Here is a 144179-nt window from a genome sequence, read left to right as displayed (position 1 = left end):
AGTAGTGGAGAGAAGGAACAATGAAGGAGAGTAGTGGAGAGAAGGAATAATGAAGGAGAGTAGTGGAGAGAAGGAATAATAAAGGAGAGTAGTGGAGAGAAGGAATAATGAAGGAGAATAGTGGAGAGAAGGAATAATGAAGGAGAGTAGTGGAGAGAAGGAACAATAATCGCTCTCGCTCTCTCTCTCTCTGTCTGTCTGTCTGTCTGTCTGTCTGTCTGTCTGTCTGTCTGTCTGTCTGTCTCTTTCTCTCGCCCTCCCTCCCTCCCTCCCTCCCTCCCTCCCTCCCTCCCTCCCTCCCTCCCTCCCTCCCTCCCTCCCTCCCTCCCTCCCTCCCTCTATAATTCAGAACATTAGTGAAGGAGAGCTAAAAGCTCTTACTGTTGAGAAGAAGGGTCCTGGGGTCCACACACACACACACACACACACACACACACACACACACACACACACACACACACACACACACACACACACACACACACACACACACACACACACACACACACACACACACACAAAGTGAGACTGAGTTACCAGACAACATGTATGAGCAGCTCATCCCCGGTGAGAACAGAGAGAAGCCTCCTGTAATTGATGACAGGCTTGTTTTATATTGGAACAGGCTGCCTGCACTCTTAGAAAAAAGACTTCCAAAAGGGTTCTTCGGCTGTCCCCACAGGATGCGCCATTTTGATTACAGCTAGAACCCTTTTCTTGATTCCAGGTAGAATCCTTTTGGGATTCCCTCTGTGGAAAGGGTTCTAAATGGAACCCAAAATGCTTCTAACTGGAACAAAACGATTCTATTTAGATCCGAAAAAGGGTTCTCCTATGGGGACAGCCAACAAACCCCTTTCATATGTGTGCCTAGTGAGATGGACAGCCGATAGAGATAGATAGATAGTTGAGATGCACAGTTTTAGCGTGGACATTACCAATGAAGGCTTTCACCTTCAAGTAGTTAATTGGGTGGGGATTCCAATAAGTTGGGCGTGACCAGCCAATGATCTTCTTCTTTCAAATTGGATTGCCTATGGTTAGAAATGTCTTAAAAGCTAAATCTAGTGGCCAGAATAAATGAATGACACACAAGATTTGGTTCAGGACTCCAGCCCTGCAGGTGGGGGTAAATCCCCAGCATTAGCTTTACTTTTTTATTTTAAACGCGATCTGTCACAGACATCATAATGGCACATAAACAAATATGAGGCCTCTATCTAATTCTATGGGACAGTCCTTTATCCAAGTACAGTCAAGGTGCAACACAAAGATTAAAACAATGTTTTGTTCCAGGCTCAATCGTCATGTTTTAAACCAAATTAATAATCAATGAAGAGTTTTTTTTTATATATATATATAGAGTGAGAGTTGAGCTTACAATATTAAAACAATATAACAAAAGAAAACTGATCTAACAGATAATGAGTGATAATAGACTCTTGTTGTGTTGATGTATTCTGAGTACAATACGATGGGACGCAAGAGAATTTGGACAACATTCAAAATGTGGATGCGTTGACAGAGGTGTTGTAATATTTTCTGGTTCTGGTTTCTAGATCGTTCATACATTTTTTCAAGGCAGCATACACAAACATTCTCAATGAATGCCTTGTTATGGTGGTGGAATGCAAAGCTGGCTCTAGGCTTTTGGGGACCCGAAGCAAGATTGTTTTTTTGGGGGGAAATCCCACCTCCTCGCATCAATATATTTTAGTGGCCCCTCCCACTTTACGATGGAGAGGAAAATGTATGTTTTATAGCAAGTTTTCTGCAAATCTACACGTTTTGCCATGTAGTGGAGATTTTACAGCAAATTTATTGCAATTCTACACATTGTGTAATAACTTATTCCAGGTTAATATGATACCATGATGATTACTACAAGTTTAGATATCTGGCTCTGACTAAATATGATCCCCAATTAGAGACAACGATAAACAGCTGCCTCTGATTGGGAACCATACCAGGCCAACATAGAAATAAACATACTAGATCACACACCCTAGTCACACCCCGACCTAACCAACATAGAGAATAAAAAGGGCGTGACAATGTAACTGTTATGAAAGTTGTATTGTCAATTTTGTTTTGTATTTAAACGCCACTTTAAACGTGTACATGATAAAGTCAGTAAGTATGAATGTAAAGAAATATAAAATGTTGATCTGTTCATTCTTTAACTCACCATAAGGCCTGTACCATATCCCTTTTCCCAAAACAACAACTGAACAAAAATACATGATCTCTCCTTTCACTTCTTAAAATGACTATTCATACGTTCTCTGTTCATTAATCCACATATTTATATTCCTTTCCTTTTAGGATGTTCTCTGACTGTGTTTTGTTCTGTGATTATTCAGAGTGAAGGTCTTTAATGTGTTCTGTGATTATTCAGAGTGAAGGTCTTTAATGTGTTCTGTGATATTCAGAGTGCAGGTCTTTAATGTGTTCTGTGATTATTCAGAGTGAAGGTCTTTAATGTGTTCTGTGATTATTCAGAGTGAAGGTCTTTAATGTATTCTGTGATTATTCAGAGTGAAGGTCTTTAATGTGTTCTGTGGTTATTCAGAGTGAAGGTCTTTAATGTTTTCTGTGATTATTCAGAGTGAAGGTCTTTAATGTGTTCTGTGGTTATTCAGAGTGAAGGTCTTTAATGTTTTCTGTGATTATTCAGAGTACAGGTCTTTAATGTGGGCCTAGTGTTATGCTCTTCTCTTCTCACTCTCTGCATGGGCTTCTGAAGAAGCTGCAGAGCTCCAGTCAGCCCCCCCCCACCTTTCCCCCGCAAGTCATGCCCAGCCTCGGCAGCCCCCCCTGGCGGGTCCGCTGGCAGGATAGACTGGGGTTCTGGGTTCAAGTCTTGGCCTGGTTCCCTGCCCTGGTAGCCTTATGACTCACCCTCAATTATTTGTTCGCTGCAAACTTGTTTGAGAGTGCCATCAATGAAGTTGTTTGTGTTGGCGAGGGGCAACACAAACAACTTCATCAGCAATCAGAACATCTCTAACCAATCAGAGTATCAAAGCCAGTGATATATTTTCATACCGCTGCTTTACCCATCTGTGTTCTGGCCCAACCCATCAGTTTCTGGACCAATCAGATGGCCCCGAATGTGTTCGCATTCGATGAAGGGTTGTGGAGGTACTCCGATCCAGATTCATTGAGAAGAAGAAACTAACGTCTGTGGGTGTGGCGTAGCGTTTGATTGGAGAAATGAGTCTGGTAGCCAGGCAACTGCCCTGGTCCTCCAGCCCTCCACCACTTTAAAGCTCCTCACTTAGCCCCAGTACAGAAGCTCTGTCCTGCCTACACTCAGCCCCAAGCACCCCTGGCCCCAGGCCTGATGGAGGTCTTGAAATAGAGGGCCAGTGAAGTGGAGAGGGCTGAGAAGGGAACAATGCTATCAGAGCGCTGGCGTCCGTCCTCCTGACCCCTCCCCCAGGAAACAGAGACACGCAGCTCAGGGTTCCACATAGTTTATTTTTTTGTATTCGTTTTTATTTATCGCTGATTGTCACACACAGTGAAAAAATAGGAAGGAAAGAGAAAAAGCTAACAAATAGATAAGGACAAACTGACAGAGAGGAGGGCAAGAAAAATGAAATGGAGAGAGAGGGACAGAGAGAGTTGTTACAAAGGGATGAGAATAGAAAACCAAACAGAGAGAGAGAGAGAAGGGAAAGAGAGAGAGAGAGAGAGAGAGAGAGGGAGAGAGAGAGAGGGAGAGAAGGGAAAGAGATAGAGCAGAGAGAGAGAAGGAGGGAGAAGGAGACAGAGATTATAGAGAAAGAGAAGGAGGGAGAAGGGAGACAGAGATTATAGAGAGAGAGAGAAGGAGGGAGAAGGAGACAGAGATTATAGAGAGAGAGAAGGAAGCAGAAGGGAGACAGAGATTGTCGAGAGAGAGAGAGAGAGAAGGTGGGAGAAGGGAGAGAGATTATAGAGAGAGAGGAGGGGGGAGACAGATTATATAGAGAGAGAAGGAGGGAGACAGAGATTATAGAGAGAGAGAAGGAGGGAGAAGGGAGACAGATTATAGAGAGAGAGAAGGAGGGAGAAGGGAGACATAGATTATAGAGAGAGAGAAGGAGGGAGAAGGGAGACAGAGATTATAGAGAGAGAGAAGGAGGGAGAAGGGAGACAGAGATTATAGAGAGAGAAGGAGGGAGACAGAGATTATAGAGAGAGAGCGAAGACAGGGATTATAGAGAGAGAGAAGGAGGGAGACAGATTATAGAGAGAGAGAGAGAAGGAGGCAGAAGGGAGACAGAGCTTATAGAGAGAGAGAGAAGGAGGGAGAAGGGAGACAGAGATTATAGAGAGAGAGAAGGAGGGAGACAGAGATTATCGAGAGAGAGATGGAGGGAGAAGGGAGACAGAGATTATAGAGAGAGAGAAGGAGGGAGACAGAGATTATAGAGCGAAGGGAGTAGAGGTGGTGGTGTTGTGTCAGCCTGTTGGCCGGGGCGATAGTGACATTGTCAGAACCTCTGGGTCCCCGCGGAGGTAAAACCATTATGCTTGTTTGAAATAGTTTCATTAACGCTCGACACAGGAGCCAAAAACAGGACGACACAGGGGAAGAAAGGAGGGAAAAACAGAGAGGGGAAAACAGAAAGTCTGAATAAAAGATACAGAGGGTGAACAACAGAATATGTGAAAAGCAGAAAGGGTGGAAAAAGAGAGGAGAAACAAATTCAAAGGGACATTTTTCTTTCTCTTTCATACACAAAAAGCTCTCTTTCCTTTCCTGGTTGGACAGCCATTTCTGGCCCGGACTTTGGGGGACAAGAGATATTTAATACATATATTTAATAGAGTTTTATAACTATCCCCTTAGGCGTAGTGGTGTAAACAGCATTAGATTGGAAAAGAGATGAAAAAAAATGAATTTACATTCTTTTGTCTTAAACTGTGAACGACTGTCTGTATTCCTCAGATTCTACTGTTGTTGTACGTCTCGTATCTGGTCCTCCCTGACGATGACACACTTTCAGTCCATATAAATGGTTGTAGGTCTCGAATCTGGTCCTCCCTGACGATGACACACTTTCAGTCCATATAAATGGTTGTAGGTCTCGTATCTGGTCCTCCCTGACGATGACACACTTTCAGTCCATATAAATACATGCAGTATTTGGTTGTTAACTTATGAAAACGTTTATTTCATTGGATTTGGACCAAGCTCACCAATAATTATAATTATCAGATTGTGTAGTTAATTTACTATAACACGATACCATAAACATCACATAAAGACTAAAATGAAGAATGTAAAGCTTTGTCGGGAATATAGTTCTCACTAATTTGTTTCATCTTTGTTGCAATAAATAATTTATCATAAAAAATATATAGCTATCATGCAACACGCTGACACACTATCACAGCAGATGTGACAAGAGAGAGACAACACGTTCGTATGCAAATAAAATGCAATTCAAACGCTGTCTATTTCGTGATACCTTTTTTAAAACCTTTATTTAAGCAGAGAAGTCCCATTGAGACCAAGTATCTTTTTCAAGGGAGCCCTGCTTCACAAACAGACAGCAAATACGCACTACATAGTAATGAACCAGAGATACAAATGACATGCAGACATATCAAATCACTGCTAGTAAATATGATCCTAATAATCGATTTAGCACGTTCATTCTAGTCTATTAGTAATGAGCTGACTAAAAGCCCTGACAGGATCACGTTAATGTGATACATCCTTTACTACACATGTCAGATTCATTGTGTTTAAAGAACTATACTACAGACATCAGATTATTGTGTTTATAATACTATACTACAGACATCATATTATTGTGTTTATAACACTATATTACAGACATCAGATTATTGTGTTTATAATACTATACTACAGACAAAAGATTATTGTGTTTATAATACTATATTACAGACATCATATTATTGTGTTTAAAGAACTATACTACAGACATCAGATTATTGTGTTTATAATACTATACTACAGACAAAAGATTATTGTGTTTATAATACTATATTACAGACATCATATTATTGTGTTTAAAGAACTATACTACAGACATGAGATTATTGTGTTTATAATAATATACTACAGCATCAGATTATTGTGTTTATAATACTATACTACAGACATCAGATTATTGTGTTTATAATACTATACTACAGACATCAGATTATTGTGTTTATAACACTATATTACAGACATCAGATTATTGTGTTTATAATACTATACTACAGACATCAGATTATTGTGTTTATAATACTATACTACAGACATCAGATTATTGTGTTTATAATACTATACTACAGACATGAGATTATTGTGTTTATAATACTATACTACAGACAAAATATTATTGTGTTTATAATACTATATTACAGACATCATATTATTGTGTTTAAAGAACTATACTACAGACATGAGATTATTGTGTTTATAATAATATACTACAGCATCAGATTATTGTGTTTATAATACTATACTACAGACATCAGATTATTGTGTTTATAATACTATACTACAGACATCAGATTATTGTGTTTATAATGCTATACTACAGACATCAGATTATTGTGTTTATAATACTATATTACAGAAATCAGATTATTGTGTTTATAATACTATACTACAGACATCATATTATTGTGTTTATAACACTATATTACAGACATCAGATTATTGTGTTTATAATACTATACTACAGACATCAGATTATTGTGTTTATAATACTATACTACAGACATCAGATTATTGTGTTTATAATACTATACTACAGACATGAGATTATTGTGTTTGTAATACTATATTACAGACATCAGATTATTGTGTTTATAATACTATACTACAGACATCAGATTATTGTGTTTATAATACTATACTACAGACATCAGATGATTGTGTTTATAATACTATATTACAGACATCAGATTATTGTGTTTATAATACTATACTACAGACATCAGATTATTGTGTTTATAATGCTATACTACAGACATCAGATTGTGTTTATAATACTATATTACAGACATCAGATTATTGTGTTTAAAATACTATACTACAGACATCAGATTATTGTGTTTATAATGCTATACTACAAACATCAGATTATTGTGTTTATAATACTATACTACAGACATCAGATTATTGTGTTTATAATACTATATTACAGACATCAGATTATTGTGTTTATAATACTATACTACAGACATAAGATTATTGTGTTTATAATACTATACTACAGACATCAGATTATTGTGTTTATAATACTATATTACAGACATCAGATTATTGTGTTTATAATACTATATTACAGACATCAGATTATTGTGTTTATAATACTATACTACAGACATTAGATTATTGTGTTTAAAGAACTATAATACAGACATCAGATTATTGTGTTTATAATACTATATTACAGACATCAGATTATTGTGTTTATAATACTATACTACAGACAAAAGATTTTTGTGTTTATAAAACTATATTACAGACATCATATTATTGTGTTTAAAGAACTATACTACAGACATCAGATTATTGTGTTTATAATACTATACTACAGACATCAGATTATTGTGTTTATAATGCTATACTACAGACTACAGATTATTGTGTTTATAATACTATACTACAGACATCAGATTATTGTGTTTAAAGAACTATACTACAGACATCAGATTATTGTGTTTATAATACTATATTACAGACATCAGATTATTGTGTTTATAATAGTATACTACAGCATCAGATTATTCTGTTAATAATACTATACTACAGACATCAGATTATTGTGTTTATAATACTATACTACAGACATCAGATTATTGTGTTTATAATACTATACTACAGACATCAGATTATTGTGTTTAAAATACTATACTACAGACATCAGATTATTGTGTTTATAATGCCATACTACAGACATCAGATTATTGTGTTTATAATACCATACTACAGACATCAGATTATTGTGTTTATAATACTATATTACAGACATCAGATTATTGTGTTTATAATACAATACTACAGACATCAGATTATTGTGTTTATAATACTCTACTACAGACATCAGATTATTGTGTTTATAATACTATATTACAGATATAAGATTATTGTGTTTATAATACTATACTACAGACATCAGATTATTGTGTTTAAAGAACTATACTACAGACATCAGAGTATTGTGTTTATAATACTATATTACAGACATCAGATTATTGTGTTTAAAATACTATACTACAGACATCAGATTATTGTGTTTATAATGCTATACTACAGACATCAGATTATTGTGTTTATAATACCATACTACAGACATCAGATTATTGTGTTTATAATACTATATTACAGACATCAGATTATTGTGTTTATAATACTATACTACAGACATCAGATTATTGTGTTTATAATACTCTACTACAGACATCAGATTATTGTGTTTATAATACTATATTACAGACATCAGATTATTGTGTTTATAATACTATATTACAGACATCTGATTATTGTGTTTATAATACTATACTACATACATCAGATTGTTGTGTTTAAAGAACTATACTACAGACATCAGATTATTGTGTTTATAATACTATATTACAGACATCAGATTATTGTGTTTATAATACTATACTACAGATATCAGATTTTTGTGTTTATAATACTATACTACAGACATCAGATTATTGTGTTTAAAGAACTATACTACAGACATCAGAGTATTGTGTTTATAATACTATATTACAGACATCAGATTATTGTGTTTATAATACTATATTACAGACATCAGATTATTGTGTTTATAATACTATATTACAGACATCAGATTATTGTGTTTATAATACTATACTACAGACATCAGATTATTGTGATTAAAGAACTATACTACAGGCATCAGATTATTGTGTTTATAATACTATATTACAGACATCAGATTATTGTGTTTATAATACTATACTACAGACATCAGATTATTGTGTTTATAATGCTATACTACAGACATCTTATTATTTTGTTTATAATACTATTCTACAGACATCAAATTATTGTGTTTATAATGCTATACTACAGACATCTTATTATTTTGATTATAATACTATTCTACAGACATCAAATTATTGTGTTTATAATACTATATTACAGACATCAGATTATTGTGTTTATAATACTATATTACAGACATTAGATTATTGTGTTTATAATACTATACTACAGACATCAGATTATTGTGTTTATAATACTATATTACAGACATCATATTATTGTGTTTAAAGAACTATACGACAGACATCAGATTATTGTGTTTATAATAGTATACTACAGCATCAGATTATTGTGGTTATAATACTATACTACAGACATCAGATTATTGTGGTTAAAGAACTATACTACAGACATCAGATTATTGTGTTTATAATACTATACTACAGACATCATATTATTGTGTTTATAACACTATAATACAGACATCAGATTATTGTGTTTATAATACTATACTACAGAATCAGATCATTGTGTTTAAAGAACTATACTACAGACATCAGATTATTGTGTTTAAAGAACTATACTACAGATATCAGATTATTGTGTTTATAATACTATATTACAGACATCAGATTATTGTGTTTATAATACTATATTACAGACATCAGATTATTGTGTTTATAATACTATATTACAGACATCAGATTATTGTGTTTATAATACTATACTACAGACATTTGATTATTGTGATTAAAGAACTATACTACAGGCATCAGATTATTGTGTTTATAATACTATATTACAGACATCAGATTATTGTGTTTATAATACTATACTACAGACATCAGATTATTGTGTTTATAATGCTACACTACAGACATCTTATTATTTTGTTTATAATACTATTCTACAGACATCAAATTATTGTGTTTATAATGCTATACTACAGACATCTTATTATTTTGATTATAATACTATTCTACAGACATCAAATTATTGTGTTTATAATACTATATTACAGACATCAGATTATTGTGTTTATAATACTATATTACAGACATCAGATTATTGTGTTTATAATACTATACTACAGACAAAATATTATTGTGTTTATAATACTATATTACAGACATCAGATTATTGTGTTTAAAGAACTATACTAAAGACATCAGATTATTGTGTTTATAATACTATACTACAGCATCAGATTATTGTGTTTATAATACTATACTACAGACATCAGATTATTGTGTTTATAATACTATACTACAGAATCAGATCATTGTGTTTAAAGAACTATACTACAGACATCAGATTATTGTGTTTAAAGAACTATACTACAGACATCAGATTATTGTGTTTATAATACTATATTACAGACATCAGATTATTGTGTTTATAATACTATATTACAGACATCAGATTATTGTGTTTATAATACTATATTACAGACATCAGATTATTGTGTTTATAATACTATACTACAGACATCAGATTATTGTGATTAAAGAACTATACTACAGGCATCAGATTATTGTGTTTATAATACTATATTACAGACATCAGATTATTGTGTTTATAATACTATACTACAGACATCAGATTATTGTGTTTATAATGCTATACTACAGACATCTTATTATTTTGTTTATTATACTATTCTACAGACATCAAATTATTGTGTTTATAATGCTATACTACAGACATCTTATTATTTTGATTATAATACTATTCTACAGACATCAAATTATTGTGTTTATAATACTATATTACAGACATCAGATTATTGTTTTTATAATACTATACTACAGACATCAGATTATTGTGTTTAAAGAACTATACTACAGACATCAGATTATTGTGTTTATAATACTATATTACAGACATCAGATTATTGTGTTTATAATACTATACTACAGACATCAGATTATTGTGTTTATAATACTATACTACGGACATCAGATTATTGTGTTTAAAGAACTATACTACAGACATCAGAGTATTGTGTTTATAATACTATATTACAGACATCAGATTATTGTGTTTAAAATACTATACTACAGACAAAAGATTATTGTGTTTATAATACTATATTACAGACATCATATTATTGTGTTTAAAGAACTATACGACAGACATCAGATTATTGTGTTTATAATAGTATACTACAGCATCAGATTATTGTGGTTATAATACTATACTACAGACATCAGATTATTGTGGTTAAAGAACTATACTACAGACATCAGATTATTGTGTTTATAATACTATACTACAGACATCATATTATTGTGTTTATAACACTATAATACAGACATCAGATTATTGTGTTTATAATACTATACTACAGAATCAGATCATTGTGTTTAAAGAACTATACTACAGACATCAGATTATTGTGTTTAAAGAACTATACTACAGACATCAGATTATTGTGTTTATAATACTATATTACAGACATCAGATTATTGTGTTTATAATACTATATTACAGACATCAGATTATTGTGTTTATAATACTATATTACAGACATCAGATTATTGTGTTTATAATACTATACTACAGACATCAGATTATTGTGATTAAAGAACTATACTACAGGCATCAGATTATTGTGTTTATAATACTATATTACAGACATCAGATTATTGTGTTTATAATACTATACTACAGACATCAGATTATTGTGTTTATAATGCTACACTACAGACATCTTATTATTTTGTTTATAATACTATTCTACAGACATCAAATTATTGTGTTTATAATGCTATACTACAGACATCTTATTATTTTGATTATAATACTATTCTACAGACATCAAATTATTGTGTTTATAATACTATATTACAGACATCAGATTATTGTGTTTATAATACTATATTACAGACATCATATTATTGTGTTTAAAGAACTATACTACAGACATCAGAGTATTGTGTTTATAATACTATATTACAGACATCAGATTATTGTGTTTATAATACTATACTACAGACAAAAGATTATTGTGTTTATAATACTATATTACAGACATCATATTATTGTGTTTAAAGAACTATACGACAGACATCAGATTATTGTGTTTATAATAGTATACTACAGCATCAGATTATTGTGGTTATAATACTATACTACAGACATCAGATTATTGTGGTTAAAGAACTATACTACAGACATCAGATTATTGTGTTTATAATACTATACTACAGACATCATATTATTGTGTTTATAACACTATAATACAGACATCAGATTATTGTGTTTATAATACTATACTACAGAATCAGATCATTGTGTTTAAAGAACTATACTACAGACATCAGATTATTGTGTTTAAAGAACTATACTACAGACATCAGATTATTGTGTTTATAATACTATATTACAGACATCAGATTATTGTGTTTATAATACTATATTACAGACATCAGATTATTGTGTTTATAATACTATATTACAGACATCAGATTATTGTGTTTATAATACTATACTACAGACATCAGATTATTGTGATTAAAGAACTATACTACAGGCATCAGATTATTGTGTTTATAATACTATATTACAGACATCAGATTATTGTGTTTATAATACTATACTACAGACATCAGATTATTGTGTTTATAATGCTACACTACAGACATCTTATTATTTTGTTTATAATACTATTCTACAGACATCAAATTATTGTGTTTATAATGCTATACTACAGACATTTTATTATTTTGATTATAATACTATTCTACAGACATCAAATTATTGTGTTTATAATACTATATTACAGACATCAGATTATTGTGTTTATAATACTATATTACAGACATCAGATTATTGTGTTTATAATACTATACTACAGACAAAATATTATTGTGTTTATAATACTATATTACAGACATCAGATTATTGTGTTTATAATACTATACTACAGCATCAGATTATTGTGTTTATAATACTATACTACAGCATCAGATTATTGTGTTTATAATACTATACTACAGACATCAGATTATTGTGTTTATAATACTATACTACAGACATCAGATTATTGTGTTTAAAGAACTATACTACAGACATCAGATTATTGTGTTTAAAGAACTATACTACAGACATCAGATTATTGTGTTTATAATACTATACTACAGACATCATATTATTGTGTTTATAACACTATAATACAGACATGAGATTATTGTGTTTATAATACTATACTACAGAATCAGATCATTGTGTTTAAAGAACTATAATACAGACATCAGATTATTGTGTTTAAAGAACTATACTACAGACATTTGATTATTGTGTTTATAATACTATATTACAGACATCAGATTATTGTGTTTATAATACTATATTACAGACATCAGATTATTGTGTTTATAATACTATATTACAGACATCAGATTATTGTGATTAAAGAACTATACTACAGGCATCAGATTATTGTGTTTATAATACTATATTACAGACATCAGATTATTGTGTTTATAGTACTATACTACAGACATCAGATTATTGTGTTTATAATGCTATACTACAGACATCTTATTATTTTGTTTATAATACTATTCTACAGACATCAAATTATTGTGTTTATAATGCTATACTACAGACATCTTATTATTTTGATTATAATACTATTCTACAGACATCAAATTATTGTGTTTATAATACTATATTACAGACATCAGATTATTGTGTTTATAATACTATACTACAGACATCAGATTATTGTGTTTAAAGAACTATACTACAGACATCAGATTATTGTGTTTATAATACTATATTACAGACATCAGATTATTGTGTTTATAATACTATACTACAGACATCAGATTATTGTGTTTATAATACTATACTACGGACATCAGATTATTGTGTTTAAAGAACTATACTACAGACATCAGAGTATTGTGTTTATAATACTATATTACAGACATCAGATTATTGTGTTTATAATACTATACTACAGACAAAAGATTATTGTGTTTATAATACTATATTACAGACATCATATTATTGTGTTTAAAGAACTATACGACAGACATCAGATTATTGTGTTTATAATAGTATACTACAGCATCAGATTATTGTGTTTATAATACTATACTACAGACATCAGATTATTGTGGTTAAAGAACTATATTACAGACATCAGATTATTGTGTTTATAATACTATACTACAGACATCATATTATTGTGTTTATAACACTATAATACAGACATCAGATTATTGTGTTTATAATACTATACTACAGAATCAGATCATTGTGTTTAAAGAACTATACTACAGACATCAGATTATTGTGTTTTAAGAACTATACTACAGACATCAGATTATTGTGTTTATAATACTATATTACAGACATCAGATTATTGTGTTTATAATACTATATTACAGACATCAGATTATTGTGTTTATAATACTATATTACAGACATCAGATTATTGTGTTTATAATACTATACTACAGACATCAGATTATTGTGATTAAAGAACTATACTACAGGCATCAGATTATTGTGTTTATAATACTATATTACAGACATCAGATTATTGTGTTTATAATACTATACTACAGACATCAGATTATTGTGTTTATAATGCTATACTACAGACATCTTATTATTTTGTTTATAATACTATTCTACAGACATCAAATTATTGTGTTTATAATGCTATACTACAGACATCTTATTATATTGATTATAATACTATTCTACAGACATCAAATTATTGTGTTTATAATACTATATTACAGACATCAGATTATTGTGTTTATAATACTATATTACAGACATCAGATTATTGTGTTTATAATACTATACTACAGACAAAATATTATTGTGTTTATAATACTATATTACAGACATCAGATTATTGTGTTTAAAGAACTATACTAAAGACATCAGATTATTGTGTTTATAATACTATACTACAGCATCAGATTATTGTGTTTATAATACTATACTACAGACATCAGATTATTGTGTTTAAAGAACTATACTACAGACATCAGAGTATTGTGTTTATAATATTATATTACAGACATCAGATTATTGTGTTTAAAATACTATACTACAGACATCAGATTATTGTGTTTATAATGCTATACTACAGACATCTTATTATTTTGTTTATAATACTATACTACAGACATCAGATTATTGTGTTTATAATACTATACTACAGACATCAGATTATTGTGTTTAAAGAACTATACTACAGACATCAGAGTATTGTGTTTATAATATTATATTACAGACATCAGATTATTGTGTTTAAAATACTATACTACAGACATCAGATTATTGTGTTTATAATGCTATACTACAGACATCTTATTATTTTGTTTATAATACTATTCTACAGACATCAAATTATTGTGTTTATAATACTATACTACAGCATCAGATTATTGTGTTTATAATACTATACTACAGACATCAGATTATTGTGTTTAAAGAACTATACTACAGACATCAGAGTATTGTGTTTATAATATTATATTACAGACATCAGATTATTGTGTTTAAAATACTATACTACAGACATCAGATTATTGTGTTTATAATGCTATACTACAGACATCTTATTATTTTGTTTATAATACTATTCTACAGACATCAAATTATTGTGTTTATAATACTATATTACAGACATCAGATTATTGTGTTTATAATACTATACTACAGACATCAGATTATTGTGTTTATAATACTATATTACAGACATCAGATTATTGTGTTTATAATACTATATTACAGACATCAGATTATTGTGTTTATAATACTATACTACAGACATCAGATTATTGTGGTTAAAGAACTATACTACAGACATCAGATTATTGTGTTTATAATACTATACTACAGACATCATATTATTGTGTTTATAACACTATATTACAGACATCAGATTATTGTGTTTATAATACTATACTACAGGCATCAGATTATTGTGTTTAAAGAACTATACTACAGACATCAGATTATTGTGTTTAAAGAACTATACTACAGACATCAGATTATTGTGTTTATAATACTATATTACAGACATCAGATTATTGTGTTTATAATACTATACTACAGACATCAGATTATTGTGATTAAAGAACTATACTACAGGCATCAGATTATTGTGTTTATAATACTATATTACAGACATCAGATTATTGTGTTTATAATACTATACTACAGACATCAGATTATTGTGTTTATAATACTATACTACAGACATCAGATTATTGTGTTTATAATACTATACTACGGACATCAGATTATTGTGTTTAAAGAACTATACTACAGACATCAGAGTATTGTGTTTATAATACTATATTACAGACATCAGATTATTGTGTTTATAATACTATACTACAGACAAAAGATTATTGTGTTTATAATACTATATTACAGACATCATATTATTGTGTTTAAAGAACTATACGACAGACATCAGATTATTGTGTTTATAATAGTATACTACAGCATCAGATTATTGTGTTTATAATACTATACTACAGACATCAGATTATTGTGGTTAAAGAACTATACTACTGACATCAGATTATTGTGTTTATAATACTATACTACAGACATCATATTGTTGTGTTTATAACACTATATTACAGACATCAGATTATTGTGTTTATAATACTATACTACAGACATCAGATTATTGTGTTTAAAGAACTATACTACAGACATCAGATTATTGTGTTTAAAGAACTATACTACAGACATCAGATTATTGTGTTTATAATACTATATTACAGACATCAGATTATTGTGTTTATAATACTATATTACAGACATCAGATTATTGTGTTTATAATACTATATTACAGACATCAGATTATTGTGTTTATAATACTATACTACAGACATCAGATTATTGTGATTAAAGAACTATACTACTGACATCAGATTGTTGTGTTTATAATACTATACTACAGACATCAGATTATTGTGTTTATAATACAATACTACAGACATCAGATTATTGTGTTTATAATACTATACTACAGACATCAGATTATTGTGTTTATAATACTATACTACAGACGTCAGATTATTGTGTTTATAATACTATATTACAGACATCAGATTATTGTGTTTAAAGAACTATACTACAGACATCAGATTATTGTGTTTAAAGAACTATACTACAGACATCAGATTATTGTGTTTAAAGAACTATACTACAGACATCAGATTATTGTGTTTATAATACTATACTACAGACATCAGATTATTGTGTTTATAATACTATATTACAGACATCAGATTATTGTGTTTATAATACTATATTACAGACATCAGATTATTGTGTTTATAATACTATACTACAGACATCAGATTATTGTGTTTACAATACTATACTACAGACATCAGATTATTGTGTTTAAAGAACTATACTACAGACATCAGATTATTGTGTTTATAATACTATATTACAGACATCAGATTATTGTGTTTATAATACTATACTACAGACAAAATATTATTGTGTTTATAATACTATATTACAGACATCAGATTATTGTGTTTAAAGAACTATACTACAGACATCAGATTATTGTGTTTATAATACTATACTACAGCATCAGATTATTGTGTTTATAATACTATACTACAGACATCAGATTATTGTGTTTATAATACTATACTACAGACATCAGATTATTGTGTTAAAGAACTATACTACAGACATCAGAGTATTGTGTTTATAATACTATATTACAGACATCAGATTATTGTGTTTATAATACTATACTACAGACAAAATATTTTTGTGTTTATAATACTATATTACAGACATCATATTATTGTGTTTAAAGAACTATACTACAGACATCAGATTATTGTGTTGATAATACTATACTACAGACATCAGATTATTGTGTTTATAATGCTATACTACAGACATCAGATTATTGTGTTTATAATACTATATTACAGACATCAGATTATTGTGTTTATAATACTATACTACAGACATAATATTATTGTGTTTATAATACTATACTACAGACATCAGATTATTGTGTTTATAATACTATATTACAGACATCAGATTATTGTTTGTAATACTATACTACAGACATCAGATTATTGTGTTTATAATACAATACTACAGACATCAGATTATTGTGTTTATAATACTATACTACAGACATCAGATTATTGTGTTTATAATACTATATTACAGACATCAGATTATTGTGTTTATAATACTATACTACAGACATCAGATTATTGTGTTTATAATACTATACTACAGATATCAGATTATTGTGTTTAAAGAACTATACTACAGACATCAGATTATTGTGTTTATAATACTATATTACAGACATCAGATTATTGTGTTTATAATACTATACTACAGACATCAGATTATTGTGTTTATAATACTATACTACAGACATCAGATTATTGTGTTTATAATACTATATTACAGACATCAGATTATTGTGTTTATAATACTATACTACAGATATCAGATTATTGTGTTTATAATACTATTCTACAGACATCAGATTATTGTGTTTATAATGCTATACTACAGACATCAGATTATTGTGTTTATAATACTATATTACTGACATCAGATTATTGTGTTTATAATACTATACTACCGACATCAGATTATTGTGTTTATAATGCTATACTACAGACATCAGATTATTGTGTTTATAATACTATATTACAGACATCAGATTATTGTTTGTAATACTATACTACAGACATCAGATTATTGTGTTTATAATACAATACTACAGACATCAGATTATTGTGTTTATAATACTATACTACAGACATCAGATTATTGTGTTTATAATACTATATTACAGACATCAGATTATTGTGTTTATAATACTATATTACAGACATCAGATTATTGTGTTTATAATACTTTACTACAGACATCAGATTATTGTGTTTATAATACTATATTACAGACATCAGATTACTGTGTTTATAATACTATACTACAGACATCAGATTATTGTGTTTATAATACTATACTACAGACATCAGATTATTGTGTTCATAATACTATATTACAGAGATCAGATTATTGTGTTTATAATACTATACTACAGACATCAGATTATTGTGTTTATAATACTATACTACAGACATCAGATTATTGTGTTTATAATACTATATTACAGAGATCAGATTATTGTGTTTATAATACTATACTGCAGACATCAGATTATTGTGTTTATAATACTATATTACAGACATCAGATTCATCTTGTTTATAGGTAATTGAAACATTACCATTCTATCTAAAACGGTGAACATTTGTAGTAATCCATTTTATAAGACTCTGATGAGACTTTATACTTGGTTCTTCTACCACAAAAACTGGACAGTAGAAAAAGCCTCGTATACACAGAACACGTTGAGCGGAAAGAGACTGGGGCAACTGTGTGTGTGTGTGTGTGTGTGCCTGCCGATCCACAGTTACTCTAACGACAATCAATTACAACTCTCTTCTTATTTAATTGATACGGAACGATAGATATATTTTTTTACCTCTCTTCTTGTCCTCCTTTACAGTAACACGTAAAGCAGAGCCTGAGGCTGTGTTTAAATGAGGGATGTTGCTAACGACAGCGTTTAAATCATGTAAGTAGTAGTAGTCAGTGCCTGGGGCTGTTTAAAGGATGGCCAGGGTTTAGTGAGAGAAGAAGAAACAGTTTGGACATGCTAAGTAATGGCTAATTAGAGACAAGCCCAGTCTACCTGAAGTAAATATGTCTAGAAGGAACCCACATGGCACGGAAACAACCATAATCACCATAACCTCTAGTTATATTAATAATAACAACCCAACTCATCATAAACTCTAGTTATATTAATAATAACAACCCAACTCATCATAAACTCTAGTTATATTAATAATAACAACCCAACTCATCATAAACTCTAGTTATATTAATAATAACAACCCAACTCATCATAAACTCTAGTTATATTAATAATAACAACCCAACTCATCATAAACTCCAGTTATATTAATAATAACAACCCAACTCATCATAAACTCCAGTTATATTAATAATAACAACCCAACTCATCATAAACTCTAGTTAAATTAATAATAACAACCCAACCCATCATAAACTCTAGTTATATTAATAATAACAACCCAACTCATTATAAACTCTAGTTATATTAATAATAACAACCCAACTCATCATAAACTCTAGTTATATTAATAATAACAACCCAACTCATCATAAACTCTAGTTATATTAATAATAACAACCCAACTCATCATAAACTCTAGTTATATTAATAATAACAACCCAACTCATCATAAACTCTAGTTATATTAATAATAACAACCCAACTCATTATAAACTCTAGTTATATTAATAATAACAACCCAACTCATCATAAACTCTAGTTATATTAATAATAACAACCCAACTCATCATAAACTCTAGTTATATTAATAATAACAACCCAACTCATTATAAACTCTAGTGTCTTTGTGTGTTCTAGGGGTTTTGGATACTCAGTGGGTGCTTCCACAGTCACCAGGGGGATGGAAGGATGGAAAGATGGAGGGAGAGAGGGAGAGAGGGAGAGAGGGAGAGAGAAAGGGATGGAGCTAGAGAGGGAGAGAGAAAGGGATGGAGCTAGAGAGGGGGAGAGAAAGGGATGGAGCTAGAGAGGGAGAGAGAAAGGGATGGAGCTAGAGAGGGGGAGAGAAAGGGATGGAGCTAGAGAGGGGGAGAGAGAAAGGGATGGAGCTAGAGAGGGGGAGAGAGAAAGGGATGGAGCTAGAGAGGGGAGAGAGAAAAAGAGGGAGAGAGAAGGATGGAGCTGAAGAGGGGAAAGAGATAAGGGAGGAAAAGGTTGACCTAGAGGGGGAGAATAGATGGAGAGCGAAGGGAGAGAGAAGCATAGATGAGAGCTAGAGAGGGAGAGAGAAAGGGATGGAGCTAGAGAGGGGAGAGAAAGGGATGGAGCTAGAGAGGGAGAGAGAAAGGGATGGAGCTAGAGAGGGGGAGAGAGAAAGGGATGGAGCTAGAGAGGGGAGAGAGAAAGGGATGGAGCTAGAGAGGGAGAGAGAAAGGGATGGAGCTAGAGAGGGGGAGAGAAAGGGATGGAGCTAGAGAGGGGGAGAGAAAGGGATGGAGCTAGAGAGGGAGAGAGAAAGGGATGGAGCTAGAGAGGGAGAGAGAAAGGGATGGAGCTAGAGAGGGGGAGAGAGTAAGGGATGGAGCTAGAGAGGGAGAGAGAAAGGGATGGAGGGAGGCGACCAGTGTGTGCATGACCTGAAGCATGTCGACAGCATCCATTAAAATAGGAAGAGAGAGAGACAAAGGGAGAGAGAGAGGGAGAAAGAGAGAGATACAGTTGACCTGTTATTTTATATGGTTCCGAGGGGAGGGGAGAGAGTGGAGGGGAGAGAGGAGAGGAGGAGAGGATAGAGGAGAGGAGGAGAGGAGAGGGGGAGTATAGAGGAGAGGAGGAAAGGAGAGGGGGAGGATAGAGGAGAGGAGGAGAGGATAGAGGAGAGGGATAGAGTAGAGGAGGAGAGGATAGAGGAGAGGAGGAGAGGGATAGAGGGATAGAGTAGAGGAGGAGAAGAGAGGGATAGAGGAGAGGAGGAGAGGATAGAGGAGAGGAGAGGATAGAGGGGAGGATAGAGGAGAGGGGAGGGGAGAGAGGAGAGGATAGGGGAGAGGAGAGGGGAGAGGAGAGGAGAGGGGAGAGAGGGGAGGATAGAGGAGAGGATAGAGGATAGAGGAGAGGATAGATGGGAGGATAGAGGAGAGGGGAGGGAAGAGAGGGGAGGATAGAGGGTAGGATAGAGGAGAGGGGAGAGGGGGCCACTTTGAAACACATGACCTTCCCTCAAAACCCCTTCATAGCCCTCCTACCTCCTACCCTACCTCTCATCCTTCCTCCCCATCCCCTCTCACACTCTCCTTCTCCCCCCCTCCCCTCTCATCCCACATCCCCTCTCCCCCCTCACCCCTCCATCCCATCCCTCACACTTGGAGTTGGTGATATGGAGATGGTGTGTGTATGTTCCCTCTTCCGTGTGTGTGTGTATGTGTGTGTGTGTTTGTGTGTGTGTGTGTTGTGTCCCTCTTCTCTCTGTATGTGTGTGTGTGTTGAGTGTACACACTCCCCACCTGCAGCTGATTGCATATAAACATATAAACACTTACTTTCTCCAGAGCAGAACCCCACAATTAACCAGTAACACCTCTCGCTCCATTTACCATACCATCACAGGTGACTGTCTCTCTCTCTCGGTCACTCTCTCTCTCTCTGTCTGTCTGTCTGTCTGTCTGTCTGTCTGTCTGTCTGTCTGTCTGTCTGTCTGTCTGTCTGTCTGTCTGTCTGTCTGTCTGTCTGTCTGTCTGTCTGTCTGTCTGTCTGTCTGTCTGTCTGTCTGTCTGTCTGTCTGTCTGTCTCTCTCTCTCGCTCTCTGTATGTGTGTGTGTGTGAGGTGAGAGATAGAGAGAGAGAGAGGGAGAGAGAGAGAGAGACGCATCATTGTGTTACATCGTCACGGCAACTGCATGACCCCCTGCGACTCCTCCCAGCTTGTTTACTTGTTTGTTGGTGTGCAACATTAAAAACATCAACAAACAGAGAAAAACGATGCATGGTAATTACTCCTCAGAGGAGCTCTGAAACATTATAATTATATACAGATACTGCTGGACCGAGAGAGACTGTGTGTTTAGAGATAGAGAGTGTTTCACTTTTGTTCATTATATATTATCTATTTCACTTGCTTTGACAATGTAAACATATGTTTCCCATGCCAATAAAGCCCCTTAAATTGATATTGAATTGAATTAGAAATCAAATCCAATTTTGATAAACTCCCATATCTACTGGGTGAAATACCACAGTGTGCCGTCACAGCAGCGAGATTTGTGACCTGGAAGAAACACCATTGTAAATACAAGCCATATTTATTTACGTCTATATACCGCTACAATAGACATAATATGACAATTGAAATATCTCTATAATTTTGGAACTTTTGTTAGTTGATTTTTTATTGTTAACCTGTTATGGATAGGGGGCAGTATTTTCACACACGGATAAAAAACGTACTCGATTTAATCTGTTTATTACTCCTGCCCAGAAACTAGAATATGCATATAATTGTTTGATTTGGATAGAAAACACCCTAAAGTTTCTAAAACTGTTTGAATGGTGTCTGTGAGTATAACAGAACTCATATGGCAGGCCAAAACCTGAGAAGATTCCAAACAGGAAGTGCCCTCTGACCATTTCTTGGCCTTCTTTAGCCTCTTTATTGAAAACAGAGGATCTCTGCTGTAACGTGACACTTTCTAAAGCTCCCATAAGCTCTCAGAAGGCGCCAGAACGTTGAATGATGACTTTGCAGTCCATGGCTGAAAAACAGTAGCGCATTTGGATAGTGGTCAATCTGAGAACAATGAGATGGGTGCGCGTGTGCACGTGAAGAGTCCATTTTACATTTTCAGTCTTTGAACGAAAACGACGACTCCCGGTCAGAATATTATCGCTATTTTACGAGAAAAATTGCATAAAAATTGATTTTAAACAGCTTTTGACATGCTTCGAAGTACGGTAATGGAATATTTAAAAAAAAATTGTCACGATACGCGCGGGCGCGTCACCCTTCGTTACCCTTCGGATAGTGTCTTGAACGCACGAACAAAACGCCGCTATTTGGATATAACTATGGATTATTTGGAACCAAACCAACATTTGTTGTTGAAGTAGAAGTCCTGGGAGTGCATTCTGATGAAGAACAGCAAAGGTAATCCAATTTTTCTTATAGTAAATCTGAGTTTGGTGAGTACCAAACTTGGTGGGTGTCAAAATAGCTAGCCTGTGATGGCCGGGCTATCTACTGAGAATATTGCAAAATGTGCTTTCACCGAAAAGCTATTTTAAAATCGGACACCGCGATTGCATAAAGGAGTTCTGTATCTATAATTCTTAAAATAATTGTTATGTTTTTTTGTGAACGTTTATCGTGAGTAATTTAGTAAATTCACCGGAAGTGTTCGGTGGGAATGCTAGTTCTGAACGTCACATGCTAATGTAAAAAGCTGTTTTTTTTATACAAATATGAACTTGATTGAACAAAACATGCATGTATTGTATAACATAATGTCCTAGGAGTGTCATCTGATGAAGATCATCAAAGGTTAGTGCTGCATTTAGCTGTGGTTTTGGTTTTTGTGACATTATATGCTAGCTTGAAAAATGGGTGTCTGATTATTTCTGGCTGGGTACTCTGCTGACATAATCTAATGTTTTGTTTTCGTTGTAAAGCCTTTTTGAAATCGGACAGTGTGGTTAGATAAAGGAGAGTCTTGTCTTTAAAATGGTGTAAAAGAGTCATATGTTTGAAAAATGGAAGTTTTCGGATTTTCGAGGAGTTTGTATTTCGCGCCACGCCCTATCATTGGATATTGGAGCGGTGTTCCGCTAGCGGAACGTCTAGATGGAAGAAGTTAATTTCACTTTTGTTTATTATCTACTTCCCTTGCTTTAGCAATGTAAAAATATGTTTCCCATACCAATAAAGCCAAATGAATTGAAATTGAGAGAGAGAGAGAAAGACAGAGAGACAGAGAGAGAGACAGAGAGAGAGAGAAAGACAGAGAGAGACAGAGAAAGAGAGAGAGAGGGAGAGAGAGAGAGAGAGAGAGAGAGAGAGAGAGAGAGAGAGAGAGAGAGAGTGGGAGAGAGAGAGAGAGAGAGAGAGAGAGAGAGTGGGAGAGAGAGAGAGACAGAGAGAGAGAGAGAGAGTGGGAGAGAGAGACAGAGAGAGAGACAGAGAGAGAGAGAGAGAGAGAGAGAGAGAGAGAGAGACAGAGAGAGAGACAGAGAGAGAGAGAGAGAGAGAGAGACAGAGAGAGAGAGAGAGAGAGAGAGAGAGAGAGTGGGAGAGAGAGAGACAGAGAGAGAGAGAGAGAGAGAGACAGAGAGACAGAGAGACAGAGAGACAGAGAGACAGAGAGAGAGAGACAGAGAGAGACAGAGAGAGAGAGAGAGAGAGGGAGAGAGAGAGACAGAGAGAGAGAGAAAGAGAAAGAGAAGTAGGAGAGTGATAGAGGGAGGAGAGAAAGGGAGGAGAGAGAGAGAAAGGAGGGTGGAGAGAGAGAAATTAGGGAAGAGAGAGAAAGGGAGGAGAGAGAGAAAGGAGGGAGGAGAGAGAGAAAGAGAAGGAGGAGTGGGATAGAGGGAGGATAGATAGAGAAAGGAGGGAGCAGAGATAGAGAGAGAGAAATGAGGGAAGAGAGAGAGAGAAAGAGAAGGAGAGTGATAGAGGGAGGAGAGAGTGAAAGGAGGGATGAGAGAGAGAAAGAGAAAGGAGGGAGGATAGATAGATAGATAGAGAAAGGAGGGAGGAGAGAAAAAGAGAGGAAGAAAGGAGGGAGGAGAGAGAAAGAGAGAAAGAGAGGGACAGAGGGCGAAAGGCAGGCTGGAGTCTTTTTGTTTCTACATGGCAGTTATACAGCATCATGTTGCCCATTTTGTTAAGTGTGAGTGAGTGTGTGTGTGTGTGTGTGTGTGTGTGTGTGTGTGTGTGTGTGTGTGTGTGTGTGTGTGTGTGTGTGTGTGTGTGTGTGTGTGTGTGTGTGTGTGTGTGTCTGTGTGTGCGCGCGCGTGTGTTTGTGTGTTCTCTCATCACTCTCTTCAGAACAAACATCAGTTTTGGATTCGCTGAAAAGTCAGGTTTTGGAAAATGTTTGTGGATCATTATAACTGTCTGTCAATTATTGTCGCTAGAAAGTCCTCTCTCCCCTCTCTCTCTCTCTCTCTCTGTCTCTCTCTATCCCTCTGTCTCTCTCTATCCCTCTGTCTCTCTCTATCCCTCTGTCTCTCTCTATCCCTCTGTCTCTCTCTATCCCTCTGTCTCTATCTCTCTCTCTTTCTCTATCTCTCTGTCTTTCTCTATCCCTCTGTCTTTCTCTCTCTCTCTATCCCTCTCTCTTTCTCTATCCCTCTCTCTTTCTCTATCCCTCTCTCTTTCTCTATCTCTTTCTCTATCCCTCTGTCTTTCTCTATCCCTCTGTCTTTCTCTATCCCTCTGTCTTTCTCTATCCCTCTCTCTTTCTCTATCCCTCTCTCTTTCTCTATCCCTCTCTCTTTCTCTCTCTCTTTCTCTATCCCTCTGTCTTTCTCTCAGTCCTTGTTTTAACTGGTGAGCAGGTATCGTCTCGTGATCTACGTTTGACTTCTCTCAGCTGAGTCCATTATTAATGCCTGACATCGTCTCCAAGGATCTAATTAATAATTAATGTCTCTCCAAGGATATCCTCGTTTCTCCCTTTCTCCCCCTCCTATCTCTCCTCCCTCTGTCTCTCCTTCTGGAGTAAAACTAATAACAGGTGCGTCTTCCTCCTCCTCATCTTCATTCCGTCTCAGTATCCCGGAGAGCCACCTGGGTGTGTTAAATCTGTGTGTGTCAGCCAGCTGGACGAGGTAACACTTTGACAACGTGCTAAACGTGTGTACGTGTTTCATTTAGTGATTTATCAGGGCCTGTCTCTCCTCACAACACTGGCACCATCTTGGACTGGTTAGCAGAACATAAAGTCTCATCCTTCAGCTGTTAAAGTGTGTGTGTGTGTGTGTGTGTGTGTTTAGTCACACCTCTCCAGACCCGCATTCACACACGTTACATCTATGGATGTAGCTTTGTCTACAGGTAATGATCACACATCCGCACATTTAACAGGTGTTTCAAATCCCTGTTTGTGTGTTTTTTGTGTGTGTGTGTGTGTGTGTGTGTGCGCGCGCGCTCGTGTGTGTGTGTGTGTGTGTGTGTGTTGTGGCAGCCGGCAGAGAAGAGGTGAGGGGAGTTGGTGATTGAGGGAAGATATCTGGCAGTCAATTGGCTCAGTTCCTTTCAGCAGGATTGGACCTGGTGGGACCTCTACCCAAGAGCAACCGAGGGCACCAATACATCCTGGTGATTCTTGATTATGTCACCAGGTACACGGAAGCCATTCCGTTGCGCACCATGGCCACCAAGGAAATCACACGTGAGTTGGTTATGCTGTTCTCCCGAGTAGGCATTCCCAATGAGATTTTGACCGACCAGGGTACCCTGTTCATGTCACAAATCACGAAGGATCTATGCAAGCTAATGAGAATAACCCAGTTGTGCAACTCAGTGTATCACCCTCAGACCGATGGATTGGTGGAAAGATTCAATTAAACCTTGAAACAGACGTTAAAGAAAGTGATGGAGGCTGACGAAAATAATTGTGACCAGCTGCTACTCTACCTGATGTTCCCGACCCGAGAAGTGCCCAAGCTTCAACTGGATTCTCTCTCTTCGAACTCCTGTATGGGAGACGACCCCGAGGACTGCTGGATGTGGCAAAAGAAGCCTGGGAACAGCAACTATCGCCCCACCGAACCTTGGTGGAACATGTAGGAGACATGAGAGATAGGATGGCAACCCTGTGGCCCCTGGTACGGGAACACATGTTGGAGGTCCAGGAGGCCCAAGCGAGGGTGTACAACAGAGGGGCACAATAAAGGGACTTTCAGCCAGGAGACAAAGTGTTGGTGTTGGTCCCCACCTCAGAATGTAAGTTTCTAGCTCGATGGAACGGGCCTTACGAAGTCATTGAGAAGGTGGGTAAGTTAATATTCTTACATCTAGACGTTCCGCTAGCGGAACACCTGCTCCAATATCCAATGATAGGCGTGGCGCGAATTACAAATTCCTCAAAAATACAAAAACTTCCATTTTTCAAACACATGACTATTTTACAGCATTTTAAAGACAAGACTCTCCTTTATCTAACCACACTGTCCGATTTCAAAAAGGCTTTACAACGAAAACAAAACATTAGATTATGTCAGCAGAGTACCCAGCCAGAAATAATCACACCCATTTTTCAAGCTAGCATATAATGTCATAAAAAACAAAACCACAGCTAAATGCAGCACTAACCTTTGATGATCTTCATCAGATGACACGCCTAGGACATTATGTTATACAATACATGCATGTTTTGTTCAATCAAGTTCATATTTATATCAAAAACCAGCTTTTTACATTAGCATGTGACGTTCAGAACTAGCATTCCCACCGAACACTTCCGGTGAATTTACTAAATTACTCACGATAAACGTTCACAAAAAACACAACAATTATTTTAAGAATTATAGATACAGAACTCCTTTGTGCAATCGAGGTGTCCGATTTTAAAATAGCTTTTCGGTGAAAGCACATTTTGCAATATTCTCAGTAGATAGCCCAGCCATCACGGCTAGCTATTTTGACACCCACCAAGTTTAGCCCTGACCAAACTCCGATTTACTATTAGAAAAGTTTGATTACCTTTGGTGTTCTTCGTCAGAATGCACTCCCAGGACTGCTACTTCAATAACAAATGTTGGTTTGGTTCAAAATAATCCATAGTTATATCCAAATAGCGGCGTTTTGTTTGTGCGTTCAAGACACTATCTGAAGTGTAAATAAGGGTCACACGCACGACGCATTTCGTGACAAAAAAATTCTAAATATTCCATTACCGTACTTCGAAGCATGTCAACCGTTGTTTAAAATCAATTTTTATGCCATTTTTCTCGTAAAAAAGCGATAATATTCCGACCGGGAGTGGTGGTTTTCGTTCAAAGACGAAAGAATAAAAACATGGAGTCGACTCGTGCACGAGCCTCAGTCTCATAGTACTGTGACCGGCCACTATCCAAACGCGCTAATGTTTTTCAACCAGGGCCTGCAAAGCCACGATTCAGCTTTTTGCCGCCTTCTGAGAGCCCATGGGAGCCGTAGGAAGTGTCACGTAACAGCAGAGATCCCCTGTTTTGGATAGAGATAATCAAGAAGGCCAAGAAATTGTCAGACAGGGTACTTCCTGTACAGAATCTTCTCAGGTTTTGGCCTGCCAAATGAGTTCTGTTATACTCACAGACACCATTCAAACAGTTTTAGAAACTTTGGAGTGTTTTCTATCCAAAGCTAATAATTATATGCATATTCTAGTTTCTGGGCAGGAGTAATAATCAGATTAAATCGGGTACGTTTTTTATCCGGACGTGAAAATACTGCCCCCTAGCCATAACAGGTTAACTACAGGGTCAGACAGCTGGTACGTATGCATCTGACCCAGATTTACCATGTGAACCTGCTAAGGAAATGGAATGCACATGATGCGCTCTACTCTATTTGCCAGAAGAAGGCTACCATAGAGACCGAGTCGGCGGAGGTGCCAATGAGGGAGCAGCTGAGCCAAGCCCAGAAGCAGGAGCTGAGTGGAGTTAATCGGCCCGAAACCAGGATGTGTTCTCCAGTGAACCAAGACACACTGATCTGGTACAGCACAGCATCATCACCGAACCCGGTAAAAAAGGTGAAGTTGAGACCCTACCGCATACCGGAAGCAAGGAGAGAGGCTGTCAGGACTGAGGTAAAAACGATGTTGGAAGCTGATATAATCGAAGAGTTGAATAGTGAGTGGTGCAGACCCATAGTGTTGGTGCCGAAACCAGACGGAACCATTCGATTCTGTAATGAAGGTAAATTCAATCTAAAAGTTCGACGCCTACCCCATGCCCCGAATTGATGAATTAATCCAATGGCTAGTCACAACTGCTTTCGCCACCCCGGACGGGCTATTCCATTATAAGAAGCTGCCCTTTGGACTACACGTGCCACCTTCCAGAGCTTGATGGACCGGGTTCTCCGACCCCATTGGAAGTACGCGGCGGCATACATCGACGATATTGTGATCCATGGGAGTGAGTGGGAGACACATCTAAACCAGGTGAGCGCGGTAGTGCAGGCATTATGGGAAGCGGGGCTAACAGCAAACCCAAAGAAATGTTGGCTTGGTCTGCGGGAGGCTGAGTACCTGGGGTACACATTCGGGAGGGGATGTGTCAAACCCCAGGTGAAGAAAGTGGAGGCGATTCGGGAATGACCCCGCCCCCTCACCAAGAAGCAGGTACATACGTTTGTGGGGTTGACTAGTTACTACCAGAGATTTATTCCCCACTTTGCCTCCCTAGCCAGCCCCCTGACAGATCTGACCGGTAGCCGTCTGCCCGTCCAGGTGAAGTGGACCGAGGAGACAGAGAAAGCCTTCCAGGACCTAAAGGGAGCACTGTGTTCTGGACCCATGCTGGTGACACCGGACTTCTTCAAACCACTGGTGGTTCAGACCGATGCGCCCAGAACAGGGGTAGGTGCCATCCTATCACAGCTCCAAGAAGGTGAGGAACACCCAGTCATGTACATTAGCCAGAAGCTCTTGCAGTGGGAACAAAGATATTCCACGGTGGAGAAAGAATGTCTAGCGATCAAGTGGGCACTAGAAACGCTGAAGTAATACTTATTGGGATGGCGCTTCACCCTCGTAACGGACCATGCACTACTGGTTTGGATGTCAAGGAATAAAGACAGTAACGCCCAGGTCACCCGCTGGTTCCTATCCTTACAGCCCTTTGCTTTCTCTGTCGTCCACAGGTCAGGTGCAGCCCATGGGAATGCCGATGCCCTATCCAGGAGGGATGCTCTAGGGATTTGGACTGCCCCTCCCTCCCAGTCGGGGGGGGGGTGTATGGCAGCCGGCAGGGAGAGGTGAGGGGAGTAGTGATTGAGGGGAGATATCTGGCAGTCCGTTGGCCTCATCTCCAGGCCTTATGTGGACTTCCTGCCCCAATGAGGCAAGACTGTATTTCGTTAAGCCAGGGAGTGTTTGGGGATAAAAGGGGGAAGCAGACTGCACAACTGGGCAGAGTAGGAGAGAACCAAGCACGTTATGAAGAGTGGGAGAAGAGAGCATACTATCTGCGAGATTACACGTTGTGACCTGGACTGTCGGAATAACACTGTTGTGTACCGGAATAGCTGAGGTCCCGAGTGTGACGATTACCCCTGGAAAACGGAACGGACAAAGAGAACGGCTTGTGGATTGTGAGGTGATTGGTGAATTCCCCCTTCTTTCCCCCGTGTACGAAAATCCCTAATAAACTTCCCCTTTGCAGTCTATTTGTGCTACTGGTGCCTGTGTTGTTATAGAACTTGCGGTGACGTGGAAAACCCCTCACCCTTGACCTTGCTACAGTGTGTAGAACATATCATGAGAATAGAGATGAGAGTATTGCCGACTGTTAAGATGCTCACAGGGGTTTTTAATGAAGCAACATTTCTACCACTGTCTGGTTTTTCATATCTACTATTATGTGACATCATTGGCCTTTGTCATTTGTTAAAACTGTGCCAGCAGTGTGTGTGTGTGTGTGTGTGTGTGTGTGTGTGTGTGTGTGCGTGCGTGCGTGCGTGCGTGTGTGTGTAGTAACAGATGGTATGCTAACCTCCCTCTGTTACGCAGGTGAAGGAATGTCTTGGACAGTGTGTGTGTGTGTGTGTGCACTCAGGTGCTACCTGCAGTCGTGTGTTGGCTGGGAGAGAAGTTTCTGGAACACAACAGAGAGAAAAGAGAGTGTGTATGAGACAGAAATAGAGAGAGAGAGAGATGGGGTAGAGACGTGTCTCTAAAAATGTATTGATGAAAAATCACTGATTACTATCCATACTCTCTGAGCCTCTGTCACTCTTTCTGACACACACACACACACACACACACACACACACACACACACACACACACACACACACACACACACACACACACACACACACACACACACACACACACACACACACACACACACAAACTCATTCACACACATCTTCTCATAATGTGTTCTCATAATAAAACAAAGCCTCATATTGTTGTTGCTTTTTAATTAATAATCAACCTGTTTAAATGCCAGATATTCACCACATAATAATCAGAGTTCATTAAAATAATTAAAAACTTCTAATCCACCAGCTTCCCGAGTTTCTTCTATGACTCTGCGTCTGTGTGTTTATATATGTGTGTGTGTTTGTGTATAGGCTTGGACCAATTCACTAAGATACGGTGTATAATGAGTGCATAAAGAACACGTCCTTAAGACAGACACACGTCCTTAAGACAAACACACGTCCTTAAGACAAACACACGTCCTTAAGACAGACACACGTCCTTAAGACAAACACACGTCCTTAAGACAGACACACGTCCTTATGACAGACACACGTCCTTAAGACAAACACACGTCCTTAAGACAAACACACGTCCTTAAGACAAACACACGTCCTTAAGACAGACATGACAGATACACGTCCTTAAGACAAACACACGTCCTTAAGACAGACACACGTCCTTAAGACAAACACACGTCCTTAAGACAGACACACGTCCTTAAGACAGACACACGTCCTTAAGACAAACACACGTCCTTAAGACAGACACACGTCCTTAAGACAGACACACGTCCTTAAGACAAACACACGTCCTTAAGACAGACACATGTCCTTAAGACAGACACACGTCCTTAAGACAGACACACGTCCTTAAGACAGACATGACAGATACACGTCCTTAAGACAGACATGACAGACACGTCCTTCTGACAGACACACGTCCTTAAGACAGACATGTCCTTAAGACAGACATGACAGATACACGTCTTTAAGACAGACATGACAGATACGTCCTTATGACAGACACACGTCCTTAAGACAGACACACGTCCTTAAGACAGACATGACAGACACACGTCCTTAAGACAGACATGACAGATACACGTCCTTAAGACAAACACACGTCCTTAAGACAAACACACGTCCTTAAGACAGACACATGTCCTTAAGACAGACACACGTCCTTAAGACAGACACACGTCCTTAAGACAGACACACGTCCTTAAGACAGACATGACAGATACACGTCCTTAAGACAGACATGACAGACACGTCCTTCTGACAGACACACGTCCTTAAGACAGACATGTCCTTAAGACAGACATGACAGATACACGTCTTTAAGACAGACATGACAGACACGTCCTTAAGACAGACATGACAGATACGTCCTTATGACAGACACACGTCCTTAAGACAGACATGACAGACACACGTCCTTAAGACAGACATGACAGATACATGTCCTTAAGACAGACATGACAGATACACGTCCTTAAGACAGACATGACAGACACACGTCCTTAAGACAGACATGACATATACACGTCCTTAAGACAGACAAGACAGACACGTCCTTAGGACAGACAAGACAGACACATCCTTAAGACAGACATGACAGATACACGTCCTTAAGACAGACACACGTCCTTAAGACAGACATGACAGATACACGTCCTTAAGACAGACAAGACAGACACGACAGATACACGTCCTTAAGACAGACACGACAGACACACGTCCTTAAGACAGACACGTCCTTAAGACAGACATGACAGACATGACAGACATGTCCTTAAGACAGACATGTCCTTAAGACAGACACACGTCCTTAAGACAGACATGACAGACACGTCCTTAAGACAGACATGTCCTTAAGACAGACACGACAGATACACGTCCTTAAGACAGACACGACAGATACACGTCCTTAAGACAGACACGACAGATACATGTCCTTAAGACAGACAAATGTCCTTAAGACAGACACATGTCCTTAAGACAGACACATGTCCTTAAGACAGACACGACAGACATGTCCTTAAGACAGACAAGGCAGATACACGTCCTTAAGACAGACACATCAGACACACGTCCTTAAGACAGACACGACAGATACACGTCCTTAAGACAGACAAGACAGACACACATCCTTAAGACAGACAAGACAGACACATGTCCTTAAGACAGACATGACAGACACATGTCCTTAAGACAGACACATCAGACACACGTCCTTAAGACAGACACGACAGATACACGGCCTTAAGACAGACAAGACAGACATGTCCTTAAGACAGACACACATCCTTAAGAGAGACACGACAGACACGTCCTTAAGACAGACACACGTCCTTAAGACAGACATGACAGACACATCCTTAAGACAGACACGACAGACACACGTCCTTAAGACAGACATGACAGACACGTCCTTATGACAGACACACGTCCTTAAGACAGACATGACAGACACGTCCTTAAGACAGACATGACAGATACACGTCCTTAAGACAGACACGACAGATACACGTCCTTAAGACAGACACATGTCCTTAAGACAGACACGACAGATTCACGTCCTTAAGACAGACACGTCCTTAAAACAGACACACGTCCTTAAGACAGACACGACAGACACGTCCTTAAGACAGACACACGTCCTTAAGACAGACACACGTCCTTAAGACAGACACGACAGATACGTCCTTAAGACAGACATGACAGACACGTCCTTAAGACAGACACACTGCACATTTGATTAGAGGTTAATTCAATTAATTGCTTATTGTAATGAAAGACTTTCCATTTGTTCTGACTGTGTCTGTGTGTGTGTGTGCGTGTGCGTGTGCGTGTGCGTGTGCGTGTGAGTGTTTACTTGCACTTTTTGTAATGAAAGACTTGAACTTGTCTGTGCAAGCAATGGTATCAGTTCAGTGAAGCTTAGCACAAAGCAAATGTGTGTGTGTGTGTGTGTGTGTGTGTGCATGTTTGTTGACACAAAGTAAATGACAAACGATGGGCAAGTTTAGAGAGCAAACAAAAGGAGGGATGAACAGAATATAAGTATATAGATATATAATATAAGCCAGAGGAGAGAAGGAAAGGAGCAGAGACAGGAAGCCCAACGAGAGAACAGGAGGAAAAGAGCAGAGACAGGAAGCCCGATGACAGAACAGGAGAGGAGCAGAGACAGGAAGCCCGACAACAGAACAGGAGGAGAGGAGCAGCGACAGGAAGCCCGACGACAGAACAGGAGGAGAGGAGCAGAGACAGGAAGCCCGACGACAGAACAGGAGGAGAGGAGCAGAGACAGGAAGCCCGACAACAGAACAGGAGGAGAGGAGCAGCGACAGGAAGCCCGACGACAGAACAGGAGGAGAGGAGCAGAGACAGAAAGCCCGACGACAGAACAGGAGGAGAGGAGCAGAGACAGGAAGCCCGACGAGAGAACAGGGGGAGAGGAGCAGAGACAGGAAGCCCGACGAGAGAACAGGAGGAGAGGAGCAGAGACAGGAAGCCCGATGAGAGAACAGGAGGAGAGGAGCAGAGACAGGAAGCCCGACGAGAGAACAGGAGGAGAGGAGCAGAGACAGGAAGCCCGACGAGAGAACAGGAAGAGAGGAGCAGAGACAGGAAACCCGATGAGAGAAGGCAATCTGAAGAGGAGGATAAAATAAAATAAAAAAAAAGAAGATCTCACTGATTTGACCAATTTCACTTCAGATTCTTTTAAAAATCCAACATCTTTCTGTTTCTCCAAACGTCAAATTTTGAAGTGTTTTTTTACAGCCTGGGTTGCTCCTCCTACTCCACATATTTCTGCTTCTCCAAATGTCACATTTCTATTGTATTATGTATGTTCTAGAAGAAGGGTAAGACTAGACATGCCCTAATCTTTACATCAGTGTAACAGCCAACAATCACTCACAGTCTCGCGTCAGAATAAAAGTTCATCCGTTTCTCAAACGTCAAATTTCAAAAGTGTTTTGTTACTTCTTTATATCATTCCAAGGTTAAGTTTAAGCATTAACTCAGAATTCTTATGGTTAGACATTAATTCCAAATGGTTAAGGTAAGGGTCAAGGTTTGGGATAGGCTTAAAACAAAATAATAAAATAAATAAAATAACTTTCCATCGCTGGATACAAACATGCAACCTTGAAAACCAGATGAATACACCGATCCTCCATCCCTTTCCACGACACCTTGGCGAAAACCTAAACCGACTTGAAGGTAACAGCGCTCACTGTCACCCCTAGTGGCCGGTCATCTCCCAACGCCCTCAGACATGGGTATACGTCGAATATTGACTTGTATCACAGTTGACCTGGCTGGTGACACCATCACCCCCTAACGCCTAGTGAAGGCAAATTATGGTCGGGGATTCAATATGATCACTGGTTATGGGTAACACAGCTTTTAAAGGCATAGTTAGCGCATTTGCGGAGATCGTAGTCAAGGTAAACGTTGCAGATGTCAGCTCACTAACAAATGACCTGTCCAGCATGCTATAACACAGATGTCACCTCACTAAGAAATGACCTGTCCAGCATGCTATCACACAGATGTCACCTCACTAAGAAATGACCTGTCCAGCATGCTATAACACAGACGTCGGGTTGGATTGAATTCCAGCCTGAATGTTTAGTAGTGGGAGGACCTCCGCTCCTCATTGATAAAACACAGCCTGGCCACTGGACCAAGTACAGTTGATGATAACCTATGGTAACCTGCGCTTCTGCTTCCGCTTTAAAGAGAATGTCTGAACGTAGGGTTTCTCAGAACTATTAGGTTAGCTGAACTGTGAGAGAGAGAGAGAGAGAGAGAGAGAGAGAGAGAGAGAGAGAGAGAGAGAGAGAGAGAGAGAGACAGAGAGAGGGAGAGAGACAGAGAAAGAGAGACAGAGAAAGAGAGACAGAGAAAGAGAGAGAGACAGAGAGAGAGAGAGAGAGACAAAGAGAGGGAGAGAGAGAGAGCGGGACAGAGAGAGAGAGAGATAGAGAGAGAGAGAGAGAGAGAGAGACAGAGGGGGGGCAGAGAGAGAGAGAGAGACAGAGGGAGGGACAGAGAGAGAGAGAGAGAGAGAGAGAGAGAGAGAGAGAGACAGAGAGACAGAGAGAGAGAGAGAGAGAGAGAGAGGGAGGGACAGAGGTCGCCTGAAAGAATCACTAGAAATCTCAGTCACAACTAATCTCTTCATTTTATCTCTTTCTTTTTCAATCCCTTTCTTATGGCGGATCTCTCATTCCTCCTCTCAATGCCATCTGTTCATCTTTTACTGAGAAGGAGCTCACAGTCCTCCCTCCCTCCCCCTTTATCTCCCTCTCTAATTCACATATAAACACCCTCCACACACAGGATGCCACTATCAGAACCCCCCCCCACCCCGTCTCGCTCCCTCCTCCCCTTTTCCTTGTTCATTAGAAAGTAAAAGCTTTTCCCTAAATCTCTACCTCGGTGGCTTGGTAGGGTCAAGGCTTTAATATCACACACACACACACACACACACACACACACACACACACACACACACACACACACACACACACACACACACACACACACACACACACACACACACACACACACACACACACACACACACACACACACACACAAACACACACAAGTTAATACCCGCTCCCCCTCCTCCTCCATCCTCCTCCCTCCTCCTCCCTCCTCCTTCCATCCCAGGGGCATATGTTTGGAGAAAGCAAGCATCTGCTCCCTGAGAGGGATTTGTGCTACCATTCTGGTCCAAGAGTCACCACAGAGAGGGCCAGTCGCTGGGCCAGTCACTAGGCCAGCCTAGAAGGAGCAGGAAACTGGGCCAGAGACCAGAGGGTTGCTGGTAGAAATCTGACGAGGAGGATAGACCACACCGACTACACTGAGATTGAAAAGGAGAGAGAAAGAATAGATAATGAGGGTGTGAAAGAGAGAGAGATGCCAGATGTAGAGGGGGTAACGTAAAGAGAGATGCCAGATGTAGAGGGGGTAATGTAGATAGAGAGAGATGCCAGATGTACATGGGGTAATGTAAAGAGAGATGCCAGATGTAGAGGGGGTAATGTAGAGAGAGAGATGCCAGATGTACATGGGGTAACGTAAAGAGAGATGCCAGATGTAGAGGGGGTAATGTAGAGAGAGAGAGATGCCAGATGTACATGGGGTAATGTAAAGAGAGATGCCAGATATAGAGGGGGTAATGTAGAGAGAGAGAGAGAGAGAGATGCCAGATGTACATGGGGTAATGTAAAGAGAGATGCCAGATGTAGACAGGGTAATGTAAAGAGAGATGCCAGATGTACATGGGGTAATGTAAAGAGAGATGCCAGATATAGAGGGGGTAATGTAGAGAGAGAGAGAGAGAGATGCCAGATGTACATGGGGTAATGTAAAGAGAGATGCCAGATGTAGACAGGGTAATGTAAAGAGAGATGCCAGATGTAGAGGGGGTAATGTAGAGAGAGAGATGCCAGATGTACATGGGGTAATGTAAAGAGAGATGCCAGATGTAGACGGGGTAATGTAAAGAGAGATGCCAGATATAGAGGGGGTAATGTAGAGAGATGCCAGATGTAGAGGGGGTAATGTAGAGAGATGCCAGATGTAGAGGGGGTAATGTAGAGAGAGAGAGAGATGCCAGATGTAGAGGGGGTAATGTAAAGAGAGAGAGATGCCAGATATGGAAGGGGATAATGTAGAAGAGAGATTTGTATTTATTATGGATCCCCATTAGCTGCTGCCAATGCAGCAGCTACTCTTCCTGGGGTCTGACAAAATTAAGGCAGTTTATACAATTTTAAAACATTACAATAGTTTCACGACAGATTTCACACCACACTAAGGCCCCTACTCCACCACTACCACATACCTAAAACACAAAATCCATGTGTACGTGTGTGTATAGTGCGTATGTTATCATGTGTGCGTGTGTGTATGCATGTGTCTGTGCCTATGTTTGTGTTACTTCACAGTCCCCGCTGTTCCATAAGGTGCATTTGTATCAGTTTAAAAAAAATCAGATTCTACTGCTTGCCAGCTGTAGAGGGGGATAATGTAGAAAGAGAGAAGAGAGCAATACCAGAGGTAGAGGGAGATAATGTAGAGAGAGAGAGAGATGCCAGCTGAAGAGGGGGGTAATGTAGTGAGAGATAGATGTCAGATGTAGAGGGGGATAATGTAAAGAAAGTGAGATGCCAGCTGAAGAGGGGGGTAATGCAGAGAGAGAAAGGAGAGAGATGCCAGCTGTAGAGGTGGATAATGTAGAGAGATGGAGATGCCAGCTGTAGAGGGGGATAATATAGAAAGAGATAGATGTCAGATGTAGAGGAGGGTAATGCAGAGAGAGAGAAGAGAGAGATACCAGATGTAGAGGGAGATATTGTAGAGAGAGAGAGAGAGATGCCAGCTGTAGAGGGGGATAATGTAAAGAGAGAAGAGAGAGATACCAGATGTAGAGGGAGATATTGTAGAGAGAGATGCCAGCTGTAGAGGGGGATAATGTAGAGTGAGAGCGATATCGGTGTAAATCGGTGTGGATAAAGACATCTGTTAAAGATACTATGAAGTGTAATCTAGCGTGTGGGTGACGTTGAGAAGGAGATGAGAATATGGACAGATACTGACTTCCCTGGAGCAATCTACAGCTATAGGGGTCCTGACAGCAAGGTGGGGGTCAATTCAGTTCAGAAAGTAGACTGAAATCATAATTAAATACTAAAAACGGGCATCTATTTTCAATTACTTCTCAATAAACTGAAAAGGTGTAAAAGCTATTTATTTTAAACGTTTTTACATTTTGCATTTTAAATTCAAATCACTTCCTGAATTTACTGCCTTCAATTCGAGTGGACCCCAACACTGCCTGACACATAGGCATCCTTGACATTGCCTGACACCAGCAGGACTATTGTGAAGGACCCCACCATGGACTAACGGTCCTTGCTATCAGGGATCCTTGGAACGTCCCCACCCCATTGAAGTTGGTTAAGGTTTAGGGTTCCAAGAATCCCGGTTAGCATTAACCATGGACTAACAAAGAAAGAGAGAGGCCAAGCGAGAGGGTTTACTCTGCCTAAAATCTGTCCACATTAAGCGGATCATTAATTATTAAGCAAGTGAGTAGCTTTTGTATGCTGGGAAATTAGAGAGTGTGACATCTTGTCAGGCTAAAAATGTGATGCTATTTTGATAAGTGAGACTGATATAAGTTTTGGTAATGCTTAGGTTGTTATGACTGTACTGATATACGTGTGATGCACATGACATCTTGGCAACTTTGAGAAAAAATACTTTATGTCGGAGTTGTCCCTGTTGAAATTCGAGACGGTCTATGCATATTTATGAGGCTAGCATAGCATCTCACTTTCTATTGAATACAGGCTGTTGACCTCAACATCCCTCATTGAATATTTTAAAAAGTGTTCAAATAACGAGATGTATCCACTAACCCAAAGAGAGGAATAGGCGGGAACTTGACAAGCTGCCGTTCTGCTCTGTGGACAACACATCCCATTGTCAGGGTGGAGACCCAAGCATCTCCTCGTTATATCCAGTATCTGTGACTAACACTAGGGTCTGCTGCCAGGTCACACTGACATTCCCAACAAGATCTCACTTATTTGACTTCAGATTCTGATGTTTGTCTACGTCCCCCCCCCAAAAAAATGTCAGATTTCAAAGTTAAGGGTTAAAGTTTGGGATAGGGTTCAAAAGTTACTGTCTACCACTGGGATTGAACACATGACCTTTGGCTCCGGAGTCATGACCTTTGGATCCAGAGTCATGGGATTACGAGCATCCACCACGCCTGTAGCAAAACAAGCCTACAGTGCCTTGCGAAAGTATTCGGCCCCCTTGAACTTTTCGACCTTTTGCCACATTTCAGGCTTCAAACATAAAGATATAAAACTGTAATTTTTTTGTGAAGAATCAACAACAAGTGGGACACAATCATGAAGTGGAACGAAATTGATTGGATATTTCAAACTTTTTTAACAAATAAAAAACTGAAAAATTGGCCGTGCAAAATTATTCAGCCCCCTTAAGTTAATACTTTGTAGCGCCACCTTTTGCTGCGATTACAGCTGTAAGTCGCTTGGGGTATGTCTCTATCAGTTTTGCACATCGAGAGACTGACATTTTGCCCATTCTAACACCTGGATATGTTTATTTGTGAACCATTCCATTGTAGATTTTGCTTTATGTTTTGGATCATTGTCTTGTTGGAAGACAAATCTCCGTGCCAGTCTCAGGTCTTTTGCAGACTCCATCAGGTTTTCTTCCAGAATGGTCCTGTATTTGGCTCCATCCATCTTCCCATCAAGTTTAACCATCTTCCCTGCCCCTGCTAAAGAAAAGCAGGCCCAAACCATGATGCTGCCACCACCATGTTTGACAGTGGGGATGGTGTGTTCAGGGTGATGAGCTGTGTTGCTTTTATGCCAAACATAACGTTTTGCATTGTTGCCAAAAAGTTCGATTTTGGTTTCATCTGACCAGAGCACCTTCTTCCACATGTTTGGTGTGTCTCCCAGGTGGCTAGTGGCAAACTTTAAACGACACTTTTTATGGATATCTTTAAGAAATGGCTTTCTTCTTGCCACTCTTCCATAAAGGCCAGATTTGTGCAGTATACGACTGATTGTTGTCCTATGGACAGAGTCTCCCACCTCAGCTGTAGATCTCTGCAGTTCATCCAGAGTGATCATGGGCCTCTTGGCTGCATCTCTGATCAGTCTTCTCCTTGTATGAGCTGAAAGTTTAGAGGGAAGGCCGGGTCTTCGTAGATTTGCAGTGGTCTGATACTCCTTCCATTTCAATATTATCGCTTGCACAGTGCTCCTTGGGATGTTTGAAGCTTGGGAAATCTTTTTGTATCCAAATCCGGCTTTAAACTTCTCCACAACAGTATCTCGGACCTGCCTGGTGTGTTCCTTGTTCTTCATGATGCTCTCTGCGCTTTAAATGGACCTCTGAGACTATCACAGAGCAGGTGCATTTATACGGAGACTTGATTACACACAGGTGGATTCTATTTATCATCATAAGTCATTTAGGTCAACATTGGATCATTCAGAGATCCTCACTGAACTTCTGGAGAGAGTTTGCTGCACTGAAAGTAAAGGGGCTGAATAATTTTGCATGGCCAATTTTTCTGTTTTTTATTTGTTAAAAAAGTTTGAAATATCCAATAAATTTTGTTCCACTTCATAATTGTGTCCCACTTGTTGTTGATTCTTCACAAAAAAATACAGTTTTATATCTTTATGTTTGAAGCCTGAAATCTGGCAAAAGGTCGAAAAGTTCAAGGGGGCCAAATACTTTCGCAAGGCACTGTACTTGATGGTAATGGCGCTCACTGTTGCCCCTAGTGGACGGTTTTGAAAGCATTTCCTGACGTCCTCAGGACATGGATAGACATCCAATTTTGAAGTCATTTCAGGAAGCAATTTTAAATTAAAATTCCACAATTGGAAAACTTTTAAATAAATAGCTTCTACTGTTCAGTTAAAGTCATTTAAGAAAACAATACTCCTTTTTTTTCAATTACTGAATTGTCATTTATGTTTACTTCCTGAATTGAGTGCCCTCAATTCAAATTGAACCCAACCTGAACCTCTACCAACAGGGCACTAAATATTCAAACGCACATTACAAGTCCATGGTGTTGGTGGGTCCAAAGCGGCAGTACTTGAAGTCTCAGGAAGGTACCACGATGCTAACAGTAGCCACTTTGTACACTTGCCTTGAATCATAGGGAAATATAACAGTCTTTCAGGCAATAATGGTTGTACTGTGTACCTCCAGTTAAAAGCCTTATGATGTGATGTCCAATGACATTGAGTTTCCTTCAAACTCAGTACTGTGTGTGTGTGTGTGTGTGTGTGTGTGTGTGTGTGTGTGTGTGTGTGTGTGTGTGTGTGTGTGTGACGATAAACGATCAAAACTCTGTTCGTCAGCAACCTAGTGACCTCAACAAAGTCCCCCCAACCACACACACACACACACACACACACACACACACACACACACACACACACACACACACACACACACACACATACACACACACACACACACACACACAGAAGACGCTTGGTCCTCTCCCGGACTGACAGTCGATTGTGTAGAGAACACAAACATATAGCTAAAGAAAAGCCAGAATGTCTCATTAATAAGAAAGAAGAAGAATAATTAATGTGCATGTTTTACAGAAATCAAAAATCCATTAAGGGGAAAAAAAAAGCTATTTGAGCTGCTTTTAAAAAATCTTATTTGGTCTGACGGGGGAAGAAAACGAACGACACAGCCATTTACCTTTAATTTAGACTACCTTCCGGTCGGAGAACCTTCTCCGTGTGTATGTGTGTGTGTGTGTGTGTGTGTGTGTGTGTGTGTGTGTGTGTGTGTGTGGGGTGTTTTGTGTGTGTGAATAGTGTCTGTATTGCTCCCAGCTTAATGCATAGTGTATGAATCAGGATGTAGAAAGGTAATCTAATTACCATAAACGAAGGTCATTTGTACCATAACAGCTAAAACCATTACCAATGGGAAGAATGGCTAGATGGTAATTTAAAGAAATACAAAGAAATGGACAGAGGGATGGGGGAGGGAGGGGGGAGGGATGGAGGAGGGAGGGGGGGTTGACAGTTTGTCATCCTCACAGGGAGGTAATGGGGTTCACACACACACACACACACACACACACACACACACACACACACACACACACACACACACACACACACACACACACACACACACACACACACACACACACACACACACACACACACACACACACACACACACACACACACACAGTGATGGGTAGAGTCTCAGATTGTTTACGTTTTGATTTCAAAGGTTGGAAGTACGAATCCAGTGACAGAAAGTATTTTTTAATTTTAAGTCCCAAACCTTTAACCTTTCATTATCCATTTAGAGTTAATACCTAAACTTAACCTTAAACACTTACAGATTTGGACGTTTGAGAAACATGGATAAACATCTAATTGTGACGTGAGATTGTGAGACCTGGTTGAGAGACTGAAGACAGACACCAAAGAAACAACTAGCAGTGCATATCTACTTCCTATCTCCATGTTTTACACAGAATTGCTACTTCAAGGTACTTATATTATATCATGAAGACTAACCAGTGGGGGAGAACATCTCCTGGAAGCTTCAGGTTTAAAAAGCAGGACTTCTTTCATCATTCTCTTCACGGGGAATATAGATACAGTACACACATGTGAATAAGAAAACTGAATTACTGTGTAGAGGATGGAGGGGTAGGATGGAGGGGAAGAGGATGGAGGGGTAGAGGATGAAGGGGTAGGATGGAGGGGTAGAGAATGGAGGGGTAGGATAGAGGGGTAGGATGGAGGGGTAGAGGATGGAGGGGTAGGATGGAGGGGTAGAGGATGGAGGGGTAGGATGGAAGGGAAGGATGGAGGGGTAGTAGAGGATGGAGGGGTAGAGGATGGAGGGGTAAAGGATGGAGGGGTGAGATGGAGGGGTAGAGGATGGAGGGGTAGAGGATGGAGGGGTAGAGGATGGAGGGGTAAAGGATGGAGGGGTAGAGGATGGAAGTGTAGAGGATGGAGGGGTAGAGGATGGAGGGGTAGAGGATGGAGGGGTAGAAGGATGGAGGGATAGAAGGCTTGAGGGGAAGAGGAAGGGAGGGGTAGAAGGATGGAGGGGTAGAAGGATGGAGGGATAGAAGGATACAGGGGTAGAAGGATGGAGGGGTAGAAGGATGGAGGGTAAAGGGATGGAGGGTAGAGGATGGAGGGGTAGAGGATGGAGGGGTAGAGGATGGAGGGATAGAGGATGGAGGGGTAGAAGATGAGTTGAGATAGAAGGATACAGGGGTAGAAGGATGGAGGGGTAGAGGATGGAGGGGTAGAGGATGGAGGACGGAGGGGTTGTGGATGGAGGGGTAGAGGATGGAGGGTAGAAGGATGGAGGGGTGGAAGGATGGAGGGGTAGAGGATGGAGGTGTAGAGGATGGAGGGGTAGAAGATGGAGGGGTAGCGGATGGAGGGGTAGCGGGTGGAGGGGTAGAAGGATGGAGGGGTAGAAGGATGGAGGGGTAGAGGATGGAGGGGTAGAAGGATGGAGGGGTAGCGGATGGAGGGGAAGAGGATGGAGGGGTAGCGGATGGAGGGGAAGAGGATGGAGGGGTAGAAGATGGAGGGGTAGAAGGATGGAGGGTAGAGGATGGAGTGGTAGAAGGATGGAGGGGTAGAAGGTTGGAGGGGTATAAGGATGGAGGGGTATAAGATGGAGGGGTAGAAGGATGGAGGTTTAGAGGATGGAGGGTAGTGGATGGAGGGGTAGCGGATGGAGGGTAGAAGGATGGAGGGGTAGAAGGATGGACGGGTAGAAGGATGGACGGGCAAAGGATGAAAGGGTTGAAGTATGGAGGGGTAAAGGGATGGAGGGGTAGAGGATGGAGGGGTAGAGGATGGAGGGGTAGAAGATGAGGGGTAGAAGGATGGAGGGATAGAAGGATACAGGGGTAGAAAGATGGAGGGGTAGAGGATAGAGGGGTAGAGGATGGAGGACGGAGGGGTTGTGGATGGAGGGGTAGAGGATGGAGGGTAGAATGATGGAGGGGTGGAAGGATGGAGGGGTAGAGGATGGAGGGGTAGAGGATGGAGGGGTAGAAGATGGAGGGGTAGAGGATGGAGGGGTAGCGGATGGAGGGGTAGAAGGATGGAGGGGTAGAAGGATGGAGGGGTAGAGGATGGAGGGGTAGAAGGATGGAGGGGTAGCGGATGGAGGGGTAGCGGATGGAGGGGTATCGGATGGAGGGGAAGAGGATGGAGGGGTAGAAGATGAGGGGTAGAAGGATGGAGGGATAGAAGGATGTAGGGGTAGAAGGATGGAGGGTAGAAGGATATAGGGGTAGAAGGATGGAGGGCTAGAAGATTGAGGGGTAGAAGGATGGAGGGATAGAAGGATGGAGATGTAGAAGGACGGAGGGGTAGAAGATGGAGGGGTGAGGGTGGAGGGGTAGAGGGTGGAGGGGTAGAGGATGGAGGGGTAGAAGATGGAGGTGTAGAAGGGTTGAAGGATGGAGGGGTAGAAGGATGGAGGGGTAGAAGATGGAGGTGTAGAAAGATGGAGGGGTAGAGGATGGAGGGGTAGAGGACGGAGGGGTAGAAGGATGGAGGGGTAGAGGATGGAGGGGTAGAAGGATGGAGGGGTAGAAGGATGGAGATGGAGTGGTGGAGGGTGGAGGGGTAGAGGGTGGAGGGGTAGAGGATGGAGGGGTAGAGGATGGAGGGGTAGAAGGATGGAGTGGTAGAGGATGGAGGTGTAGAGGATGGAGGGGTAGAAGGATGGAGGTTAAAAGGATGGTGGGGTAACGGATAGAGGGGTAGCGGATGGAGGGTAGAAGGATGGAGGGGTAGAAGGATGGAGGGTAGAAGAATGGAGGGGTAGAAGGATGGAGGGTAGAGGATGGAAGGGTTGAAGGATGGAGGGGTAGAAGGATGGAGGGGTAGAGGATGGAGGGGTAGAGGATGGAGGGATAGAAGGATGGAGGTTTAGAGGATGGAGGGGTAGCGGATAGAGGGGTAGTGGATGGAGGGGTAGAAGGATGGAGCGGTAGAAGGATTGAGGGGTAGAAGGATGGAGGGGTAGAGGATGGAGGGGTAGAGGGTGGAGGGGTAGAGGATGGAGGGTTAGAAGGATGGAGGGGTAGAAGATGGAGGGGTATAAGGACGGAGGGGTAGAAGGATGGAGGGGTAGAAGATGGAGGTGTAGAAGGGTTGAAGGATGGAGGGGTAGAAGGATGGAGGGGTAGAAGATGGAGGTGTAGAAGGATGGAGGGGCAGAGGACGGAGGGGTAGAGGACGGAGGGGTAGAGGATGGAGGGGTAGAAGGATGGAGGGTTAGAGGATGGAGGTGTAGAGGATGGAGGGGTAGAGGATGGAGGGGTGGAGGGTGGAGGGGTAGAAGGATGGAGGGGTAGAAGGATGGAGGGGTAGAGGATGGAGGGGTAGAGGGTGGAGGGGTAGAGAATGGAGGGGTAAAGGCATGGAGGGGTAGCGGATGGAGGGGTAGAAGAATGTAGGGGTAGAAGGATGGAGGGGCAAGGATGGAAGGGTTAGAGGACGGAGGGGTAGAGGACGGTGGGGTAGAAGGATGGAGGGGTAGAGGAAGGAGGGGTAGAGGAAGGAGGGGTAGAGGAAGGAGGGGTTGAAGGGTGAAGGGGTAGAGGATGGAGGTGTAGAAGATGGAGGGGTAGAGGATGGAGGGTAGAAGGATGGAGGGGTAGAAGGATGGAGGGGTAGAGGATGGAAGGGCAGAGGATGGAGGGGTAGAGGATGGAGCTGTAGAGGATGGAGGTGTAGAGGATGGAGGGGTAGAAGATGGAGGGTAGAAGGATGGAGGGGTAGGAGGATGGAGGGTAGAGGTGGAGGGTAGATGATGGAGGTGTAGAGGATGGAGGTGTAGAGGATGGAGGTGTAGCGGATGGAGGGGTAGAAGGATGGAGGGGTAGAGGATGGAGCTGTAGAGGATGGAGGTGTAGAGGATGGAGGGGTAGAGGATGGAGGGGTAGAAGGATGGAGGGGTAGGAGGATGGAGGGGTAGAGGGTGGAGGGGTAGAGGATGGAGGTGTAGAGGATGGAGGTGTAGAGGATGGAGGGGTAGGAGGATGGAGGGGTAGAGGATGGAGGTGTAGAGGATGGAGGTGTAGAGGATGGAGGTGTAGCGGATGGAGGGGTAGAAGGATGGAGGGGTAGAAGGATGGAGGGGTAGAGGATGGAGGGGTAGCGGATGGAGGGGTAGCGGATGGAGGGCAAAGAGGATGGAGGGGTAGAGGATGGAGCTGTAGAGGATGGAGGTGTAGAGGATGGAGGGGTAGAAGGATGGAGGGGTAGAAGGATGGAGGGGTAGAAGGATGGAGGGCTATAAGATGGAGGGGTAGAAGGATGGAGGTTTAGAGGATGGAGGGGTAGAAGATGGAGGGGTAGAAGGATGGAGGGATAGCAGGATATAGGGGTAGAAGGATGGAGGGGTAGAAGGATATAGGGGTAGAAGGAAGGAGGGGTAGAAGGATGGAGGGGTAGAAGGATGGAGGGGTAGAGGATGGAGGGGTAGAAGATGGAGGGGTAGAAGGATGGAGGGATAGAAGGATATAGGGGGAGAAGGATGGAGGGGTAGAAGGATGGAAGGATAGAAGGATATAGGGGTAGAAGGATGGAGGGGTTGAAGGATATAGGGGTAGAAGGATGGAGGGGTAGAAGGATGGATGGGTAGAGGATGGAGGGGTAGAATGATGGAGGGGTAGAGGATGGAGGGGTAGAAGATGGAGGGGTAGAAGATGGAGGGATAGAAGGAAATAGGGGAGAAGGATGGAGGGGTAGAAGGATGGAAGGATAGAAGGATATAGGGGTAGAAGGATGGAGGGGTAGAAGGATATAGGGGTAGAAGGATGGAGGGGTAGAAGGATGGAGGGGTAGAATGATGTAGGGGTAGAAGGATGGAGGGGTAGAAGGATATAGGGGTAGAAGGATGGAGGGGTAGAAGGATGGAGGGGTAGAGGATGGAGGGGTAGAAGATGGAGGGGTAGAAGGATGGAGGGATAGAAGATGGAGGTGTAGAGGTGGAGGGGTAGAGAATGGAGCGGTAGAGGATGGAGGGATAGAGGGTGGAGGGGTAGAGAATGGAGCGGTAGAGGATGGAGGGATAGAAGGATGGAGGTGTAGAAGGACAGAGGGCCAGAGGATGGAGGGGTAGAGGATGGAGGGGTAGAGGATGGAGGGTTAGAAGGATGGAGGGGTAGAAGATGGAGGGGTAGAAGATGGAGGGGTATAAGGATGGAGGGGTAGAAGAATTGAAGGGTTGAAGGATGGAGGGGTAGCTGATGGAGGGGTGCGAGGATGGAGGGGTAGAAGGATGGAGGGGTAGAAGATGGAGGGGTAGCGGATGGAGGGGTAGAAGGATGGAGGGGTAGAAGGATGGAGGGATAGAGGACGGAGGGATAGAGGACGGAGGGGTAAAGGACGGTGGGGTAGAAGGATGGAGGGGTAGAAGGATGGAGGGGTAGAGGAAGGAGGGGTAGAGGAAGGAGGGGTTGAAGGGTGGAGGGGTAGAGGATGGAGGTGTAGAAGATGGAGGGGTAGAGGATGGAGGGTAGAAGGACGGAGGGGTAGAAGGATGGAGGGGTAGAGGATGGAGGGGCAGAGGATGGAGGGGTATAGGATGGAGGTGTAGAGGATGGAGGTGTAGAGGATGGAGGGAGTAGAAGATGGAGGTAGAAGGATGGAGGGTTAGAAGATGGAGGGGTAGAAGGATGGAGGGGTAGGAGGATGGAGGGGTAGAGGATGGAGGGGTAGAGGATGGAGTTGTAGAGAATGGATGGGTAGAGGATGGAGGGGTAGAGGATGGAGGGGTAGAATATGGAGGTGTAGAAGGATGGAGGGATAGAAGGATATAGAGGGAGAAGGATGGATGGGTAGAGGATGGAGGGGTAGACGATGGAGGACGGAGGTGTTGTGGATGGAGGGGTAGAGGACGGAGGGGTAGAGGATGGAGGGGTAGAAGGATGGATGGGTAGAGGATGGAGGTGTAGAGGATGGAGGGGTAGAGGATGGAGGGGTAGAAGGATGGAGGGTAGAATGATGGAGGGAGAAGGATGAGATGGAGGGGTAGAGGATGGAGGGTAGAGGATGGAGGGGTAGAGGATGGAGGGTGAGGATGGAGGGGATGGAGGGGAGAGGATGAGGGTAGAAGGATGGAGGGGTAGAGGATGGAGGGTAGAGGATGGAGGGGAGTGGATGGAGGGTAGAGGATGGTGAGAAGTGATGAGGGTTAGAGGATGGAGGTAGAGGATGGAGGGGTGAAGGATGGAGGGGTAGAGGACGGAGGGTTAGAGGATGGAGAGGTGAGGATGGAGGGTAGGATGGAGGGTAGAAGGATGGAGGGGTAGAGGATGGAGGGGTAGAGGATGGAGGGTGGATGGAGGTGAGGATGGAGGGGTAGAAGGATGGAGGGGTGGGATGGAGGGGTAGAAGTGATGGAGGGGTAGAGGATGGAGGGGAGAGGATGGAGGGTAGAAGGATGGAGGGGAGAGGATGGAGGGGTAGAATGGATGGAGGCGAGGGTAGAAGGATGGAGGGGTAGAAGGATGGAGGGGTAGAGGATGGAGGAAGATGGAGGGGTAGGGATGGAGGAAAGAGGATGGAGGGGTAGAAGGATGGAGGGAGGAGGTAGAGGATGGAGGGGAGAAGATGGAGTAGAAGGATGGAGGGGTAGAAGGATGGAGGGTAGAAGTGGAGGGTAGAAGGATGGAGGGTTAAGATGGAGGGTAGAAGGATGAGGGTTGAAGGATGGAGGGGTAGAAGGATGGAGGGGTAGAAGGATGGGGGTAGAAGGATGGAGGGGTGAAGGATGGAGGGGGAGAGGATTGGAGGGTAGAAGGATGGAGGGGTGGAGAGAGGATGGAGGATAGAAGGATGGAGGGGTAGAAGGATGGAGGGTAGAGGATGGAGGGTAGAGGGATGGAGGGGTAGAGGATGGAGGAGAAGATGGAGGGGTAGAAGGATGGAGGGATGAAGGATGGGGGTGAAGGATGAGGGGTAGAAGGATGGAGGGGTAGAGGGATGGAGGGGTAGAAGGATGGAGGGTAGAAGGATGGAGGTAGAAGGATGGAGGGTAGAAGGATGGAGGGTAGAAGGATGGAGGGTAGAAGGATGGAGGGATAGAAGGATGGAGGGTAGAGTGGGTAGTGGAGGGAGAGAAGGATGGAGGGGTAGAGGGATGGAGGGATAGAGGGTGGAGGGGTAGAGGGATGGAGGGTCAGAGGATGGAGGGGTAGAAGGATGGAGGGTAGAAGGATGGAGGGGTAGAAGATGGAGGGGTAGAGGATGGAGGGGTAGAGGATGGATGGAGTAGAAGAAATGGAGGGTTGAAGGATGGAGGGGTAGAAGATGGAGGGGGTAGAAGATGGAGGGGTATAAGGATGAGGGGTAGAAGAATTGAGGGTTGAAGGATGGAGGGGTAGTTGGAGGGCGAGGATGGAGGGGTAGAAGGATGGAGGGGTAGAGGATGGAGGTAGAATGGAGGGTAGAAGGATGGAGGGATAGAAGGATAAGAGGGAGAAGGATGGAGGGGTAGAGATGGAGGGGTAGAGGATGGAGGATGAGGGGTTGAGGATGGAGGGTAGAGGGGATGGAGGGGTAGAGGATGGAGGGGTAGAAGATGGAGGAAGGATGGAGGGTAGAGGATGGAGGGAGTAGAAGATGGAGGGTTGAAGGATGGAGGGTAGAGGATGGAGGGGTAGAGGATGGAGGGTAGAGGATGGAGGGTAGAGGATGAGTGGAGGATGGAGGGGTAGAAGGATGGAGGGTAGAGGATGGAGGGTAGAGGATGGAGGGTGAAGGATGGAGGGGTAGAGGATGGAGGGGTAGAGGAGAGGATGGAGGGTTGAATGGAGGGGTAGGAGGGTAGAGGATGGAGGGTAGAGGATGGAGGGTAGAGGATGGAGGGTAGAGGATGGAGGGGAGAGGATGGAGGGGTGAAGGATGGAGAGAGGATGGAGGTGTAGAGGATGGAGGGATAGAGGATAGAGGGTAGAATATGGAGGTAGAAAGGATGGAGGGATAGAACGGATTAAAAGGAAAGAAGTGACAAAGGATGGAGGGTACGAGATGAAGGTAGACGGATGGAGAGGCGAAGTAGAGAAGAGGCAGAGGATAAGGAGGGTAGAAGGATGGAGGAGGATAGAGGATGAGAAGGTGATGGCGAGAGGATGGAGGGAGAGAAGATGGAGGACAGTAGAAGGATGGAGGGTAGAGATGGAGGGCAGAGGATGGAGGGTAGAAGGATGGAGGGTAGAAGGATGGAGGGGTAGAGGATGGAGGGTAGAGGATGGAGGGATAGAAGGATGGAGGGTGAGAGGATGGAGGGGTAGAGGATGGAGGGTAGAGGATGGAGGGGTAGAGGATGGAGGGTGTAGAGGATGGAGGGTAGAGGATGGAGGACAGGTAGAGGATGGAGGGTAGAAGGATGGAGGGGTAGAAGGATGGAGGGTAGAGAGATGGAGGGAGAAGGATGGAGGTAGAGGATGGAGGTGAGGATGGAGGGTAGAGGATGGAGGGTGAGATGGACGGAGGAGAGAAGGAGTGAGGAGGAGGAAGGATGGAGTAGAGGATGGAGGGGAGAGGATGGAGGAGTAGAAGGATGGAGGGGTAGAATATGGAGGTAGAAGGATGGAGGGATAGAAGGATATAAGGGGAGAAGGATGGAGGGTAGAGGATGGAGGGTTAGAGGATGGAGGACGGAGGGTTGTGGATGGAGGGAGAGGGTAGAGGATGGAGGGCAGAGGATGGAGGGAGTAGAGGATGGAGGGTAGAGCGATGGAGGGTAGAAGGATGGAGGGTAGAGGATGGAGGGTGTAGAGGATGGAGGGTAGAGGATGGAGGGTAGAATGATGGAGGGTAGAGATGGAGGACGGAGGGTGGAGGGAGAGGATTGAGGGCAGAGGATGGAGGGTTAGAGGATGGAGGGGTAGAAGGATGGAGGGGGAAGAGTAGAAGATGGAGGAGGGAAGGTAGATGGAGGGTAGAAGAATGAAGGGAAGGCAGTGTTGTGGATGGAGGGAGGATGGAGAGGAGGGGTAGAAGGATGGAGTAGAGGATAGAGGTGTAGAGGATGGAGGGTTGAGGATGGAGGGTAGAGGATGGAGGGTAGAAGGATGGAGGGGATAGAAGAGATGAGGGAGAAGGATGGAGGGGTAGAGGATGGAGGGGTAGAGGATGGAGGACGGAGGGGTTGTGGATGGAGGGGTAGAGGGGTAGAGGATGGAGGGGCAGAGGATGGAGGGGTAGAAAGATGGAGTAGAAGGATGGAGGGGTAGAGGATGGAGGGGTAGAGAGGACGGAGTAGTGATGAGGGGTAGAGGGATGGAGGTTAGAAGGATGGAGGGTAGAGAGGAGGTAGAGGATGGAGGGTAGAGGATGGAGGGGTAGAGGATGAAGAGGACAGGGAGAGAGGAGAGAGGTAGAAGATGGAGGGGCAGAGATGGAGGTAGAGGATGGAGGGGTAAGGATGGAGGGTGAAGGATGGAGGTAGAGGGATGGAATAGAGGATGGAGGGGTAGAGGATGGAGGGTAGAAGATGGAGGGGCAGAGATGGAGGATAAGTAGAAGGATGAGGGGTAGAGGATGGAGGGTAGAGGATGGAGGACGAGGGGTTGTGGATGGAGGGGAGAGGATGGAGGCCAGAGGATGAGGGAGCAAGATGGAGGGGTAGAGAGATGAGGGGTAGAGATGGAGGGAGAAGGATGAGTGGTAGAAGGATAGAGGGAGAGATGGAGAGGACAGGGTGGAGGAAGAGTGAGGATGGAGGGAGATAGGATGAGCAGAGGATGGAGGGTAGAGGTAGAAAAGGATGAGAGGGATAGAGGATGGAGGGAGTAGAGGGATGGAGGGCAGAGGATGAGGGTAGAGGATGGAGGGTAGAAGGATGGAGGGTGAAGGATGGAGGGGTAGAGGATGGAGGGGTAGAGGATGGAGGGTAGAGGATGGAGGGTGAGGTGGAGGGGTAGAGTGGAGGGTAGAGGGATGGAGGGGTAGAGGATGGAGGGGTGGATGGAGGGGTAGATGGAGGGTAGAAGGATGGGGGATAGAAGGATAGAAGGGTAGAAGGATGGAGGGTAGAGGATGGAGGGAGTAAGGATGGAGGGGTAGAGGATGGAGGGTAGAGGATGGAGGGGTAGAGGATGAGGGTAGAGGATGGAGGGCGAGGATGGAGGGTAGAGGATGGAGGTAGCGGATGGAGGGGTAGAGTTGGAGGGTAGAAGGATGGAGGTAGAAGGATATAGAGGAGAAGGATGGAGGGTAGAGGATGGAGAGCGGGGGTTGAGGATGGAGGGGTAGAGGATGGAGGTAAGGATGGAGGGTAGAAGGATGGAGGGGTAGAGGGATGGAGGGGTAGAGGATGGAGGGGATGGGATGGAGGGGTAGAAGGATGGAGGGTAGAAGGACGGGGATAGAAGGAGAGAGGATGGAGGGAGAGGATGGAGGGGTAGAGGATGGAGGGTGGAGGATGGAGGGCAGAGGGTTGTGGATGGAGGGTAGAGGATGGAGGGTAGAAGATGGAGGGCAGAGGATGGAGGGGTAGAGGGATGGAGGAGAAGGATGGAGGGGTAGAGGATGGAGGTGTAGAGGATGGGGGTGGGATGGAGGGTAGAGGATGGAGGGACGAGGTGTAGATGGAGGTGAGAGGATGGGCGGTAGGATGGAGGGTAGAAGGATGGAGGGGTAGAGGATGAGGTGTGAGAGGATGAGGAGAGGATGAAAGTAGAGGATGGAGGACGAGGGTATGAGGATGGAGGTAGGAGGATGGGGGCAGAGGATGGAGGAGGTTAGAGGATAGAGGGCAGAAGGATATAGGGGTAGAGGATGGAGGGTAGAGGATGGAGGGGTAGAGGATGGAGGGTAGGTGATGGAGGGTGGAGGATGGAGGGTGAGAGGATGGAGGGGAAGTTAGAGGGGCAGAGGATGGAGGGGTAGAAGGATGGAGGGGTAGAAGGATAGAGGGAGAGATGGAGGGTAGAGGATGGAGGTAGAGGATGGAGCATGTAGAGGATGGAAGGGTGAAGGATGGAGGGGTAGAGGATGGAGGGGTAGAGGATGGAGGGGTAGAAGGATGGAGGGGTAGAGGATGGAGGTGTAGAGGATGGAGGGGTAGAGGATGAAGGGGTAGAGGATTGAGGGGTAGAAGGAAGGGGGGATAGAAGGATATAGAGGGAGAAGGATGGAGGGGTAGAGGATGGAGGGGTAGAGGATGGAGGACGGAGGGGTTGTGGATGGAGGTAGAGGATGGAGCAGAGGATGGAGGGGAGAATGGAGGGTAGAGGGATGGAGGAGGATGGAGGGTAGAGGATGGAGGTGTAGAGGATGGAGGGATAGAGGATGAGGGGTAGAGGATGGAGAATATGGAGGGTAGAAGAATGGAGGGATAGAAGGATATAAAGGGAGAAGGATGGAGGGGTAGAGGATGGAGGGGTAGAGGATGGAGGCGGAGGTTGAGGATGGAGGGATGAGGGGTAGAGGATGGAGGGAATGGAGGGGTAGGATGGGGGTAGAAGGATGGAGGGGTAGAGGATGGAGGTGTAGAGGATGGAGGGATAGAGGATAGAGGGGTAGAATATGGAGGGGTAGAAGAATGGAGGGATAGAAGGATATAAAGGGAGAAGGATGGAGGGGTAGAGGATGGAGGGGTAGAGGATGGAGGACGGAGGGGTTGTGGATGGAGGGGTAGAGGGGTAGAGGATGGAGGGGCAGAGGATGTAGGGGTAGAACGAGGTAGAAGGATGGAGGATAGAAGGATAAGAGGGAGAGGATGGAGGGGTAGAGGAGGGTAGAGGATGAGGGTAGAATTTGAAGGGTAGAGAATGGAGGGAGAAAGAGGGTAGAGGATGGAGGGGTAGAGGATGGAGGTAAGGATGGAGGGGAGGGAGGATGGAGGTGAGGATGAGGTGGTGAGGATGGAAGGAGAGGATGGAGGGTAGAGGATGGAGTAGAGGATGAGGGTAGAAGGATGGAGGCAGAGGATGGAGGGCAGAGGATGGAGGAGTAGAGGGTTGTGGATAGGGTAGAGGATGAGAGTAAAGGATGGAGGGTGAAGGATGGGGGGATGGAGGTATAGGTAGAGGATGGAGGGGTAGAGGATGAAGGGTAGAGGATGGAGGGTAGAAGGATGGAGGGTAGAAGGATATAGAGGAGAGGATGGAGGGGTAGAGGATGGAGGGTAGAGGATGGAGGACGGAGGGTTGTGGATGGAGGGAGAGCGCAGAGGATGGAGGGCAGAGGATGGAGGGTAGAGGTATAGAGGGTAGAAGGATGGAGGGGTAGAGGATGGAGGAGGTGGAGGATGGAGGGGTAGAGGATGGAGGGACAGATGGAGGGTAGAGATGGAGGGGTAGAGGATGGAGGGTAGAGGATGGAGGGGCAGAGGATGGAGGGGTAGAATGGAGGTGAAGAATAGGAGGGTAGAAGGATGGAGGGATAGAAGGGAGGGAGAAGATGGAGGGGAGAGGATGGAGGGTAGAGGATGGAGGGAGTAGGGATGAGGGGTAGAGGATGGAGGGTAGAGGATGGAGGGTAGAGGATGGAGGGAGAAGGATGGAGGGGTAGAAGGATGGAGGGATAGAGGAGGAAGGATAGAGGAGGGGTAGAGGATGGAGGGGAGAGATGGAGGATAGGATGGAGGGGTAGAGTGGAGGGAGAGGATGGAGTGTGAAGGATGGAGGGGTAGAGGATGGAGGAGAGGATGGAGGATGACGAGGGAGAGGGTAGAGGATGGAGGGTAGAGGAGGAAGGGAGAGGATGGAGGTAGAAGGACATAGAGGGAGAAGGATGGAGGTAGAGGATGGAAGGGGGTAGAGGATGAGGACGAGGGGGGTTGTGGATGGAGGGTAGAGTAGAGGAGGGGTAGAGGATGAGGGGGAGGAGCGGGTAGAAGGATGGAGGGTAGAGGATGGAGGTGTAGAGGAATGGAGGGGTAGAGGATGGAGGGTAGAATTGAGGGGTAGAAGGATGGAGGGATAGAAGGATTAGGGGAGGGATGGAGGGTTGGGGATGGAGGGGTAGAGGATGGAGGAGGATGGAGGGTGAGGATGGAGGGTAGAGGATGGAGGGTAGAAGGATGGAGAGGGGTAGAAGGACGGAGGGAGTAGAGGATGGAGTGGTAGAGAGATGGATGGAGGGGTAGAGATGGAGGGATAGAGGGATAGGATAGAGGGGCAGAGGTTCATGGAGTAGAAGGGGTAAGATGGAGGGTAGAAGGATGGAGGTAGGATGGAGGTAGAGATGGAGGTAGAGATGGAGGGGTGAGATGGAGGGTGAGGTGGAGGAGTAGAGGATGGAGGGGTAGAGTATGGAGGGTAGAGGATGGAGGGATAGAAGGTATGAGGAGAAGGATGACGTAGAGATGGAGGGAGAGATGGGAGGAGGTGTGAGGGTAGAGGATGAAGGGGGCAGAGGATGGAGGGGTAGAGATAAGGGATAGAAGGATGGAGAGGGAGATAGGGAGAGGATGGATAGAGTGGAGGATTGAGTGGGGGTAGAGGATGAAGTAGAGGATGGAGGGCTAGGATGGAGGGAGGAGGATGAGAAGGATGGAGGTAGAGGATGGAGGGGTAGAGGATGGAGGTGTAGAGGATGGAGGGATGAGAGAGGGGCGAGAAGTGGAGGGTTAGAAGAATGGAGGATAGAAGGATATAAAGGAGAAGGATGGAGGGTAGAGGATGGAGGGGTAGAGGATGGAGGACGGAGGGGTTGTGGATGGAGGGTAGAGGGAGAGGATGGAGGGGCAGAGGATGGGAGGTAGAAGGATGAGGGGTAGAAGGATGGAGTAGAGGATGGGAGGGGAGGATGGAGGGTAGAAATGAAGAGGATGGAGGGAAGTGAAGGATGGAGGGAGTAGAGGATGGAGGGGATAGAGATGGAGGGGTAGAGGATGGAGGTTGAGGGATGGAGGGTAGAGGATGAGGGGTAGAGGATGGAGGGTAGAAGTGAGGGTAGAAGGATGGAGGGGTAGAGGATGGAGGGGTAGAAGGATGGATATGGAAGGACAGAGGGTAAGAGGATGGAGGGTAGAGGATGGAGGGGCAGAGGATGGAGGTTAGAGGGATAGAGGGTAGAGGATGGAGGTAGAGGATGGAGGGTAGAAGGATGGAAGGGTAGAAGGATGGAGGAAGTAGAGGATGGAGGGTAGAGGATGGAGGGTGAGGGTGGAGGGGGAAGGATGGAGGTGTGGAGGATGGAGGGGTAGAGATGGAGGCAGATTGAGATGGAAGGGTAGAAGGATGGAAGGATAAGGTTATAGAGGTAGAAGGATGGAGGGTAGGGATGGAGGAGAGGATGGAGGGTAGAGGGTGGAGGGTAGAAGATGGAGATATGAGGGTAGAGGATGGAGGGGTGAAGGATGGAGGGTAGAGGATGGAGGGTGAGGATGGAGGGTAGAGATGGAGGAGTAGAAGGATGGAGGGATAGAAGGTTATAAGGGTAGAAGGATGGAGGGTAGAGGATGGAGGGTAGAGGATGGAGGACGGAGGGTTGTGATGAGGGTTGTGGATGGAGGGGTGAAGGATGAGGGTGAATGATGGAGGAGAAGGATGGAGGGTAGAAGGATGGAGGGTAGAGATGGAGGGCAGAGGATGGAGGGTAGAAGGATGGAGGGTAGAGGTTATATAAGGTAGAAGGATGGAGGGGTAGAGGATGGAGGGTAGGTTAGGACGAGGTATGAGGGGAAGGATGGAGGTAGGAGGATGGAAGGTGGAGGATGGAGGGGTAGAGGATGGAGGTAGAGGATGGAGGGAGAGGGTTGATGGATGGAGGGGTAGAGGATGAAGGGATAGAGGATAGAGGGATGGAGGAAGGAGGTAGAAGGATGGAGGGGAGAGTGGAGGAGATGGAGGGTAGAGGATGGAGGTTGAGAGGCTTAGGATGGAGGTGTGGATGGAGGGTAGAGGATGGAGGGTAGAAGGATGGAGGGTAGAGATGGAGTAGAGGATGGAGGGTAGAAGGATGGAGGATAGAAGATGAGGATGAAGGATATAAAGGAGAAGGATGGAGGGTAGAGGATGGAGGGGTAGAGAATGGAGGACTGAGGGGTTGTGGATGGAGGAGTAGAAGGGTGGAGGGTAGAGGGACGGAGGGTAGAGGATGGAGGGGTAGAAGGATGGAGGGGTAGAGGATGGAGGTGTAGGATGGAGGGTTGAGGATGGAGGGTAGAAGATGAGGGGTAGAAGGATGGAGGGAGAAGGATAGAGGTAGAGGATGGAGGGTTAGAAGGATGACGAGGGTAGAGGATGGAGGGGTAGAAGGATGAAGGGTAGAAGGATGGAGGGAGAGGGTGGAGGGAGAGGATGGAGGGGTAGAAGGAGGGGAGAAGGATGGAGGGTAGAGGATGGAGGGTAAAGGATGAAAGGGCAGAGGGTGGAGGGGTAGAAGATGGAGGGTAGAAGGATGGAGGGGTAGAGGATGGAGGGTTAGAGGATGGAGGGAGAGGGTGGAGGGATGGAGGGGGTAGAAATTGGAGGGGTAGAAGGACGGAGGGGTAGAAGGATGGAGGGTAGAGGATGGAGGGAGAGGATAGGGATGAGGATGGAGGGGTGGGATAGAGGGTAGAGGACGGAGGTAGAAGGATGGAGGGGTAGAGGATGGAGGTGTAGAGGATGGAGGTTGCGATGGAGGGAGTGAAGATGAGGGGTAGAAGGATGGAGGTAGAGGATGGAGGGGTAGAGGACGGAGGTAGAGGATGGAGTGGTAGAGATGGAGGGTAGAAGGATGGAGGGTAGAAGGATGGAGGGTAGAGGATGGAGGGGTAGAAGATGGAGGGGAGAAGTTTAGAGGGTAGAAGGATGGAGGGTAGAAGGATGGAGGGAGAAGGATGAAGGGGTAGAGGGTGGAGGGTAGAAGATGGAGGGTAGAAGGATGGAGGGGTAGAGGATGGAGGGTTAGAGGATGGAGGGTAGAGGGGTGGAGGGTAAAAGATGGAGGGGTAGAGTTTGGAGGGGTAGAAGGTGGAGGGGTAGAAGGATGAAGGGGTAGAGGATGGAGGTGTAGAGGACGAGGGATAGAGGGTGGAGGGTAGAGGGGTAGAAGGATGGAGGGGTAGAGGATGGAGGGGTAGAAGATGAGATGGGGTGAGGAAGAATGAGGGGTTGGATGGAGGGATAGAATAGGGGTAGAGGATGGAGGGTTAGAGGATGGAGGGTAGAGGGTGGAGGGGAAAGATGGAGGGTAGAAGTTTGGAGGGGAGAATGATGGAGGTGAAGATGAAAGGGTAGAGATGGAGGGTAGAGGATGAGGGATAGAGGGTGGAGGGTAAGGGATAGAGGGTAGAAGGACGGAGGGGTAGAGGATGGAGGGTAGAGGATGGAGGTGTAGAGGATGGAGGAGTGCGGATGGACGGGTAGAAGATGAGGGGTAGAAGGATGGAGGGGTAGAGGATGGAGGGGTAGAGGATGGAGGGTAGAAGGATGGAGGGGTAGAAGATGGAGGGGTAGAAGATGAAGGGTAGAAGGATGGAGGGTAGAGGGTGGAGGGTAGAAGATGGAGGGTAGAAGTTAGAGGGGTAGAAGGATGGAGGGGTAGAAGGATGGAGGGGTAGAAGGATGAAAGGGTAGAGGGTGGAGGGGTAGAAGATGGAGGGGTAGAAGGATGGAGGGGTAGAGGATGGAGGGTTAGAGGATGGAGGGGTAGAGGGTGGAGGGGTAAAAGATGGAGGGGTAGAAGTTTGGAGGGGTAGAAGGATGGAGGGGTAGAAGGATGAAAGGGTAGAGGATGGAGGGGTAGAAGATGGAGCGATAGAGGGTGGAGGGGTAAAGAGATAGAGGGGTAGAAGGATGGAGGGATAGAAGGTTATAGGGGTAGAAGCATGGAGGGGTAGAGGATGGAGGGGTAGAGGATGGAGGGTAGAGGATGGAGGGAGTAGAAGATGAGGGTAGAAGGATGGAGGGTAGAAAGGATGGAGGGTAGAAGGATGGAGGGGTAGAAGATGGAGGTAGCGGATGGAGGGTAGAAGGATGGAGGGTAGAGGATGGAGGGATAGAAGGTTATAGGGGTAGAAGGATGGAGGGTTAGAAGGATGGAGGGTAGAAGATGGAGGGGTAGCGGATGGAGGGTAGAAGGATGGTTGGGGAGAAGGATGGAGGGATAGAAGGTTATAAGGGTAGAAGGATGGAGGGGTAGAGGATGGAGGGGTAGAGGTTCGAGAACGGAGGTGTTGTGGATGGAGGGTAGAGGACGGAGGGGTAGAAGGATGGAGGGTAGAAGGATGGAGGTAGAGGATGGAGGGGAGAGATGGAGGACAGAGGGTTGTGGATGGAGGTAGGCAGAAGGATGGAGGGATAGAAGGATATAGGGACAGAAGGATGGAGGGCAGAAGGACGGAGGGTAGAGGGTGGAGGGGTAGAGTGTGGAGGGCAGAGGATGGAGCGGTAGAGGATGGAGGGTAGAAGGATGGAGGTGCAGAAGAACGGAGGGTGTAGAGGATGGAGGGGAGAGGATGGAGGGGAGCGGATGGAGGGATAGAAGGATGTAGGGTAGAAGGATGGAGGGGTAGAAGGATGGAGGGATAGAAGGTTATAAGGGTAGAAGGATGGAGGGGTAGAGGATGGAGGGGTAGAGGATGGAGGACGGAGGGGTTGTGGATGGAGGGGTAGAGGATGGAGGGGTAGAAGGATGGAGGGGTAGAGGATGGAGGGGTAGAGGATGGAGGGGTAGAGGATGGAGGGTAGAGGATGGAGGGGTAGAAGGATGGAGGGTAGAAGGACGGAGGGGTAGAAGGATGGAAGGGTAGAGGATGGAGGGCAGAAGATGGAGGAGTAGAAGGATGGAGGATAGAAGGATATAGGGGTAGAAGGATGGAGGGTAGAAGGATGGAGGCAGAGGATGGAGGGGAGAGTGTGGAGGGGCAGAGGGTGGAGGGGTAGAGGATGGAGCGTTAGAGGATGGAGGGTAGATTGACGGAGGTGTAGAAGGACGGAGGGTTAGAGGATGGAGGGCTAGAAGGATGGAGGTTAGAAGGATGGAGGGTTAGAAGGATGGAGGGTGTACGGATGGAAGGATGGAGGGGTAGAAGGATGGAGGGATAGAAGGTTATAGGGGTAGAAGGATGGAGGTTAGAAGGACGGAGGGTAGAGGATGGAGGGTATAGGATGGAGGACGGAGGGTTTTGGATGGAGGGCAGAGGATGTAGCGATAGAGGGTGGAGGGGCAAAGAGATGGAGGGTAGAAGGATGGAGGGATAGAAGGACGATAGGGGTAGAAGGATGGAGGGCAGAAGGATGGAGGGGTAGAGGATGGAGGGCAGAGTGCGGAGGGGAGAGGGTGGAGGGTAGAGGATGGAGGCGGTAGAGGATGGAGGGGTAGAAGGATGGAGGTGTAGAAGGACGGAGGGCTAGAGGATGGAGGGGCAGAAGGATGGAGGTCAGAAGGGATGGAGGGCAGAAGGATGGAGGGGTAGCGGACGGAGGGCAGAAGGACGGAGGGTAGAAGGACGGAGGGACAGAAGGTTATAGGAGTAGAAGGACGGAGGTTAGAAGGACGGAGGGCAGAGGATGGAGGGTATAGGACGGATGACCCGAGGAGTCTTTGGATGGAGGGGAGATAGATGGACGACAGAGGGTGGAGGGCAAAGAGACGGAGGGTTAGAAGGATGGAGGATAGAAGGTTTAGGGCCAGAAGGACGGAGGCGTAGAGGATGGACGGAGGTAGAGGACGGAAGGGTAGAGGATGGAGGGGGAGAAGATGGAGGGGAGAAGGACGGAGGGGAGAAGGATGGAGGGTTAGAAGGATGGAGGGCAGAAGGACGGAGGGAGTAGCGGATGGAGGGCAGAAGGACGGAGGGGTAGAAGGACGGAGGGATAGAAGGTTATAAGGGTAGAAGGATGGAGGGCAGAGGATGGAGGGGCAGAGGATGGAGGACCGGAGGGTTGTGGATGGAGGGTAGAGGATGGAGGGGTAGAAGGATGGAAGGGTAGAGGATGGAGGACAGAGGGGTTGTGGATGGAGGGGCGGAAGGATGGAGGGATAGAAGGTATAAGGGAGAAGGACGGAGGGCAGAGGATGGAGGACAGAGGGGTTGTGGACGGAGGGTGGAAGGATGGAGGGATAGAAGGATATAGGATAGAAGGACGGAGGGCAGAAGGATGGAGGGTAGAGGGGAGAGGTGGAGGGGTAGAGGATGGAGCGGTAGAGGATGGAGGGTAGAAGGATGGAGGTGTAGAAGGACGGAGGGGTAGAGGATGGAGGGGTAGAAGGATGGAGGGGTAGAGGATGGAGGGGTAAAGGATGGAGGGGTAGATGGTGGAGGGCTGCTCGATCATCCTATTTTTCCAACTTAATTGAGGAAAATAAGAACAATCCGAAATTTATTTTTGATACTGTCGCAAAGCTAACTAAAAAGCAGCCTTCGCAAATGGAGGATGGCTTTCACTTCAGCAGAAATAAATGTATGAACTTCTTTGAGGAAAAGATCATGATCATTAGAAAGCAAATTACAGACTCCTCTTTAAATCTGGGTATTCCTCCAAAGCAACATTGTCCTGAGTCTACACAACTCTGCCAGGACCTAGGATCAAGGGAGATACTAAAGTGTTTTAGTACTATATCTCTTGACACAATGATGAAAATAATCATGGCCTCCAAACCCTCAAGCTGCATACTGGACCCTATTCCAACTAAACTACTGAAAGAGCTGCTTCCTGTGCTTGGCCCTCCTATGTTGAACATAATAAACGGCTCTCTATCCACCGGATGTGTACCAAGCTCACTAAAAGTGGCAGTAATAAAGCCTCTCTTGAAAAAGCCGAATCTTGATCCAGAAATTATAAAAAACTATCGGCCTATATCGAATCTTCCATTCCTCTCAAAAATTTTAGAAAAAGCTGTTGCACAGCAACTCACTGCCTTCCTGAAGACAAATAATGTATACGAAAACGCTCAGTCTGGTTTTAGACCCCATCATAGCACTGAGACTGCACTTGTGAAGGTGGTAAATTACCTTTAATGACGCTCAGACCGAGGCTCTGCATCTGTCCTCGTGCTCCTAGATCTTAGTGCCGCTTTTGATACCATCGATCACCACATTCTTTGGAGAGATTGGAAACCCAAATTGGTCTACATGGACAAGTTCTGGCCTGGTTTAGATCTTATCTGTCAGAAAGATATCAGTTTGTCTCTGTGAATGGTTTGTCCTCTGACAAATCAATTGTAAATTTCGGTGTTCCTCAAGGTTCCGTTTAGGACCACTATTGTTTTCACTATATATTTTACCTCTTGGGGATGTCATTCGAAAACATAATGTTAAATTTCACTGCTATGCGGACGACACACAGCTGTACATTTCAATGAAACATGGTGAAGCCCCAAAATTGCCCTCGCTAGAAGCCTGTGTTTCAGACATAAAGAAGTGGATGGCTGCAAACTTTCTACTTTTAAACTCGGACAAAACAGAGATGCTTGTTCTAGGTCCCAAGAAACAAAGAGATCTTCTGTTGAATCTGACAATTAATCTGGATGGTTGTACAGTCGTCTCAAATAAAACTGTGAAGGACCTCGGCGTTACTCTGGACCCTGATCTCTCTTTTGAAGAACATATCAAGACTGTTTCAAGGACCGCTTTTTTCCATCTACGTAACATTGCAAAAATCAGAAACTTTCTGTCCAAAAATGACGCAGAAAAATGTATCCATGCTTTTGTTACTTCTAGGCTGGACTACTGCAATGCTCTACTTTCCGGCTATCCGGATAAAGCACTAAACAAACTTCAGTTAGTGCTAAATACGGCTGCTAGAATCCTGACTAGAACCAAAAAATTTGATCAAATTACTCCAGTGCTAGCCTCCCTACACTGGCTTCCTGTTAAGGCAAGGGCTGATTTCAAGGTTTTACTGCTAACCTACAAAGCATTACATGGGCTTGCTCCTACCTATCTTTCCGATTTGGTCCTGCCGTACATACCTACACGTACGCTACGGTCACAAGACGCAGGCCTCCTAATTGTCCCTAGAATTTCTAAGTAAACGGCTGGAGGTAGGGCTTTCTCCTATAGAGCTCAATTTTTATGGAATGGTCTGCCTACCAATGTGAGAGACGCAGACTCAGTCTCAACCTTTAAGTCTTTACTGAAGACTTATCTCTTCAGTAGGTCCTATGATTATAGACTGGCCCAGGAGTGTGAAGGTGAACGGAAAGGCTGGAGCAACGAACCGCCCTTGCTGTCTCTGCCTTGCCGGTTCCCCTCTTTCCACTGGGATTCTCTGCCTCTAACCCTTTTACAGGGGCTGAGTCACTGGCTTACTGGTGTTCTTCCATGCCGTCCATGGGAGGGGTGCGTCACTTGAGTGGGTTGAGTCACTGACGTGGTCTTCCTGTCTGGGTTGGCGCCCCCTTGGGTTGTGCCATGGTGGAGATCGTTGTGGGCTATACTCGGCCTTGTCTTAGGATGGTAAGTTGGTGGTTGGAGACATCCCTCTAGTGGTGTGGGGGCTGTGCTTTGGCAAAGTGGGTGGGGTTATATCCTGCCTGTTTGGCCCTGTCCGGGGGTATTATCGGATGGGGCCACAGTGTCTTCTGATCCCTCCTGTCTCAGCCTCCAGTATTTATGCTGCAGTAGTTTATGTGTCGGGGGGCTAGGGTCAGTCTGTTACATCTGGAGTATTTCTCTTGTCTTATCTGGTGTCCTGTGTGAATTTAAATATGCTCTCTCTAATTCTCTCTTTCTCTCTTTCTCTCTTTCTGTCTTTCTCTCAGAGGACCTGAGCCCTAGGACCATGCCTCAGGACTACCTGGTATGATGACTCCTTGCTGTCCCCAGTCCACCTGGCCGTGCTGCTGCTCCAGTTTCAACTGTTCTGCCTGCGGCTATGGAACCCTGAACTGTTCACCGGACGTGCTTGTTGCACCCTCGACAACTACTATGATTATTATTATTTGACCATGCTGGTCATTTATGAACATTTTAACATTTTAACATCTTGACCATGTTCTGTTATAATATCCACCCTGCACAGCCAGAAGAGGACTGGCCACCCCTTATAGCCTGGTTCCTCTCTTAGGTTTCTTCCTAGGTTTTTGGCCTTTCTAGGGAGTTTTTCCTAGGGAGATTTTCCTAGCCACCGTGCTTCTTTCACATGCTTTGCTTGCTGTTTGGGGTTTTAGGCTGGGTTTCTGTACAGCACTTTGAGATATCAGCTGATGTACGAAGGGCTATATACAAATAAATTTGATTTCATTTGATTTGAAATTTGATAAAGGGATGGAGGGGTAGAAAATGGAGGGGTAGAGGATGGAGGACAGAGGGGTTGTGGATGGAGGGGTGGAAGGATGGAGGGATAGAAGGATATAGGGATAGAAGGATGGAGGGGTAGAAGGATGGAGGGGTAGAGGGGTTGAGGGTGGAGGGGTAGAGGATGGAGCGGTAGAGGATGGAGGGGTAGAAGGATGGAGGTGTAGAAGGACGGAGGGGTAGAGGATGGAGGGGTAGAAGGATGGAGGGGTAGAGGATGGAGGGGTAGAGGATGGAAGGGTAGAGGGTGGAGGCTGCTCGATCATCCTATTTTTCCAACTTAATTGAGGAAAATAAGAACAATCCGAAATTTATTTTTGATACTGTCGCAAAGCTAACTAAAAAGCAGCCTTCGCAAATGGAGGATGGCTTTCACTTCAGCAGAAATAAATGTATGAACTTCTTTGAGGAAAAGATCATGATCATTAGAAAGCAAATTACAGACTCCTCTTTAAATCTGGGTATTCCTCCAAAGCAACATTGTCCTGAGTCTACACAACTCTGCCAGGACCTAGGATCAAGGGAGATACTAAAGTGTTTTAGTACTATATCTCTTGACACAATGATGAAAATAATCATGGCCTCCAAACCCTCAAGCTGCATACTGGACCCTATTCCAACTAAACTACTGAAAGAGCTGCTTCCTGTGCTTGGCCCTCCTATGTTGAACATAATAAACGGCTCTCTATCCACCGGATGTGTACCAAGCTCACTAAAAGTGGCAGTAATAAAGCCTCTCTTGAAAAAGCCGAATCTTGATCCAGAAATTATAAAAACTATCGGCCTATATCGAATCTTCCATTCCTCTCAAAAATTTTTGAAAAAGCTGTTGCACAGCAACTCACTGCCTTCCTGAAGACAAATAATGTATACGAAACGCTTCAGTCTGGTTTTAGACCCCATCATAGCACTGAGACTGCACTTGTGAAGGTGGTAAATTACCTTTTAATGACGTCAGACCGAGGCTCTGCATCTGTCCTCGTGCTCCTAGATCTTAGTGCCGCTTTTGATGCCATCGATCACCACATTCTTTTGGAGAGATTGGAAACCCAAATTGGTCTACATGGACAAGTTCTGGCCTGGTTTAGATCTTATCTGTCAGAAAGATATCAGTTTGTCTCTGTGAATGGTTTGTCCTCTGACAAATCAATTGTAAATTTCGGTGTTCCTCAAGGTTCCGTTTTAGGACCACTATTGTTTTCACTATATATTTTACCTCTTGGGGATGTCATTCGAAAACATAATGTTAAATTTCACTGCTATGCGGACGACACACAGCTGTACATTTCAATGAAACATGGTGAAGCCCCAAAATTGCCCCTCGCTAGAAGCCTGTGTTTCAGACATAAAGAAGTGGATGGCTGCAAACTTTCTACTTTTAAACTCGGACAAAACAGAGATGCTTGTTCTAGGTCCCAAGAAACAAAGAGATCTTCTGTTGAATCTGACAATTAATCTGGATGGTTGTACAGTCGTCTCAAATAAAACTGTGAAGGACCTCGGCGTTACTCTGGACCCTGATCTCTCTTTTGAAGAACATATCAAGACTGTTTCAAGGACAACTTTTTTCCATCTACGTAACATTGCAAAAATCAGAAACTTTCTGTCCAAAAATGACGCAGAAAAATTTATCCATGCTTTTGTTACTTCTAGGCTGGACTACTGCAATGCTCTACTTTCCGGCTATCCGGATAAAGCACTAAACAAACTTCAGTTAGTGCTAAATACGGCTGCTAGAATCCTGACTAGAACCAAAAAATTTGATCAAATTACTCCAGTGCTAGCCTCCCTACACTGGCTTCCTGTTAAGGCAAGGGCTGATTTCAAGGTTTTACTGCTAACCTACAAAGCATTACATGGGCTTGCTCCTACCTATCTTTCCGATTTGGTCCTGCCGTACATACCTACACGTACGCTACGGTCACAAGACGCAGGCCTCCTAATTGTCCCTAGAAATTCTAAGCAAACGGCTGGAGGTAGGACTTTCTCCTATAGAGCTCCATTTTTATGGAATGGTCTGCCTACCAATGTGAGTGACGCAGACTCAGTCTCAACCTTTAAGTCTTTACTGAAGACTTATCTCTTCAGTAGGTCCTATGATTAAGTATAGACTGGCCCAGGAGTGTGAAGGTGAACGGAAAGGCTGGAGCAACGAACCGCCCCTTGCTGTCTCTGCCTTGCCGTTCCCCTCTTTCCACTGGGATTCTCTGCCTCTAACCCTTTTACAGGGGCTGAGTCACTGGCTTACTGGTGTTCTTCCATGCCGTCCATGGGAGGGGTGCGTCACTTGAGTGGGTTGAGTCACTGACGTGGTCTTCCTGTCTCGGTGGCGCCCCCTTGGGTTGTTCCATGGTGGAGATCGTTGTGGGCTATACTCGGCCTTGTCTTAGGACGGTAAGTTGGTGGTTGGAGACATCCCTCTAGTGGTGTGGGGGCTGTGCTTTGGCAAAGTGGGTGGGGTTATATCCTGCCTGTTTGGCCCTGTCCGGGGGTATCACGGATGGGGCCACAGTGTCTTCTGATCCCTCCTGTCTCAGCCTCCAGTATTTATGCTGCAGTAGTTTATGTGTCGGGGGCTAGGGTCAGTCTGTTACATCTGGAGTATTTCTCTTGTCTTATCCGGTGTCCTGTGTGAATTTAAATATGCTCTCTCTAATTCTCTCTTTCTCGTCTTTCTCTCGGAGGACCTGAGCCCTAGGACCATGCCTCAGGACTACCTGGTATGATGACTCCTTGCTGTCCCCAGTCCACCTGGCCGTGCTGCTGCTCCAGTTTCAACTGTTCTGCCTGCGGCTAGGAACCCCTGAACTGTTCACCGGACGTGCTTGTTGCACCCTCGACAACTACTATGATTATTATTATTTGACCATGCTGGTCATTTATGAACATTTTAACATTTTAACATCTTGACCATGTTCTGTTATAATATCCACCCTGCACAGCCAGAAGAGGACTGGCCACCCCTTATAGCCTGGTTCCTCTCTAGGTTTCTTCCTAGGTTTTTGGCCTTTCTAGGGAGTTTTTCCTAGGGAGATTTTCCTAGCCACCGTGCTTCTTTCACATGCTTTGCTTGCTGTTTGGGGTTTTAGGCTGGGTTTCTGTACAGCACTTTGAGATATCAGCTGATGTACGAAGGGCTATATACAAATACATTTGATTTGATTTGATTTGAAATTTGATAAAGGGATGGAGGGGTAGAAAATGGAGGGGTAGAGGATGGAGGACAGAGGGGTTGTGGATGGAGGGGTAGAAGGATGGAGGGATAGAAGGATATAGGGGTAGAAGGATGGAGGGGTAGAAGGATGGAGGGGTAGAGGATGGAGGGTAGAGGTTGGAGGGGTAGAAGATGGAGGGGTAGAAGGATGGAGGGGTAGAAGGATGGAGGGGTAGAAGGATGGAAGGGTAGAGGATGGAGGGGTAGAAGATGGAGGGGTAGAAGGATGGAGGGGTAGAAGGATGGAGGGATAGAAGGATATAGGGGTAGAAGGACGGAGGGGAGAAGGATGGAGGGGTAGAGGATGGAGGGGTAGAGTGTGGAGGGGTAGAGGGTGGAGGGGTAGAGGATGGAACGGTAGAGGATGGAGGGGTAAAAGGATGGGGTGTAGAAGGACGGAGGGCTAGAGGATGGTGGGGTAGAGGTTGGAGGGGTAGAGGATGGAGGGTTAGAAGGTTGGAGGGGTAGAAGATGGAGGGGTAGCGGATGGAGGGGTAGAAGGTTATAAGGGTAGAAGGATGGAGGTAGAGGATGGAGGGGTAGAGGATGGAGGATGGAGGTTGAGAGGAGAGGTGGAAGACGGGGGTAGGGAATGGAGGGGTAGAAGGATGGAGGGGTAGAAGGATGGAGGGATAGAAGGTTATAGGGGTAGAAGGATGGAGTGGTAGAGGATGGAGGGGTAGAGGATGGAGGACGGAGGGGTTGTGGATGGAGGGGTAGAGGATGGAGGGATAGAGGGTGGAGGGGTAAAGGGATAGAGGGGTAGAAGGACAGAGGGGTAGAACGATGGAAGGTTAGAAGGATGGAGGGAAGAGGGTGGAGGGGTAGAGGAAGGAGCGTTAGAGGATGGAGGGGTAGAAGGATGGAGGTGTAGAAGGACAGAGGGCTAGAGGATGGAGCGGTAGAGGATGGAGGGGTAGAGGATGGAGGGTTAGAAGGATGGAGGGGTAGAAGATGGAGGGGTAGCGGATGGAGGGGTAGAGGATGGAGGACGGAGGGGGTTGTGGATGGAGGGGTAGAGGATGGAGCGGTAGAAGGATGGAGGGGTAGAAGGATGGAGGGGTAGAGGATGGAGGGGTAGAGGATGGAGGAGTAGCGGATGGAGGGGTAGAAGATGAGGGGGTAGAAGGATGGAGGGGGAGAGGATGGAGGGGTAGAGGATGGAGGGGTAGAAGGATGGAGGACAGAGGGGTTGTGGATGGAGGGTAGAGGATGGAGGGGCAGAAGGATGGAGGGTAGAGGATGGAGGGGTAGAGGATGGAGGGGAGAGGATGAACGGAGGGGTTGTGGATGGAGGGCATAAGATGGAGGGGTAGAAGGATGGAGGGGTAGAGGATGGAGGTTAGAAGGATGGAGGGGTAGAAGATGGAGGGGTAAGGATGAAGGGTAGAAGGATGGAGGGATAGAGGTGGAGGGTAGAAGATGGAGGGTAGAAGTTAGAGTAGAAGGATGGAGGGACAACGATGGAGGGGGAGAAGGATGAAAGGGTAGAGGATGGAGGGGTAGAAGATGGAGGGTCAGAAGGATGGAGGGGTAGAGGATGGAGGGGTAGAAGGATGGAGGGTAGAGGATGGAGGGTAGAGGATGGAGGGTAGAGGTGGAGGGTGAAGATGGAGGGTAGAAGTTTGGAGGGGTAGAAGGATGTAGGGGTAGAAGGATGGAGGGGTAGAAGGACGAAAGGGCAGAGGAGAGGGTAGAAGATGGAGGGGAAGAAGGATGGAGGGAGAGGATGGAGGGTTAGAAGGATGGAGGGGTAGAAGATGGAGGGTAGTGATGGAGGGTAGAAGGATGGAGGGTAGAAGGACGGAGGGATAGAAGGTATAGGGGCAGAAGGATGGAGGGGTAGAGGACGGAGGGGTAGCGGATGGAGGGTAGAAGGATGGAGGTGTAGAAGGATGGAGGGATAGAAGGTTATAGGGGTAGAAGGATGGAGGGGTAGAGGATGGAGGGTATGGATGGAGGACGGAGGGTTTTGGATGGAGGGGTAGAGGATGGAGCGATAGAGGGTGGAGGGGTAAAGAGATGGAGGGGTAGAAGGATGGAGGGATAGAAGGTTATAGGGGTAGAAGGATGGAGGGGTAGAGGATGGAGGGGTAGAGGATGGAAGGGTAGAGGATGGAGGGTAGAAGATGGAGGGGTAGAAGGATGGAGGGGTAGAAGGATGGAGGGTTAGAAAGATGGAGGGGTAGAAGGATGGAGGGGTAGCGGATGGAGGGGTAGAAGGATGGAGGGGTAGAAGGATGGAGGGATAGAAGGTTATAGGGGTAGAAGGATGGAGGGTTAGAAGGATGGAGGGGTAGAAGATGGAGTGGTAGCGGATGGAGGGGTAGAAGGATGGAGGGGTAGAAGGATGGAGGGATAGAAGGTTATAAGGGTAGAAGGATGGAGGGGTACAGGATGGAGGGGTAGAGGATGGAGGACGGAGGGGTTGTGGATGGAGGGGTAGAGGATGGAGGGGTAGAAGGATGGAGGGGTAGAGGATGGAGGGTAGAGGATGGAGGGGTAGAGGATGGAGGACAGAGGGGTTGTGGATGGAGGGGTAGAAGGATGGAGGGATGGAAGGATATAGGGATAGAAGGATGGAGGGGTAGAAGGATGGAGGGGTAGAGGGTGGAGGGGTAGAGGTTGGAGGGGTAGAGGATGGAGCGGTAGAGGATGGAGGGGTAGAAGGATGGAGGTGTAGAAGGACGGAGGGGTAGAGGATGGAGGGGTAGAGGATGGAGGGGTAGCGGATGGAGGGGTAGAAGGATGGAGGGGTAGAAGGATGGAGGGGTAGAAGGATGGAGGATAGAAGGTTTAAGGAGAAGGATGGAGGGTAGAGGATGGAGGGGTAGAGGAAGGAGGACGGAGGGGTTGTGGATGGAGGGGTAGAGGATGGAGGGGTAGAAGGATGGAGGGGTAGAGGATGGAGGGGAGAGGATGGAGGGTAGAGGATGGAGGGGTAGAAGGATGGGGTGTAGAAGGAAGGAGGGCTAGAGGATGGAGGGGTAGAGGATGGAGGGGTAGAGGATGGAGGGTTAGAATGATGGAGGGGTAGAAGATGGAGGGGTAGCGGATGGAGGGGTAGAAGGTTATAAGGGTAGAAGGATGGAGGGGTAGAGGATGGAGGGGTAGAGGATGGAGGATGGAGGGGTTGTGGATGGAGGGGTAGAGGATGGAGGGTTAGAAGGATGGAGGTGTAGAAGATGGAGGGTAGGAATGGAGGGGTAGAAGGATGGAGGGGTAGAAGGATGAGGGATAGAAGGTTATAGGGGTAGAAGGATGGAGGGGTAGAGGATGGAGGGGTAGAGGATGGAGGACGGAGGGGTTGTGGATGGAGGGGTAGAGGATGAGGGATAGAGGGTGGAGGGGTAAAGGGATAGAGGGGTAGAAGGACGGAGGAGTAGAACGATGGAGGGTTAGAAGGATGGAGGGGTAGAGGGTGGAGGAGTAGAGGATGACGCGGTAGAGGATGGAGGGGTAGAAGGATGGAGGTGTAGAAGGACGGAGGGCTAGAGGATGGAGGGGTAGAGGATGGAGGGGTAGAGGATGGAGGGTTAGAAGGATGGAGGTAGAAGACGGAGGGGTAGAGGATGGAGGACGGAGGGGTTGTGGATGGAGGGGTAGAGGATGGAGGGGTAGAAGGATGGAGGGGTAGAGGATGGAGGGGTAGAGGATGGAGGGGTAGAGGGTGGAGGGGTAGAAGGATGGAGGGGTAGAAGGATGGAGGGTAGAAGGATGGAGGGTAGAAGGATGGAAGGGTAGAGGATGGAGGGGTAGAAGATGGAGGGGTAGAAGGATGGAGGGATAGAAGGATATAGGGGTAGAAGAATGGAGGGGTAGAAGGATGGAGGGGTAGAGGATGGAGGGGTAGAGTGTGGAGGGGTAGAGGGTGGAGGGGTAGAGGATGGAGCGGTAGAGGATGGAGGGGTAGAAGGATGGGGTGTAGAAGGACAGGAGGGCTAGAGGATGGAGGGGTAGAGGATGGAGGGGTAGAGGATGGAGGGTTAGAAGGATGGAGGGTAGAAGATGGAGGGGTGCGGATGGAGGGGTAGAAGGTTATAAGGGTAGAAGGATGGAGGGGTAGAGGATGGAGGGGTAGAGGATGGAGGATGGAGGGGTTGTGGATGGAGGGGTAGAGGATGGAGGGTTAGAAGGATGGAGGTGTAGAAGATGGAGGGGTAGGGAATGGAGGGGTAGAAGGATGGAGGGGTAGAAGGATGAAGGATGAAGGTTATAGGGGTAGAAGGATGGAGGGGTAGAGGATGAGGGGTAGAGGATGGAGGACGGAGGGGTTGTGGATGGAGGGGTAGAGGATGAGGGATAGAGGGTGGAGGGGTAAAGGATAGAGGGGTAGAAGGACCGAGGAGTAGAACGATGGAGGGTTAGAAGGATGGAGGAGTAGAGGGTGGAGGAGTAGAGGTTGGCGCGGTAGAGGATGGAGGGGTAGAAGGATGGAGGGCTAGAGGATGGAGGGGTAGAGGATGGAGGGGTAGAGGATGGAGGGTTAGAAGGATGGAGTTGTAGAAGATGGAGGGGTAGCGGATGGAGGGGTAGAGGATGGAGGACGGAGGGGTTGTGGATGGAGGAGAGGATGGAGTATAAGATGGAGGGTAGAAGGATGGAGGGGTAGAGATGGAGTTGTAGAGGATGGAGGAGTTTTCGCGGATGGAGGGAGAAGATGAGGGGTAGAAGGATGGAGGGGTAGAGGATGGAGGGGTAGAGGATGGAGGGTTAGAAGGATGGAGGGGTAGAAGATGGAGGGTAGAAGGATGAAGGGTAGAAGGATGGAGGGGTAGAGGGTGGAGGGCAGAAGATGGAGGTGAAGTTTGGAGGGCCAGAGGATGGAGGGGTAGAGGATGAAAGGGTAGAGGATGGAGGGAGAAGATGGAGGGGTAAAGGATGGAGGGTAGAAGGATGGAGGGGTAGAAGGATGGAAGGGTAGAGGATGGAGGGAGAAGATGAGGGGGTAGAATGGATGGAGGGGTAGAAGGATGGAGGGATAGAAGGATATAGGGGTAGAAGGATGGAGGGGTAGAAGGATGGAGGGTAAGAGGATGGAGGGGTAGAGTGTGGAGGGGTAGAGGGTGGAGGGGTAGAGGATGGAGCGGTAGAGGATGGAGGGTAGAAGGATGGGGTGTAGAATGACAGAGGAGGATGGAGGGTAGAGGATGGAGGGTAGAGGATGGAGGGTTAGAAGGATGGAGGGTGAAGATGGAGGGTAGCGGATGGAGGGTAGAAGGTTATAAGGGTAGAAGGATGGAGGGGTAGAGGATGGAGGGGTAGAGGATGGAGGATGGAGGGGTTGTGGATGAAGGGTTAGAAGGATGGAGGTGTAGAAGATGGAGGGGTAGGGAATGGAGGGGTAGAAGGATGGAGGGGTAGAAGGATGGAGGGATAGAAGGTTATAGGGGTAGAAGGATGGAGTGGTAGAGGATGGAGGGGTAGAGGATGGAGGACGGAGGGGTTGTGGATGGAGGGGTAGAGGATGAAAGATAGAGGGTGGAGGGAAAGGGATGGAGGGGTAGAAGGACGGAGGGGTTAACGATGGATGTTTAGAAGGATGGAGGGAAGAGGGTGGAGGGTAGAGGAAGGAGCGGTAGAGGATGGAGGGGTAGAAGGATGGAGGTGTAGAAGGACAGAGGGCTAGAGGATGGGCGGTAGAGGATGGAGGGGAGAGATGGAGGGGTAGAGGATGGAGGACGGAGGGGTTGTGGATGGAGGGGTAGAGGATGGAGCGGTAGAAGGATGGAGGGGTAGAAGGATGGAGGGTAGAGATGGAGGGGTAGAGGATGGACGGGTAGCGGATGGAGGGGTAGAAGATGAGGGGTAGAAGGATGGAGTGTAGAGGATGGAGGGGTAGAGGATGGAGGGTAGAAGGATGGAGGACGGAGGGTGTGGATGGAGGGGTAGAGGATGGAGGGTAGAAGGATGGAGGGGTAGAGGATGGAGGGTTAGAAGGATGGAGGGGTAGAAGATGGAGGGGTAGAAGGATGAAGGGTAGAAGGATGGAGGGGTAGAGGGTGGAGGGATAGAAGATGGAGGGGTAGAGGTTTAGAGGGGTAGAAGGATGGAGGTACAAGGATGGAGGGGTAGAAGGATGAAAGGGTAGAGGATGGAGGGGTAGAAGATGGAGGGGTAGAAGGATGGAGGGTAGAAGGATGGAGGGTAGAGGATGGAGCGTTAGAAGGATGGAGGGGTAGAGGGTGGAGGGGTAGAAGATGGAGGGGTAGAAGTTTGGAGGGGTAGAAGGATGGAGGGGTAGAAGGATGGAGGGGTAGAAGGATGAAAGGGTAGAGGATGGAGGGTAGAAGATGGAGGGTAGAAGGATGGAGGGGTAGAGGATGGAGGGTTAGAAGGATGGAGGGGTAGAAGATGGAGGGGTAGCGGATGGAGGGGTAGAAGGATGGAGGGGTAGAAGGATGGAGGGATAGAAGGTTATAGGGGTAGAAGGATGGAGGGTAGAGGATGGAGGGGTAGCGGATGGAGGGGTAGAAGGATGGAGGTGTAGAAGGATGGAGGGATAGAAGGTTATAGGGGTAGAAGGATGGAGGGGTAGAGGATGGAGGGGTATAGGATGGAGGACGGAGGGGTTTTGGATGGAGGGGTAGAGGATGGAGCGATAGAGGGTGGAGGGGTAAAGAGATGGAGGGTAGAAGGATGGAGGGATAGAAGGTTATAGGGGTAGAAGGATGGAGGGGTAGAGGATGGAGGGGTAGAGGATGGAAGGGTAGAGGATGGAGGGGTAGAAGATGGAGGGGTAGAAGGATGGAGGGGTAGAAGGATGGAGGGTTTGAAGGATGGAGGGGTAGAAGGATGGAGGGGTAGCGGATGGAGGGGTAGAAGGATGGAGGGGTAGAAGGATGGAGGGATAGAAGGTTATGGGGGTAGATGGATGGAGGGTTAGAAGGATGGAGGGGTAGAAGATGGAGTGGTAGCGGATGGAGGGTAGAAGGATGGAGGGGTAGAAGGATGGAGGGATAGAAAGTTATAAGGGTAGAAGGATGGAGGGGTAGAGGATGGAGGGTAGAGGATGGAGGACGGAGGGGTTGTGGATGGAGGGGTAGAGGATGGAGGGGTAGAAGGATGGAGGGGTAGAGGATGGAGGGGTAGAGGACGGAGGGGTAGAGGATGGAGGACAGAGGGGTTGTGGATGTGTAGAAGGATGGAGGGATGAAGGATATAGGCATAGAAGGATGGAGGGTAGGATGATGGAGGGGTAGAGGTGGAGGTGTAGAGGGTGGAGGGGTAGAGGATGGAGCGGTAGAGGATGAGGGGTAGAAGGATAGAGGTGTAGAAGGACGAGAGGGGTAGAGGATGGAGGGGGTAGAGGATGGAGGGGTAGCGGATGGAGGGGTAGAAGGATGGAGGGGTAGAAGGATGGAGGGGTAGAAGGATGGAGGATAGAATATAAGGGTAGAAGGATGGAGGTAGAGGATGGAGGAGTAGAGGATGGAGGACAGAGGGGTTGTGGATGGAGGGGTAGAGGATGGAGGGATAGAAGGATGGAGGGTAGAGGATGGAAGGGTAGAGGATGGAGGGGTAGAAGGATGGAGGGGTAGAAGGATGGAGGGGTAGAGGATGGAGGGGTAGAGGATGGAGGACAGAGGGGTTGTGGATTGAGGGGTAGAGGATGGAGGGTAGAAGGATGGAGGGGTAGAGGATGGAAGGGTAGAGGGTGGAGGGGTAGAAGGATGGAGGGGTAGAAGGATGGAGGGGTAGAAGGATGGAGGGGTAGAAGGATGGAAGGGTAGAGGATGGAGGGGTAGAAGATGGAGGGGTAGAAGGATGGAGGGATAGAAGGATAGGGGTAGAAGGACGGAGGGCTAGAGGATGGAGGGGTAGAGGATGAATGGGGTAGAGGATGGAGGGTTAGAAGGATGGAGGGGTAGAAGATGGAGGGGTAGCGGATGGAGGGGTAGAAGGTTATAAGGGTAGAAGGATGGAGGGGTAGAGGATGGAGGGGTAGAGGATGGAGGATCGAGGGGTTGTGGATGGAGGGGTAGAGGATGGAGGGTTAGAAGAATGGAGGTGTAGAAGATGGAGGGGTAGGGAATGGAGGGGTAGAAGGATGGAGGGGTAGAAGGATGAGGGATAGAAGGTTATAGGGGTAGAAGGATGGAGGGGTAGAGGATGGAGGGGTAGAGGATGGAGGACGGAGGGGTTGTGGATGGAGGGGTAGAGGATGGAGCGATAGAGGGTGGAGGGGTAAAGAGATGGAGGGGTAGAAGGATGGAGGAGTAGAAGGATGGAGGGATAGAAGGTTATAGGGGTAGAAGGATGGAGGGTTAGAAGGATGGAGGGGTAGAAGATGGAGTGGTAGCGGATGGAGGGGTAGAAGGATGGAGGGGTAGAAGGATGGAGGGATAGAAGGTTATAAGGGTAGAAGGATGGAGGGGTAGAGGATGGAGGGGTAGAAGATGGAGGGGTAGAAGGATGGAGGGTTAGAAGGATGGACGGGTAGAAGGATGGAGGGGTAGCGGATGGAGGGGTAGAAGGATGGAGGGGTAAAAGGATGGAGGGATAGAAGGTTTTGGAGCGAGCAGTCGCACGCTTCGCTCCACAGGTAATATTCCACTTCGCTACATTACAACGGCTTGATTTGTTTGATCTGAGCAATTCTTCTTAGCTAGCTACATAGCCGTCTTTGTATCAAAGATAATTGTGTAGTTTAGAGTAACTGAGTAATTATCGAGGCTAGCTATCTTCGTCCTCCTAACGTAGTCAACACTGCTAGCTGCTAGCTAGCTAGTCATCAATGTTAGCTAGCCAACTTCTACCGACTAGCAGCACCGCAGAAACTATTACATTACAACGCAAACGACTTGATTAGTGTGGTGTTAGTGTTAGTTAGCCAGCTACATAGTTGTCTGTGCTGTCTCTGTATCTAAGATAATTGTGTAGTTTGAGTTTGAGTATTATCGAGGTGTGCTAGCCAGCCGGACGCGGCGCCAGACTTACTCAACACACCTAGTCATCATTAACCCACTGCCAGATAGCCATCCGTTACCGACTAGCAGCGCTGTAGTTACTAATACTTCAACGGAACGATTTGACTAGTGCAGTGTTACCTAGCTAGCTACCTAGTTGTCTTTGTCATAGTTTGATAATTGTTAATTGATAATTGTTAGCTAGCCAGCCATCGAGGTTAGCTAGCCAGCTATTTCCGTCCCCCGCGACGCCATTTTTCCTAACCTAGCCAACTATTACCGACGAGCAGCATTGTTGAAACTAAATACACTACAAGGAACGTCTTGATTAGTGTTATGTTAGCTAGCTAGCTACAAAGTTGCTTTGTATCATGACAAGGTGTAGTACTGAAACTACCGAGGTTACCTAGCCAGCTACACGTTCAAAGTCAACAACGCAGCCACTGCTAGCTAGCCTACTCCACCAGCCAGCAGTACTGTATCATTTTAGTCAATAACATTTTTGCAACGTAAGCTTAACTTCCTGAACATTCGAGACGTGTAGTCCACTTGTCACTCCAATCTCATTTGCATTAGCGTAGCCTCTTCTGTAGCTTGTCTACTATGTGTCTGCCTATCCCTGTTCTCTCCTCTGCACAGGCCACACAAACGCTCCACACCGCGTGGCCGCTGCCGCTCTAACCTGGTGGTCCCAGCGCCACGACCCACATGGAGTTCCAGGTCTCCGGCAGCCTCTGGAACTGCCGGTCTGCGGCCAACAAGGCTGAGTTCATCTCAGCCTATGCTACCCTCCAGTCCCTAGACTTCCTGGCGCTGACGGAAACATGGATCACCACAGATAACACTGCTACTCCTACTGCTCTCTCCTCGTCTGACTACGTGTTCTCGCATACCCCTAGAGCATCGAGCCAGCGGGGTGGTGACACTGGAATCCTCATCTCTCCCAAGTGGACATTCTCTCTTTCTCCCCTGACCCATCTGTCTATCTCCTCATTTGAATTCCATGCTGTCACAGTTACCAGCCCTTTCAAGCTTAACATCCTTATCATTTATCGCCCTCCAGGTTCCCTTGGAGTTCATCAATGAGCTTGACGCCTTGATAAGTTCCTTTCCTGAGGATGGCTCACCTCTCACAGTTCTGGGTGACTTTAACCTCCCCACGTCTACCTTCGACTCATTCCTCTCTGCCTCCTTCTTTCCACTCCTCTCCTCTTTCGACCTCACCCTCTCACCTTCCCCTACTCACAAGGCAGGCAATATGCTTGACCTCATCTTTACTAGATGCTGTTCTTCCACTAATCTCATTGCAACTCCCCTCCAAGTCTCCGACCACTACCTTGTATCCTTTTCCCTCTCGCTCTCATCCAACACTTCTCACTCTCCCCCCTACTCGGATGGTATTGCGCCGTCCCAACCTTCGCTCTCTCTCTCCCGCTACTCTCTCCTCTTCCATCCTATCATCTCTTCCCTCTGCTCAAACCTTCTCCAACCTATCTCCTGATTCTGCCTCTTCAACCCTCCTCTCCTCCCTCTCTGCATCCTTTGATTTCCTCTGTCCCCTATCCTCCAGGCCGGCTCGGTCCTCCCCTCCTGCTCCGTGGCTCGACGACTCACTGCGAGCTCACAGAACAGGGCTCCGGGCAGCCGAGCGGAAATGGAGGAAAACTTCGCCTCCCTGCGGACCTGGCATCCTTTCACTCCCTCCTCTCTACATTTTCCTCTTCTGTCTCTGCTGCTAAAGCCACTTTCTACCACTCTAAACTCCAAGCATCTGCCTCTAACCCTAGGAAGCTCTTTGCTACCTTCTCCTCCCCTCCTGAATCCTCCTCCCCCTCCCCCCCTCCTCCCTCTCTGCGGATGACTTCGTCAACCATTTTGAAAAGAAGGTTGGACGACATCCGATTCTCGTTTGCTAAGTCAAACGACACTGCTGGTCCTGCTCACACTGCCCCTACCCTGTGCTTTGACCTCTTTCTCCCCTCTCTCCAGATGAAATCTCGCGTCTTGTGACGGCCGGCCGCCAACAACCTGCCCGGATTGACCCTATCCTCCTCTCTTCTCCAGACCATTTCGGAGACCTTCTCCCCTACCTCACCTCGCTCATCAACGCATCCTTGACCGCTGGCTACGTCCCTTCCGTCTTCAAGAGAGCGAGAGTTGCACCCCTTCTGAAAAAACCTACACTCGATCCCTCCGATGTCAACAACTACAGGCCAGTATCCCTTCTTTCCTTTCTCTCCAAAACTCTTGAACGCGCCGTGCTTGGCCAGCTCTCTTGCTATCTCTCTCAGAATGACCTTCTTGATCCTAATCAGTCAGGTTTCAAGACTGGGCATTCAACTGAGACTGCTCTTCCTCTGTGTCACGGAGGCTCTCCGCACTGCTAAAGCTAACTCTCTCTCCTCTGCTCTCATCCTTCTAGACCTATCTGCTGCCTTGATACCGTGAACCATCAGATCCTCCTCTCCACCCTCTCCGAGCTGGGCATCTCCGGCACCGCGCACGCTTGGATTGCGTCCCACCTGACAGGTTGCTCCTACCAGGTGGCGTGGCGAGAATCTGTCTCCGCACCACGTGCTCTCACCACTGGTGTCCCCAGGGCTCTGTTCTTGGCCCACTCCTATTCTCGCTATACACCAAGTCACTTGGCTCTGTCATATCCTCACATGGTCTCTCATATCATTGCTATGCAGATGACACACAATTAATCTTCTCCTTTCCCCTTCTGACAACCAGGTGGCGAATCGCATCTCTGCATGTCTGGCAGACATATCAGTGTGGATGACGGATCACCACCTCAAGCTGAACTCTCGGCAAGACGGAGCTGCTCTTCCTCCCGGGGAAGGACTGCCCGTTCCATGATCTCGCCATCACGGTTGACAACTCCCTTGTGTCCTCCTCCCAGAGTGCTAAGAGCCTTGGCGTGACCCTGGACAACACCCTGTCGTTCTCCACCAACATCAAGGCGGTGACCCGATCCTGTAGGTTCATGCTCTACAACATTCGCAGAGTACGACCCTGCCTCACACAGGAAGCGGCGCAGGTCCTAATCCAGGCACTTGTCATCTCCCGTCTGGATTACTGCAACTCGCTGTTGGCTGGGCTCCCCTGCCTGTGCCATTAAACCCCTACAACTCATCCAGAACGCCGCAGCCGGTCTGGTGTTCAACCTTCCCAAGTTCTCTCACGTCACCCCGCTCCTCCGCTCTCTCCACTGGCTTCCAGTCGAAGCTCGCATCCGCTACAAGACCATGGTGCTTGCCTACGGAGCTGTGAGGGGAAACGACACCTCCGTACCTTCAGGCTCTGATCAGGCCCTACACCCAAACAAGGGCACTCCGTTCATCCACCTCTGGCCTGCTCGCCTCCCCTACCTCTGAGGAAGCACAGTTCCCGCTCAGCCCAGTCAAAACTGTTCGCTGCTCTGGCACCCCAATGGTGGAACAAGCTCCCCTCACGACGCCAGGACAGCGGAGTCAATCACCACCTTCCGGAGACACCTGAAACCCCACCTCTTCAAGGAATACCTGGGATAGGATAAAGTAATCCTTCTAACCCCCCCCTTAAAAGATTTAGATGCACTATTGTAAAGTGGTTGTTCCACTGGATATTATAAGGTGAATGCACCAATTTGTAAGTCGCTCTGGATAAGAGCGTCTGCTAAATGACTAAAATGTAAAAATGTAAATGTAAGGTTATAGGGGTAGAAGGATGGAGGGTTAGAAAGATGGAGGGGTAGAGGATGGAGGGTAGTGGATGGAGGGGTAGAGGATGGAGGGGTAGAGGATGGAGGGGTAGAAGGTTATAGGGGTAGAAGGATGGAGGGGTAGAGAATGGAGGGGTAGAGGATGGAGGACGGAGGGGTTGTGGATGGAGGGGTAGAGGATGGAGGGGTTAGAAGGATGGAGGGGTGGAAGGATGGAGGGGTTGAAGGATGGATGGGTAGAAGGATGGAGGGGTAGAGGATGGTGGGGTAGATGATGGAGGTGTAGAGGATGGAGGGGTAGAAGGATGGAGGGATAGAAGATGGAGGGGTAGAAGGATGGAGGGGTTTTCAATGTATTCAAAGTTTTCAATGTACTTTCAATGTATTCAAAGTATTCTAAATATTCAAAGTATTGTATGTATTGTAAGTATTGTAAGTATTGTAAGCATTCTAAATATTGTAAGTATTGTAAGTATTTTAAGTATTGTAAGTATTTTAAGTATTGTAAGTATTCTAAATATTGTAAGTATTGTAAGTATTGTAAGTATTCTAAATATTCTAAATATTCTAAGTATTCTAAGTATTCTAAGTATTCTAAATATTCTAGGTATTCTAAGTGTTCTATGTGTTCTAAGTATTCTAAATATTCTAAATATTATAGGCATTCTAAGTATTCTAAGTATTCTAAATATTCTAAGTAATCTAAGTATTCTAAATATTGTAAGTATTGTAAGTATTGTAAATATTCTAAGTATTCTAAATAGTCTAAGTATTCTAAATAGTCTAAGTATTCTAAATATTCTAAGTATTCAAAATATTCTAAGTATTGTAAGTATTCTAAATATTCGAAATATTCTAAGTATTATTTTTGCAGAAGCAAGAGAAGAACTACACTCATCCTCTATCTCTCTCTCTCTCTCTCTCTCATATGTCTGTATACAGGGTTGTAGCAATGTGTAAATAGTTAAAGTACAAAAGGGAAAACAAAAATGGGTTGTATTTACAATGGTATTTGTTCTTCACTGATAGGAGTATATCAAAATTGGATTTGTTTTTCAAATTCTTTGTGGGTCTGTGTAATCTGAGGGAAATATGTGTTTCTAATATGGTCATACATTTGGCAGGAAGTATGACGGCGACCTTTCTCAATAGCAAGGCTATTCTCACTGAGTCTTTACATAGTCAAAGCTTTCCTTAATTTTGGGTCAGTCACAGTGGTCAGGTATTCTGTCACTGTGAACTGTCTGTTTAGGGCCAAATAGCATTCTACTTTGCTCAGTTTTTTTTGTAAATTTCTTCCAATGTGTCAAGTAATTATCTTCTTGTTTTCTCATGATTTAGTTGGGTCTAATTGTGTTGCTGTCCTGGGGCTCTGTGGGGTCTGTTTGTGTTTGTGAAGAGAGCCCCAGGACCAGCTTGCTTCGGGGACTCTTCTCTAGGTTCATCTCTCTGTAGGTGATTGCTTTGCTATGGAAGGTTTGGGAATTGCTTCCTTTTAGGTGGTTGTAGAATTTAACGTCTCTTTTCTGGATTTTGATAATTACTGGGTATTGGCCAATTCTACTCTGCATGCATTATTTGGTGTTTTACGTTGTACACAGGGGATGTTTTTGTAGAATTCTGCATGCAGAGTCTCAATTTGGTGTTTGACCCATTTTGTGAATTCTTGGTTGGTGAGCGGACCCCAGACAAGGCAATGGGTTCGTAAGTAATATGTCAAATTTGATGTTCACTTTGATGACAAGGCCTTTCTTGCCTTGTCTCTCAGCTCGTTCACAACTTTGTGGAAGTTACATGTGGCACTGACGTTTAGGCCGAGGTATGTAAAGTTTTTTGTGTGCTCTAGGGCAACGGTGTCTAGATGGAATTTGTATTTGTGGTCCTGGCTACTGGACCTTTTTTGGAACACCATTATTGTTGTCTTACTGAGATTTACTGTCAGGGCCCAGGTCTGACTGAATCTGTGCAGAAGATCTAGGTGCTGCTGTAGGCCCTCCTTGGTTGGTGACAGAAGCACCAGATCATCAGCAAACAGTAGACATTTGACTTCAGATTCTAGTAGGGTGAGGCCGGGTGCTGCAGACTGTTCTAGTGCCCTCACCAATTCATTGATATATATGTTGAAGAGGGTGGGGCTTCAGCTGCATCCCTGTCTCACCCCACGGCCCTGTGGAAAGAAATGTGTTTGTTTTTTGCCAATTTTAACTGCCCACTTGTTGTTTGTGTACATCATCTCTCTCTCTCTCTCTGCATGCTGGGAGTGTTTGGTGCATGCTGGGAATTGTATGAGCGAGTGCAGGTGTTGTCTGGAGTTAGATCGCCTGTGTTTTCTTTCTTGTTTCCTTTTCTTGGTGGTTTGCCTTTTTCTATGCATGATTAAGGTGATTATTTATCTTATTTATTTGTTGTGGTAGAATTAAGTATATTGTTTTTCTTGTCAGAATTGCCCTGGCTTTGGCGGGGATGGCGACCCACATGGGGACAACGTACCTGTCACTTCGGCATGTCTTTAGGTGTGTTACTGAAGCTACTGTCACGGTGGAGGAGTTTCCGGTCGCCGTAGGAGAGAAGGTAGGCTATGAAAATGTTGCTTATGCGTCACAGATGAATAAAGCGGTGGTGGTTTTTCTTATTAAAGAAGAGCATCGTGTTGATCGTATGGTTGAGGATGGCGTACTTCTTAAAGGAATGTTTATTCAAGTTAAAACTATTTTTTTCTCCGTCAACAAGGGTAGCGATTTCGAACGTACCGCCGTTTATTCCCAAAGTTCAATTAAGATTGTCCCGTTGGGTTGCAAACACCCGGCGTTGAAACAGGTTATGTAGATTCAAACACCCGGCTTTGAAACAGGTCATGTAGTTTCAAACACCCGGCTCTGAAACAGGTCATGTAGTTTCAAACACCCGGCTCTGAAACAGGTCATGTCATTTCAAACACCCGGCTCTGAAACAGGTCATGTAGTTTCAAACACCCGGCTCTGAAACAGGTCATGTAGTTTCAAACACCCGGCTCTGAAACAGGTCGTGTCGTTTCAAACACCCGGCTCTGAAACAGGTCATGTAGTTTCAAACACCCGGCTCTGAAACAGGTCGTGTCGTTTCAAACACCCGGCTCTGAAACAGGTCGTGTCGTTTCAAACACCCGGCTCTGAAACAGGTCGTGTAGTTTCAAACACCCGGCTCTGAAACAGGTCATGTAGTTTCAAACACCCGGCTCTGAAACAGGTCATGTAGTTTCAAACACCCGGCTCTGAAACAGGTCATGTAGATTCAAACACCTGGCTCTGAAACAGGTCATGTAGTTTCAAACACCCGGCTCTGAAACAGGTCATGTAGATTCAAACACCTGGCTCTGAAACAGGTCATGTCGTTTCGGCGACAGGTGTTTATGTTTTATGGTCTCACCAGAGCAGACTTTGGAGTTATCCTTTAAAATCAAGTATGACAACAGACTGTATATTGCTTATGCTAGTACAGGTAGTCAACGGTGTTTTGAGTGTGGGGATGTTGGCCATAAGCGACATTTTTGCCCGAAAAGGGAGATGGTGGAGGGAGGGGCACTGGTGGTCCTCGTAACGCCTGGGCCCACTGATGTAGGGAGAGGTGGGCCTCGTAACGCCTGGGCCCACTGATGTAGGGAGAGGTGGTCCTCGTAACGCCTGGGCCCACTGATGTAGGGAGAGGTGGTCCTCGTAACGCCTGGGCCCACTGATGTAGGCAGAGGTGGTCCTCGTAACGCCTGGGCCCACTGATGTAGGGAGAGGTGGGCCTCGTAACGCCTGGGCCCACTGATGTAGGGAGAGGTGGTCCTCGTAACGCCTGGGCCCACTGATGTAGGGAGAGGTGGTCCTCGTAACGCCTGGGCCCACTGATGTAGGGAGAGGTGGGCCGACAGCGGTAGAGCAGCCACAAGCACCTATTGCTGAGAAACAAGTTGTCCTTGTTGAGAGTATGGAGTAGCAGCTTGTACCAGAGGGGAACGTAACGTCTGATGTGCAGCAGAAACATATTGTTGTAGGAGGTAAGGAAGGATCTGGGGAGCCATTTCCCCAGACTGGGGGGGAGATGCCCAGTACGAGTGATGGGGTACAGGAGGGGGTTCAGGTGGGGCTAGTCTCCCAGGTAGTGGAGGAGATGCCCGGAATGAGTGATGAGGTGCAAGTGGGGAGTGTTGAGAGGGATGTGGTAGAAGGGAGTCAGGGGTCTGTAGCCTCAGTTGAGGAGGATCAGGAGAAGGATATGGATATCTCTCCTGATATGATAGCAGCTGGCTGGCGACGACTCAATTTACAATTTAGAGGAGGTAAATGGGTTCCTGGATCAGACTTTTGGGAAATCTGTCAAATTGGCAGATTTTTTTAATGCGTTTTCGCTTGAGGAAATTTGTTACTGCTGTCACGGCAACAAAAGGTAGTGGGAAACGTGGTTCAGAGAATATTAAAACAATGATGATGATCATGCCTCATAGGGTGTTTTTTTTCCTCTTTGTCTGGTTTCTCCTGCTTTTCCTTTCTCTTTTCTATATGGAGGTACTGAGGGTAGGTTCTCTCAATATTAATGGTGGAAGGGACAGGAAAAAGAGGGCTTGGGTATTAGAAGTAATGAAACAGAAAAGGCTTAATGTAGTTTTTCTACAGGAGACATAGTGATGAGGCTAATGAGGTTGACTGGGGTATGTGGTGGGAGGGACAGCATATACTCAGTCATGGAACTAATTTCAGTGCTGGGGTGGAGATTTTGTTTTCCTCAGGCTTAGGGGTGACTGTGGTATCTACAACAGAGATTGTCAAGGGTCGGGTTTTATTGGTCAAGGTGGATGTTATGTTTTTATTAATATATGTATATATATATATATGAATATATATATATATATATATATATAGTTTTTTTGGAATGTTTATGCTCCTAATGAGGGTACAGAGCGTATTGTTGGTTTTGATAAAATAAAGGAAACCTTAAGACAGTGTGACCAAGAGGGGTGTATGGTTTTAGGGGGGGACTGGAACTGTACAGTGTGGATTTTACTGTTGATCGCACTGCTGAAGAACCTCACCTGCGGTCAGCTACTTGTCTGTCTGGTCTATTAATTGAGTTTCAGCTTTCTGATGTGTGGAGAGTAAGGAACGCAAAAGTTAGGCAGTACACATGGTTAAAAGTTAATGAAGGTGGTGTCGGTGCAGCAAGGTTAGACAGGTTGTATGTATCTGATCACTACTGTAGTAGTTAATGAAGGTGGTGTCGGTGCAGCAAGGTTAGACAGGTTATATGTATCTGAGCTCTATTGTAGTAGTTAATGAAGGTGGTGTTGGTGCAGCAAGGTTAGACAGGTTATATGTATCTGAGCTCTACTGTAGTAGTTAATGAAGGTGGTGTCGGTGCAGCAAGGTTAGACAGGTTATATGTATCTGAGCTCTACTGTAGTAGTTAATGAAGGTGGTGTCGGTGCAGCAAGGTTAGACAGGTTATATGTATCTGAGCTCTACTGTAGTAGTTAATGAAGGTGGTGTCGGTGCAGCAAGGTTAGACAGGTTATATGTATCTGAGCTCTACTGTAGTAGGGTTGGAAGGTTAGACAGGTTGTATGTATCTGATCACTACTGTAGTAGGGTTAGAAGGTTAGACAGGTTGTATGTATCTGATCACTACTGTAGTAGGGTTGGAAGGTTAGACAGGTTGTATGTATCTGATCACTACTGTAGTAGGGTTGGAAGGTTAGACAGGTTGTATGTATCTGATCACTACTGTAGTAGGATTGGAAGGTTAGACAGGTTGTATGTATCTGATCACTACTGTAGTAGGGTTGGAAGGTTAGACAGGTTGTATGTATCTGATCTCTACTGAAGTAGGGTTGGAAGGTTAGACAGGTTGTATGTATCTGATCACTACTGTAGTAGGATTGGAAGGTTAGACAGGTTGTATGTATCTGATCACTACTGTAGTAGGATTGGAAGGTGTGATATTACTCCTGTGGGTTTCTCTGATCACCATATTGTTACTGTTGATATTCACTTGTCCTGTCCACGAAGGTCATCACCTTTCTGTTATTTTAATTTTAAATTGTTACATGTTGTGTTTTGTGAAACGTTTTTTGTTGTTTTGGGAAAAATGGAGGGTTAATAAATGGAATTCTGAGTCCTTGAGACGATGGTGGGAGGTTGGGAAGGCCCAAATACGATTGTTTTGTCAGCAGTATACTGCTCTGTCTAGTATTGAAGATAAAGAGAGACTATCAGGGCCCTTGAACAGGACATCAAATCTATTGAATTGAAGTTGCTCGCTCAGAATGACCCCAGACTAGTTATGAACTTACAGGACGAGAGACATGAAATTAGCTCGTTTCTACATGAAAGAGTGAAGGGTCCCTTGATTAGGTCTTGCTTTGATACCCTCAAGGATATGGAGGCTCATAGTGCTTTTTTTAAAACCTAGGGCAGTGGACATCGCAACTCAAACAGATGGTCTGCCTTCGTCTCCCTGATGGGAAGTTGACCACGGATGACGGTGAGATGTGCCAACATGCCGGGGATTTCTACTCTGCCCTCTATGAGGCGGAGGATTGTGATTCTCTGTGTACTGAACAGTTGTTACACAGTCTTCCTCAATTGGGCCCTGAGCAGAGATCTGCTTTGGACTCTGACATTACTCTTCAGGAGCTGTCCACAGCAGTTATGCAGCTCTCATCAGGCCGAGCCCCTGGCATCGATGGTTTACCATCTGAGTTCTATCAGCACTTTTGGGGGTCTATTGGGGGGGATTTTTATGAAGTGGTGTGTGAATCTTTCACGAGGGTTCTCTTCCTGTATCCTGTCAACGTGCTGTGCTTTCATTGTTGCCAAAAAAATGGGGATTTGGCTTTTTTAAACAACTGGCGATCTGTTACATTGCTGTGTGCAGAATATAAAATTGTATCTAAATGTCTCTCAAACAGGTTGAAAGAGTATCTGGGGCTGTTGGTCCACAAGGACCAGTCTTACTGTGTACCTGATCGCTCTATTGTTGACAACTGGTTTCTGATAAGAGATGTTTTAGACATTTGTAAACTGTCTGATGTAAATGTGGGTTTACTTTCTTTGGATCAGGAGAAGGCCTTTGACTGTGTGGACCACCAATACTTTTTCAAGACAATGAAAGCCTTTGGGTTTGGGGATGTTTTTTTTGTCTTGGATGAGTTTACTGTATGCTGGGGCCTCATGTATGATGAAGGTGGGTTGAGCTGCCCCATCCCTGTCCAAAGGGGTATCAGGGAGGGATGCCCAATTTCAGGACAGTTATATTGTCTGGCAATTGAACCAATGCTTTGTTTTTTAAGTGCGAGGCTTACTGGTTTCTCTGTGCCAGGGGTAATGAAGGGACTCACGATAGCACTGTCTGTGTATGCAGACGACGTGACAGTTTTTATTACAGGGGCTGAGGATGTTAAGGTTCTCTCAAACACTCTAAAGGTGTATGAGGGGCGCTGTGGGCAGGTCAGCTTCAGATGGGGTCTGCTCCACGGTTACCAGGGGGGCTTCAGTGGGGCAGAGATGGGATGAAGACTTTGGGGGTTTTTCTAGGCTCTGATGTCTTTCAGAAAAAGAACTGGGAGGGTGTAGTGGAGAAAGTGTGTGCCAGACTGTCTAGGTGGAAATGGGTGCTACCCCAGCTGTCTCATAGGGGAAGGTTGCTGGTAGCCAATAATCTAGCTGCCTCTACCCTGTGGCACAGACTAACGATTTTACAGCCACCGGGGGGTCTGATACAAGAGCTTCAGCGGACCCTTGTCAATTTCTTCTGGTCTGGACAACACTGGATAAAAGCTGCAGCCCTGTACCTGCCACTACACGAGGGTGGGCAAGGCCTGGTGGACATTTCTTCCAGGATCATGGCTTTCCGGCTTCATGCAGCCCAGAGGCTGTTGTACAGTGACGGTTCTAGCTGGGTGGATACAGCCTATACATTGATGCGGAGAATGGGCTGTTTGGGCTTAGACAAGCACCTTTTCCTCTTAAAGCTGGAGGGGGGTGATTTGTCTGGCCTGACTCCATTTTATGAGTCTGTTATGCTGGCTTGGAGAGTATTTAAACTGCCTATTGAAAAGAGGACAGCTGACCTCCAATGGAGGATAATACATGGAGCCAAAGCCACCAATATGCATCTGGTACACCTGGATCCTACTGTTGGGGAAGGGTGTCCATTCTGTGCTGAGTCTGACACTCTGGAACATCTGTTCTTACAGTGTCCCAGGTTGGTGGGGATGATTGACCTGATCACTAGTTGGTTCTCAGCTCTGGGAGAGGTTTTCTCTTCCCAACAGTTTATATTTGGGCTAAAGTACAGGTTTAGTCGAAGGGGTGTAGTTCTCTTACTTAACCTTGTGTCAGGGGCAGCTAAATTAGCAATTTGGAAGACAGGAAAGAACAGTATTTGGGGACAGGGGTCTGTATACGTGGTGGGAATGCTGGAAGGGATGTTGGCAGCGAGACTGAGGGTTGAGTTTGCCTATTACAAAATGGTTAATAACATTGGGCTGTTAAAGAGTATATGGGGTATTCAGAGGCTGTTGTGTTTAGTTACTGTGGAGGAAGATTTGCTGTTGTGTTTAGTTACTGTGAAGGAAGATTTGGTGTTGTGTTTTTAATTGATGTGTAACCATGGTTTTGTATGAGTGTTTATTGTGTTGTGGGTTCTCTCTCTCTCTCTCTCTCTCTCTCTCTCTCTCTCTCTCTCTCTCTCTCTCTCTCTCTCTCTCTCTCTCTCTCTCTCTCGGCCACTGATGTCTTACATGATCATGTGAGATGTGTTTAAGACACACACCTGAGACACACATTGTGCGTACATAAATGTAGTCTCAGCAGATGGGGTGTGTCAGTGCCAGAACAGAGCTGTTCCTCCGCTGTCCCTTCTAAGCTGTCAGCTTAACACAGCCGTGTACTAATGCTCCAGTAGTGGTGTGTGTGTGGTTCAAAATCAAATCAAATTTATTTGTCACATTAGCCAAATATAACAGGTGTAGACCCGCTAGCTGTCTAGAGCATATTGGACTGTTAGCTGAAGAGATCCATCGGCCAATTTCTTGGGCCACTATAACTATTTTGCCAATTGGACTGAACCCCATTTGCTGCACGGAACCCTACTAATCCATCACGACTGGTCAAGTCGACATAACAGCTCGAGGAGGCTAAAACAGACTTTCTCCGTCGCGACGTCCCTCTAAGGCCGTTTTGCTAGCCCCGGCCTGCTAGCTGTCCGAATCGCCGTGTCTCCAGCCAGCCTAACTACTCACTGGACTCCTATGATCACTCGGCTACGCATGCCTCTTGCTAATGTCAATATGCTTTGTCAATTGCTGTTCTGGTTAGTGATTATTGTCTTATTTCACTGTAGAGCCTCTAGCCCTGCTCAATACGCCTTTGCCAACCCTTCAGATCCACCTCCCACACATGCAGTGACATCACCTGGTTTAAATGTTTCTAGAGACAATATATCTCATATCATCACACAATGCCTAGGTTTACCTCCAATGTATTCACATCCTGCCATACCTTTGTCTGTACATTATGCCTTGAATCTATTCTATTGTGCCCAGAAACCTGCTCCTTTTACTCTCTGTTCCGAACGTACTAGACGACCAGTTCTTATAGCCTTTAGCCAAACCCTTATCCTACTCCTCTTCTGTTCCTCTGGTGATGTAGAGGTTAATCCCCGTCCTGCAGTGCCTAGCTCCACTCCTATTCCCCAGGTGCTCTCATTTGTTGACTTCTGTAACCGTAAAAGCCTTGGTCTCATGCATGTTAACATTAGAAGCCTCCTCCCTAAGTTTGTTTTATTCACTGCTTTAGCACACTCTGCCAACTCGGATGTCCTAGCCATGTCTGAATCCTGGCTTAGGAAGACCACCAAAAACCCTGAAATTTCCATCCCTAACGAAAACATTTTCCGACAAGATAGAACTACCAAAGGGGGCGGAGTTGCAATCTACTGCAGAGACAACCTGCAGAGTTCTGTCTTACTATCCAGGTCTGTGCCCAAACAATTCGAGCTTCTACTTTTAAAAATCCACCTTTCCAGAAACTAGTCTCTCACCATTGCCCCTTGCTATAGACCACCCTCTGCCCCCAGCTGTGCCCTGGACACCATATGTGAATTGATTGCCCCCCATCTATCTTCAGAGCTCGTGCTGCTAGGTGACCTAAACCGGGACATTCTTAACACCCCAGCCATCCTACAATCTAAGCTTGATGCCCTCAATCTCACACAAATTATCAATGAACCTACCAGGTACAACCCCAAATCCGTAAACATGGGCACCCTCATAGATATCATCCTAACCAACTTGCCCTCCAAATACACCTCTGCTGTTTTCAACCAAGATCTCAGCGATCACTGCCTCATTGCCTGCATCCGCAATGGGTCTGTGGTCAAACGACCACCCCTCATCACTGTCAAACGCTCCCTAAAACACTTCAGCGAGCAGGCCTTTCTAATCAACCTGGCCTGGGTATCCTGGATGGATATTGACCTCATCCCATCAGTAGAGGATGCCTGGCTATTCTTTAAAAGTGCCTTCCTCACCATCTTAAATAAGCATGCCCCATTCAAAAAAAATTGAACCAGGAACAGATATAGCCCTTGGTTTACTCCAGACCTGACTGCCCTTGACCAGCACAAAAACATCATGTGGCGTACTGCATTAGCATCGAATGGCCCTCGTGATATGCAACTTTTCAGGGAAGTTAGGAACAAATATACACAGGCAGTTAGAAAAGCTAAGGCTAGCTTTTTCAAACAAAAATCTGCATCCTGTAGCACAAACTCTAAAAAGTTCTGGGACACTGTGAAGTCCATGAAGAATAAGAGCACCTCCTCCCAGCTGCCCACTGCACTAAGGCTAGGAAACATTGTCACCACCGACTATAATTGAGAATTTCAATAAGCATTTTTCTACGGCTGGCAATGCTTTCCAACTGTCTACCCTTACCATGGTCAACTGCCCTGCACCCCCCACAGCAACTTGCCCAAGCCTCCTCCATTTCTCCTTCACCCAAATCCAGATATCTGATGTTCTGAAAGAGCTGCAACATCTGGACCCCTACAAATCAGCCGGGCTAGACAATCTGGACCCTCTCTTTCTAAAACTATCTGCCACAATTGTTGCAAGCCCTGTCACTAGCCTGTTCAACCTCTCTTTCATATTGTCTGAGATCTCCAAAGATTGGAAAGCTGCCGCGATCATCCCCCTCTTCAAAGGGGGAGACACTCTAGACCCAAACTGCTACAGACCTATAGCTATCCTACCCTGCCTTTCTCAGGTCTTCGAAAGCCAAGTTAACAAACAGATTACCGACCATTTCGAATCCCACCGTACCTTCTCCACTATGCAATCTGGTTTCCGAGCTGATCATGGGTGCACCTCAGCCACGCTCAAGGTCCTAAGCCATATCATAACTGGACTTGATAAGAGAAACTATTGTGCATATGCATTCATCGACCTGGCCAAGGCTTTCGACTCAATCACCACATCCTTATCGGCAGACTCAACAGCCTTGGTTTCTCAAATGACTGCCTCGCCTGGTTCACCAACTACTTCTCTGATAGAGTTCAGTGTGTCAAATCAAAGGGCCTGTTGTCCGGACCTCTGGCAGTCTCTATGGGGGTAACACAGGGTCCAATTCTCGGGCCGCCTCTCTTCTCTCTATACATCAATGATGTCACTCTTGCTGCTGGTGATTCTCTGATCCACCTCTATGCAGACGACACCATTCTGTATTCTGACTTAGAATACGTGGACAACTACAAATACCTAGGTGTCTGGCTAGACTGTAAACTCTCCTTCCAGACTCACATTAAGCATCTCCAATCCAAAATTTAATCTAGAATTGCCTTCCTATTTCGCAACAAAGCATCCTTCACTCATGCTGCCAAACATACCCTCGTAAAACTGACTATTCTCGCTTTGGGCCGCCAAAAGGCTAGATGCGGCCCTGGATGGAGGTGATCTTGCCTATCCTCAACCACTTGAGGTCGGCCCGTCAGGAAGTCCAGTATCCTGTTGTCCCAAGCTTGGTGATGAGCATGGAGGGCATTGTGGTGTTGAAAGCTGAGCTGTAGTCAGCGAACAGCCTTCTCAGGTATGTATTCCTCTTATCTAGGTGGGTGAGGGCAGTGTCGAGTGCAACAGATATTGCATGGTCTATGGATCTGTTGGGGCGGTTTGCAAATTGGCGTGGGTCTAGGGTGTCTGGCAACAAGGAAAGCAGCCTCCCTGCATGGTGTTCTGCTTGTTTCTAGCCTTGTAAAGTTCCTTAGGTCCCAGCTTGCTGTTTTCCTTCTCCTGATCTGGCTGATAGGATCTAGTTGGACTGATCTGGCTGGTGTTATCTGGCTGGTGTTATCTGGCTGGTGTTATCTGGCTGGTGTTATCTGGCTGGTGTTATCTGGCTGGTGTTATCTAGATGGTGTTATCCTGTTATGGCTAGGGGGCAGTATTTTCACGGCTGGATAAAAAACGTACCCGATTTAATCTGGTTACCACTCCTACCCAGTAACTAGAATATGCATATACTTATTACATATGGATAGAAAACACCCTAAAGTTTCTAAAACTGTTTGAATGGTGTCTGTGACTATAACAGAACTCATTTGGCAGGCAAAAACCTGACAAGGTTTCAGGCAGGAAGTGGCCTGTCTGACAAGGTGTCGTTCTTCTTGTCTCTGTTTATTTAAGAGTGAGGATCTTAGCTGTCCCGTGACACTTCCTAATCATTCTCTCTACTATTATTCTGACATTCTGACATTCTAAAAATAAAGTGGTGATCCTAACTGACCTAAGACAGGGAATCTTTACTAAGATTAAATGTCAGGAACTATGAAAAACTGAGTTTAAATGTATTTGGCTAACGTGTATGTAAACTCCAGACTTCAACTGTATATAGGCATATTGTTGATTCATCTTTTAAGGTTAGCTTTGTTTCAACTTCTAATGTTTCTCTCTCATCTTCTAACGTGTCTCCCTGTCTCTCTCTCACCTTCTAACGTGTCTCTCTGTCTCTCTCTCACCTTCTAACGTGTCTCCCTGTCTCTCTCTCACCTTCTAACGTGTCTCCCTGTCTCTCTCTCACCTTCTAACGTGTCTCTCTGTCTCTCTCTCACCTTCTAACGTGTCTCTTTGTCTCTCTCTCACCTTCTAACATGTCTCTGTCTCTCTCTCACCTTCAAACGTGTCTCTCTGTCTCTCTCTCACCTTCTAACGTGTCTCTCTGTCTCTCTCTCACCTTCTAACGTGTCTCCCTGTCTCTCTCTCACCTTCTAATGTGTCTCTCGTCTCTCTCTCACCTTCTAACGTGTCTCTGTTTCTCTCACCTTCTAACATGTCTCCCTGTCTCTCTCTCACCTTCTAACGTGTCTCGCTCTGCTCTCTCACCTTCTAACGTGTCTCTCTGTTTCTCTCTCTCACCTTCTAACGTGTCTCCCTGTCTCTCTCTCACCTTCTAACGTGTCTCCCTGTCTCTCTCTCACCTTCTAACGTGTCTCTCTGTCTCTCTCACCTTCTAACGTGTCTCTCTTCTCTCTCTCACCTTCTAACGTGTCTCCCTGTTTCTCTCTCACCTTCTAACGTGTCTCTCTGTCTCTCTCTCACCTTCTAACGTGTCTCTCTGTCTCTCTCTCACCTTCTAACGTGTCTCTCTGTCTCTCTCTCACCATCTAACGTGTCTCCCTGTTCTCTCTCACCTTCTAACGTGTCTCTCTGTCTCTCTCTCACCTTCTAACGTGTCTCTCTGTCTCTCTCTCACCTTCTAACGTGTCTCTCTGTCTCTCTCTCACCTTCTAACGTGTCTCCCTGTCTCTCTCTCACCTTCTAACGTGTCTCTCTGTCTCTCTCTCACCTTCTAACGTGTCTCTCTGTCTCTCTCTCACCTTCAAACGTGTCTCTCTGTCTCTCTCTCACCTTCTAACGTGTCTCTCTGTCTCTCTCTCACCTTCTAACGTGTCTCCCTGTTTCTCTCTCACCTTCTAACGTGTCTCTCTGTCTCTCTCTCACCTTCTAACGTGTCTCTCTGTCTCTCTCTCACCTTCTAACGTGTCTCTGTCTCTCTCTCACCTTCTAACGTGTCTCTCTGTCTCTCTCTCACCTTCTAACGTGTCTCTCTGTTTCTCTCTCACCTTCTAACGTGTCTCTCTGTCTCTCTCTCACCTTCTAACGTGTCTCCCTGTTTCTCTCTCACCTTCTAACGTGTCTCTCTGTCTCTCTCTCACCTTCTAACGTGTCTCTCTGTCTCTCTCTCACCTTCTAACGTGTCTCCCTGTCTCTCTCTCACCTTCTAACGTGTCTCTCTGTCTCTCTCTCACCTTCTAACGTGTCTCTGTCTCTCTCTCACCTTCTAACGTGTCTCCCTGTCTCTCTCACCTTCTAACGTGTCTCTCTGTCTCTCTCTCACCTTCTAACGTGTCTCTCTGTCTCTCTCTCACCTTCTAACGTGTCTCTGTCTCTCTCTCACCTTCTAACGTGTCTCCCTGTCTCTCTCTCACCTTCTAACGTGTCTCTCTGTCTCTCTCTCACCTTCTAACGTGTCTCTGTCTCTCTCTCACCTTCTAACGTGTCTCTCTGTCTCTCTCTCACCTTCTAACGTGTCTCTCTGTTTCTCTCTCACCTTCTAACGTGTCTCTCTGTCTCTCTCTCACCTTCTAACGTGTCTCTTTGTCTCTCTCTCACCTTCTAACGTGTCTCATTGTCTCTCTCTCACCTTCTAACGTGTCTCTCTGTCGCTCTCTCACCTTCTAACGTGTCTCTCTGTCTCTCTCACCTTCTAACGTGTCTCCCTGTCTCTCTCTCACCTTCTAACGTGTCTCTCTGTTTCTCTCTCACCTTCTAACGTGTCTCTCTGTTTCTCTCTCACCTTCTAACGTGTCTCTTTGTCTCTCTCTCACCTTCTAACGTGTCTCTGTCGCGCTCTCACCTTCTAACGTGTCTCTCTGTCTCTCTTTCACCTTCTAACGTGTCTCTCTGTCTCTCTTTCACCTTCTAACGTGTCTCTCTGTCTCTCTCTCACCTTCTAATGTGTCTCTCTGTCTCTCTCTCACCTTCTAACGTGTCTCTCTGTCTCTCTTTCACCTTCTAACGTGTCTCTCTGTCTCTCTCTCACCTTCTAATGTGTCTCTCTGTCTCTCTCACACCTTCCAACGTGTCTCTCTGTCGCTCTCTCACCTTCTAATGTGTCTCTCTGTTTCTCTCTCACCTTCTAACGTGTCTCCCTGTCTCTCTCTCAACCTTCTAACGTGTCTCTCTGTCTCTCTCTCACCTTCTAACATGTCTCCCTGTCTCTCTCTCACCTTCTAACGTGTCTCTCTGTCTCTCTCTCACCTTCTAACGTGTCTCTCTGTCTCTCTCTCACCTTCTAACGTGTCTCCCTGTCTCTCTCTCACCTTCTAACGTGTCTCCCTGTTTCTCTCTCACCTTCTAACGTGTCTCTCTGTTTCTCTCTCACCTTCTAACGTGTCTCTCTGTCTCTCTCTCACCTTCTAACGTGTCTCCCTGTCTCTCTCTCACCTTCTAACGTGTCTCTCTGTCTCTCTCTCACCTTCTAACGTGTCTCTCTGTCTCTCTCTCACCTTCTAACGTGTCTCTGTCTCTCTCTCACCTTCTAACGTGTCTCCCTGTCTCTCTCACCTTCTAACGTGTCTCTCTGTCTCTCTCTCACCTTCTAACGTGTCTCTGTCTCTCTCTCACCTTCTAACGTGTCTCTCTGTCTCTCTCTCACCTTCTAACGTGTCTCTCTGTCTCTCTCTCACCTTCTAACGTGTCTCTCTGTCTCTCTCTCACCTTCTAACGTGTCTCCCTGTCTCTCTCACCTTCTAACGTGTCTCCCTGTCTCTCTCTCACCTTCTAACGTGTCTCTCTGTCGCTCTCTCACCTTCTAACGTGTCTCTGGTCTCTCTCTCACCTTCTAACGTGTCTCTCTGTTTCTCTCTCACCTTCTAACGTGTCTCTTTGTCTCTCTCTCACCTTCTAACGTGTCTCTGTCGCTCTCTCACCTTCTAACGTGTCTCTCTGTCTCTCTCTCACCTTCTAACATGTCTCTCTGTCTCTCTCTCACCTTCTAACATGTCTCTCTGTCTCTCTCTCACCTTCTAACGTGTCTCCATGTCTCTCTCACCTTCTAACGTGTCTCCCTGTCTCTCTCTCACCTTCTAACGTGTCTCTCTGTTTCTCTCTCACCTTCTAACGTGTCTCTCTGTTTCTCTCTCACCTTCTAACGTGTCTCTCTGTTTCTCTCTCACCTTCTAACGTGTCTCCCTGTTTTCTCTCACCTTCTAACGTGTCTCTCTCTCTCTCTCTCACCTTCTAACATGTCTCTCTGTCTCTCTCTCACCTTCTAACATGTCTCTGTCTCTCTCTCACCTTCTAACGTGTCTCCCTGTCTCTCTCACCTTCTAACGTGTCTCCATGTCTCTCTCTCACCTTCTAAAGTGTCTCTCTGTTTCTCTCTCACCTTCTAACGTGTCTCTGTCTCTCTCTCACCTTCTAACGTGTCTCCCTGTCTCTCTCTCACCTTCTAACGTGTCTCTGTCTCTCTCTCACCTTCTAACGTGTCTCTCTGTCTCTCTCTCACCTTCTAACGTGTCTCTCTGTCGCTCTCTCACCTTCTAACGTGTCTCTCTGTTTCTCTCTCACCTTCTAACGTGTCTCTTTGTCTCTCTCTCACCTTCAAACGTGTCTCTCTGTCTCTCTCTCACCTTCTAACGTGTCTCTGTTTCTCTCTCACCTTCTAACGTGTCTCTCTGTTCTCTCTCACCTTCTAACGTGTCTCTCTGTCTCTCTCTCACCTTCTAACGTGTCTCTGTCTCTCTCTCACCTTCTAACGTGTCTCTCTGTCTCTCTCTCACCTTCTAACATGTCTCTCTGTCTCTCTCTCACCTTCTAACATGTCTCTCTGTCTCTCTCTCACCTTCTAACGTGTCTCCCTGTTTCTCTCTCACCTTCTAACGTGTCTCTCTGTCTCTCTCTCACCTTCTAACATGTCTCTCTGTCTCTCTCTCACCTTCTAACGTGTCTCTGTCTCTCTCTCACCTTCTAACGTGTCTCCCTGTCTCTCTCACCTTCTAACGTGTCTCCCTGTCTCTCTCTCACCTTCTAACGTGTCTCTCTGTTTCTCTCTCACCTTCTAACGTGTCTCTGTCTCTCTCTCACCTTCTAACGTGTCTCCCTGTCTCTCTCTCACCTTCTAACGTGTCTCTGTCTCTCTCTCACCTTCTAACGTGTCTCTGTCTCTCTCTCACCTTCTAACGTGTCTCTCTGTCGCTCTCTCACCTTCTAACGTGTCTCTCTGTTTCTCTCTCACCTTCTAACGTGTCTCTTTGTCTCTCTCTCACCTTCAAACGTGTCTCTCTGTCTCTCTCTCACCTTCTAACGTGTCTCCCTGTTTCTCTCTCACCTTCTAACGTGTCTCTCTGTCTCTCTCTCACCTTCTAACGTGTCTCTCTGTCTCTCTCTCACCTTCTAACGTGTCTCTGTCTCTCTCTCACCTTCTAACGTGTCTCTCTGTTTCTCTCTCACCTTCTAACGTGTCTCTGTCTCTCTCTCACCTTCTAACGTGTCTCTCTGTCTCTCTCTCACCTTCTAACGTGTCTCTGTCTCTCTCTCACCTTCTAACGTGTCTCTGTCTCTCTCTCACCTTCTAACGTGTCTCTCTGTCGCTCTCTCACCTTCTAACGTGTCTCTCTGTTTCTCTCTCACCTTCTAACGTGTCTCTTTGTCTCTCTCTCACCTTCTAACGTGTCTCATTGTCTCTCTCTCACCTTCTAACGTGTCTCTTTGTCTCTCTCTCAACTTCTAACGTGTCTCTGTCGCTCTCTCACCTTCTAACGTGTCTCTCTGTCTCTCTCTCACCTTCTAACGTGTCTCTGTCTCTCTCTCACCTTCTAACGTGTCTCTCTGTCTCTCTCTCACCTTCTAACGTGTCTCTCTGTCTCTCTCTCACCTTCTAACGTGTCTCTCTGTCTCTCTCTCACCTTCTAACGTGACTCCCTGTCTCTCTCACCTTCTAACGTGTCTCCCTGTCTCTCTCTCACCTTCTAACGTGTCTCTGTCGCTCTCTCACCTTCTAACGTGTCTCTCTGTTTCTCTCTCACCTTCTAACGTGTCTCTCTGTCTCTCTCTCAACTTCTAACATGTCTCTCTGTCTCTCTCTCATCTTCTAACGTGTCTCCCTGTCTCTCTCTCACCTTCTAACGTGTCTCTGTGTCTCTCTCACCTTCTAACGTGTCTCTGTCTCTCTCTCACCTTCTAACGTGTCTCTCTGTCTCTCTCTCACCTTCTAACGTGTCTCCCTGTCTCTCTCTCACCTTCTAACGTGTCTCTGTCTCTCTCTCACCTTCTAACGTGTCTCTGTCTCTCGCTCACCTTCTAGTGTGTCTCTCTGTTTCTCTCTCACCTTCTAACGTGTCTCTCTGTTTCTCTCTCACCTTCTAACGTGTCTCTCTGTCTCTCTCTCACCTTCTAACGTGTCTCCCTGTCTCTCTCTCACCTTCTAACGTGTCTCTGTCTCTCTCTCACCTTCTAACGTGTCTCCCTGTCTCTCTCTCACCTTCTAACGTGTCTCTCTGTCTCTCTCTCACCTTCTAACGTGTCTCTCTGTTTCTCTCTCACCTTCTAACGTGTCTCTGTCTCTCTCTCACCTTCTAACGTGTCTCCCTGTCTCTCTCTCACCTTCTAACGTGTCTCTGTCTCTCTCTCACCTTCTAACGTGTCTCTGTCTCTCTCTCACCTTCTAACGTGTCTCTCTGTCGCTCTCTCACCTTCTAACGTGTCTCTCTGTTTCTCTCTCACCTTCTAACGTGTCTCTTTGTCTCTCTCTCACCTTCTAACGTGTCTCTGTCTCTCTCTCACCTTCTAACGTGTCTCTCTGTCTCTCTCTCACCTTCTAACGTGTCTCTCTGTCTCTCTCTCACCTTCTAACGTGTCTCTCTGTCTCTCTCACCTTCTAACGTGTCTCTCTGTCTCTCTCTCTCACCTTCCAACGTGTCTCTCTGTCGCTCTCTCACCTTCTAATGTGTCTCTCTGTTTCTCTCTCACCTTCTAACGTGTCTCCCTGTCTCTCTCTCACCTTCTAACGTGCCTCTGTTTCTCTCTCACCTTCTAACGTGTCTCTCTGTCTCTCTCTCACCTTCTAACGTGTCTCTCTGTCTCTCTCTCATCTTCTAACGTGTCTCCCTGTCTCTCTCTCACATTCTAACGTGTCTCTGTCTCTCTCTCACCTTCTAATGTGTCTCTGTCTCTCTCTCACCTTCTAAAGTGTCTCTCTGTCTCTCTCTCACCTTCTAACGTGTCTCTGTCTCTCTCTCACCTTCTAAAGTGTCTCTCTGTTTCTCTCTCACCTTCTAACGTGTCTCTCTGTTTCTCTATCACCTTCTAACGTGTCTCTCTGTCTCTCTCTCACCTTCTAAAGTGTCTCTCTGTCTCTCTCTCACCTTCTAACGTGTCTCTGTCTCTCTCTCACCTTCTAACGTGTCTCTCTGTTTCTCTCTCACCTTTTAACGTGTCTCCCTGTCTCTCTCTCACCTTCTAACGTGTCTCCCTGTCTCTCTCTCACCTTCTAACGTGTCTCTGTCTCTCTCTCACCTTCTAACGTGTCTCTCTGTTTCTCTCTCACCTTCTAACGTGTCTCCCTGTCTCTCTCTCACCTTCTAACGTGTCTCCCTGTCTCTCTCTCACCTTCTAACGTGTCTCTGTCTCTCTCTCACCTTCTAACGTGTCTCCCTGTCTCTCTCTCACCTTCTAACGTGTCTCTCTGTCTCTCTCTCACCTTCTAACGTGTCTCTCTGTTTCTCTCTCACCTTCTAACGTGTCTCTCTGTCTCTCTCTCATCTTCTAACGTGTCTCCCTGTCTCTCTCTCACCTTCTAACGTGTCTCTGTCTCTCTCTCACCTTCTAACGTGTCTCTGTCTCTCTCTCACCTTCTAAAGTGTCTCTCTGTCTCTCTCTCACCTTCTAACGTCTCTCTGTCTCTCGCTCACCTTCTAGTGTGTCTCTCTGTTTCTCTCTCACCTTCTAACGTGTCTCTCTGTTTCTCTATCACCTTCTAACGTGTCTCTCTGTCTCTCTCTCACCTTCTAAAGTGTCTCTCTGTCTCTCTCTCACCTTCTAACGTGTCTCTGTCTCTCTCTCACCTTCTAACGTGTCTCTCTGTCTCTCTCTCACCTTCTAACGTGTCTCTCTGTCTCTCTCTCACCTTCTAACGTGTCTCTCTGTCTCTCTCTCACCTTCTAACGTGTCTCCCTGTCTCTCTCACCTTTTAACGTGTCTCCCTGTCTCTCTCTCAACTTCTAACGTGTCTCTCTGTCGCTCTCTCACCTTCTAACGTGTCTCTCTGTTTCTCTCTCACCTTCTAACGTGTCTCTCTGTCTCTCTCTCACCTTCTAACATGTCTCTCTGTCTCTCTCTCACCTTCTAACATGTCTCTCTGTCTCTCTCTCACCTTCTAACGTGTCTCCCTGTCTCTCTCACCTTCTAACGTGTCTCCCTGTCTCTCTCTCACCTTCTAACGTGTCTCTGTCTCTCTCTCACCTTCTAACGTGTCTCCCTGTCTCTCTCTCACCTTCTAACATGTCTCTCTGTTTCTCTCTCACCTTCTAACGTGTCTCTCTGTTTCTCTCTCACCTTCTAACGTGTCTCTCTGTTTCTCTCTCACATTCTAACGTGTCTCCCTGTTTCTCTCTCACCTTCTAACGTGTCTCTCTGTCTCTCTCTCACCTTCTAACATGTCTCTCTGTCTCTCTCTCACCTTCTAACGTGTCTCTGTCTCTCTCTCACCTTCTAACGTGTCTCCCTGTCTCTCTCACCTTCTAACGTGTCTCCCTGTCTCTCTCTCACCTTCTAACGTGTCTCTGTCTCTCTCTCACCTTCTAACGTGTCTCTTTGTCTCTCTCTCACCTTCAAACGTGTCTCTCTGTCTCTCTCTCACCTTCTAACGTGTCTCCCTGTTTCTCTCTCACCTTCTAACGTGTCTCTCTGTCTCTCTCTCACCTTCTAACATGTCTCTCTGTCTCTCTCTCACCTTCTAACGTGTCTCTGTCTCTCTCTCACCTTCTAACGTGTCTCCCTGTCTCTCGCACCTTCTAACGTGTCTCTCTGTCTCTCTCTCACCTTCTAACGTGTCTCTCTGTTTCTCTCTCACCTTCTAACGTGTCTCTCTGTTTCTCTCTCACCTTCTAACGTGTCTCTCTGTCTCTCTCTCACCTTCTAACGTGTCTCTCTGTTTCTCTCTCACCTTCTAACGTGTCTCTCTGTCTCTCTCTCACCTTCTAACGTGTCTCTGTTTCTCTCTCACCTTCTAACGTGTCTCTGTCTCTCTCTCACCTTCTAACGTGTCTCCCTGTCTCTCTCTCACCTTCTAACGTGTCTCTGTCTCTCTCTCATCTTCTAACGTGTCTCTGTCTCTCTCTCACCTTCTAACGTGTCTCTCTGTCGCTCTCTCACCATCTAACGTGTCTCTCTGTTTCTCTCTCACCTTCTAACGTGTCTCTGTCTCTCTCTCACCTTCTAACGTGTCTCTCTGTCTCTCTCTCACCTTCTAACGTGTCTCCCTGTTTCTCTCTCACCTTCTAACGTGTCTCTCTGTCTCTCTCTCACCTTCTAACGTGTCTCTGTTTCTCTCTCACCTTCTAACGTGTCTCTGTCTCTCTCTCACCTTCTAACGTGTCTCCCTGTCTCTCTCTCACCTTCTAACGTGTCTCTGTCTCTCTCTCATCTTCTAACGTGTCTCTGTTTCTCTCTCACCTTCTAACGTGTCTCTCTGTCTCTCTCTCACCTTCTAACGTGTCTCTCTGTCTCTCTCTCACCTTCTAACGTGTCTCTCTGTCTCTCTCTCACCTTCTAACGTGTCTCCCTGTCTCTCTCACCTTCTAACGTGTCTCTCTGTCTCTCTCTCACCTTCTAACGTGTCTCTCTGTTTCTCTCTCACCTTCTAACGTGTCTCTGTCTCTCTCTCACCTTCTAACGTGTCTCCCTGTCTCTCTCTCACCTTCTAACGTGTCTCTGTCTCTCTCTCACCTTCTAACGTGTCTCTTTGTCTCTCTCTCACCTTCTAACGTGTCTCTGTCGCGCTCTCACCTTCTAACGTGTCTCTCTGTCTCTCTCTCACCTTCTAACGTGTCTCTCTGTCTCTCTCTCACCTTCTAACGTGTCTCCCTGTTTCTCTCTCACCTTCTAACGTGTCTCTCTGTCTCTCTCTCACCTTCTAACGTGTCTCTGTTTCTCTCTCACCTTCTAACGTGTCTCTGTCTCTCTCTCACCTTCTAACGTGTCTCCCTGTCTCTCTCTCACCTTCTAACGTGTCTCTGTCTCTCTCTCATCTTCTAACGTGTCTCTGTTTCTCTCTCACCTTCTAACGTGTCTCTCTGTCTCTCTCTCACCTTCTAACGTGTCTCTCTGTCTCTCTCTCACCTTCTAACGTGTCTCTCTGTCTCTCTCTCACCTTCTAACGTGTCTCCCTGTCTCTCTCACCTTCTAACGTGTCTCCCTGTCTCTCTCTCACCTTCTAACGTGTCTCTCTGTTTCTCTCTCACCTTCTAACGTGTCTCTGTCTCTCTCTCACCTTCTAACGTGTCTCCCTGTCTCTCTCTCACCTTCTAACGTGTCTCTGTCTCTCTCTCACCTTCTAACGTGTCTCTGTCGCGCTCTCACCTTCTAACGTGTCTCCCTGTCTCTCTTTCACCTTCTAACGTGTCTCTCTGTCTCTCTCTCACCTTCTAATGTGTCTCTCTGTCTCTCTCTCACCTTCTAAAGTGTCTCTGTGTCTCTCTCTCACACCTTCCAACGTGTCTCTCTGTCGCTCTCTCACCTTCTAATGTGTCTCTCTGTTTCTCTCTCACCTTCTAACGTGTCTCCCTGTCTCTCTCTCAACCTTCTAACGTGTCTCTGTCTCTCTCTCACCTTCTAACGTGTCTCTGTTTCTCTCTCACATTCTGACGTGTCTCTCTGTCTCTCTCTCACCTTCTAACATGTCTCTCTGTCTCTCTCTCACCTTCTAGCATGTCTCTCTGTCTCTCTCTCACCGTCTAACGTGTCTCCCTGTCTCTCTCACCTTCTAACGTGTCTCCCTGTTTCTCTCTCACCTTCTAACGTGTCTCTCTGTCTCTCTCTCACCTTCTAACATTTATCTCTGTCTCTCTCTCACCTTCTAACATGTCTCTCTGTCTCTCTCTCACCTTCTAACGTGTCTCCCTGTCTCTCTCCCACCTCTTAACGTTTCTCTCTGTTTCTCTCTCACCTTCTAACGTGTCTCTCTGTCTCTCTCTCACCTTCTAACGTGTCTCCCTGTTTCTCTCTCACCTTCTAACGTGTCTCTCTGTCTCTCTCTCACCTTCTAACATGTCTCTCTGTCTCTCTCTCACCTTCTAACGTGTCTCTGTCTCTCTCTCACCTTCTAACGTGTCTCCCTGTCTCTCTCACCTTCTAACGTGTCTCCCTGTCTCTCTCTCACCTTCTAACGTGTCTCTCTGTTCTCTCTCACCTTCTAACGTGTCTCTTTGTTTCTCTCTCACCTTCTAACGTGTCTCCCTGTCTCTGTCTCACCTTCTAACGTGTCTCTGTCTCTCTCTCACCTTCTAACGTGTCTCTGTCTCTCTCTCACCTTCTAACGTGTCTCTCTGTCGCTCTCTCACCTTCTAACGTGTCTCTCTGTTTCTCTCTCACCTTCTAACGTGTCTCTTTGTCTCTCTCTCACCTTCTAACGTGTCTCTTTGTCTCTCTCTCACCTTCTAACGTGTCTCTGTCGCTCTCTCACCTTCTAACGTGTCTCTCTGTCGCTCTCTCACCTTCTAACGTGTCTCTCTGTCTCTCTCTCACCTTCTAACGTGTCTCTGTCTCTCTCTCACCTTCTAACGTGTCTCTCTGTCTCTCTCTCACCTTCTAACGTGTCTCTCTGTCTCTCTCTCACCTTCTAACGTGTCTCTCTGTCTCTCTCTCACCTTCTAACGTGTCTCCCTGTCTCTCTCACCTTCTAACGTGTCTCCCTGTCTCTCTCTCACCTTCTAACGTGTCTCTCTGTCGCTCTCTCACCTTCTAACGTGTCTCTCTGTTTCTCTCTCACCTTCTAACGTGTCTCTTTGTCTCTCTCTCACCTTCTAACGTGTCTCTGTCGCTCTCTCACCTTCTAACGTGTCTCTCTGTCTCTCTTTCACCTTCTAACGTGTCTCTCTGTCTCTCTCTCACCTTCTAACGTGTCTCTCTGTCTCTCTCTCACCTTCTAACGTGTCTCTCTGTCTCTCTCTCTCACCTTCCAACGTGTCTCTCTGTCGCTCTCTCACCTTCTAATGTGTCTCTCTGTTTCTCTCTCACCTTCTAACGTGTCTCTCTGTCTCTCTCTCACCTTCTAACGTGTCTCTGTTTCTCTCTCACCTTCTAACGTGTCTCTCTGTCTCTCTCTCAACTTCTAACATGTCTCTCTGTCTCTCTCTCATCTTCTAACGTGTCTCCCTGTCTCTCTCTCACCTTCTAACGTGTCTCTGTGTCTCTCTCACCTTCTAACGTGTCTCTGTCTCTCTCTCACCTTCTAACGTGTCTCTCTGTCTCTCTCTCACCTTCTAACGTGTCTCTGTCTCTCGCTCACCTTCTAGTGTGTCTCTGTCTCTCTCTCACCTTCTAACGTGTCTCTGTGTCTCTCTCACCTTCTAACGTGTCTCTGTCTCTCTCTCACCTTCTAACGTGTCTCTCTGTCTCTCTCTCACCTTCTAACGTGTCTCCCTGTCTCTCTCTCACCTTCTAACGTGTCTCTCTGTCTCTCTCTCACCTTCTAACGTGTCTCTGTTTCTCTCTCACCTTCTAACGTATCTCTCTGTCTCTCTCTCACCTTCTAAAGTGTCTCTCTGTCTCTCTCTCACCTTCTAACGTGTCTCTGTGTTCTCTCACCTTCTATCGTGTCTCTCTGTTTCTCTCTCACCTTCTAACGTGTCTCCCTGTCTCTCTCTCACCTTCTAACGTGTCTCCCTGTCTCTCTCTCACCTTCTAACGTGTCTCTGTCTCTCTCTCACCTTCTAACGTGTCTCCCTGTCTCTCTCTCACCTTCTAACGTGTCTCTCTGTCTCTCTCTCACCTTCTAACGTGTCTCTCTGTTTCTCTCTCACCTTCTAACGTGTCTCTGTCTCTCTCTCACCTTCTAACGTGTCTCCCTGTCTCTCTCTCACCTTCTAACGTGTCTCTCTGTCGCTCTCTCACCTTCTAACGTGTCTCTCTGTTTCTCTCTCACCTTCTAACGTGTCTCTTTGTCTCTCTCTCACCTTCTAACGTGTATCTGTCGCTCTCTCACCTTCTAACGTGTCTCTCTGTCTCTCTTTCACCTTCTAACGTGTCTCTCTGTCTCTCTCTCACCTTCTAACGTGTCTCTCTGTCTCTCTCTCACCTTCTAACGTGTCTCTGTCTCTCTCTCACCTTCTAACGTGTCTCTCTGTTTCTCTCTCACCTTCTAACGTGTCTCCCTGTCTCTCTCTCACCTTCTAACGTGTCTCCCTGTCTCTCTCTCACCTTCTAACGTGTCTCTGTCTCTCTCTCACCTTCTAACGTGTCTCCCTGTCTCTCTCTCACCTTCTAACGTGTCTCTCTGTCTCTCTCTCACCTTCTAACGTGTCTCTCTGTTTCTCTCTCACCTTCTAACGTGTCTCTCTGTCTCTCTCTCATCTTCTAACGTGTCTCCCTGTCTCTCTCTCACCTTCTAACGTGTCTCTGTCTCTCTCTCACCTTCTAACGTGTCTCTGTCTCTCTCTCACCTTCTAAAGTGTCTCTCTGTCTCTCTCTCACCTTCTAACGTCTCTCTGTCTCTCGCTCACCTTCTAGTGTGTCTCTCTGTTTCTCTCTCACCTTCTAACGTGTCTCTCTGTTTCTCTATCACCTTCTAACGTGTCTCTCTGTCTCTCTCTCACCTTCTAAAGTGTCTCTCTGTCTCTCTCTCACCTTCTAACGTGTCTCTGTCTCTCTCTCACCTAACGTGTCTCTCTGTCTCTCTCTCACCTTCTAACGTGTCTCTCTGTCTCTCTCTCACCTTCTAACGTGTCTCTCTGTCTCTCTCTCACCTTCTAACGTGTCTCCCTGTCTCTCTCACCTTTTAACGTGTCTCCCTGTCTCTCTCTCAACTTCTAACGTGTCTCTCTGTCGCTCTCTCACCTTCTAACGTGTCTCTCTGTTTCTCTCTCACCTTCTAACGTGTCTCTCTGTCTCTCTCTCACCTTCTAACGTGTCTCTCTGTCTCTCTCTCACCTTCTAACGTGTCTCTCTGTCTCTCTCTCACCTTCTAACGTGTCTCCCTGTCTCTCTCACCTTCTAACGTGTCTCCCTGTCTCTCTCTCACCTTCTAACGTGTCTCTGTCTCTCTCTCACCTTCTAACGTGTCTCCTGTCTCTCTCTCACCTTCTAACGTGTCTCTCTGTTTCTCTCTCACCTTCTAACGTGTCTCTCTGTTTCTCTCTCACCTTCTAACGTGTCTCTCTGTTTCTCTCTCACCTTCTAACGTGTCTCCCTGTTTCTCTCTCACCTTCTAACGTGTCTCTCTGTCTCTCTCTCACCTTCTAACATGTCTCTCTGTCTCTCTCTCACCTTCTAACGTGTCTCTGTCTCTCTCTCACCTTCTAACGTGTCTCCCTGTCTCTCTCTCACCTTCTAACGTGTCTCCCTGTCTCTCTCTCACCTTCTAACGTGTCTCTGTCTCTCTCTCACCTTCTAACGTGTCTCTTTGTCTCTCTCTCACCTTCAAACGTGTCTCTCTGTCTCTCTCTCACCTTCTAACGTGTCTCCCTGTTTCTCTCTCACCTTCTAACGTGTCTCTCTGTCTCTCTCTCACCTTCTAACATGTCTCTCTGTCTCTCTCTCACCTTCTAACGTGTCTCTGTCTCTCTCTCACCTTCTAACGTGTCTCCCTGTCTCTCGCACCTTCTAACGTGTCTCTCTGTCTCTCTCTCACCTTCTAACGTGTCTCTCTGTTTCTCTCTCACCTTCTAACGTGTCTCTCTGTTTCTCTCTCACCTTCTAACGTGTCTCTCTGTCTCTCTCTCACCTTCTAACGTGTCTCCCTGTTTCTCTCTCACCTTCTAACGTGTCTCTGTCTCTCTCTCACCTTCTAACGTGTCTCTGTTTCTCTCTCACCTTCTAACGTGTCTCTGTCTCTCTCTCACCTTCTAACGTGTCTCCCTGTCTCTCTCTCACCTTCTAACGTGTCTCTGTCTCTCTCTCATCTTCTAACGTGTCTCTGTCTCTCTCTCACCTTCTAACGTGTCTCTCTGTCGCTCTCTCACCATCTAACGTGTCTCTCTGTTTCTCTCTCACCTTCTAACGTGTCTCTGTCTCTCTCTCACCTTCTAACGTTTCTCTCTGTCTCTCTCTCACCTTCTAACGTGTCTCCCTGTTTCTCTCTCACCTTCTAACGTGTCTCTCTGTCTCTCTCTCACCTTCTAACGTGTCTCCCTGTCTCTCTCTCACCTTCTAACGTGTCTCTCTGTCTCTCTCTCACCTTCTAACGTGTCTCCCTGTTTCTCTCTCACCTTCTAACGTGTCTCCCTGTCTCTCTCTCACCTTCTAACGTGTCTCTGTCTCTCTCTCATCTTCTAACGTGTCTCTGTTTCTCTCTCACCTTCTAACGTGTCTCTCTGTCTCTCTCTCACCTTCTAACGTGTCTCTCTGTCTCTCTCTCACCTTCTAACGTGTCTCTCTGTCTCTCTCTCACCTTCTAACGTGTCTCCCTGTCTCTCTCACCTTCTAACGTGTCTCTCTGTCTCTCTCTCACCTTCTAACGTGTCTCTCTGTTTCTCTCTCACCTTCTAACGTGTCTCTGTCTCTCTCTCACCTTCTAACGTGTCTCCCTGTCTCTCTCTCACCTTCTAACGTGTCTCTGTCTCTCTCTCACCTTCTAACGTGTCTCTTTGTCTCTCTCTCACCTTCTAACGTGTCTCTGTCGCGCTCTCACCTTCTAACGTGTCTCTCTGTCTCTCTCTCACCTTCTAACGTGTCTCTCTGTCTCTCTCTCACCTTCTAACGTGTCTCCCTGTTTCTCTCTCACCTTCTAACGTGTCTCTCTGTCTCTCTCTCACCTTCTAACGTGTCTCCCTGTCTCTCTCTCACCTTCTAACGTGTCTCTGTCTCTCTCTCATCTTCTAACGTGTCTCTGTCTCTCTCTCACCTTCTAACGTGTCTCTCTGTCGCTCTCTCACCATCTAACGTGTCTCTCTGTTTCTCTCTCACCTTCTAACGTGTCTCTGTCTCTCTCTCACCTTCTAACGTTTCTCTCTGTCTCTCTCTCACCTTCTAACGTGTCTCCCTGTTTCTCTCTCACCTTCTAACGTGTCTCTCTGTCTCTCTCTCACCTTCTAACGTGTCTCCCTGTCTGTCTCTCACCTTCTAACGTGTCTCTCTGTCTCTCTCTCACCTTCTAACGTGTCTCCCTGTTTCTCTCTCACCTTCTAACGTGTCTCCCTGTCTCTCTCTCACCTTCTAACGTGTCTCTGTCTCTCTCTCACCTTCTAACGTGTCTCTGTTTCTCTCTCACCTTCTAACGTGTCTCTCTGTCTCTCTCTCACCTTCTAACGTGTCTCTCTGTCTCTCTCTCACCTTCTAACGTGTCTCTCTGTCTCTCTCTCACCTTCTAACGTGTCTCCCTGTCTCTCTCACCTTCTAACGTGTCTCTCTGTCTCTCTCTCACCTTCTAACGTGTCTCTCTGTTTCTCTCTCACCTTCTAACGTGTCTCTGTCTCTCTCTCACCTTCTAACGTGTCTCCCTGTCTCTCTCTCACCTTCTAACGTGTCTCTGTCTCTCTCTCACCTTCTAACGTGTCTCTTTGTCTCTCTCTCACCTTCTAACGTGTCTCTGTCTCTCTCTCACCTTCTAACGTGTCTCTCTGTCTCTCTCTCACCTTCTAACGTGTCTCTCTGTCTCTCTCTCACCTTCTAACGTGTCTCCCTGTTTCTCTCTCACCTTCTAACGTGTCTCTCTGTCTCTCTCTCACCTTCTAACGTGTCTCTGTTTCTCTCTCACCTTCTAACGTGTCTCTGTCTCTCTCTCACCTTCTAACGTGTCTCCCTGTCTCTCTCTCACCTTCTAACGTGTCTCTGTCTCTCTCTCATCTTCTAACGTGTCTCTGTTTCTCTCTCACCTTCTAACGTGTCTCTCTGTCTCTCTCTCACCTTCTAACGTGTCTCTCTGTCTCTCTCTCACCTTCTAACGTGTCTCTCTGTCTCTCTCTCACCTTCTAACGTGTCTCCCTGTCTCTCTCACCTTCTAACGTGTCTCCCTGTCTCTCTCTCACCTTCTAACGTGTCTCTCTGTTTCTCTCTCACCTTCTAACGTGTCTCTGTCTCTCTCTCACCTTCTAACGTGTCTCCCTGTCTCTCTCTCACCTTCTAACGTGTCTCTGTCTCTCTCTCACCTTCTAACGTGTCTCTGTCGCTCTCACCTTCTAACGTGTCTCCCTGTCTCTCTTTCACCTTCTAACGTGTCTCTCTGTCTCTCTCTCACCTTCTAACGTGTCTCTCTGTCTCTCTCTCACCTTCTAAAGTGTCTCTGTGTCTCTCTCTCACACCTTCCAACGTGTCTCTCTGTCGCTCTCTCACCTTCTAATGTGTCTCTCTGTTTCTCTCTCACCTTCTAACGTGTCTCCCTGTCTCTCTCTCAACCTTCTAACGTGTCTCTGTCTCTCTCTCACCTTCTAACGTGTCTCTGTTTCTCTCTCACCTTCTAACGTGTCTCTGTCTCTCTCTCACCTTCTAACGTGTCTCCCTGTCTCTCTCTCACCTTCTAACGTGTCTCTGTCTCTCTCTCATCTTCTAACGTGTCTCTGTCTCTCTCTCACCTTCTAACGTGTCTCTCTGTCTCTCTCTCACCATCTAACGTGTCTCTCTGTTTCTCTCTCACCTTCTAACGTGTCTCTCTGTCTCTCTCTCACCTTCTAACGTGTCTCTCTGTCTCTCTCTCACCTTCTAACGTGTCTCTCTGTCTCTCTCTCACCTTCTAACGTGTCTCTCTGTTTCTCTCTCACCTTCTAACGTGTCTTTGTCTCTCTCTCACCTTCTAACGTGTCTCCCTGTCTCTCTCTCACCTTCTAACGTGTCTCTGTCTCTCTCTCACCTTCTAACGTGTCTCTTTGTCTCTCTCTCACCTTCTAACGTGTCTCTGTCGCTCTCTACCTTCTAACGTGTCTCTCTGTCTCTCTCTCACCTTCTAACGTGTCTCTCTGTCTCTCTCTCACCTTCTAACGTGTCTCCCTGTTTCTCTCTCACCTTCTAACGTGTCTCTCTGTCTCTCTCTCACCTTCTAACGTGTCTCTGTTTCTCTCTGACCTTCTAACGTGTCTCTGTCTCTCTCTCACCTTCTAACGTGTCTCCCTGTCTCTCTCTCACCTTCTAACGTGTCTCTGTCTCTCTCTCATCTTCTAACGTGTCTCTGTTTCTCTCTCACCTTCTAACGTGTCTCTCTGTCTCTCTCTCACCTTCTAACGTGTCTCTCTGTCTCTCTCTCACCTTCTAACGTGTCTCTCTGTCTCTCTCTCACCTTCTAACGTGTCTCCCTGTCTCTCTCACCTTCTAACGTGTCTCCCTGTCTCTCTCTCACCTTCTAACGTGTCTCTCTGTTTCTCTCTCACCTTCTAACGTGTCTCTGTCTCTCTCTCACCTTCTAACGTGTCTCCCTGTCTCTCTCTCACCTTCTAACGTGTCTCTGTCTCTCTCTCACCTTCTAACGTGTCTCTGTCGCGCTCTCACCTTCTAACGTGTCTCCCTGTCTCTCTTTCACCTTCAAACGTGTCTCTCTGTCTCTCTCTCACCTTCTAATGTGTCTCTCTGTCTCTCTCTCACCTTCTAAAGTGTCTCTGTGTCTCTCTCTCACACCTTCCAACGTGTCTCTCTGTCGCTCTCTCACCTTCTAATGTGTCTCTCTGTTTCTCTCTCACCTTCTAACGTGTCTCCCTGTCTCTCTCTCAACCTTCTAACGTGTCTCTGTCTCTCTCTCACCTTCTAACGTGTCTCTGTTTCTCTCTCACCTTCTGACGTGTCTCTCTGTCTCTCTCTCACCTTCTAACATGTCTCTCTGTCTCTCTCTCACCTTCTAGCATGTCTCTCTGTCTCTCTCTCACCGTCTAACGTGTCTCCCTGTCTCTCTCACCTTCTAACGTGTCTCCCTGTTTCTCTCTCACCTTCTAACGTGTCTCTCTGTTCTCTCTCACCTTCTAACGTGTCTCTTTGTTTCTCTCTCAACTTCTAACGTGTCTCCCTGTCTCTGTCTCACCTTCTAACGTGTCTCTGTCTCTCTCTCACCTTCTAACGTGTCTCTGTCTCTCTCTCACCTTCTAACGTGTCTCTCTGTCGCTCTCTCACCTTCTAACGTGTCTCTCTGTTTCTCTCTCACCTTCTAACGTGTCTCTTTGTCTCTCTCTCACCTTCTAACGTGTCTCTTTGTCTCTCTCTCACCTTCTAACGTGTCTCTGTCGCTCTCTCACCTTCTAACGTGTCTCTCTGTCTCTCTCTCACCTTCTAACGTGTCTCTCTGTCTCTCTCTCACCTTCTAACGTGTCTCTGTCTCTCTCTCACCTTCTAACGTGTCTCTCTGTCTCTCTCTCACCTTCTAACGTGTCTCTCTGTCTCTCTCTCACCTTCTAACGTGTCTCTCTGTCTCTCTCTCACCTTCTAACGTGTCTCCCTGTCTCTCTCTCACCTTCTAACGTGTCTCCTGTCTCTCTCTCACCTTCTAAGACGTTTTTTGTTTCGCAATCTTATCATATATCTTTTTATCATATTTCGTTGCTTTATTCATTTCATTTATATATATTTCTAACAAGCTTCTGGCTTGATATATAATATATACTACCTATATATACTTCTTACGGTCTTTCTCTACCAACTATTTCTCTTTTCTCTCACCTTCTTAACGCGTCTCCACTTCTTTCCTCTCTCGTCCTCTCAGTTCTCCACCTTTATCTCTGTCTCTCTCCTTCTATCTCTCTGTCTCTCTCTCAACCTTCTAATTATTTTCTGCTGTTCCTCCTGTCTCTTACGTGTCTCTGTCTCTCTCTCACCTTCTAACGTGTCTCTCTGTTTCTCTCACACTTCTAACGTGTCTCTCTGTCTCTCTCTCACCTTCTAACGTGTCTCTCTGTCTCTCTCTCACCTTCTAACGTGTCTCTCTGTCTCTCTCTCACCTTCTAACGTGTCTCTCTGTCTCTCTCTCACCTTCTAACGTGTCTCTCTGTCTCTCTCTCACCTTCTAACGTGTCTCTCTGTCTCTCTCTCACCTTCTAACGTGTCTCTCTGTCTCTCTTTCACCTTCTAACGTGTCTCTCTGTCTCTCTCTCACCTTCTAACGTGTCTCTCTGTCGCTCTCTCACCTTCTAACGTGTCTCCCTGTCTCTCTCTCACCTTCTAACGTGTCTCTGTCTCTCTCTCACCTTCTAACGTGTCTCTCTGTCTCTCTCTCACCTTCTAACGTGTCTCTCTGTCTCTCTCTCACCTTCTAACGTGTCTCTCTGTCTCTCTCTCATCTTCTAACGTGTCTCTGTCTCTCTCTCACCTTCTAAAGTGTCTCTCTGTCTCTCTCTCACCTTCTAACGTGTCTCTGTCTCTCGCTCACCTTCTAGTGTGTCTCTCTGTTTCTCTCTCACCTTCTAACGTGTCTCTCTGTTTCTCTATCACCTTCTAACGTGTCTCTCTGTCTCTCTCTCACCTTCTAACGTGTCTCTCTGTCTCTCTCTCACCTTCTAACGTGTCTCTGTCTCTCTCTCACCTTCTAACGTGTCTCTCTGTCTCTCTCTCACCTTCTAACGTGTCTCTCTGTCTCTCTCTCACCTTCTAACGTGTCTCTTGTCTCTCTCTCACCTTCTAACGTGTCTCTGTCTCTCTATCACCTTCTAACGTGTCTCTCTGTCTCTCTCTCTCACCTTCCAACGTGTCTCTCTGTCGCTCTCTCACCTTCTAATGTGTCTCTCTGTTTCTCTCTCACCTTCTAACGTGTCTCTCTGTCTCTCTCTCACCTTCTAACGTGTCTCTGTTTCTCTCTCACCTTCTAACGTGTCTCTCTGTCTCTCTCTCACCTTCTAACGTGTCTCTCTGTCTCTCTCTCACCTTCTAACGTGTCTCCCTGTCTCTCTCTCACCTTCTAACGTGTCTCTGTGTCTCTCTCACCTTCTAACGTGTCTCTGTCTCTCTCTCACCTTCTAACGTGTCTCTCTGTCTCTCTCTCACCTTCTAACGTGTCTCTGTCTCTCGCTCACCTTCTAGTGTGTCTCTGTCTCTCTCTCACCTTCTAACGTGTCTCTGTGTCTCTCTCACCTTCTAACGTGTCTCTGTCTCTCTCTCACCTTCTAACGTGTCTCTCTGTCTCTCTCTCACCTTCTAACGTGTCTCCCTGTCTCTCTCTCACCTTCTAACGTGTCTCTGTCTCTCTCTCACCTTCTAACGTGTCTCTGTTTCTCTCTCACCTTCTAACGTATCTCTCTGTCTCTCTCTCACCTTCTAACGTGTCTCTCTGTCTCTCTCTCACCTTCTAACGTGTCTCTGTCTTCTCTCACCTTCTAACGTGTCTCTCTGTTTCTCTCTCACCTTCTAACGTGTCTCCCTGTCTCTCTCTCACCTTCTAACGTGTCTCCCTGTCTCTCTCTCACCTTCTAACGTGTCTCTGTCTCTCTCTCACCTTCTAACGTGTCTCCTGTCTCTCTCTCACCTTCTAACGTGTCTCTCTGTCTCTCTCTCACCTTCTAACGTGTCTCTCTGTTTCTCTCTCACCTTCTAACGTGTCTCTGTCTCTCTCTCACCTTCTAACGTGTCTCCCTGTCTCTCTCTCACCTTCTAAAGTGTCTCTCTGTCTCTCTCTCACCTTCTAACGTGTCTCTGTCTCTCTCTCACCTTCTAACGTGTCTCTCTGTTTCTCTCTCACCTTTTAACGTGTCTCCCTGTCTCTCTCTCACCTTCTAACGTGTCTCCCTGTCTCTCTCTCACCTTCTAACGTGTCTCTGTCTCTCTATCACCTTCTAACGTGTCTCTCTGTCTCTCTCTCTCACCTTCCAACGTGTCTCTCTGTCGCTCTCTCACCTTCTAATGTGTCTCTCTGTTTCTCTCTCACCTTCTAACGTGTCTCTCTGTCTCTCTCTCACCTTCTAACGTGTCTCTGTTTCTCTCTCACCTTCTAACGTGTCTCTCTGTCTCTCTCTCACCTTCTAACATGTCTCTCTGTCTCTCTCTCATCTTCTAACGTGTCTCCCTGTCTCTCTCTCACCTTCTAACGTGTCTCTGTGTCTCTCTCACCTTCTAACGTGTCTCTGTCTCTCTCTCACCTTCTAACGTGTCTCTCTGTCTCTCTCTCACCTTCTAACGTGTCTCTGTCTCTCTCTCACCTTCTAGCGTGTCTCTGTCTCTCTCACCTTCTAACGTGTCTCTGTCTCTCTCTCACCTTCTAACGTGTCTCTGTCTCTCTCTCACCTTCTAACGTGTCTCTCTGTCTCTCTCTCACCTTCTAACGTGTCTCCCTGTCTCTCTCTCACCTTCTAACGTGTCTCTGTCTCTCTCTCACCTTCTAACGTGTCTCTGTTTCTCTCTCACCTTCTAAGGTATCTCTCTGTCTCTCTCTCACCTTCTAACGTGTCTCTCTGTCTCTCTCTCACCTTCTAACGTGTCTCTGTGTTCTCTCTCACCTTCTAACGTGTCTCTCTGTCTCTCTCTCACCTTCTAACGTGTCTCCCTGTCTCTCTCACCTTCTAACGTGTCTCCTGTCTCTCTCTCACCTTCTAACGTGTCTCTGTCTCTCTCTCACCTTCTAACGTGTCTCCCTGTCTCTCTCTCACCTTCTAACGTGTCTCTCTGTCTCTCTCTCACCTTCTAACGTGTCTCTCTGTTTCTCTCTCACCTTCTAACGTGTCTCTGTCTCTCTCTCACCTTCTAACGTGTCTCCCTGTCTCTCTCTCACCTTCTAACGTGTCTCTCTGTCTCTCTCTCACCTTCTAACGTGTCTCTCTGTTTCTCTCTCACCTTCTAACGTGTCTCTTTGTCTCTCTCTCACCTTCTAACGTGTATCTGTCGCTCTCTCACCTTCTAACGTGTCTCTCTGTCTCTCTTTCACCTTCTAACGTGTCTCTCTGTCTCTCTCTCACCTTCTAACGTGTCTCTCTGTCGCTCTCTCACCTTCTAACGTGTCTCCCTGTCTCTCTCTCACCTTCTAACGTGTCTCTGTCTCTCTCTCACCTTCTAACGTGTCTCTCTGTCTCACTCTCACCTTCTAACGTGTCTCTCTGTCTCTCTCTCACCTTCTAACGTGTCTCTCTGTCTCTCTCTCATCTTCTAACGTGTCTCTGTCTCTCTCTCACCTTCTAAAGTGTCTCTCTGTCTCTCTCTCACCTTCTAACGTGTCTCTGTCTCTCTCTCACCTTCTAGTGTGTCTCTCTGTTTCTCTCTCACCTTCTAACGTGTCTCTCTGTTTCTCTCTCACCTTCTAACGTGTCTCTCTGTCTCTCTCTCACCTTCTAAAGTGTCTCTCTGTCTCTCTCTCACCTTCTAACGTGTCTCTGTCTCTCTCTCACCTTCTAACGTGTCTCTCTGTTTCTCTCTCACCTTTTAACGTGTCTCACTGTCTCTCTCTCACCTTCTAACGTGTCTCCCTGTCTCTCTCTCACCTTCTAACGTGTCTCTGTCTCTCTCTCACCTTCTAACGTGTCTCTCTGTTTCTCTCTCACCTTCTAACGTGTCTCCCTGTCTCTCTCTCACCTTCTAACGTGTCTCCCTGTCTCTCTCTCACCTTCTAACGTGTCTCTGTCTCTCTCTCACCTTCTAACGTGTCTCCCTGTCTCTCTCTCTCACCTTCTAACGTGTCTCTGTCTCTCTATCACCTTGTAACGTGTCTCTCTGTTTCTCTCTCACCTTCTAATGTGTCTCTCTGTCTCTCTCTCACCTTCTAAAGTGTCTCTCTGTCTCTCTCTCACCTTCTAACGTCTCTCTGTCTCTCGCTCACCTTCTAGTGTGTCTCTCTGTTTCTCTCTCACCTTCTAACGTGTCTCTCTGTTTCTCTATCACCTTCTAACGTGTCTCTGTCTCTCTCTCACCTTCTAAAGTGTCTCTCTGTCTCTCTCTCACCTTCTAACGTGTCTCTGTCTCTCGCTCACCTTCTAAAGTGTCTCTCTGTCTCTCTCTCACCTTCTAACGTGTCTCTGTCTCTCTCTCACCTTCTAACGTGTCCCCCTGTCTCTCTCTCACCTTCTAACGTGTCTCTGTCTCTCTCTCACCTTCTAACGTGTCTCTCTGTTTCTCTCTCACCTTCTAACGTGTCTCCCTGTCTCTCTCTCACCTTCTAACGTGTCTCTGTCTCTCTCTCACCTTCTAACGTGTCTCCCTGTCTCTCTCTCACCTTCTAACGTGTCTCTGTCTCTCTCTCACCTTCTAACGTGTCTCCCTGTCTCTCTCTCACCTTCTAACGTGTCTCTCTGTCTCTCTCTCACCTTCTAACGTGTCTCTCTGTTTCTCTCTCACCTTCTAACGTGTCTCTGTCTCTCTCTCACCTTCTAACGTGTCTCCCTGTCTCTCTCTCACCTTCTAACATGTCTCTGTCTCTCTCTCACCTTCTAACGTGTCTCTGTCTCTCTCTCACCTTCTAACGTGTCTCTCTGTCTCTCTCTCACCTTCTAACGTGTCTCTCTGTCTCTCTCTCACCTTCTAACGTGTCTCTTTGTCTCTCTCTCACCTTCTAAAGTGTATCTGTCGCTCTCTCACCTTCTAACGTGTCTCTCTGTCTCTCTTTCACCTTCTAACGTCTCTCTGTTTCTCTCTCACCTTCTAATGTGTCTCTCTGTTTCTCTCTCACCTTCTAACGTGTCTCCCTGTCTCTCTCTCACCTTCTAACGTGTCTCTGTTTCTCTCTCACCTTCTAACGTGTCTCTCTGTCTCTCTCTCACCTTCTAACGTGTCTCTCTGTCTCTCTCTCATCTTCTAACGTGTCTCCCTGTCTCTCTCTCACCTTCTAACGTGTCTCTGTCTCTCTCTCACCTTCTAACGTGTCTCTGTCTCTCTCTCACCTTCTAAAGTGTCTCTCTGTCTCTCTCTCACCTTCTAACGTGTCTCTGTCTCTCGCTCACCTTCTAACGTGTCTCTCTGTCTCTCTCTCATCTTCTAACGTGTCTCCCTGTCTCTCTCTCACCTTCTAACGTGTCTCTGTCTCTCTCTCACCTTCTAACGTGTCTCTGTCTCTCTCACCTTCTAACGTGTCTCTCTGTTTCTCTCAACCCTTCTAACGTGTCTCTCTGTCTCTCTCTCACCTTCAAACGTGTCTCTCTGTCTCTCTCTCACCTTCTAACGTGTCTCTGTCTCTCTCTCACCTTCTAACGTGTCTCTGTCTCTCTCTCACCTTCTAACGTGTCTCTGTCTCTCTCTCACCTTCTAACGTGTCTCTCTGTTTCTCTCTCACCTTCTAACGTGTCTCCCTGTCTGTCTCTCACCTTCTAACGTGTCTCTGTCTTTCTCTCACCTTCTAACGTGTCTCTCTGTTTCTCTCTCACCTTCTAACGTGTCTCTGTCTGTCTCTCACCTTCTAACGTGTCTCTGTCTCTCTCTCACCTTCTAACGTGTCTCTGTTTCTCTCAACCCTTCTAACGTGTCTCTCTGTCTCTCTCTCACCTTCAAACGTGTCTCTCTGTCTCTCTCTCACCTTCTAACGTGTCTCTCTGTCTCTCTCTCACCTTCTAACATGTCTCCCTGTCTCTCTCTCACCTTCTAACGTGTCTCCCTGTCTCTCTCACCTTCTAACGTGTCTCTCTGTTTCTCTCTCACCTTCAAACGTGTCTCCCTGTCTGTCTCTCACCTTCTAACGTGTCTCTGTCTCTCTCTCACCTTCTAACGTGTCTCTCTGTTTCTCTCTCACCTTCTAACGTGTCTCTGTGTCTCTCTCTCACCTTCTAACGTGTCTCTGTCTCTCTCTCACCTTCTAACGTGTCTCTGTCTCTCTCTCACCTTCTAACGTGTCTCTGTCTCTCTCTCACCTTCTAACGTGTCTCTGTCTCTCTCTCACCTTCTAACGTGTCTCTGTCTCTCTCTCACCTTCTAACGTGTCTCTGTCTCTCTCTCACCTTCTAACGTGTCTCTCTGTTTCTCTCTCACCTTCTAACGTGTCTCTCTGTCTCTCTCTCACCTTCTAACGTGTCTCCCTGTCTCTCTCTCACCTTCTAACGTGTCTCCGTCTCTCTCTCACCTTCTAACGTGTCTCCCTGTCTCTCTCTCACCTTCTAACGTGTCTCTCTGTCTCTCTCTCACCTTCTAACGTGTCTCTCTGTTTCTCTCTCACCTTCTAACGTGTCTCCCTGTCTGTCTCTCACCTTCTAACGTGTCTCTGTCTCTCTCTCACCTTCTAACGTGTCTCTGTCTCTCTCTCACCTTCTAACGTGTCTCTGTCTCTCTCTCACCTTCTAACGTGTCTCTCTGTTTCTCTCAACCCTTCTAACGTGTCTCTCTGTCTCTCTCTCACCTTCAAACGTGTCTCTCTGTCTCTCTCTCACCTTCTAACGTGTCTCTGTCTCTCTCTCACCTTCTAACGTGTCTCTGTCTCTCTCTCACCTTCTAACGTGTTTCTGTCTCTCTCTCACCTTCTAACGTGTCTCTCTGTCTCTCTCTCACCTTCTAACGTGTCTCTGTTTCTCTCTCACCTTCTAACGTGTCTCTGTCTCTCTCTCACCTTCTAACGTGTCTCTGTCTCTCTCTCACCTTCTAACGTGTCTCTGTCTCTCTCTCACCTTCTAACGTGTCTCTCTGTCTCTCTCTCACCTTCTAACGTGTCTCTGTTTCTCTCTCACCTTCTAACGTGTCTCTGTCACTCTCTCACCTTCTAACGTGTCTCTGTCTCTCTCTCACCTTCTAACGTGTCTCTGTCTCTCTCTCACCTTCTAACGTGTCTCTTTGTTTCTCTCTCACCTTCTAACGTGTCTCCCTGTCTCTCTCTCACCTTCTAACGTGTCTCTGTCTCTCTCTCACCTTCTAACGTGTCTCCCTGTCTCTCTCTCACCTTCTAACGTGTCTCTGTCTCTCTCTCACCTTCTAACGTGTCGCCCTGTCTCTCTCTCACCTTCTAACGTGTCTCTCTGTCTCTCTCTCACCTTCTAACGTGTCTCTCTGTTTCTCTCTCACCTTCTAACGTGTCTCTCTGTTTCTCTCTCACCTTCTAACGTGTCTCTGTCTCTCCCCTTCTAACGTGTCTCTGTCTCTCACCTTCTAACGTGTCTCTCTGTCTCTCTCTCACCTTCTAACGTGTCTCCCTGTCTCTCTCTCACCTTCTAACGTGTCTCTGTCTCTCTCTCACCTTCTAACGTGTCTCTGTCTCTCTCTCACCTTCTAACGTGTCTCTCTGTTTCTCTCAACCCTTCTAACGTGTCTCTCTGTCTCTCTCTCACCTTCAAACATGTCTCTCTGTCTCTCTCTCACCTTCTAACGTGTCTCTCTGTCTCTCTCTCACCTTCTAACATGTCTCCCTGTCTCTCTCTCACCTTCTAACGTGTCTCCCTGTCTCTCTCACCTTCTAACGTGTCTCTCTGTTTCTCTCTCACCTTCTAACGTGTCTCCCTGTCTGTCTCTCACCTTCTAACATGTCTCTGTCTCTCTCTCACCTTCTAACGTGTCTCTGTCTCTCTCTCACCTTCTAACGTGTCTCTCTGTTTCTCTCAACCCTTCTAACGTGTCTCTCTGTCTCTCTCTCACCTTCAAACGTGTCTCTCTGTCTCTCTCTCACCTTCTAACGTGTCTCTGTCTCTCTCTCACCTTCTAACGTGTCTCTGTCTCTCTCTCACCTTCTAACGTGTTTCTGTCTCTCTCTCACCTTCTAACGTGTCTCTGTCTCTCTCTCACCTTCAAACGTGTCTCTCTGTCTCTCTCTCACCTTCTAACGTGTCTCTCTGTCTCTCTCTCACCTTCTAACATGTCTCCCTGTCTCTCTCACCTTCTAACGTGTCTCTCTGTTTCTCTCTCACCTTCTAACGTGTCTCTCTGTTGCTCTCTCAACTTCTAACTTGTCTCCCTGTCTCTCTCTCACCTTCTAACTTGTCTCTCTGTCTCTCTCTCACCTTCTAACGTGTCTCTCTCTCACCTTCTAACGTGTCTCTGTCTCTCTCTCACCTTCTAACGTGTCTCCCTGTCTCTCTCTCACCTTCTAACGTGTCTCCCTGTCTCTCTCACCTTCTAACCTGTCTCCCTGTTTCTCTCTCACCTTCTAACGTGTCGCTCTGTTTCTCTCTCACCTGCTAACGTGTCTCTTTGTCTCTCTCTCACCTTCTAACGTGTCTCTGTCGCTCTCTCACCTTCTAACGTGTCTCTCTGTCGCTCTCTCACCTTCTAACGTGTCTCTCTGTCTCTCTCTCACCTTCAAACGTGTCTCTCTGTCACTCTCTCACCTTCTAACGTGTCTCTCTGTCGCTCTCACCTTCTAACGTGTCTCTCTGTCTCTCTCTCACCTTCTAACGTGTCTCTGTCTCTCTCTCACCTTCTAACGTGTCTCTCTGTCGCTCTCTCACCTTCTAACGTGTCTCTCTGTGCTCTCTCACCTTCTAACGTGTCTCTCTGTCTCTCTCTCACCTTCTAACGTGTCTCATTGTCTCTCTCTCACCTTCTAACGTGTCTCTTTGTCTCTCTCTCACCTTCTAACGTGTCTCTGTCGCTCTCTCACCTTCTAACGTGTCTCATTGTCTCTCTCTCACCTTCTAACGTGTCTCTTTGTCTCTCTCTCACCTTCTAACGTGTCTCTGTCGCTCTCTCACCTTCTAACGTGTCTCTCTGTCGCTCTCTCACCTTCTAACGTGTCTCTCTGTCTCTCTCTCACCTTCTAACGTGTCTCTGTCTCTCTCTCACCTTCTAACGTGTCTCTCTGTCTCTCTCTCACCTTCTAACATGTCTCCCTGTCTCTCTCTCACCTTCTAACGTGTCTCCCTGTCTCTCTCACCTTCTAACGTGTCTCTCTGTTTCTCTCTCACCTTCTAACGTGTCTCCCTGTCTCTCTCTCACCTTCTAACGTGTCTCTGTCTCTCTCTCACCTTCTAACGTGTCTCTGTCTCTCTCACCTTCTAACGTGTCTCTCTGTTTCTCTCAACCCTTCTAACGTGTCTCTCTGTCTCTCTCTCACCTTCAAACGTGTCTCTCTGTCTCTCTCTCACCTTCTAACGTGTCTCTGTCTCTCTCTCACCTTCTAACGTGTGTCTGTCTCTCTCTCACCTTCTAACGTGTCTCTGTCTCTCTCTCACCTTCTAACGTGTCTCTCTGTTTCTCTCTCACCTTCTAACGTGTCTCCCTGTCTGTCTCTCACCTTCTAACGTGTCTCTGTCTTTCTCTCACCTTCTAACGTGTCTCTCTGTTTCTCTCTCACCTTCTAACGTGTCTCCCTGTCTGTCTCTCACCTTCTAACGTGTCTCTGTCTCTCTCTCACCTTCTAACGTGTCTCTGTTTCTCTCAGCCCTTCTAACGTGTCTCTCTGTCTCTCTCTCACCTTCAAACGTGTCTCTCTGTCTCTCTCTCACCTTCTAACGTGTCTCTCTGTCTCTCTCTCACCTTCTAACATGTCTCCCTGTCTCTCTCTCACCTTCTAACGTGTCTCCCTGTCTCTCTCACCTTCTAACGTGTCTCTCTGTTTCTCTCTCACCTTCAAACGTGTCTCCCTGTCTGTCTCTCACCTTCTAACGTGTCTCTGTCTCTCTCTCACCTTCTAACGTGTCTCTCTGTTTCTCTCTCACCTTCTAACGTGTCTCTGTGTCTCTCTCTCACCTTCTAACGTGTCTCTGTCTTTCTCTCACCTTCTAACGTGTCTCTGTCTCTCTCTCACCTTCTAACGTGTCTCTGTCTCTCTCTCATCTTCTAACGTGTCTCTGTCTCTCTCTCACCTTCTAACGTGTCTCTGTCTCTCTCTCACCTTCTAACGTGTCTCTGTCTCTCTCTCACCTTCTAACGTGTCTCTCTGTTTCTCTCTCACCTTCTAACGTGTCTCTCTGTCTCTCTCTCACCTTCTAACGTGTCTCCCTGTCTCTCTCTCACCTTCTAACGTGTCTCCGTCTCTCTCTCACCTTCTAACGTGTCTCCCTGTCTCTCTCTCACCTTCTAACGTGTCTCTCTGTCTCTCTCTCACCTTCTAACGTGTCTCTCTGTTTCTCTCTCACCTTCTAACGTGTCTCCCTGTCTGTCTCTCACCTTCTAACGTGTCTCTGTCTCTCTCTCACCTTCTAACGTGTCTCTGTCTCTCTCTCACCTTCTAACGTGTCTCTGTCTCTCTCTCACCTTCTAACGTGTCTCTCTGTTTCTCTCAACCCTTCTAACGTGTCTCTCTGTCTCTCTCTCACCTTCAAACGTGTCTCTCTGTCTCTCTCTCACCTTCTAACGTGTCTCTGTCTCTCTCTCACCTTCTAACGTGTCTCTGTCTCTCTCTCACCTTCTAACGTGTTTCTGTCTCTCTCTCACCTTCTAACGTGTCTCTCTGTCTCTCTCTCACCTTCTAACGTGTCTCTGTTTCTCTCTCACCTTCTAACGTGTCTCTGTCTCTCTCTCACCTTCTAACGTGTCTCTGTCTCTCTCTCACCTTCTAACGTGTCTCTGTCTCTCTCTCACCTTCTAACGTGTCTCTCTGTCTCTCTCTCACCTTCTAACGTGTCTCTGTTTCTCTCTCACCTTCTAACGTGTCTCTGTCTCTCTCTCACCTTCTAACGTGTCTCTGTCTCTCTCTCACCTTCTAACGTGTCTCTGTCTCTCTCTCACCTTCTAACGTGTCTCTTTGTTTCTCTCTCACCTTCTAACGTGTCTCCCTGTCTCTCTCTCACCTTCTAACGTGTCTCCGTCTCTCTCTCACCTTCTAACGTGTCTCCCTGTCTCTCTCTCACCTTCTAACGTGTCTCTGTCTCTCTCTCACCTTCTAACGTGTCTCCCTGTCTCTCTCTCACCTTCTAACGTGTCTCTCTGTCTCTCTCTCACCTTCTAACGTGTCTCTCTGTTTCTCTCTCACCTTCTAACGTGTCTCTCTGTTTCTCTCTCACCTTCTAACGTGTCTCTGTCTCTCCCCTTCTAACGTGTCTCTGTCTCTCACCTTCTAACGTGTCTCTCTGTCTCTCTCTCACCTTCTAACGTGTCTCTGTCTCTCACCTTCTAACGTGTCTCTGTCTCTCTCTCACCTTCTAACGTGTCTCTGTCTCTCTCTCACCTTCTAACGTGTCTCTCTGTTTCTCTCAACCCTTCTAACGTGTCTCTCTGTCTCTCTCTCACCTTCAAACGTGTCTCTCTGTCTCTCTCTCACCTTCTAACGTGTCTCTCTGTCTCTCTCTCACCTTCTAACATGTCTCCCTGTCTCTCTCTCACCTTCTAACGTGTCTCCCTGTCTCTCTCACCTTCTAACGTGTCTCTCTGTTTCTCTCTCACCTTCTAACGTGTCTCCCTGTCTGTCTCTCACCTTCTAACGTGTCTCTGTCTCTCTCTCACCTTCTAACGTGTCTCTGTCTCTCTCTCACCTTCTAACGTGTCTCTCTGTTTCTCTCAACCCTTCTAACGTGTCTCTCTGTCTCTCTCTCACCTTCAAACGTGTCTCTCTGTCTCTCTCTCACCTTCTAACGTGTCTCTCTGTCTCTCTCTCACCTTCTAACATGTCTCCCTGTCTCTCTCACCTTCTAACGTGTCTCTCTGTTTCTCTCTCACCTTCTAACGTGTCTCTCTGTTTGCTCTCTCACCTTCTAACTTGTCTCCCTGTCTCTCTCTCACCTTCTAACTTGTCTCTCTGTCTCTCTCTCACCTTCTAACGTGTCTCTCTCTCACCTTCTAACGTGTCTCTGTCTCTCTCTCACCTTCTAACGTGTCTCCCTGTCTCTCTCTCACCTTCTAACGTGTCTCCCTGTCTCTCTCACCTTCTAACCTGTCTCCCTGTTTCTCTCTCACCTTGTAACGTGTCGCTCTGTTTCTCTCTCACCTGCTAACGTGTCTCTTTGTCTCTCTCTCACCTTCTAACGTGTCTCTGTCGCTCTCTCACCTTCTAACGTGTCTCTCTGTCGCTCTCTCACCTTCTAACGTGTCTCTCTGTCTCTCTCTCACCTTCAAACGTGTCTCTCTGTCACTCTCTCACCTTCTAACGTGTCTCTCTGTCGCTCTCTCACCTTCTAACGTGTCTCTCTGTCTCTCTCTCACCTTCTAACGTGTCTCTGTCTCTCTCTCACCTTCTAACGTGTCTCTCTGTCGCTCTCTCACCTTCTAACGTGTCTCTCTGTCGCTCTCTCACCTTCTAACGTGTCTCTCTGTCTCTCTCTCACCTTCTAACGTGTCTCTCTGTCTCTCTCTCACCTTCTAACGTGTCTCTCTGTCTCTCTCTCACCTTCTAACGTGTCTCTCTGTCTCTCTCTCACCTTCTAACGTGTCTCTCTGTCTCTCTCTCACCTTCTAACGTGTCTCTGTCTCTCTCTCACCTTCTAACGTGTCTCTCTGTCGCTCTCTCACCTTCTAACGTGTCTCTCTGTCGCTCTCTCACCTTCTAACGTGTCTCTCTGTCTCTCTCTCACCTTCTAACGTGTCTCTTTGTCTCTCTCTCACCTTCTAACGTGTCTCTGTCTCTCTCACCTTCTAGCGTGTCTCTCTGTTTCTCTCTCACCTTCTAACGTGTCTCTCTGTCTCTCTCTCACCTTCTAACGTGTCTCTGTCTCTCTCTCACCTTCTAACGTGTCTCTCTGTCTCTCTCTCACCTTCTAACGTGTCTCTCTGTCTCTCTCTCACCTTCTAACGTGTCTCTCTGTTTCTCTCTCACCTTCTAACGTGTCTCTCTGTTTCTCTCTCACCTTCTAACGTGTCTCTGTCTCTCCCCTTCTAACGTGTCTCTGTCTCTCACCTTCTAACGTGTCTCTCTGTCTCTCTCTCACCTTCTAACGTGTCTCCCTGTCTGTCTCTCACCTTCTAACGTGTCTCTGTCTCTCTCTCACCTTCGAACGTGTCTCTGTCTCTCTCTCACCTTCTAACGTGTCTCTGTGTCTCTCTCTCACACCTTCCAACGTGTCTCTCTGTCGCTCTCTCACCTTCTAACGTGTCTCTCTGTTTCTCTCTCACCTTCTAACGTGTCTCTGTTTCTCTCTCACCTTCTGACGTGTCTCTCTGTCTCTCTCTCACCTTCTAACATGTCTCTCTGTCTCTCTCTCACCTTCTAACATGTCTCTCTGTCTCTCTCTCACCTTCTAACGTGTCTCTGTCTCTCTCTCACCTTCTAACGTGTCTCCCTGTTTCTCTCTCACCTTCTAACGTGTCTCTCTGTCTCTCTCTCACCTTCTAACATTTCTCTCTGACTCTCTCTCACCTTCTAACATGTCTCTCTGTCTCTCTCTCACCTTCTAACGTGTCTCCCTGTCTCTCTCCCACCTTCTAACGTTTCTCTCTGTTTCTCTCTCACCTTCTAACGTGTCTCTCTGTCTCTCTCTCACCTTCTAACGTGTCTCTCTGTTTCTCTCTCACCTTCTAACGTGTCTCTCTGTCTCTCTCTCACCTTCTAACGTGTCTCTCTGTCTCTCTCTCACCTTCTAACATGTCTCCCTGTTTCTCTCTCACCTTCTAACGTGTCTCTGTCTCTCTCTCACCTTCTAACGTGTCTCCCTGTCTCTCTCACCTTCTAACGTGTCTCTCTGTTTCTCTCTCACCTTCTAACGTGTCTCCCTGTCTGTCTCTCACCTTCTAACGTGTCTCTGTCTCTCTCTCACCTTCTAACGTGTCTCTGTCTCTCTCTCACCTTCTAACGTGTCTCTCTGTTTCTCTCACCCTTCTAACGTGTCTCTCTGTCTCTCTCTCACCTTCAAACGTGTCTCTCTGTCTCTCTCTCACCTTCTAACGTGTCTCTGTCTCTCTCTCACCTTCTAACGTGTCTCTGTCTCTCTCTCACCTTCTAACGTGTCTCTGTCTCTCTCTCACCTTCTAACGTGTCTCTCTGTTTCTCTCTCACCTTCTAACGTGTCTCTCTGTCTCTCTCTCACCTTCTAACGTGTCTCCCTGTCTCTCTCTCACCTTCTAACGTGTCTCTGTCTCTCTCTCACCTTCTAACGTGTCTCCCTGTCTCTCTCTCACCTTCTAACGTGTCTCTCTGTCTCTCTCTCACCTTCTAACGTGTCTCTCTGTTTCTCTCTCACCTTCTAACGTGTCTCTCTGTCTCTCTCTCACCTTCTAACGTGTCTCTGTCTCTCTCTCACCTTCTAACGTGTCTCTGTCTCTCTCTCACCTTCTAACGTGTCTCTCTGTCTCTCTCAACCCTTCTAACGTGTCTCTCTGTCTCTCTCTCACCTTCAAACGTGTCTCTCTGTCTCTCTCTCACCTTCTAACGTGTCTCTGTCTCTCTCTCACCTTCTAACGTGTCTCCTGTCTCTCTCTCACCTTCTAACGTGTCTCTGTCTCTCTCTCACCTTCTAACGTGTCTCTCTGTTTCTCTCTCACCTTCTAACGTGTCTCCCTGTCTGTCTCTCACCTTCTAACGTGTCTCTGTCTTTCTCTCACCTTCTAACGTGTCTCTCTGTTTCTCTCAACCCTTCTAACGTGTCTCTCTGTTTCTCTCTCACCTTCTAACGTGTCTCCCTGTCTGTCTCTCACCTTCTAACGTGTCTCTGTCTTTCTCTCACCTTCTAACGTGTCTCTGTCTCTCTCACCTTCTAACGTGTCTCTCTGTTTCTCTCTCACCTTCTAACGTGTCTCTGTCTGTCTCTCACCTTCTAACGTGTCTCTGTCTCTCTCTCACCTTCTAACGTGTCTCTGTCTCTCTCTCACCTTCTAACGTGTCTCTGTCTCTCTCTCACCTTCTAACGTGTCTCTCTGTTTCTCTCAACCCTTCTAACGTGTCTCTCTGTCTCTCTCTCACCTTCTAACGTGTCTCTCTGTCTCTCTCTCACCTTCAAACGTGTCTCTCTGTCTCTCTCTCACCTTCTAACGTCTCCCTGTCTCTCTCCGACCTTCTAACGTTTCTCTCTGTTTCTCTCTCACCTTCTAACGTGTCTCTCTGTCTCTCTCTCACCTTCTAACGTGTCTCTCTGTTTCTCTCTCACCTTCTAACGTGTCTCTCTGTCTCTCTCTCACCTTCTAACGTGTCTCTCTGTCTCTCTCTCACCTTCTAACGTGTCTCTCTGTTTCTCTCTCACCTTCTAACGTGTCTCTGTCTCTCTCTCACCTTCTAACGTGTCTCTCCTGTCTCTCTCACCTTCTAACGTGTCTCTCTGTTTCTCTCTCACCTTCTAACGTGTCTCCCTGTCTCTCTCTCACCTTCTAACGTGTCTCTGTCTCTCTCTCACCTTCTAACGTGTCTCTGTCTCTCTCTCACCTTCTAACGTGTCTCTCTGTCTCTCTCTCACCTTCTAACGTGTCTCTCTGTCTCTCTCTCACCTTCTAACGTGTCTCTGTCTCTCTCTCACCTTCTAACGTGTCTCTCTGTCTCTCTCTCACCTTCTAACGTGTCTCTGTCTCTCTCTCACCTTCTAACGTGTCTCTCTGTCTCTCTCTCACCTTCTAACGTGTCTCTGTCTCTCTCTCACCTTCTAACGTGTCTCTCTGTCTCTCTCTCACCTTCTAACGTGTCTCTCTGTCTCTCTCTCACCTTCTAACGTGTCTCTGTTTCTCTCTCACCTTCTAACGTGTCTCTGTCTCTCTCTCACCTTCTAACGTGTCTCTCTGTCTCTCTCTCACCTTCTAACGTGTCTCTGTCTCTCTCTCACCTTCTAACGTGTCTCTCTGTCTCTCTCTCACCTTCTAACGTGTCTCTGTTTCTCTCTCACCTTCTAACGTGTCTCTGTCTCTCTCTCACCTTCTAACGTGTCTCTGTCTCTCTCTCACCTTCTAACGTGTCTCTTTGTTTCTCTCTCACCTTCTAACGTGTCTCCCTGTCTCTCTCTCACCTTCTAACGTGTCTCTCTGTCTCTCTCTCACCTTCTAACGTGTCTCTCTGTTTCTCTCTCACCTTCTAACGTGTCTCTCTGTCTCTCTCTCACCTTCTAACGAGTCTCTCTGTCTCTCTCTCACCTTCTAACGTGTCTCCCTGTCTCTCTCACCTTCTAACGTGTCTCCCTGTCTCTCTCTCACCTTCTAACGTGTCTCTCTGTTTCTCTCTCACCTTCTAACGTGTCTCTGTCTCTCTCTCACCTTCTAACGTGTCTCCCTGTCTCTCTCTCACCTTCTAACGTGTCTCTGTCTCTCTCTCACCTTCTAACGTGTCTCTTTGTCTCTCTCTCACCTTCTAACGTGTCTCTGTCGCGCTCTCACCTTCTAACGTGTCTCTCTGTCTCTCTTTCACCTTCTAACGTGTCTCTCTGTCTCTCTCTCACCTTCTAATGTGTCTCTCTGTCTCTCTCTCACCTTCTAACGTGTCTCTGTGTCTCTCTCTCACACCTTCCAACGTGTCTCTCTGTCGCTCTCTCACCTTCTAATGTGTCTCTCTGTTTCTCTCTCACCTTCTAACGTGTCTCCCTGTCTCTCTCTCAACCTTCTAACGTGTCTCTGTTTCTCTCTCACCTTCTGACGTGTCTCTCTGTCTCTCTCTCACCTTCTAACATGTCTCTCTGTCTCTCTCTCACCTTCTAACATGTCTATCTGTCTCTCTCTCACCTTCTAACGTGTCTCCCTGTCTCTCTCACCTTCTAACGTGTCTCCCTGTTTCTCTCTCACCTTCTAACGTGTCTCTCTGTCTCTCTCTCACCTTCTAACATTTATCTCTGTCTCTCTCTCACCTTCTAACATGTCTCTCTGTCTCTCTCTCACCTTCTAACGTGTCTCTCTGTCTCTCTCCCACCTTCTAACGTTTCTCTCTGTTTCTCTCTCACCTTCTAACGTGTCTCTGTCTCTCTCTCACCTTCTAACGTGTCTCTCTGTCTCTCTCTCACCTTCTAACGTGTCTCTCTGTTTCTCTCTCACCTTCTAACATGTCTCTTTGTCTCTCTCTCACCTTCTAACGTGTCTCTCTGTCTCTCTCTCACCTTCAAACGTGTCTCTCTGTCTCTCTCTCACCTTCTAACGTGTCTCTCTGTCTCTCTCTCACCTTCTAACATGTCTCCCTGTCTCTCTCTCACCTTCTAACGTGTCTCCCTGTCTCTCTCACCCTCTTACCGGGTCTCTCTGTTTCTCTCACCCTTCTAACGTGTCTCTCTGTCTCTCTCTCACCTTCAAACGTGTCTCTCTGTCTCTCTCTCACCTTCTAACGTGTCTCTGTCTCTCTCTCACCTTCTAACGTGTCTCTGTCTCTCTCTCACCTTCTAACGTGTCTCTGTCTCTCTCTCACCTTCTAACGTGTCTCTCTGTTTCTCTCTCACCTTCTAACGTGTCTCTCTGTCTCTCTCTCACCTTCTAACGTGTCTCCTGTCTCTCTCTCACCTTCTAACGTGTCTCTCTGTTTCTCTCTCACCTTCTAACGTGTCTCTCTGTCTCTCTCTCACCTTCTAACGTGTCTCCCTGTCTCTCTCTCACCTTCTAACGTGTCTCCGTCTCTCTCTCACCTTCTAACGTGTCTCCCTGTCTCTCTCTCACCTTCTAACGTGTCTCTGTCTCTCTCTCACCTTCTAACGTGTCTCTCTGTCTCTCTCTCACCTTCTAACGTGTCTCTGTTTCTCTCTCACCTTCTAACGTGTCTCTGTCTCTCTCTCACCTTCTAACGTGTCTCTGTCTCTCTCTCACCTTCTAACGTGTCTCTGTGTCTCTCTCACCTTCTAACGTGTCTCTTTGTTTCTCTCTCACCTTCTAACGTGTCTCCCTGTCTCTCTCTCACCTTTCTAACGTGTCTCCGTCTCTCTCTCACCTTCTAACGTGTCTCCCTGTCTCTCTCTCACCTTCTAACGTGTCTCTCTGTCTCTCGCTCACCTTCTAACGTGTCTCTGTCTCTCTCTCACCTTCTAACGTGTCTCTGTCTCTCACCTTCTAACGTGTCTCTGTCTCTCTCTCACCTTCTAACGTGTCTCCTGTCTGTCTCTCACCTTCTAACGTGTCTCTGTCTCTCTCTCACCTTCTAACGTGTCTCTGTCTCTCTCTCACCTTCTAACGTGTCTCTGTCTCTCTCTCACCTTCTAACGTGTCTCCCTGTCTGTCTCTCACCTTCTAACGTGTCTCTCTGTCTCTCTCTCACCTTCTAACGTGTCTCTCTGTCTCTCTCTCACCTTCTAACATGTCTCCCTGTCTCTCTCTCACCTTCTAACGTGTCTCCCTGTCTCTCTCTCACCTTCTAACGTGTCTCCCTGTCTCTCTCACCTTCTAACGTGTCTCTCTGTTTCTCTCTCACCTTCTAACGTGTCTCTCTGTTGCTCTCTCAACTTCTAACTTGTCTCCCTGTCTCTCTCTCACCTTCTAACGTGTCTCTCTGTCTCTCTCTCACCTTCTAACGTGTCTCTCTGTCTCTCTCTCACCTTCTAACGTGTCTCTGTCTCTCTCTCACCTTCTAACGTGTCTCCCTGTCTCTCTCTCACCTTCTAACGTGTCTCGTTGTCTCTCTCACCTTCTAACCTGTCTCCCTGTTTCTCTCTCACCTTGTAATGTGTCGCTCTGTTTCTCTCTCACCTTCTAACGTGTCTCTGTCTCTCTCTCACCTTCTAATGTATCTCTGTCTCTCTCACCTTCTAACGTGTCTCTGTCTCTCTCTCACCTTCTTACGTGTCTCTCTGTCTCTCTCTCACCTTCTAACGTGTCTCTGTCTCTCTCTCACCTTCTAACATGTCTCTGTCTCTCTCTCACCTTCTAACGTGTCTCCCTGTCTGTCTCTCACCTTCTAACGTGTCTCTGTCTCTCTCTCACCTTCTAACGTGTCTCCCTGTCTGTCTCTCACCTTCTAACGTGTCTCTGTCTCTCTCTCACCTTCTAACGTGTCTCTGTCTCTCTCTCACCTTCTAACGTGTCTCTCTGTTTCTCTCAACCCTTCTAACGTGTCTCTCTGTCTCTCTCTCACCTTCTAACGTGTCTCTCTGTCTCTCTCTCACCTTCTAACGTGTCTCTCTGTCTCTCTCTCACCTTCAAACATGTCTCCCTGTCTCTCTCTCACCTTCTAACGTGTCTCTGTCTCTCTCTCACCTTCTAACGTGTCTCTCTGTTTCTCTCTCACCTTCTAACGTGTCTCCCTGTCTCTCTCTCACCTTCTAACGTGTCTCTGTCTCTCTCTCACCTTCTAACGTGTCTCTCTGTCTCTCTCTCACCTTCTAACGTGTCTCTGTCTCTCTCTCACCTTCTAACGTGTCTCTGTCTCTCTCTCACCTTCTAACGTGTCTCTCTGTTTCTCTCTCACCTTCTAACGTGTCTCCCTGTCTCTCTCTCACCTTCTAACGTGTCTCTCTGTCTCTCTCTCACCTTCTAACGTGTCTCTTGTCTCTCTCTCACCTTCTAACGTGTCTCTGTCTCTCTCTCACCTTCTAACGTGTCTCTGTCTCTCTCTCACCTTCTAACGTGTCTCTGTTTCTCTCTCACCTTCTAACGTGTCTCTCTGTCTCTCTCTCACCTTCTAACGTGTCTCTGTTTCTCTCTCACCTTCTAACGTGTCTCTGTCTCTCACCTTCTAACATGTCTCTCTGTTTCTCTCTCACCTTCTAACGTGTCTCTCTGTCTCTCTCTCACCTTCTAACGTGTCTCTGTCTCTCTCTCACCTTCTAACGTGTCTCCCTGTCTCTCTCTCACCTTCTAACGTGTCTCTCTGTCTCTCTCTCACCTTCTAACGTGTCTCTGTTTCTCTCTCACCTTCTAACATGTCTCTGTTTCTCTCTCACCTTCTAACGTGTCTCTCTGTCTCTCTCTCCCTTCTAACGTGTCTCTGTCTCTCTCTCACCTTCTAACGTGTCTCTCTGTTTCTCTCTCACCTTCTAACGTGTCTCTCTGTCTCTCTCTCACCTTCTAACGTGTCTCCCTGTCTCTCTCTCACCTTCTAACGTGTCTCTCTGTTTCTCTCTCACCTTCTAACGTGTCTCTCTGTCTCTCTCTCACCTTCTAACGTGTCTCTGTCTCTCTCTCACCTTCTAACGTGTCTCTCTGTCTCTCTCTCACCTTCTAACGTGTCTCTGTCTCTCTCTCACCTTCTAACGTGTCTCTGTCTCTCTCTCACCTTCTAACGTGTCTCTCTGTCTCTCTCTCACCTTCTAACGTGTCTCTCTGTCTCTCTCTCACCTTCTAACGTGTCTCTCTGTTTCTCTCTCACCTTCTAACGTGTCTCTCTGTTTCTCTCTCACCTTCTAACGTGTCTCTGTCTCTCTCTCACCTTCTAACGTGTCTCTCTGTTTCTCTCTCACCTTCTAACGTGTCTCTCTGTCTCTCTCTACCTTCTAACGTCTCTCTGTCTCTCTCTCACCTTCTAATGTGTCTCTCTGTTTCTCTCAACCCTTCTAACGTGTCTCTCTGTCTCTCTCTCACCTTCTAACGTGTCTCTGTCTCTCTCTCACCTTCTAACGTGTCTCTCTGTCTCTCTCTCACCTTCTAACGTGTCTCTCTGTCTCTCTCTCACCTTCTAACATGTCTTCCTGTCTCTCTCTCACCTTCTAACGTGTCTCTCTGTCTCTCTCTCACCTTCTAACGTGTCTCTCTGTCTCTCTCTCACCTTCTAACAGTGTCTCTGTCTCTCTCTCACCTTCTAACGTGTCTCTCTGTCTCTCTCTCACCTTCTAACGTGTCTCTCTGTCTCTCTCTCACCTTCTAACGTGTCTCTGTCTCTCTCTCACCTTCTAACGTGTCTCTCTGTTTCTCTCTCACCTTCTAACGTGTCTCCCTGTCTCTCTCTCACCTTCTAACGTGTCTCTGTCTCTCTCTCACCTTCTAACGTGTCTCTGTCTCTCTCTCACCTTCTAACGTGTCTCTGTCTCTCTCTCACCTTCTAACGTGTCTCTCTGTTTCTCTCTCACCTTCTAACGTGTCTCTGTCTCTCTCTCACCTTCTAACGTGTCTCTGTCTCTCTCTCACCTTCTAACGTGTCTCTGTCTCTCTCTCACCTTCTAACGTGTCTCTCTGTTTCTCTCTCACCTTCTAACGTGTCTCTGTCTCTCACCTTCTAACGTGTCTCCCTGTCTCTCTCTCACCTTCTAACAAGTCTCTCTGTCTCTCTCTCACCTTCTAACGTGTCTCTCTGTCTCTCTCTCACCTTCTAACATGTCTCCCTGTCTCTCTCTCACCTTCTAACGTGTCTCTGTCTCTCTCTCACCTTCTAACGTGTCTCTCTGTTTCTCTCTCACCTTCTAACGTGTCTCCCTGTCTCTCTCTCACCTTCTAACGTGTCTCTGTCTCTCTCTCACCTTCTAACGTGTCTCTGTCTCTCTCTCACCTTCTAACGTGTCTCTGTCTCTCTCTCACCTTCTAACGTGTCTCTCTGTCTCTCTCACCCTTCTAACGTGTCTCTCTGTCTCTCTCTCACCTTCAACGTGTCTCTCTGTCTCTCTCTCACCTTCTAACGTGTCTCTCTGTCTCTCTCTCACCTTCTAACATGTCTCCTGTCTCTCTCACCTTCTAACGTGTCTCTCTGTCTCTCTCTCACCTTCTAACGTGTCTCTGTCTCTCTCTCACCTTCTAACGTGTCTCTGTCTCTCTCTCACCTTCTAACGTGTCTCTCGTCTCTCTCTCACCTTCTAACGTGTCTCTGTCTCTCTCTCACCTTCTAACGTGTCTCTCTGTTTCTCTCTCACCTTCTAACGTGTCTCCCTGTCTCTCTCTCACCTTCTAACGTGTCTCTCTGTCTCTCTCTCACCTTCTAACGTGTCTCTCGTCTCTCTCTCACCTTCTAACGTGTCTCTGTCTCTCTCTCACCTTCTAACGTGTCTCTCTGTTTCTCTCACCCTTCTAACGTGTCTCTCTGTCTCTCTCTCCCCTTCTAACGTGTCTCTCTGTCTCTCTCTCACCTTCTAACGTGTCTCTCTGTCTCTCTCTCACCTTCTAACGTGTCTCTCTGTCTCTCTCTCACCTTCTAACGTGTCTCTCTGTTTCTCTCTCACCTTCTAACGTGTCTCTCTGTTTCTCTCTCACCTTCTAACGTGTCTCTCTGTCTCTCTCTAACCTTCTAACTTGTCTCTCTGTCTCTCTCTCACCTTCTAACATGTCTCTCTCTCACCTTCTAACGTGTCTCTGTCTCTCTCTCACCTTCTAACGTGTCTCTCTGTCTCTCTCTCACCTTCTAACGTGTCTCTCTGTCTCTCTCTCACCTTCTAACGTGTCTCCCTGTTTCTCTCTCACCTTCTAACGTGTCTCTCTGTCTCTCTCTCACCTTCTAACGTGTCTCTGTCTCTCTCTCACCTTCTAACGTGTCTCTCTGTTTCTCTCTCACCTTCTAACGTGTCTCTCTGTCTCTCTCTCACCTTCTAACGTGTCTCCTGTCTCTCTCTCACCTTCTAACGTGTCTCTCTGTTTCTCTCTCACCTTCTAACGTGTCTCCTGTCTCTCTCTCACCTTCTAACGTGTCTCTGTCTCTCTCACCTTCTAACGTGTCTCTCTGTTTCTCTCTCACCTTCTAACGTGTCTCTCTGTCTCTCTCTCACCTTCTAACGTGTCTCTGTCTCTCTCTCACCTTCTAACGTGTCTCCCTGTCTCTCTCTCACCTTCTAACGTGTCTCTCTGTCTCTCTCTCACCTTCTAACGTGTCTCTCTGTTTCTCTCTCACCTTCTAACGTGTCTCTCTGTTTCTCTCTCACCTTCTAACGTGTCTCTGTCTCTCTCTCACCTTCTAACGTGTCTCTCTGTTTCTCTCTCACCTTCTAACGTGTCTCTCTGTCTCTCTCACCTTCTAACGTGTCTCTCTGTCTCTCTCACCTTCTAACGTGTCTCTCTGTCTCTCTCTCATCTTCTTACGTGTCTCTGTCTCTCTCTCATCTTCTTACGTGTCTCTGTCTCTCTCTCACCTTCTAACGTGTCTCTCTGTCTCTCTCTCACCTTCTAACGTGTCTCTCTGTCTCTCTCTCACCTTCAAACGTGTCTCTCTGTCTCTCTCTCACCTTCTAACGTGTCTCTGTCTCTCTCTCACCTTCTAACGTGTCTCTCTGTTTCTCTCTCACCTTCTAACGTGTCTCCCTGTCTCTCTCACCTTCTAATGTGTCTCTCTGTTTCTCTCAACCCTTCTAACGTGTCTCTCTGTCTCTCTCTCACCTTCTAACGTGTCTCTGTCTCTCTCTCACCTTCAAACGTGTCTCTCTGTCTCTCTCTCACCTTCTAACGTGTCTCTCTGTCTCTCTCTCACCTTCTAACATGTCTTCCTGTCTCTCTCTCACCTTCTAACGTGTCTCTCTGTCTCTCTCTCACCTTCTAACATGTCTCCCTGTCTCTCTCTCACCTTCTAACAAGTCTCTCTGTCTCTCTCTCACCTTCTAACGTGTCTCTCTGTCTCTCTCTCACCTTCTAACGTGTCTCCCTGTCTCTCTCTCACCTTCTAACGTGTCTCTGTCTCTCTCTCACCTTCTAACGTGTCTCTCTGTTTCTCTCTCACCTTCTAACGTGTCTCTCTGTCTCTCTCTCACCTTCTAACGTGTCTCTGTCTCTCTCTCACCTTCTAACGTGTCTCTGTCTCTCTCTCACCTTCTAACGTGTCTCTGTCTCTCTCTCACCTTCTAACGTGTCTCTCTGTTTCTCTCTCACCTTCTAACGTGTCTCTGTCTCTCTCTCACCTTCTAACGTGTCTCTGTCTCTCTCTCACCTTCTAACGTGTCTCTGTCTCTCTCTCACCTTCTAACGTGTCTCTCTGTCTCTCTCTCACCTTCTAACGTGTCTCTGTCTCTCTCTACCTTCTAACGTGTCTCTCTGTCTCTCTCTCACCTTCTAAGCGTGTCTCTCTGTCTCTCTCTCACCTTCTAACGTGTCTCTCTGTCTCTCTCTCACCTTCTAACGTGTCTCCTGTCTCTCTCTCACCTTCTAACGTGTCTCTGTCTCTCTCTCACCTTCTAACGTGTCTCTCTGTTTCTCTCTCACCTTCTAACGTGTCTCCCTGTCTGTCTCTCACCTTCTAACGTGTCTCTGTCTCTCTCTCACCTTCTAACGTGTCTCTGTCTCTCTCTCACCTTCTAACGTGTCTCTGTCTCTCTCTCACCTTCTAACGTGTCTCTCTGTTTCTCTCACCCTTCTAACGTGTCTCTCTGTCTCTCTCTCACCTTCTAACGTGTCTCTCTGTCTCTCTCTCACCTTCTAACGTGTCTCTCTGTCTCTCTCTCACCTTCTAACATGTCTCCCTGTCTCTCTCACCTTCTAACGTGTCTCTCTGTTTCTCTCTCACCTTCTAACGTGTCTCTCTGTTTCTCTCTCACCTTCTAACGTGTCTCCCTGTCTCTCTCTCACCTTCTAACGTGTCTCTCTGTCTCTCTCTCACCTTCTAACGTGTCTCTCTCTCACCTTCTAACGTGTCTCTGTCTCTCTCTCACCTTCTAACGTGTCTCCCTGTCTCTCTCTCACCTTCTAACGTGTCTCCCTGTCTCTCTCACCTTCTAGCCTGTCTCCCTGTTTCTCTCTCACCTTCTAACGTGTCTCTCTGTTTCTCTCTCACCTTCTAACGTGTCTCTCGTTTCTCTCTCACCTTCTAACGTGTCTCTGTCTCTCTTCACCTTCTAACGTGTCTCCCTGTCTCTCTCTCACCTTCTAACGTGTCTCTCTGTTTCTCTCTCACCTTCTAACGTGTCTCTGTCTCTCTCACCTTCTAACGTGTCTCCTGTCTCTCTCTCACCTTCTAACGTGTCTCTCTGTCTCTCTCTCACCTTCTAACGTGTCTCTCTGTCTCTCTCTCACCTTCTAACGTGTCTCCTGTCTCTCTCTCACCTTCTAACGTGTCTCTGTCTCTCTCTCACCTTCTAACGTGTCTCTGTCTCTCTCTCACCTTCTAACGTGTCTCTGTCTCTCTCTCACCTTCTAACGTGTCTCTGTCTCTCTCTCACCTTCTAACGTGTCTCTGTCTCTCTCTCACCTTCTAACGTGTCTCTCTGTTTCTCTCTCACCTTCTAACGTGTCTCTCTGTTTCTCTCTCACCTTCTAACGTGTCTCTCTGTCTCTCTCTCACCTTCTAACGTGTCTCTCTGTCTCTCTCTCACCTTCTAACGTGTCTCTGTCTCTCTCTCACCTTCTAACGTGTCTCTGTCTCTCTCTCACCTTCTAACGTGTCTCCCTGTCTCTCTCTCACCTTCTAACGTGTCTCTCTGTCTCTCTCTCACCTTCTAACGTGTCTCTCTGTTTCTCTCTCACCTTCTAACGTGTCTCTCTGTTTCTCTCTCACCTTCTAATGTGTCTCTCTGTCTCTCTCTCACCTTCTAACGTGTCTCTGTCTCTCTCTCACCTTCTAACGTCTCTCTGTCTCTCTCTCACCTTCTAACGTGTCTCTCTGTCTCTCTCTCACCTTCTAACGTGTCTCTCTGTTTCTCTCTCACCTTCTAGCGTGTCTCTCTGTTTCTCTCTCACCTTCTAACGTGTCTCCCTGTCTCTCTCTCACCTTCTAACGTGTCTCTGTCTCTCTCACCTTCTAACGTGTCTCTCTGTCTCTCTCTCACCTTCTAACGTGTCTCTGTCTCTCTCTCACCTTCTAACGTGTCTCTGTCTCTCTCTCACCTTCTAGCGTGTCTCTGTCTCTCTCTCACCTTCTAACGTGTCTCTGTCTCTCTCTCACCTTCTAGCGTGTCTCTCTGTCTCTCTCTCACCTTCTAACGTGTCTCTGTCTCTCTCTCACCTTCTAACGTGTCTCCCTGTCTCTCTCTCACCTTCTAACGTGTCTCTCTGTCTCTCTCTCACCTTCTAACGTGTCTCTGTCTCTCTCTCACCTTCTAACGTGTCTCTGTCTCTCTCTCACCTTCTAACGTGTCTCTCTGTTTCTCTCTCACCTTCTAACGTGTCTCCCTGTCTCTCTCTCACCTTCTAACGTGTCTCTGTTTCTCTCTCACCTTCTAACGTGTCTCTCTGTCTCTCTCTCACCTTCTAACGTGTCTCTCTGTCTCTCTCTCACCTTCTAACGTGTCTCTATGTTCTCTCTCACCTTCTAACGTGTCTCTCTGTTTCTCTCTCACCTTCTAACGTGTCTCTGTCTCTCACCTTCTAACGTGTCTCTGTCTCTCTCTCACCTTCTAACGTGTCTCTGTCTCTCTCTCACCTTCTAACGTGTCTCTCTGTCTCTCTCTCACCTTCTAACGTGTCTCTGTTTCTCTCTCACCTTCTAACGTGTCTCTGTCTCTCACCTTCTAACATGTCTCTCTGTTTCTCTCTCACCTTCTAACGTGTCTCCCTGTCTCTCTCTCACCTTCTAACGTGTCTCTGTCTCTCTCTCACCTTCTAACGTGTCTCCCTGTCTCTCTCTCACCTTCTAACGTGTCTCTCTGTCTCTCTCTCACCTTCTAACGTGTCTCTGTTTCTCTCTCACCTTCTAACGTGTCTCTGTCTCTCTCTCACCTTCTAACGTGTCTCTCTGTTTCTCTCTCACCTTCTAACGTGTCTCCCTGTCTCTCTCTCACCTTCTAACGTGTCTCCCTGTCTCTCTCTCACCTTCTAACATGTCTCTCTGTTTCTCTCTCACCTTCTAACGTGTCTCCCTGTCTCTCTCTCACCTTCTAACGTGTCTCTGTCCTCTCTCACCTTCTAACGTGTCTCTCTGTTTCTCTCTCACCTTCTAACGTGTCTCCCTGTCTCTTTCTCACCTTCTAACGTGTCTCTGTCTCTCTCTCACCTTCTAACGTGTCTCCCTGTCTCTCTCTCACCTTCTAACGTGTCTCTCTGTCTCTCTCTCACCTTCTAACGTGTCTCTCTGTTTCTCTCTCACCTTCTAACGTGTCTCTCTGTCTCTCTCTCACCTTCTAACGTGTCTCTGTCTCTCTCTCACCTTCTAAGCGTGTCTCTCTGTCTCTCTCTCACCTTCTAACCTGTCTCTCTGTCTCTCTCTCACCTTCTAACGTGTCTCTCTGTTTCTCTCTCACCTTCTAACGTGTCTCTGTCTCTCTCTCACCTTCTAACGTGTCTCTCTGTTTCTCTCTCACCTTCTAACGTGTCTCCCTGTCTCTCTCTCACCTTCTAACGTGTCTCCCTGTCTCTCTCTCACCTTCTAACATGTCTCTCTGTTTCTCTCTCACCTTCTAACGTGTCTCCCTGTCTCTCTCTCACCTTCTAACGTGTCTCTGTCGCTCTCTCACCTTCTAACGTGTCTCTCTGTTTCTCTCTCACCTTCTAACGTGTCTCTCTGTCTCTCTCTCACCTTCTAACGTGTCTCTGTCTCTCTCTCACCTTCTAACGTGTCTCTCTGTCTCTCTCTCACCTTCTAACGTGTCTCTCTGTCTCTCTCTCACCTTCTAACGTGTCTCTCTGTTTCTCTCTCACCTTCTAACGTGTCTCTCTGTTTCTCTCTCACCTTCTAACGTGTCTCTGTCTCTCTCTCACCTTCTAACGTGTCTCTCTGTTTCTCTCTCACCTTCTAACGTGTCTCTCTGTCTCTCTCACCTTCTAACGTGTCTCTCTGTCTCTCTCACCTTCTAACGTGTCTCTCTGTCTCTCTCTCATCTTCTTACGTGTCTCTGTCTCTCTCTCATCTTCTTACGTGTCTCTGTCTCTCTCTCGCCTTCTAACGTGTCTCTCTGTCTCTCTCTCACCTTCTAACGTGTCTCTCTGTCTCTCTCTCACCTTCTAACGTGTCTCTCTGTCTCTCTCTCACCTTCTAACGTGTCTCTGTCTCTCTCTCACCTTCTAACGTGTCTCTCTGTTTCTCTCTCACCTTCTAACGTGTCTCCCTGTCTCTCTCACCTTCTAACGTGTCTCTCTGTCTCTCTCACCTTCTAACGTGTCTCTCTGTCTCTCTCTCACCTTCTAACGTGTCTCTGTCTCTCTCTCACCTTCTAAGCGTGTCTCTCTGTCTCTCTCTCACCTTCTAACGTGTCTCTCTGTCTCTCTCTCACCTTCTAACATGTCTTCCTGTCTCTCTCTCACCTTCTAACGTGTCTCTCTGTCTCTCTCTCACCTTCTAACATGTCTCCCTGTCTCTCTCTCACCTTCTAACAAGTCTCTCTGTCTCTCTCTCACCTTCTAACGTGTCTCTCTGTCTCTCTCTCACCTTCTAACGTGTCTCCCTGTCTCTCTCTCACCTTCTAACGTGTCTCTGTCTCTCTCTCACCTTCTAACGTGTCTCTCTGTTTCTCTCTCACCTTCTAAGCGTGTCTCTCTGTCTCTCTCTCACCTTCTAACGTGTCTCTGTCTCTCTCTCACCTTCTAACGTGTCTCTGTCTCTCTCTCACCTTCTAACGTGTCTCTGTCTCTCTCTCACCTTCTAACGTGTCTCTCTGTTTCTCTCTCACCTTCTAACGTGTCTCTGTCTCTCTCTCACCTTCTAACGTGTCTCTGTCTCTCTCTCACCTTCTAACGTGTCTCTGTCTCTCTCTCACCTTCTAACGTGTCTCTCTGTCTCTCTCTCACCTTCTAACGTGTCTCTGTCTCTCACCTTCTAACGTGTCTCCCTGTCTCTCTCTCACCTTCTAACGTGTCTCTCTGTCTCTCTCTCACCTTCTAACGTGTCTCTCTGTCTCTCTCTCACCTTCTAACGTGTCTCCCTGTCTCTCTCTCACCTTCTAACGTGTCTCTGTCTCTCTCTCACCTTCTAACGTGTCTCTCTGTTTCTCTCTCACCTTCTAACGTGTCTCTGTCTCTCTCTCACCTTCTAACGTGTCTCTGTCTCTCTCTCACCTTCTAACGTGTCTCTGTCTCTCTCTCACCTTCTAACGTGTCTCTGTCTCTCTCTCACCTTCTAGCGTGTCTCTCTGTTTCTCTCACCCTTCTAACGTGTCTCTCTGTCTCTCTCTCACCTTCAAACGTGTCTCTCTGTCTCTCTCTCACCTTCTAACGTGTCTCTCTGTCTCTCTCTCACCTTCTAACGTGTCTCCCTGTCTCTCTCACCTTCTAACGTGTCTCTCTGTTTCTCTCTCACCTTCTAACGTGTCTCTCTGTTGCTCTCTCAACTTCTAACTTGTCTCCCTGTCTCTCTCTAACCTTCTAACTTGTCTCTCTGTCTCTCTCTCACCTTCTAACATGTCTCTCTCTCACCTTCTAACGTGTCTCTGTCTCTCTCTCACCTTCTAACGTGTCTCCCTGTCTCTCTCTCACCTTCTAACGTGTCTCCTGTCTCTCTCACCTTCTAACGTGTCTCTCTGTTTCTCTCTCACCTTCTAACGTGTCTCTCTGTTTCTCTCTCACCTTCTAACGTGTCTCTGTCTCTCTCTCACCTTCTAACGTGTCTCTCTGTTTCTCTCTCACCTTCTAACGTGTCTCTCTGTCTCTCTCTCACCTTCTAACGTGTCTCCCTGTCTCTCTCACCTTCTAACGTGTCTCTCTGTTTCTCTCTCACCTTCTAACGTGTCTCCCTGTCTCTCTCTCACCTTCTAACGTGTCTCTGTCTCTCTCTCACCTTCTAACGTGTCTCTCTGTTTCTCTCTCACCTTCTAACGTGTCTCCCTGTCTCTCTCTCACCTTCTAACGTGTCTCTGTCTCTCTCTCACCTTCTAACGTGTCTCCCTGTCTCTCTCTCACCTTCTAACGTGTCTCTCTGTCTCTCTCTCACCTTCTAACGTGTCTCTCTGTTTCTCTCTCACCTTCTAACGTGTCTCTCTGTTTCTCTCTCACCTTCTAACGTGTCTCTGTCTCTCTCTCACCTTCTAACGTGTCTCTCTGTTTCTCTCTCACCTTCTAACGTGTCTCTCTGTCTCTCTCACCTTCTAACGTGTCTCTCTGTCTCTCTCACCTTCTAACGTGTCTCTCTGTCTGTCTCTCATCTTCTTACGTGTCTCTGTCTCTCTCTCATCTTCTTACGTGTCTCTGTCTCTCTCTCACCTTCTAACGTGTCTCTCTGTCTCTCTCTCACCTTCTAACGTGTCTCTCTGTCTCTCTCTCACCTTCAAACGTGTCTCTCTGTCTCTCTCTCACCTTCTAACGTGTCTCTGTCTCTCTCTCACCTTCTAACGTGTCTCTCTGTTTCTCTCTCACCTTCTAACGTGTCTCCCTGTCTCTCTCACCTTCTAATGTGTCTCTCTGTTTCTCTCAACCCTTCTAACGTGTCTCTCTGTCTCTCTCTCACCTTCTAACGTGTCTCTGTCTCTCTCTCACCTTCAAACGTGTCTCTCTGTCTCTCTCTCACCTTCTAACGTGTCTCTCTGTCTCTCTCTCACCTTCTAACATGTCTTCCTGTCTCTCTCTCACCTTCTAACGTGTCTCTCTGTCTCTCTCTCACCTTCTAACATGTCTCCCTGTCTCTCTCTCACCTTCTAACAAGTCTCTCTGTCTCTCTCTCACCTTCTAACGTGTCTCTCTGTCTCTCTCTCACCTTCTAACGTGTCTCCCTGTCTCTCTCTCACCTTCTAACGTGTCTCTGTCTCTCTCTCACCTTCTAACGTGTCTCTCTGTTTCTCTCTCACCTTCTAACGTGTCTCCCTGTCTGTCTCTCACCTTCTAACGTGTCTCTGTCTCTCTCTCACCTTCTAACGTGTCTCTGTCTCTCTCTCACCTTCTAACGTGTCTCTGTCTCTCTCTCACCTTCTAACGTGTCTCTCTGTTTCTCTCACCTTCTAACGTGTCTCTCTGTCTCTCTCTCACCTTCAAACGTGTCTCTCTGTCTCTCTCTCACCTTCTAACGTGTCTCTCTGTTTCTCTCTCACCTTCTAACGTGTCTCTCTGTTGCTCTCTCAACTTCTAACTTGTCTCCCTGTCTCTCTCTAACCTTCTAACTTGTCTCTCTGTCTCTCTCTCACCTTCTAACATGTCTCTCTCTCACCTTCTAACGTGTCTCTGTCTCTCTCTCACCTTCTAACGTGTCTCCCTGTCTCTCTCTCACCTTCTAACGTGTCTCCCTGTCTCTCTCACCTTCTAACCTGTCTCCCTGTTTCTCTCTCACCTTCTAACGTGTCTCTCTGTTTCTCTCTCACCTTCTAACGTGTCTCTCTGTTTCTCTCTCACCTTCTAACGTGTCTCTGTCTCTCACCTTCTAACGTGTCTCCCTGTCTCTCTCTCACCTTCTAACGTGTCTCTCTGTTTCTCTCTCACCTTCTAACGTGTCTCTGTCTCTCACCTTCTAACGTGTCTCCCTGTCTCTCTCTCACCTTCTAACGTGTCTCTC

This window comes from Salmo salar, chromosome ssa09 (genome assembly GCF_905237065.1).
Source record: "Salmo salar chromosome ssa09, Ssal_v3.1, whole genome shotgun sequence".
Lineage (NCBI taxonomy): Eukaryota > Metazoa > Chordata > Actinopteri > Salmoniformes > Salmonidae > Salmo > Salmo salar.
This window is presented reverse-complemented; position numbering follows the sequence as displayed.